The 144,179-nt window shown below is 38.6% G+C and overlaps 1 protein-coding gene and 1 pseudogene across 2 annotated transcripts; one reads left to right on the forward strand and one right to left on the reverse strand.

The window, feature by feature from the left end:
• Positions 1-16,519: 16,519 nt before the first annotated feature.
• LOC100987616 (FAS-associated factor 2-like) lies at positions 16,520-18,519 on the reverse strand (annotated as a pseudogene).
• Positions 18,520-49,217: 30,698 nt separating this feature from the next.
• TNKS2 (tankyrase 2) lies at positions 49,218-115,103 on the forward strand. 2 transcript variants are annotated; one of them, XM_003825358.5, is made up of 27 exons: positions 49,218-50,203; positions 62,497-62,721; positions 66,668-66,763; positions 68,801-68,837; positions 69,011-69,086; positions 69,468-69,562; positions 71,823-71,889; positions 76,538-76,724; positions 78,124-78,245; positions 80,764-80,855; positions 80,944-81,022; positions 83,696-83,867; positions 86,746-86,825; positions 90,387-90,532; positions 91,110-91,275; positions 91,996-92,215; positions 94,733-94,842; positions 95,566-95,754; positions 98,210-98,462; positions 99,339-99,421; positions 101,051-101,171; positions 104,880-104,977; positions 105,459-105,533; positions 107,264-107,369; positions 109,304-109,490; positions 111,827-111,983; positions 112,765-115,103. In XM_003825358.5, the coding sequence occupies exons 1-27, from the start codon at positions 50,005-50,007 to the stop codon at positions 112,825-112,827; spliced, it is 3,501 nt and encodes a 1,166-aa protein (XP_003825406.1). In that variant the 5' UTR covers positions 49,218-50,004; the 3' UTR covers positions 112,828-115,103. The 2 variants fall into 2 exon arrangements, with proteins under 2 accessions (XP_003825406.1, XP_008948932.1); XM_008950684.4 differs by having other exon boundaries at positions 49,737-50,266.
• Positions 115,104-144,179: the final 29,076 nt, after the last annotated feature.

Genomic DNA, 144,179 nt, shown 5'->3' on the forward strand with positions numbered 1-144,179 from the left:
GAGGCTGCAGTGAGCCATTTTTGTGCCACTGCACTCAGCCTGTGTGACAAAGTGAGGCCCTGTCTCAAAAACAACAGTGAAAAAAAGAAGCCAGGCACAGAAAAGTACATGTTATATATTTATTTGAAATTCAGGAATAGGCAAAAGAAATCTATGGTGGTTACCTTGGGTTGGGGACAACAGGGAGATTAACTGAGAAGAGGTATGAGAGAATTTTCTAGGATAATAGAAATGTTTTTATCTTAATTTGGGTGGTGTTCACACAGGGATATATAGAGGTAGACTCATCAAACTGTACACTTAAGATTGGTGCATTTTACTTTTATATAAACTAAGCCTCAATAAAGAACTGAAAAAAATTTAAACATACATTTGTGCCTGAACACATGCACACATACACACACACACATATCCATCCTGAGGATTTCCTTTTGAAGAAGCGGTACGATTTTTTTAAACTATTTTCTTTATATAAAAGTAAAAGTAGATACTTGGGCTTCCAATATAACTGATGTCTAATCTTTCTCAAAGAAAAGCAATTGAATTGCTTCAAGGGAATTATCACCAAGAATTCAACATCTCAGTGTCAAAGATTCCCATTCACAATGTATTCCTGTTGTCTTCAAAAGCCAATGCTCTTTATATTCTTCTATCCAAAATCAATGGGGTTAAATTTCCCAGAATCTATGAAAAAAATTTTCAAACTAGCATTCAAGTAGTCTAGAGGCAGTTCGGCAATTTCAGAGGGAAAAAATGCTAAAAGTATTTTGTTTACATACATTTGACAAATTTGAAGTTTGGTTTATTCTTTTCACAGAAATCCCACTACAGTTTTAAAGGCCAATCTGTTTTTTTTTTTAAGTTTTCATATATGCTACAAGGACTATACTAATCTTAGATAAAAATTAAGTAAATGAAGTTCATCAAAACTAACTTTTTGGAGGGCGGAGCCAAGATGGCCGAATAGGAACAGCTCCGATCTACAGCTCCCAGCGTGAGCGACGCAGAAGACAGGTGATTTCTGCATTTCCATCTGAGGTACCGGGTTCATCTCACTAGGGAGTGCCAGACAGTGGGCACAGGTCAGTGGGTGCACGTACCGTGCGCGAGCCAAAGCAGGGCGAGGCATTGCCTCACTCGGGAAGTGCAAGGGGCCAGGGAGTTCCCTTTCCTAGTCAAAGAAAGGGGTGACAGACGGCACCTGGAAAATCGGGTCACTCCCACCCGAATACTGCGCTTTTCCGACGGGCTTAAAAAATGGTGCGCTAGGAGATTATATCCTGCACCTGGCTCGGAGGGTCCTACGCCCATGGAGTCTCACTGATTGCTAGCACAGCAGTCTGAGATCAAACTGCAAGGCGGCAGCGAGGCTGGGGGAGGGGTGCCTGCCATTGCCCAGGCTTGCTAAGGTAAACAAAGCAGCCGGGAAGCTCGAACTGGGTGGAGCCCACCACAGCTCAAGGAGGCCTGCCTGCTTCTGTAGGCTCCACCTCTGGGGGCAGGGCACAGACAAACAAAAAGACAGCAGCAACCTCTGCAGACTTAAATGTCCCTGTCTGACAGCTTTGAAGAGAGCAGTGGTTCTCCCAGCACGCAGCTGGAGATCTGAGAACGGGCAGACTGCCTCCTCAAATGGGTCCCTGACCCCTGACCCCCGAGCAGCCTAACTGGGAGGCACCCCCCAGCAGGGGCAGACTGACACCTCACACGGCCGGGTACTCCAACAGACCTGCAGTTGAGGGTCCTGTCTGTTAGAAGGAAAACTAACAAACAGAAAGGACATCCACACCAAAAACCCATCTGTACATCACCATCATCAAAGACCAAAAGTAGATAAAACCACAAAGATGGGGAAAAAACAGAGCAGAAAAACTGGAAACTCTAAAAAGCAGAGCGCCTCTCCTCCTCCAAAGGAACGCAGTTCCTCACCAGCAACGGAACAAAGCTGGACAGGGAATGACTTTGACGAGCTGAGAGAAGAAGGCTTCAGAAGATCAAATTACTCCGAGCTACAGGAGGACATTCAAACCAAAGGCAAAGAAGTTGAAAACTTTGAAAAAAATTTAGAAGAATGTATAACTAGAATAACCAATACAGAGAAGTGCTTAAAGGAGCTGATGGAGCTGAAAACTAAGGCTCGAGAACTACGTGAAGAATGCAGAAGCCTCAGGAGCCAATGCAATCAACTGGAAGAAAGGGTATCAGCGATGAAAGATAAAATGAATGAAATGAAGCGAGAAGGGAAGTTTAGAGAAAAAAGAATAAAAAGAAACGAGCAAAGCCTCCAAGAAATATGGGACTATGTGAAAAGACCAAATCTACGTCTGATTGGTGTACCTGAAAGCGACGGGGAGAATGGAACCAAGTTGGAAAACACTCTGCAGGGTATTATCCAGGAGAACTTCCCCAATCTAGCAAGGCAGGCCAACATTCAGATTCAGGAAATACAGAGAACGCCACAAAGATACTCCTCAAGAAGAGCAACTCCAAGACACATAATTGTCAGATTGACCAAAGTTGAAATGAAGGAAAAAATGTTAAGGGCAGCCAGAGAGAAAGGTCGGGCTACCCACAAAGGGAAGCCCATCAGACTAACAGCAGATCTCTCGGCAGAAACTCTACAAGCCAGAAGAGAGTGGGGGCCAATATTCAACATTCTTAAAGAAAAGAATTTTCAACCCAGAATTTCATATCCAGCCAAACTAAGCTTCCTAAGTGAAGGAGAAATAAAATATTTTACAGACAAGCAAATGCTGAGAGATATTGTCACCACCAGGCCTGCCCTAAAAGAGCTCCTGCAGGAAGCACTAAACATGGAAAGGCACAACCAGTACCAGCCGCTGCAAAATCATGCCAAAATGTAAAGACCATCGAGACTAGGAAGAAACTGCATCAACTAACGAGCAAAATAACCAGCTAACATCATAATGACAGGATCAAATTCATACATAACACTATTAACTTTAAATGTAAATGGACTAAATGCTCCAATTAAAAGACACAGACTGGGATAAAGAGTCAAGACCCATCAGTGTGCTGTATTCAGGAAACCCATCTCACATGCAGAGACACACATAGGCTCAAAATAAAAAGATGGAGGAAGATCTACCAAGCAAATGGAAAACAAAAAAAGGCAGGGGTTGCAATCCTAGTCTCTGGTAAAACAGACTTTAAACCAACAAAGATCAAAAGAGACAAAGAAGGCCATTACATAATGGTAAAGGGATCAATTCAACAAGAAGAGCTAACTATCCTAAATATATATGCACCCAATACAGGAGCATCCAGATTCACAAAGCAAGTCCTGAGTGACCTACAAAGAGACTTAGATTCCCACACAATAACAATGGGAGACTTTAACACCCCACTGTCAACATTAGACAGATCAACAAGACAGAAAGTCAACAAAGATACCCAGGAATTGAACTCAGCTCTGCACCAAGCAGACCTAATAGACATCTACAGAACTCTCCACCCCAAATCAACAGAATATACATTTTTTTCAGCACCATGCCACACCTATTCCAAAATTGACCACATACTTGGAAGTAAAGCTCTCCTCAGCAAATGTAAAAGAACAGAAATTATAACAAACTTTCTCTCAGACCACAGTGCAATCAAACTAGAACTCAGGATTAAGAATCTCACTCAAAACCACTCAATTACATGGAAACTGAACAACCTGCTCCTGAATGACTACTAGGTAATAACGAAATGAAGGCAGAAATAAAGATGTTCTTTGAAACCAACGAGAACAAAGACACAACATACCAGAATCTCTGGGACGCATTCAAAGCAGTGTGTAGAGGGAAATGTATAGCACTAAATGCCCACAAGAGAAAGCAGGAAAGATCCAAAATTGACACCCTAACATCACAATTAAAAGAACTAGAAAAGCAAGAGCAAACACATTCAAAAGCTAGCAGAAGGCAAGAAATAACTAAAATCAGAGCAGAACTGAAGAAAATAGAGACACAAAAAACCCTTCAAAAAATTAATGAATCCAGGAGCTGGTTTTTTGAAAGGATCAACAAAATTGATAGACCGCTGGCAAGACTAATAAAGAAAAAAAGAGAGAAGAATCAAATAGACGTAATAAAAAATGATAAAGGGGATATCACCACCGATCCCACAGAAATACAAACTACCATCAGAGAATACTACAAACACCTCTACGCAAATAAACTAGAAAATCTAGAAGAAATGGATAAATTCCTCGACACATACACTCTCCCCAGACTAAACCAGGAAGAAGTTGAATCTCTGAATAGACTAATAACAGGATCTGAAATTGTGGCAATAATCAATAGCTTACCAAACAAAAAGAGTCCAGGACCAGATGGATTCACAGCTGAATTCTACCAGAGGTACAAGGAGGAACTGGTACCATTCCTTCTGAAACTATTCCAATCAATAGAAAAAGAGGGAATCCTCCCTAACTCATTTGATGAGGCCAGCTTCATCCTGATACCAAAGCCTGGCAGAGACACAACAAAAAAAGAGAATTTTAGACCAATATCCTTGATGAACATCGATGCAAAAATCCTCAATAAAATACTGGCAAACCGAATCCAGCAGCACATCAAAAAGCTTCTCCACCATGATCAAGTGGGCTTCATCCCTGGGATGCAAGGCTGGTTCAATATACGCAAATCAATAAATGTAATCCAGCAAATAAACAGAACCAAAGACAAAAACCACATGAGTATCTCAATAGATGCAGAAAAGGCCTTTGACAAAATTCAACAAGCCTTCATGCTAAAAACTCTCAATAAATTAGGTATTGATGGGATGTATTTCAAAATAATAAGAGCTATCTATGACAAACCCACAGCCAATATCATACTGAATGGGCAAAAACTGGAAGCATTCCCTTTCAAAACTGGCACAAGACAGGGAATCCCTCTCTCACCACTCCTATTCAACATAGTGTTGGAAGTTCTGGCCAGGGCAATTAGGCAGGAGAAGGAAATAAAGGGTATTCAGTTAGGAAAAGAGGAAGTCAAATTGTCCCTGTTTGCAGACGACATGATTGTATATCTAGAAAACCCCATCGTCTCAGCCCAAAATCTCCTTAAGCTGATAAGCAACTTCAGCAAAGTCTCAGGATACAAAATCAATGTACAAAAGTCACAAGCATTCTTATACACCAACAACAGACAGAGAGCCAAATCATGAGTAAACTCCCATTCACAATTGCTTCAAAGAGAATAAAATACCTAGGAATCCAACTTACAAGGGACGTGAAGGACCTCTTCAAGGAGAACTACAAACCACTGCTCAACAAAATAAAAGAGGATACAAACAAATGGAAGAACATTCCATGCTCATGGGTAGGAAGAATCAATATCGTGAAAATGGCCATACTGCCCAAGGTAATTTATAGATTCAATGCCATCCCCATCAAGCTACCAATGACTTTCTTCACAGAATTGGAAAAAACTACTTTAACATTCATATGGAACCAAAAAAGAGCCCGCATCACCAAGTCAATCCTAAGCCAAAAGATCGAAGCTGGAGGCATCACACTACCTGACTTCAAACTATACTACAAGGCTACAGTAACCAAAACAGCATGGTACTGGGACCAAAGCAGAGATATAGATGATATAGATCAATGGAACAGAACAGAGCCCTCAGAAATAACACCGCATATGTACAACTATCTGATCTTTGACAAACCTGAGAAAAACAAGCAATGGGGAAAGGATTCCCTATTTAATAAATGGTGCTGGGAAAACTGGCTAGCCATATGTAGAAAGCTGAAACTGGATCCCTTCCTTACACCTTATACAAAAATCAATTCAAGATGGATTAAAGACTTAAACATTAGACCTAAAACCATAAAAACCCTAGAAGAAAACCTAGGCATTACCATTCAGGACATAGGCATGGGCAAGGACTTCATGTCTAAAACACCAAAAGCAATGGCAACAAAAGACAAAATTGACAAATGGGATCTAATTAAACTAAAGAGCTTCTGCACAGCAAAAGAAACTACCATCAGAGTGAACAGGCAACCTACAAAATGGGAGAAAATTTTCGCAACCTACTCATGTGACAAAGGGCTAATATCCAGAATCTACAATGAACTCAAACAAATTTACAAGAAAAAAACAAACAACCCCATCAAAAAGTGGGTGAAGGACGTGAACAGACACTTCTCAAAAGAAGACATTTATGCAGCCAAAAAACACATGAAAAAATGCTCACCATCACTGGCCATCAGAGAAATGCAAATCAAAACCACAGTGAGATACCATCTCACACCAGTTAGAATGGCAATCATTAAAAAGTCGGGAAACAACAGGTGCTGGAGAGGATGTGGAGAAATAGGAACACTTTGACACTGTTGGTGGGACTGTAAACTAGTTCAACCATTGTGGAAGTCAGTGTGGCGATTCCTCAGGGATCTAGAACTAGAAATACCATTTGACCCAGCCATCCCATTACTGGGTATATACCCAATGGACTATAAATCATGCTGCTATAAAGACACATGCACACGTATATTTATTGCGGCATTATTCACAATAGCAAAGACTTGGAACCAACCCAAATGTCCAACAGTGATAGACTGGATTAAGAAAATGTGGCACATATACACCATGGAATACTATGCAGCCATAAAAAATGATGAGTTCACGTCCTTTGTAGGGACATGGATGAAATTGGAAATCATCATTCTCAGTAAACTATCACAAGAACAAAAAACCAAACACCGCATATTCTCACTCATAGGTGGGAATTGAACAATGAGAACAACACATGGACACAGGAAGGGGAACATCACACTCTGGGGACTGTTGTGGGGTGGGGGGAGGGGGGAGGGATAGCATTGGGAGATATACCTAATGCTAGATGACGAGTTAGTGGGTGCAGCGCACCAGCATGGCACATGTATACATATGTAACTAACCTGCACATTGTGCACATGTACCCTAAAACTTAAAGTATAATAATAATAAATTTTAAAAAAAACTAACTTTTTAAACATGATATGGCATTAATTTTTATGTTTGTAAAATGTGCAATTTTTTCTATTATATTGAGTAATATCCCTGATTTGAAAACATACATTGAAGCTCAACAGTGGTTCATTAAGGTATAAAAATAGTGATTAAAATTATAACAAAAATATTACCATTATGAATTGTATCACAAATCTATAGTATGAATACAGAACTAGAATTGGTTCAGGTACATCTGAGTGTAATTTTTCCATACAGAAGCTTTAAAAGACAAGTCCCACTAAGTATGATGATTGGCATCTGAAGATAGAATTTTTGAGAACTGATGAGCCATTTGCTCTTAGTCTCCAGAACATTATCTCTTATGAAAATTCATCAAATGGTTTATGACTTTGAAATATTAGGGTCATTTTCAGTTAAAGCACCATGATCTCTCCAGTAACCAAATATGCACAAGATAATGCTTTCCAGTCTTAAATTGAGGAATCTTGATTACAAAAGGCACAAAAGAGACCGAATTACAGAAACATCATTCAAAGTTTCATTCCTTACAGTAAAAACAGGTATAAGTTATAGTATTGGCAAGAAGTTTGTAGTAATAGCCATAATCAATGAAATTGCTGTTTTTCTTCTAGAAAGCATAATGAGCTATTAGCAAAATTTGTCAAATAACACTATTGAACTCTGAGTATCTGAAATATAGCTATGTGGAAGGTAATTACTATCACATATCTGTGCTAGAATGTACTTCATTCTACATAGTTGCTCAAAACCACTGAAATGATGAGTCACCTCTGTCTTAGTTCATTTTCTGTGCTTATAACAAAATACTTGAAACGGGGTAATTTATAGAGAAAAGGAATTTGTTTCTTAAGTTCTGGAGGCTGAGAAGTCCAAGGTCAAGGGGCCACATCTGGTGAGAGCTTTCTTGCTGGTGGGAATCCTGTACAGAGCCCAGTGGTGGTACAGGAGATCCCATGGTAAGGAGACTGAACATGTTAATGCGCTATACTCAGGTCTCTCTTCCTCTTTTTATAAAGCCACCAGTTCCATTCCCATGATAACCTATTAATCCATTAACCCTCTAATCCATTAATCCATAAATGGATTAATCCATTCATAAGAGCAGAGCCCTCAAGGTTCAATCGCCCCTTAAATATCCTACCTCTCAATACTGCCACATTGGGGATTAAATTTCAACATGAGTTTTGGAAGTGACAGATATTCAAGCCATGGCAACCTCTTAACATTATATATATTATATAGATTAATGGCCCCCAACCTTTTTGGCACCAGGGGTCAGTTTCACGGAAGACAATTTTTCCACGGATGGGGATGGGGGGATGGTTTTGGGATGAAACTCTTCCACCTCAGATCATCAGGCATTAGATTCTCATAAGGAGCATGCAACCTAGATCCCTTGCATGCACAGTTCGCAATAGGGTTCGCACTCCTATGAGAATCTGATGCTGCCAATGATCTGAAAGGAAGCAAATCTCAACTGGTAATGCTCACTTACCAGCTGCTCACCTCCTGTTGTGCAACCCAGTTCCTAACAGACCACTGACTTGTACCATTCCACAGCATAGAGATTGGGGACCCTGATATAGGAAGGACCTCATGACTTTATGTGTTTACCACTGAAAATGCATGCTACAGAGGAAGAGAACATGTTTAACATCTATTTTGTGTCCATCTGTGATGTGAAATGGAAACTGTATCAATAATTTGGTAGTGATAGAATACTAGCTATGGATAGAGCAAAAGCATATTTTAAAACTACAACCAAACACTGCAACAGAATATCAAGAAATATTTCTTAGATGCACACACAAGCAGAGTGTTATTAGACATTCAAATATTTGAAACATTTGAAATATCAGCATCTGAACAAGAAGAGAACCAAATGTGCTGCTCAGAGAAAAATCTCTCCACAATTTCTGGATTAATATGCAACTCAAAAGTCCAAAACTATCTGACAAAGCCTTCAAATATTTGCTCTTTTAATGACTTACAGTTATGAATTAGCATTTTCTAATTTAGAAGAACATAAAAGGTAAGAAAAAGTCTGCATTTAAAACCTGACCTACAGTTCAGGGCATCCATCATCAAACCTGTTAAAAGTTAGAGAAACACATTAATGATAAGCCATAATGAGAGAATTTTACTAGGTGTCTCTGGGTATCACTAAATCACAACTGACTCCAACAAACCAAAAAAAGAGAGTTGCTCTCTCCCTGGGCACAAGTCATTGGAGTGGATTTTGTTACTCTACAGTTTTTATAAATAAGAAAAGTGTAATTCGGGTAAGTAAAATAAGCAAAGTCATAAGATTATACACACCAGAAGCATACCTAACTCACGTCTTCACAGTTCTAATTCAGACTCTTTGCTTTATACCATTCCTTCTCATAATCAGAGCCTGTAGTGTGCTTTTGATATATTGCAAGGCTCTAGTTATTTAAACCATCAACTTAAAGGAATACTTATTCTAGAACTCTTACTGAGCTGATGGCTACCAACTAACTAAACTTCCTACACCACAACTAGGCATGGTTGTTCAGCTTACATTAAAAAAAAAAACAAAACCAATTTCCTGCTATCCTACCAAATTGTCTTCTTTCTGCCACCTAGAGAGAGCATTCAATACAGTCCAAAGCAAGGCATATTTGAGTCCAGCGCGCTCTTTATTCTAATGGCACTCTATTCCTCCCTAGACCAAAGTACCAATTTCTTTCCCTACCCCACAACCTACACTCCCTCCCCAGTTCCAGACCTGGACACAAGATAAGGAGCATCCAAATACTGGATCTTTTTTTAATACCTCTCCTTTTTTTTTTTTTTAGAATTAGTTGAAATTTTATTAACATGTTGTCCATAATTAGTTCACGAAAATGAATGAATTTTACCTTGTGAACATTATTAAAATACTTTCCAAATGCAAATTATGATGTGTGCCCCAAACTTTATAAATGTCCTGTTAAGATGGATTACCTCTTCTTAAGCCTTAAACCAACATTGAAGTTTAAGTTGAACTGAGGGTTCATATTCATTCTATTTGCCAGCCTTCAAAAGTCAATAGAACTATTTCCACTAGATGGCTGTCTTTACCAAGAACTGTAAGAGCTATGCCAACTTGCAGCAGTTTGCAAGTTTTAAAGCTTACCTTTTACAGAGGCAAGCATATATGCAGCCATTTAATAGGCTCACTCCTACAAAATGTTCATGTATTACTTTATTTGTTCACCCCCACATTGCAAAAAGTCAATATGATAAAAATGTAATGTGTTCTAGAAAATAATGAGAGAAATTTTATTTGTTTCAGGCTGAAAATTTTCTAAAAGATGTAAGGAATTTTTCCCTGGAGACTGAAAGACATATATAAAAATTATCTCAGTGTAATTGTTTATATTGTCAGATCAAAAGTTACTTGTTGGTTATAAAAATTGTGTTCTTTAATATTTAAGAAACGAGATTGGCTATCACTACTTATATTTGGAATTTGTTTCACACCTTTCTCTAGGTCATAAAGGTATTTTAAAGTTAAAATATGATACATTGAATAGAATTTGTTATAAGCTACAATTTCTACTGTATCAAGGAAATTGTTTCTTCCACTCACATGTTTTGTTATTTCCTTAGTATTTGATTCCTTGTTATTTGATTAGTACAAAAATTCAGCACCAAGTTCGGAGAGGATTGGTTGGGTGGTTGGTTGTTTTTCAGTAAACTTCTTATTGAGGTATAACAAAACTAAAGAAAAGTGCACAAATTGTAAGCATATAGCTTGACTGATGTTCGCAAAGTGAAATTAACATAAACGTTTTTGTGCAATTGTATATTTTAGCTTTTTAAATTTTATTTGCTATTTGTTTAGTTACATCCAAGTAGCCAGCACCTAGATCAAGAACTAGAACACTACCAGCCGCCCAGACGTTCCTAATCACCTCACCGAAGTGGTGACCATTATTCTGACATCTAATACCACAGAGATGGCTTTCGCCTGTTTTGAAGTTTATATGACTCATCCCACTTGTTTGGCTTTTCATTGTGTTGATGAGAATCATCTACTTTGTTTTCACTGCTATGTATCACAACTTACTTATTCATGATCATTTGTGTGGTGTCCAATTTGGAGCTATTATGAATAGTGCTGTTATGAAGTTTCTATATATACACTGAATCAATATGTGTATGCATTTCTTTGAGGGAGCATATACTTAGAAGTGGAATTGCTGGGTCATGACATTTGCATATGTTCAGCTTTAGTAAATACTGCCAATTTTCTGAAGTAGTTGTACCAATCCACACTCCCACAAGCAGGATACGAACTCCACTATTCCATTTCCTCCTCAGCACTTGGTATTGTCAGTCCTTTAAACAGTAGCCATTCTGGTGGGTATATAGTGATATCTCATTATAGTTTTAAATTGCTTTTCCCTGAAAACTAATGAAATTGTTTATATGCTTATTGGTTAAGAATGTTCCAATCTTTTCTTCATTTTGTATAATATTTTCAGGCTAGGTACAATGGCTCATGCCTGTAATCCCAACACTTTGGGAGACCAAGCTGAGAGGATTGCTTGAGCTCAGGAGTTTGAGGCTGAAGTGAGCTATAATTGCACCACTTCCCTCCAGCCTGGGCCATAGGGCAAGACCCTGTTTCCAAAAAAAAAACACATATTTTCTATCTTTTCTTTATTAATTTGTGTGAGTCAGTGGTAAGATATAAATATATTATAATTATCTTCTACTCTGGGGCTTGACCAGTTATGGTCTTAACATTATCTTTGATGAGTAAAGTTCAGTTTATTAATTTTATCTTTTATGGTTAGCACATTCTTTAGGTCCTCTTTTTAAAATCTTTGCCCAGATAGTCATCAGACTATCCAAAGTCAATGTGAAGGAACAAATTCTAAAAGCAGCAAGAGAGAGGCAACTAATCACCTATAAAGAAAATCCCGGCTGGGTGAGGTGGCTCACACCTGTAATCCCAACACTTTGGGAGGCAGACGCAGGCGGAGGCAGGTGGATCACCTGAGGTCAGGAGTTCGAGAGCAGCCTGGCCAACATGGTGAAACTCCGTCTCTACTAAAAATACAAAAATTAGCCAGGTATGGTGGTGCAGCCTGTAATCCTAGCTACTAGGGAGGCTGAGGCAGGAGAATTACTTGAACTCAGGAGGTGAAGGTTGCAGTGAGCCGAGATCACACCACTGCAGTCTGGGCTACAGAGCAAGACTCCATCTCAAAATAAAAAAGAAAATCTCATCAGACTAGCAACTTCTCAGCAGAAATCTTACAAGCTAGAAGAGATTAGGGTCCTATTTTCAGTTCTCTTAAAGAAAAGAACTGCTGGCAATTAGCCAGGCATGGTGGTGTGCACCCGTAATCCCAGCTACTTGAGAGGCTAAGGCAGGAGACTTGCCAGAGCCCAGGAGGCGGAGATTGCAGTGAGCCAAGATCACACCACTGCACTCCAGCCTGGGCGACAGAGTAAGACTCCATCTCCAAAAAAAGGAACTGCTGGCCAAGAATTTTTTATCCTACTAAACTAAGCTTTATAAATAAAGAATAACTAAAGTATTTCCCAGACAAGTCAATGCTAAGGAAATCCATCAACACTAGACCAGTTGTACAAAAAATGTTCAAAGGAGTTCTAAACATGGAAATGAAAAGGCAATACTCATCATCATAAAAGCACACAAACGTATAAAGCTCACAGGTCTTATAAAGCAATTTCACAATTGAGACTACAAAGCAACTAGGTAACAATTAACATCATAATGGGAAAAAAATTCATATATCAATATTAACCTTGAATGTAAATGGACTAAATGCTCCACTTAAAAGACATACACTGGAAGAGTGGATAAAAAATAAAATCCAACCAAATACTGCTTACAAGAAACCCACCTAATGGGTAAAGATATTTACAAACTCAAAGTAAAGGAGTGGAAAAAGACATTCCACACAAACAGAAAACAAAGAAAGCAGTAGTGGCTATACTCACATCAGATAAAACAGACTTTAAACCAACAACAGGAAAAAAAGACAAAGAAGGTCATTATAAAATGATAAAAGAATTCAACAAGAAAATGTAACAATTCTAAATATATATGCACCCAACACCAAAGTACCCAGATTCATAAAACAAATACTACTAGACATAAGAAAAGAGATAGACAGCAATACAATAATAGTGGGGAATTTCAACACCCCACTGACAGCACTGACAAGGAAGTTTGTAGCTTGCCTACATCAAAAAGACAGGAAGATCTCAAATTAACAACCAAATGTTGTACCTCAAGGAACTAGAAAAACAAGAACAAACCACACCGAAATCTAGCCTAAGAAAAGAAATAACAAAGATCAGAGAAATTGAGACCAAAAAAAGAAACAAAGGATCAACAAAAAGTTGGTTATTTGAAAAGGTAAACAGGCTGATATACTCCTTGCTCGGTTAATCAAGAAAAAAATAGAGAAGATTCAAATAAGCACAATCAGAAATTATAAAGGAGACATTACAATGGACACTACAGAAATACAGAAGATCATCAGAGACTACTATTAGCACCCCTATGTGCACAAACTAGAAAACCTAGAGAAAACGGACAAATTCCTGTAAACATACAACTTCTCAAGATTGAACCAGGAAGACATAGAAATCTTGAGCAGACAAATGGCAAGTAGTTAAATTGAATCAGTAATTTTTTAAAAATCTCCTGACAACAATAACAAAAATCCAGGACAAGAGGAATTCACAGCCAAATTTTGTCAGATGTACAAAGAACTAGTACCAATCCTACTGAAACTGTTCCAAATGCTGAGGAGGGAATCCTCCCTTACTCATTCTACAAAGCCAGTATCACCCTGATAACAAAGCCAGGCAAGGACACAACAAAAAAAGAAAACTATAGGCCAATATCCCTGATAAACATAGACGCAAAATCCTCAACAAAATACTAGCAAACCAACAGCACATTAAAAAGAACATCATGATGGGTTTTATTCCAAGGATGCAAGGATGGTTCAACATATACAAATCAATAAATGGGATACACCACACTAACAGAATTAAAAACAAAAATCACATGATCATCTCAACAGATGCAGAAAAAGCATTTGATAAAATTCATTATTTCTTCATGATAAAAGCCCTCAACAAACTAGGCATCAAAGGAACATATGTCAAAATAATAAAAGCCGTATATGACAAACCCACAGCCAACATCACACTGAATATAGAAAAGCTAAAAGCATTCTCCCTAAGAACTGGAACAAGACAAGGATGCCCACTTTTACCACTCCTATTCAACATGGTAGTGGAATCCTACCTACGGAAAGAAATAAAAGGCATCCAAATTAGAAAGAGGAAGTCAAAGTATCTCTGTTCACTGATGATATGATCTTATCTCTAGAAAAATCCTAACACTCCTCCAAAGAGTTTTAAATTTGATTAATGACTTCAGTCAAATTTCAGGATACAAAATCAAGATACAAAAATCAGCAGCATGTCTATCCACCAATAAAATCAAGCTGAGAACCAAATTAAGAACTCAATCCCTTTTACAGTAGCTAGAAAAATAAAATAAAATACCTAGAAATACATTTAACCAAGGGGGTAAAAGATCTTTATGAGAAGAACTACAAAACACTGATGAAAGAAATTGTAAGTGACACAAACAAATGTAAAAACATCCCATGCTTGTGAATTGGAAAAATCAATATTGTTAAAATGATCATACTATCCAAAACAATCTACATATTAAATGCAATTCCTATCAAATTACCAATGTCATTTGTCATGGAATTAGGGAAAAAAAAATCCTAAAATTCCAATGGAATGCAAAAAGAGCCTGAATAGCCAAAGAAATCCTAAGCAAAGAGAACAAAGCTAGAATAAAGCATCACCTTATCTGACTTGAAATTATACTGCGACGCTATATTAACCAAAACACCATGACACTGGTATAAAATAGACACATAGATCAATGGAACAGAACAGAGACCAGGAATAAACTACATCTACAACAGACAAAGTCAACAAAAACATGCACTGCGAAAAAGACACACTTTTCAATAAATGATTCTGGGAACATTGAATAACCATATGCAGAAGAAGGAAACTGGACTCATATCTCTCACCATATGTAAAAATTAACTCAAGATAGATTAAAGACTTAAATATAAGACCTGAAACTATAAAAATCCTAGAAGAACACCTCAGAAAAACTCTTCTAAAATGTTGGCCTAGGCAAAGAATTTCTGACTGTCATCAAAAACAAATACAACAAAAACAGATATAGACACATGGGACTTAATTGAACTAAAAGCTTCCATATAGCAAAAGAAATAATTAACAGAGTAAACAGGCAACCTACAGAATGGGAAAAAAAATGTTTGTAAACTATGCATCTGACGAAGGGCTAATATCTAGAATATACAAGGAAATCAAACTCAACAAGAAAAAATAGATAACCCCATTAAATATGGGCAAAAGACATGAACAGATATTTTTCAAAAGAAGATTTACAAGCAGCCCACAAACAGGTAAAGAGGCTCAACATCACTAGTCATCATTGAAATGCAAATTAAAACTACAATGAGATACCATCTTACATCAGTCAGAATAGTTATTATTAAAGAGTCAAAAAACAGATATCAGTGAGAATGTGACAAAAAGGGAATGCATATACATTGTTGGTGAGAATGTAAATTGGTACAATCTCTATGGAAAACAGTATGGAGATTTCTCAAATAACTGAAAATAGAACTACCATTCAAACCAGCAATACCACTAGATGTCTACCCAAATGAAAAGAAATCATTATATCAAAAAGACACCTGCACTCATATGTTTACTGCAGCACCATTCACAATAACAAAGTCATGAAATAAGTCTAAGTGTTCACCAATAGATGATTGGATAAAGAAAATGTGACATATATATACCATGGAATACTATGCAACCATAAAAATAATGAAATCATGTATTTTGCATCAACATGGATGGAGCTGGAGGCCATTATTCTAAATAAAATAACTCAGAAACAGAAAGTCAAATATAGCATGTTCTCACGTCTAAGTGGGAGTTAAACAGAAGGTATACATGGACATCAGAGGGCAATAATAGACATTAGAGACTCCAAAGGGTGAGAGGGGCCAGGTGCGGTGGCTCACGCCTATAATCCCAGCACTTTGAGAGGCCAAGGCGGTCAGATTGCTTGAGGCCAGTAGTTTGAGACCAGCCTGGCCAACATGGTGAAACCCCACCTCTACTAAAAATACAAAAATTAGCTGGGCATGGTGGCAGATGCCTATAATGCCAGCTTCTTGGGAGGCTGAGGCAGAGAATCACTTGACCCCAGGAGGCAGAGGTTGTAATGAGCCAAGATCATGCCATTGCACTCCAGCCTGGGCGACAGAGTAAGACTCTTGTCTCAAAATAAATAAATAAATAAATTTTTTTAAAGGTGAGAGAGTGGCAGAGGGGGTAAAGGTTGAAAAATTACCTACTGGGTACAATGTTCACTATTCAGGTCATGGGTACACTAAAAGCCTAAAGTTCACCACTACACAATATATCCATGTTACAAAACTGCACTTATACCCCCTAAATCTATGGAAATAATTTTAGAAAATCATTGCCTATTCCAATTTCATGAATATATTCATCTGTGCCTTCTTCTTGGAACTTTTTTTTCAGCCCCCTTGGTCATTGCAAAACAGAAACAAAATTATTCATAAATTGTGGCAGTTCAAGGAACATCTCTGCTGTGTACTTTCTCTTCCCTCTCCTCTCCAGAGGTGGGAGAAGCAAGTCCTCAGAAGATGCTGCAAGTAGCTGGTTGGTGGAAGTTTTTCACTTTATTTTCCATAAAACCAAGAATCAATGAGAACTAGTGGGAATGTCCCCTTCCCCAGCTGGGACAATGGATGAGTTGAAGGGGAAGAGTCTCTGTTTACTGGATGGTGCATGTGCAGAGGCCATTAAGAAAAGCTGAGCTTGCTGAGTGGGTACGTTCATTGCTAACCTTGTGTACGCACAAACAGGTTGTGATGTCTTGCAGGCAACATGGCTTCTGATCCTTCCTTTGGATGCAGCAGTCTTTTAAAAAATATATTGTATAATAATAATATGAATTTCTCTCTCTTGGTTTTTTTTTTCTGTTTTGTTTGTTTGTGTGTTTTTCTGTTTCGTTTAGGGATGGGAGTAGGAGGGGAGAGGAAGAAAAAATGTCATTTGTCTATTAGATCCTAAACAAACAGAACTCCTGTATGGCTGAGTCCAACCTCCTGCAGCATAGGGAAATTGGGCAGCACTTGCCTGGAAAAATTGGCTTCAATCGGAAGCTTTTCAGGGCTTTTTTTCAAGGAGAATAAGAAGTCATGGATTATTGTTAGAGACTGTGAAAAGTGGAATCATCTCTCTACTTGAGAATCACCGTGTAATTTGAAGATAATCTTGACATTTTCAGGGTCATCGGGGAAATTTCAGGGGCAGGCATTCCAACTTCCTTTCCTTTTCCTCATGTAAATTCTGCTACCATCTCTTCTCTGCCAGCTTTTGCTCTTGCACCTCCTCCTCCTTCTGCTGCTTAAGCTCCCACTCCTCCCATTTCTTCGTTTCTTTCTCCTGGTCAGCCCTGGGAGAAACCAGGTAGGCCTCATCCTGCTTTTGTCTCAACACCTGGGTCTGGTTTCTTTCTTCCCTTTCCAGGCATTCTGACACCAGGTAAGTCTGGTTTGTCTCCATGATAGATGTCAGTTGGTTAATGAGGTCATCCAGTTGAAGGAGACCTTCTAGCCATCCCACCACAGTCATCCGCTGATCCTTCAGCATCACCATGGCCAGGAATGGATAGGTGTTCTCTCATAACGCCCGCAAGATCCTGTATCCCTCAGATTTGTTTGTAGAGCATGCCCAGAAGAGCATCCTAGAGAAAGAATTTTAGTGAAATAACTTTGGGTTCACAGAGTGTGTTGCAACAAAACTTATCAGAGACCTGTTGATCATCTCCAAGAAGATAAACCAAAGAGCGAAGCTCCAGCTTGGCATCATTAAGTGCCTGGCTGTGTGTTCTGGGCTAGAAGACAAGGTGTGCCCTCCCATATTTCTATTCAAACGCTAGCATAAATGAAACAATGTACCCGACAGGGTCAGTGATCTGGCTGCGAAGGTCAAGCCATATAAAACAAAGGGCAAACCTAAATATATCAAGTATTGTGTAATAGGTAGACTGGAATGGAAGCATTATCAAGTAATAACCCCATCCAAGCAGACCCCTTGGTTGTGGTCTTGAGACAACATAGCTGTAGATCCTGTGGTCAGCTGTATTAACCTGCAGGGGTGGGGATGGAGGCGGGTTGAAAACACTCCATACACCATCTTGCTCATTTAAGCTGTCCTGTTCAGCAACCTGTATGTTCCAGTTATGCTGTTCCAAGGTATGGTGATACTGATCCATAGATTCTATGCCAGTTAGATCCTAAAACTGCAGCAGCTTCTCTGTCTGCTCCTGTGTTAGATCCTGCTTCTCAGACATCGCCTGTATGCTCCTGCAGAGTTTTATTACTTAACCTTTTATATCTGTATCTAATATGTCTGCAATTGCTTTTGAGTGAGAGCAGGGTAAAAATTCATTTTCATATGGATATCAAATTGTCCCAGCACCACTTATTGAAGACTTTCATTTCATTACTATACTACAGTTTCATATTTGTCATTAATCAGATAACTGCATATATTGTGGGTTTGTTTTTGGATTTTCTATTCTGTTGCATTGGTCTATTTGTCTATCCTCAGGCCCATGAGCTTTGTTATTTTAGCAATATAACAAGTCACGATATCTGGTAGTCTAAGTCCTCAGCCTTCTTCAGAATTGTCTTGACTGTTCTTGGTTCTTTGCATTTCTAGATGAATTTTAGGATAAATTTGTAAATTTCCACAGGAGGAACAAAAACAACTACTGGGACTGTTAACTAAAATTGAATTAACCAATAAATTCATTTGGAAAAAATTGTTTTGTGATGGATTGATTTAGCTAGGCAATACTGTATCTCCCAGAATTCTTTTCCCTGATGGTTTTTGGTTAGGGTGGACCATAGGAGGCCTTTCTTGCAAGAGATTTGGAGAGCAGAAGTAAAGTAGCAGCTATAATTTTTATGTTCACGTCAGAGCAGGCGTTGTTATAGCTCATGTACATTGTAGCTAATCTCTTGGCTCACCTTTGTTGGTGTGGAAACAACAGTCAGGTTGTAATTGCTCCAAATTACTCTGAATCCTCTTTCAACCCCTCCAACTCCTTAGCAAGTGGCACTAGTTTCTCCTGCTGGACACCCACATCACCAAGGTTAGAGGCAATGAGACTTAAGCTGATCCAGGTTCTGCCTCTGTTCTACCCCCCAATATCCTTCTTTCCTTCTCAACTGTCTGTCATACAGATTTCAAGGTCCAGCATTGGACACAGAGACAACAGCCTTATAGAGGCTGTTTTACCAGCTCCTATATTGTGCAAGGTTAAATTCCTATAACAAATCATACATACATATGCATGTGTTTATATTTATGTATATATATATATATATAGTGTGTGTGTGCACATTGCATTTATGTGTGTACAGTCATGAGTTGCTTAATGATGATGATACATTCTAAGAAATGTGTCATTAAGCAATTTCTTCATTGTATAAATATCATAGAGTGTACTTACGCAAACCTAGATGGTACAGCCTACTCCACAGCTAGGTTATATGGTATAGCCTATTGCTCCTAGGCGACAAAGCTGTACAGTATGTTACTGTACTGAATACTCCAGGGAATTGGTAACACAATGATATTTGTGTATCTAAACATATTTAAAGAGCATATGCTTGCTCTACGCTATTACCACTGCTACAGCATCACTAGGCAGCATAAAGTTTTCAGCTCCATTATAACATTGTATATGCAGTCTGTCATTGACCAAAACTTTGTTATGAGATGCGTAAGTGTATTTATTTGTTTATCTTATCTTAGTGGTTCTGCCTCTCTGATTGAAACCTGACTGATACAAACATCTTTATAATACTGGGTTTTCCAATTCTTGCTATATCCCTCTACTAATTTGGTTATCTTTAATTTATCTCAATAATAATTTGTAATTTTTTGACGTGATCTTGCCCATGTTTTATTATATTTATTCCTAATTATTTGATGGTTTTGATGCAATTGTACATTTTATCTTTTTAATTTTCACTTGCAAATGTTTGTTTCTGGTATATAAAATACAAATTACTTTTTTTATTTTGATCACGTATCTCGCAGCCTTGCTTAAAGTCAGTTATTAATTTTAATAGCTCATGAACTCTTTTGATTTTCTACATACACACTCATGTCATCTGAGCTGATGTGAGCTTCCTTCTTCCTTTTCTTGCCTTTTTGGACTGGATAGGACCTCCAATAAAATGTTGAGTAGAAATGATGATAGAAGAGAACTTTGTCTCATTGCCCATCTCAAAGGGATGTCTTTAAATACTTTACTCTTCACTATTATATTTTCTTTAGGTTTTTCTGTAAATACTCCTTCTCAGATAAAAGAAATTCTTTCCATTCTTAGTTTGCTAAGAGTTTTTATCACAACTATTCTTTGCCTCATCAAATGCTTTTTCTGTATCCAATAAGTAGGTCATATGATTTTCTCATTTTTTCTGTTAATGTGATGAGTTACACTGATTAATTTTCAAATGTCAAACCAACCTCAACAAAAGCCAATTTGGTCATGATTATTGTATTTTTATACATTGATAAATTCCATTTGCTAACATTTTGTTTAGAATTCTTCCATTTCTGGTTTTGAAAGAGATTGGCATATAATTTTCATTTCTTAAATGTCATTTTCAAACTTTGGTCCTAAGGTAATGCTAGCCTCTTAAAATTAGTTGGGAGTATTTTACCTTTTTATATTCTCTAAGGAAGTTGTGTAAGATTAGTGTTGCCTCTTCCTTAAATATTTGAAAGAATTCACCCATAAGGTTATCTGGGCCTGAATACTTCTTTATGGGAAGGTTTTAAATTACAGAAGCAACTTATTTAGTAGCTTTGAGTCTATACAACATTGGCAGGTTGTGTTTAATATCATCTTTTTATATTTCTCATGCCTACAAAATCTGTAGAAATGTCCATTTTTCATTTCTGATGTTGGAATTGTGTGCTTGCTTGCTCTCATTTGCTCATGCTATCTCCCTCTTTCTCTCTTTCCCTTTGATTTATTTGCTAGAGGCCTGTCAAATTTATTATTATTTTCCAAGATCCCACTTTTGGTTGTGTTGGTTCTCTCTATTGTGCACTTGTTTGCTATTGAATTAATTTCTTTTCTTACATTTATTATTTACTTCCTTCTACTTTTGTAGATTTATTTTGCTGGGTTTTTCCTAGGGTTTTTTTAGATAAATTTTTTTTTCTTTTTTTCTTTTTCTTTTTCCTTTTTTTTTTTCTTTTTTCTTTTCTTTCTCTCTTTTTTTTTTTTTTTTTTTTTTTTTGAGACAGGGTCTCGCTCTGTTGCGCAGGCTGGAGTGCAGTGGTGTGATGTCAGCTCACTGCAAGCTCTGCCTCCCAGGTTCACGCCATTCTCCTGCCTCAGCCTCCCGACTAGCTGGGACTACAGGCACCTGCCACCAAGCCCTGCTAATTTTTTTGTATTTTTTAGTGGAGATGGGGTTTCACCATGTTAGCCAGGATGGTCTCAATCTCCTGACCTCGTGATCTAACCACCTCGGCCTCCCAAAGAGCTGGGATTACAGGGGTGAGCCACCGCACCCGGCCAACCTTCCTTATTTTCTAATAGTATGCATTTTAAAACTGTAAAATTCTCTATAAGCACAGCTTTAGTAGAAGCTATGCGTTTTAATGTTATATTTTCGTTATTATTCAATTCAAAATACTATCTAGTTTCCAAGTTCTTATTTGAGCTCTAATGTATTTAGAATTATATTGCTTAATTTAATAACAGTTGAGGGTTTTCCAGTTAACTGTCATTGATGTCTAGCTGGATTTCACTGTTTCAGAGAACACAATCTGTATGGTTTTAAACCTTTGAAAACTTTATGTATACTTTATGGCTCAGCATATGGTCAATTTTAATAAATGTTCCACGTACACTTGAATTGAATGCATATTCTGTTGTTGTTGGCTGTAATGTTCTACATAGTGTGTTAGGTTAAATTTTGTTAATCATATTGTTCAGATCTTCTATATACTTGCTAATGTTTTGTCTGCTTGTTCTACCAGCTTTTGAGAGAGCTATGTGAAAGCATCCCACAATGACTGTGGATTTTCCTATTTCTCCTGGTTCTGTAAGATTTTTGCTTCATATACTTTAAAACCATTTACTGGGTGTATATAGGTATAAAATTGTTATATCTTTCTAAAGGATTCACCCTGTCTTACTCAGTTTGGGCAGCTATAACAAAATACCCTAGACTGAATGACTTAAACATTCAACATTTATTTCTCACAGCTTTGGATGTTAGGAGATCCAAGATCAAGGTACCAGCACATTCATTGTCTGTGAAGGCCTTCTTTCTTATTTGCATATGGCTGCTTTTTTTTTTATCCTCACATGGCAGAGACAGAGATCATCTCTCTCATGTCTCTTATTATAAGTGCACTAATCCCATCATGAGACTCCACTTTCCAACCTCATGAACTACCTCCCAAAGGCCCCACTTCCATATACCATCACAATGGGGATTAGGGCTTCGATAGAGGAATTTGAGGGGGGAACAGAAACATCCAATCTATAGCACACCTGTTCAAAATCATTAAATGTTTCTCTATTTCTAGTAATATTTCCTGCCTTAAAATGTTCTTGTTTATATTTATATAGCTACATTCATTTTCTTTTGACTGGAATTTGCATGATATACTTTTTAATCCATTTACTTTATACTGTCTATGTTCTTATATCAAGCTATGTTTCTTACAAGCAGCTATAGCAGAGTTTTGTTTTCTATCCAATTTCTGACAATCTTTTAATTGGATTGTTCAGTCCATTTACATTTAATACAATATAATAAGAAATATAAAATATCGTTACTAATATGTCTACCATTTTACTACTTGTTATATATCTCACCCAACTGAGTTTTTTTCTCTCATTTCTTACTTTCCTTTGGATTTAATTAAATAATGCAATATTATTCTATTTTTCATCTATTAATTCCTTTTACTTTTTTAGTTGTTCTTTTGGTGATTAGCCTAAATATTGCAATTTATTACAGTCTATATTATTTTTCTAGGGCTGTCATAACAAATTACCTCAAACTAAGTGGCTTATAACAACAAAAATGTTAAAGTTCTGGAGACTAGAAGTCCAAAATCAAGATGTGAGCAGGTTTAGTTCCTTCTGAGGGCTCTGAGAAACAGCCTGTTCCATGCTTCTCTCCTAGCTTCTGATGACAGCCAGCAATCTTTGGCATTCCTTGGTGTGATGGTTAATAATGAGTGTCAACTCGATTGGATTAAAGGATGCAAAATACTGCTCCTGGTGTGTCTGTGTGGGTGTTGCCAAAGGAGATTAACATTTGAGTCAGTGGACTGGGAAAGGCAGACCCACCCTTAATCTGGGCAGGCACAATCTAATCAGCTGCCAGTGTGGCCAGAATAAAAAGCAGGCAGAAGAATGTAGAGAGATTAGACTGGCTTAGCCTCCCAGCCTACATCTTTCTCCTGTGCTGGATGCTTCCTGCCCTCAAACATCAGGCTCCAGGTTCTTGAGCTTTGGAACTCAGACTGGCTTCCTTTCTCCTCAGCTTGCAGACAGCCTGTTGTGGGACCTTGTGATCATGTGAGTAAATACTCCTTAATATACTCCTTTTTATATATACATCTATCCTATTAGTTCTGTCCCGCTAGAGAACCCTGACTAATACACTTGACTTGTAGGTGCATCACTCCAATCTAATCTCTGCCTCCATCTTCCCATGGTATTCTCTCTGTATCTCTTGTCCTCACATGGCTGTTTTCTACTCTATGGTGTCATTCTACTCCAGTATGCCCTCATCTCTAGTTTAATTACATTGGAAATGACCCTGTTTCCAAATAAGGTCACATTCTGAAGTACTGGGGTTAGGACTTCAACATACCTTTTGGGGAGGACACAATTTAACCATAACACAGCCTAAAAAATTTTTTTTACCACTTCCCTGACAATGCTAGTACTTTAGAACACTTTAACTCCATTTACCATATCTTGTTTTTGTTTTGTTGTTATTGTATATTCAATTTTATATATTTTACATTTTTTAAATTTTTCCTTTTGTTTTCCTTTTTTTGAGACAGTGTCTTGCTCTGTTGCCCAGGCTGCTGGAGTGCAGTGGCACGATCATGAATCACTGCAGCCTCAAACTCCTGGGCTCAAGTGATCCTTCCATCTCAGCCTCCTGAGTAGCTAGAACTACAGGCATACACCACCATGCCCAATTAATTTTTGTAGAGATGGGTCTCACTATGTTGCCCAGGCGGGTTTTGAACTGGCCTTGAGAGATCATCTCACCTCATCCTCCCAAAGTGCTGGGATTACAAGCATAAGCCACCAGACCTGGTGAAATTCTGTATGTTTTAAATTTTAAACAGCATTACTATTGTTGCTTTATACAGTCAAAATACATTCATATATACCCATATATTTAACTCTTTCATTACTCTTCTTTTTTTTTTTTTTTTGCACTTTCTTTTTCCATCTTAGAACATTTTCTTTCCCAGTTTTTCCTAGTCTGCTGGGACCCCAGTTACATATATGTCAGACCTGTTCATTATGTCCCATTTGTCCCTGGTGAAATTCTTTTTTTTCTTAATCTATTTTCTCCATATTTTTCTCTATTTTCTTGAATACATTTATTATAGTCATATTAAAATATTTGTTGACAGCTATAATTCTGGATCACCTGTCTGATTTCTCTCCCCCTCTCTCTTGCTCTCTGCCTCTCTCTCTTTCTCTGTCATTTTGTCCTCTATTTCTTGGTATGCCTGATACTTTTTGATTGACAGTCAGATACTCTCTGAAAAATTACAGAAGTTTTGGATGATGAAGGAATCTCCAGAGAGGGCTCACCCTTTCCTCTGATAGGTAGGTAGAATTAGAACCAGCCACTTCAATTCAATCAGGAACTGAGCTAACTCAAAGTTAGGCTGCAGTTTTACTAAGGCTTTTTCCACCTCTTTATTTATTTATTTATTTATTTTAGAGACACTCTGTTGCCCAAGCTGGAGTGCGGTGGCACAATCCTAGCTCGCTGAAGGCTCAGACTCCTGGGCTCAAGCAATCCTCCCACTTCAGGTTCCCAAGTGGCTAGGACTACAGGTGCATGCCACCATGTGCAGCTAAATTTTTTTATGCATATTTTGTAGAGACAGGGTCTCACTTCATTGCCCAGACTGGTCTCAAACTCCTGGCCTCAAGCACCTCAGCCTCCCAAATTGCTGGAATTACAGGTGTGAGCCACTGCACACAGCCTCTTTCTACCTTTGTATTACTACCACTCTAGAGCATAGCTGCTTAAGTTCCAACTAAAAGCCTGGGACTTCTCCAGGTTCCAGCCCCCATGTCACGTTCTGAACTCTAATCCTTGACTCCTCAGCCATGTGCAACTGCCAGGAACTCCATTCTGCTTTGCCTGGCTTCTTAGGTTCCTGAATTTTACAGCTTCAGAATTCAGCAAAATGGAAAAAAAACAAAAACAAACAAAACAAAACCACCTTGCTGGGCATGGTGGCTCAATCCTGTAATCCCAGCATAAAGTGTGATGATTTCTTGAATTCAGGAGTTTGAGACCAGCCTGGGCAACATAAGGAGACCCCGTCTCTACAAAAAATAATAATGATAATAAAACAATTATTCAGGCATGGTGACATGTGCCTGTAGTCCCAGCTACTTAGGAGGCTGAATTGGGAGGATCACTTGAGTCCGGAGATTGAGGCTGCAGTGAGCTGTGATTGTGTCAATGCACTCCACCCTGGGCAACAGGGAAACCCTGTCTCAAAAAACAAACAAAAAAAATGGTCAATTGCTGGGCCCAGCTTTCTGTCCCTCCAGTCTACAATATGTATTTCTTCACACCCACAGGATTGACAAATGCTCTGATGGCTACTCTGCCTTCCAGCAAAAGCCCTTTCCCCAGGCCCTTTACTGGGTTTTCAGCGACATTCCTTGAGCCCAGAATTGTGAAACTCCCCATAGTAAAACATTGCTGCAGAATGTCCTTTCAGCTCTCCATGGTTCTCATCTCTCCAGAATCTTGACCTCTCAAGTTCTGCATTGCCTTAGCAGCTTCCCAATACCCATAAAGAGCTTTTGGGTTTTTTTAAATCCAATTTTTATACTTTTTCTTAAAGGGTGCATTTTTCTGCCGTAAGTTACTCTGCCTGGCTAAAAGTAGAAGTCCTAACCACAGAGTTTAGATCTTCCCTTTCGATGAAGCTATTGATTATGTTCAGGAAGTTAGACTGCTAAATAAGAGAGTTTCTCGTTTTTTTCATCAGGTATATCATGGACTTTAAATCCAAACTGTATAGTAATTAGTGTGCCCTATGGGAAAACATGAATTTAAATTAACAAAAGAATATGTCATTGGACTACTTTATCAAGAAATGAATGAGAAAAATAAATATGCAAAATAAAAAACAAAACGTACAATTAATAAAATACATTGAAAACAAATTTTATTCAAGATTGAAGCAAAAATGTTAAATTTATTTTATGTTGGTATAGACGACTTAATCAAACTATAAAATAAAAGTGGAATTCTTTCCAAAAGTGGTATAGTTCAGTGAATTACTAGCAGAGGCTTTTTTTACCTCAGATGTACAGAATTGAGTTGATAATATTAATTTCTTAGCAAGCTATCATCATTTATCCATGTTAAACCCCACTTTTTAAATTTTTTAATGTAATTATTAGCTTTTTCCTTAATCTCAAATCCCTAGTTCTCAATTCAATTTCCTTTCATAAGCTCTATCTTTTATGTATTTTAATTGATACATAATCATTATACATATTTATGGGGTACATAGTGATTGTTTGTTTATTTGTTTGTTTGTTTTCAGCACAAGGTCTGGCTCTATCCCCCAGGCTGGAGTGCAGTGGCATGATCTTGGCCCATTGCAACCTCTGCCTCCCAGGCTCAAGCCATCCTCCTACCTCAGCCTCTGGAGTAGTTGGGACTAAGTAGTTGGGACTACATGCACGTGCCACCACACCTGGCTAATTTTTACAGTTTTAATAGAGATGGAGTTTCACCATGTTTCCCAGGCTGGTCTCAAATTCCTGGGCTGAAGCAATCCGTCCACCTCAGCCTACAGTGATGTTTTGATACATACAAAGTATAGTGATCAGATCAGGGTAATTAGCATATCCATCATTTCAAACATTTATCATTTCTTTGTGCTGGGAACATTCAAGATCCTTCTTCTAGATATTTGAAACTATGTAATACATTATTGTTAACTATAGTCATCCTACAGTACCATAGAACACTAGAACTTTTTCCTCTTATCTAGCTAGTTTTATAGTTTTGGTCTCATATTTAAGTCTTTGTCATGCCAGACCCTTACTGACTTCAGTCAACAGAGACTGAAGAAGAGGCCCAGAGCCAGTGAACAAGACATAGGGCTTATTGAGAAGACTTATATACAGGGCAGTCCGGTGGCCATGGACTGGGCAGGAGAACCACAACTGCTTATAAAAAGCATGCAGTGTATATAGCATTTTCACGTAGCACCCTTCCCCTAGCAATCTCCACCTGGCAACCTTCATTTAACCCAAAACAAAGTACCTTGATCCCCTACGCTACCTGAGTTCCACAGGATATCCCAGAGGGTTCAGATGTTCCTCACAGATAAGCAATGAATCTGTGGGTTGGCTGTTCCCAGGTTCCTTAGCTCAGAAGTCTGAACATACATTCTTAAACCATAGGGTTATTCTTAAGGTATGCTTAAGTTATTGCTGCCAGGTGTACCTGCCATACAGTCTTTGATCCATTTGAGTTTATTTTTGTATAGAGTGAGTGGGGAGGGAGAGATAAACATTTAGGTCCAGGAAGCTTGTCCATAATGAAAGTATGGCAGGGGCCAGGAAGGAAGATTGTAAACAAATAATATTACCTTCCACATTATTATTGTTATTATTTACAAAATTTTCATATACCCATGGGTCTATTTGAGTTTTAAATTCTGTTCCAGGGTTGGGCTCAGTGGCTCACGCCTGTAATCCCACCACTTTGGGAGAACTAGGCAGGAGGATAGCTTGAGCTAAGCAGTTCGAGAACAGCCTGGGCAACATAGTGAGACCTTATCTCCACAAAAAAATTAGACAGGCATGGTGGCACGTGCCTATAGTCCCAGCTACTTGGGAGGCTGAAGTGGGAGACCACTTGAGCCTAGGAGGTTGAAGCTACAGTGAGCCAAGTTCGCATCACTGCACTCAAGCCTTAGCAACAGAGTGAGATCCTGTCTCAAAAAAATAAATAAGTAAATTCTGTTCCAACGGTCTAGTTTCCTGTTCCTCTGACAAAAACATAAGTTTTAATTATTATAACTCCATAATATACTTTCATGTCTTGTAGATTAGGCTCCTTTCTCTGCCCTTTTTTATAAAATTGACTTTCCTAATTTTTACTCCTTAATTATTCTATATAAATATTAGAAAAAGTTTGATTTCCTCAAAAATTCTAAAATTTTAATTAGAATTGCTTTTATTGATTAGTCAGGGGAGGACTGACATATCCACACAGTGATTTAAGACAATAAGAGACCATCTTACACTTACTATGTTATTAAATAATACTAAGTGCAGGTGGGGATACTAGAAAACTGTCTTATGGTTGGATGGAATGGTGCTGCCATTTTGGAGAACAGTATGGCAGTATTTAATAACATTAAATAGGCAGTATTTAATAGCATTAAATACGTGTAAATGTTATGATGTAGCACTTCCTCTAATGAGTTTTTACCCCAAAGAACAGTTGTAGAGATATACAAGGAGACATACACAAGATATTCATTGCAGTTGTTTGTGGTAACTAAGAGTTGGAGAAAACTTACATGTCCTTTTATAAAGTAATGGATAAGGAAACTATATAAGCATATGATCGAATATAATGCAACGATCAGAAGCTGCCATTAAGAAAAGCATGGTGGCAAGAAAGCAAAAATGAATCAGGTTTTAGAATTACATTTATCAAATAATTTAGGTGTGGTTACAGACATATGGAATTGACTAGAAGTAAATTGATCAGAACTCTATTAAGTTTTTGAAGGAATTATTTTGCCAAAAACAAAAACTAACAAATGGAGTCAACAACAGAATCTGGACTAAAAAAAATTTTTTTGACTAGTCTAGTCTTAAAATGACCTTCTTGTAATCCTAACACTTTGGGAGAAAGAGGTAGAAGAATTGCTTAAGGCCAAGAGTTCAAGACCAACCTGGACAACATAGTGAGACCCTGTCACAAAAAAGCAAACAACAACAACAACAAAAAACACAGGCCAGGCATGGTGGCTTACGTCTGTAATCCCAGCACTTTGGGAGGCCAGGGCGGGCGGATCACTTGAGGCCAGGAGTTTGAGACCAGCCTGGCCAACATGGCAAAACCCCGTCTATACTAAAAATACAAAAATTAGCTGGCCATGGTGGCACATGCCTGTAATCCCAGCCACTTGGGAGGCTGAGGCACAAAATCCGGTTGAGCCCCAGAGGCGGAGGTTGCAGTTAGCCAAGATCACACCACTGCACTCCAGCCTGGGTGACAGAGGGAAACTCTGTCTCAAAAAACAAAACAAAACAAAAAAGTCAGGTTCTGAAATTTGCATAGCTGAAAGCAGGCTCAGAAAGCTGTGCAGTCTCCAAGGACATATTCCTCAACAACCTCTTCAGGTATGGCCATGAAAAATAGACAAGGAAGAACATCCGGCAGGAAAAACCCAAGAACCATGAAAAACAGTGGATAAGGGAATGCCTCAAAGGGAGTAGAACCCAGCTCTAATTACAAATTAGCCCACACCCCAGTTAAGAGGAATTCACAATGCATGCCTCAGAGGATTTTATCATTGTAATGAACCAGCAGTTACTATGTGTCTCCCATTATTTTTCTTTCCAAGTTAAGAATTCTTAATTGTAGCCATCCAGCCCTGTCCCTAATGAATGTATTAGGTATGTGGAAGTAAGAATGAGAATAGGTGCAAATAATTTATCTCTTCAGTTCATGGGTGGCTTGACCACAAGAAGCCACTTCTATGACTGAAATAACTGTGTATCACTAGGAAATCCTAGAACTTGAATTGGACGCACTGACTGATACTTTGAGCAGTCACTCTTAAGATAAGGTGTATCTTATGTGTGGGAAGAAGAGTAAAACAGATGCTATTTACCAGAAGAGTGAACTATGGCAGAAATTGGCCAGACATTCAGCAAACCTATTTTTTTTCTCCTAGACGCTCAGCTAGACCATATTTCCCAGCCTCTGTTTTGGTGAGGTGCAATTTTATGACTTTCAGCCTATGGAATGTGGAAAGAGTGATGATTATACACCACTTTCAGGCTTGGCTTGTAAAAATCCACCAATCATTCCTTCACTTTCTCTCCTCATAGTTGGCTGGATAGTGACACCTAAAACCACAGCAAAAGATGGCAGAGCTTCCACCAGCCTAGGTTCCTGAATGACTGCATGGAGTGTGCCCCAGCCCCTGCTGACAGTTGGACTTTATGTGAGTGGGAAATTGTTATTATGTTAAGCCACTGATATTTCAGGAGTTATAGCAGTTAGCTTAATACATGAATACACTTTAAACCAGAAATACCAGTTTTTAAAAGCTTTTCACCTAGAGGGAACATGTACAAACATTGGTTATGGTAGTTGGGGTTAACTTTGGTATTCGTCACTTAAAAAGATAGGTAAATATAAAAACACCCCAGAGCCTAGGAAAAAAACAAAAACAAAACAAAACAAAAAGATAGGTAAATAAAAATGAAGCATCTGGAAGCAATGTACTAGATGAATGTACAATGAGACGGATAAACCTCAAGAACATAGTGTTGATCGAAAAAAGCAACGAGCAGAATTACAGATAGCAGTAGTACAATATCGTTGATGTAATTTTGAAAGAAAATGGGGAAAAAACTATAGCACAATACCACTGATGTAAATTTAAACACATAAATACACAAAACAGTATTATATATTTTTCAAAGATACACACATATCCAAGGGTATATACCAAACATGTCAGGGAAGAAGAATGGGTCTGGGAGTCAATTGAATGGGAAAAAAAAGAAAAGAAAGGGGATATTGCAGAAACAATAGTGATAAAGTGCCATCAATTGAGGGCTATGACTGACTCAATGTTCTGTATCTACATGTGATAGATGCTGCAATATGCCACCCAGATTTCTTCTTCAGGAATGGAAGATTTGTTCCCCCAGCTGCTAAAGTGCTGCAGGAAGACACTCCTCAGCTCTCAGTCCTCTTTGGGGATTGCTGTGGCAAAAGAAAACTGGAGGTCCAAGATGATACCTCCTTCCAAGAGTAGCTCATATACAATGATTGAGAGGTGCCTGTTCTTGCTTCAGCTAGGGACAATTTTGAAGGGCCATCCCAGATCCAGAGCTTGTCATCAGGTTGATTAATTGATTACATTTCAACTTCTCCCTCTACCCAATTCTGCTTTCTTTCCCTCCCTTCCACAAGTGCTGATCCCAAGACCACTGCCTAATAAATGGCCTGCACACTAGTCTCCATCTCTTCTTCAACTGTATCTCCACCTCTTCTTCCTGAAGCAACATGCTGTGACACAAACGTTAATGTATGTTCGTGTATCTTAACCTTTGTTGCTCTATATTTCCTTTCTGCTCACCTCTATTTTTCAAGTTTATAGCAACATTTTGTGAAAATAAATAAATATGAAAGTTTTTACAAAGTATCATCAGAATGTATTTCTATATCAGCTTTAGCAATAACAAAACATGCTAGAATTTCTTCCAAGAACATAAAATAGCTAAAAGTACCCTAGCCATTGAAAATAAAAGATATCATCCTTGTTTATCAAGAAAACTTAAAGGAATACAAATGATGAAAAAATAAATAGACATGTAATCAGTTCCCATTAGGTAGCAAGTTAAATGCCAAACCAAAGCTTCCTCATTAAATCAGTTGTACAGTTGTGTTATTTCCAAACTCCTACAACATCACACATGAGTAGAAGTCACTTAGAAACCTCTTTAATTCCCTTAATACTTGTTCATTTAATCCACTTGCCTAGACTGTTGTTTTCTTGTGAGCCTTTGATGAGCTTTCAATCCTACAGGTTCCTATGTTTGACAAGTGTTTCCTACAACTAACTGTGTTATTAGCTTCCCAAGGCTGCTGTAACAAAGTGCCATAAACCTGGTGGTTTATAACAACAGAAATTCATTCTCTCACATTTATGGCAATGAAAAGTTCCAATCAAGGTGTCAGCAGGGCCATGCTCTGTCTGAAACACTTTATGGCAGAATTCTTCCTTGCCTATTCTAGCTTCTACTGGTTGCCAGCAATCCTCACATGAGTTTCTCCCTGTGTGCCCTCTCCTCTTCCTTTAATGTAATCACTAAATGCAGTGATTACATTTAGGGCCCACCCTAATCTGATATGACTTCATCTTAATATACATCTTAATTACGTTTGCAAAGATATGATTTGCAAATAAGGTCCCATTCTGAGGTTCCAGGTGGATATGAATTTGGGAGGGACGCCATTCAACCCAGTAAAGTTTGCCCTCTGCTTCCCCAAAACTCACACCCATCCCAGGCACAAAATACATTCACCCCATCCCCATATCCTCAAAAGTCTTAACCCATTCCAGGATTAGCTCTAAATTCAAAATCTCCCCTAAACATCCACCAGTAAAGTTCCAAATATCATTATCTATATAATCTAAACCAAGTATGGGTGAAACTCTGGGTATGGTCCATCCCAGGGCAAAATTATTCTCCATCCACAGATTTGTGAAACTAGAAAACAAGTTCCCTGCTTCCAAAATACACTGATGGAACAGGCATAGGCCAGGCATTCCCATTCCTAAACTAAAAAATTGGAAGAAATGAAGGACTTACTTGTCTATAGCAAGTTCACAACGCAGCAGTGCAAATTCCCTCAGGTTTCTAAAGCCTAAGAGTAATCCTTTGTGGCTTGATGCTATGTCCTCTGGGCTCTCTGAGGTAGGAACTCCTTTCTCTCTGACCTCTGTTTCATGGCTCTGCCCTCAAAAGTCATTCCTCCTTCATTTTGTCTTGTCTCTGTCCCTTTCAGTCCAGGCTGGCAGTGTTTCTGCTGGTATAAAATTCTCAAAAACCTTGTAAGTCTTTCATGAATGTCAAGGAGTCTTACATTGTTAGACATGAAGGTGCTCCATGGGTCCTTCCTGGATAACCCCATCTTTATTGCAGGCTGTTACTGAGATGGTTGACTGGATCCCTAAATCACACACCTAATGTCTATCGCAAACAGCTGTCCAGCTACACCTTAGCCCTTTTTTCATAGCATGCTATTTGGATAGCATAAGAATCTTCCAAACGATCAACTCTTGGTTTCTTTTTCCTTAACAGTGCATTTCTCAATGTATCTCTTTCTTCTCTCATTTTACTGTAAGCAGCAAAGAGAAATCTGGCTGCACCTTTCATACTTTGCCTGGAAATCTCCTAATCCAAATATCCAAGTTCTTCTTTCACAAGTTCTACTTTTCACCGAACAGTAGAGCATAATTCAGCCAAGTTTTCTGCCACTTTATGACAAGGATTGCCTTTTCTCTAGTGGCCAAGAATATGTTCCCCATTTATATCTGGGACTTCACCAGAAGCACCTTTATTGCTCATATTTCTAGAAACATTCTTTTAGTGGTAATATATATATATGCCTTAACACAATAGAAGCTCTCTCCATAGCTCTCCTTCCTTCTTTCTGAGCCCTAACTAGAAGCCCCTTAAACTTCAGTATTTCTACCAACAGTCTCTTCAAGGCAACCCAGGCTTTTTCTGGCATGCACCTAAAAATTATCCCAGCCTCTACCCACTACCCAGTTCCAAAGCCACTTCCACATTTTTAGGTATTTGCTACAGCAGCATCTCACTTCCCAGTACTATCATGTTTATTAGTTTCCCAGGGCTGCCATAACAAAAGACCACAAACTAGGTGGCTTATAACAACAGAAATTTATTCTCTCACAATTCTAGAAGCTTGAAGCGTATAATCAAGGTGTTGGCAGGGCTGCGCTCTCTCTGAAGGCTCTAGGAAAGGACACTTTCTTGCCTCTTCCAGCTTCTGGTGATTACCAGCAATCCTTAGTGTTCCTAGGCTTGAAGATGCGTCACTCCAATCTCTGTCTCCATCCTCCATGGCCACATTCTGAGGTGCTGGGTGGATATGAATATCCAACACATTTCAATCTGGTAGTCTTTTTCTGCCGCCTTCTTATTTCTGTTTTAACTCACTGTCTCCAAGTCCAAGCTGTTCAATTCCCTTTATAATGAAGAGAAAAATAAATGTTGCCAAGGGAAAGTATTCTGTTTAAAGTTAAGAAAACTACTTGTCAGAGTCAGTCCTATAGTTGCTTTAATTATATATATAAGTACCCCTGGAGTTATTTGTTGTATGTTTGTTTGTTTGGGGTGTTTGCTGCAAGCACCCACTGGTTCCACACAATCTTTTCTGGATTCTGTTAGCTAGTATTCCATTCAGGAATTTTACACCTATGTTCATGAGTGAAATTGGCCTGTAATTTCTCTTTCTTGTTTCTTTCTTTGTCTGCTTTGGTTATACTAACTTCATAGACTTAGGGAGTATTTCCTCTTTTTCTAGTCTCTGGAAGTTTGAACAAGATTGGAATAATCTATTCAATGACAGTTTGGTAGAATTTTTCTGAATGATTCTTTGGGCGCATTGTTTACTTTGTGGAAAAAGTTTAAATTATTGATTGGTTTGACATTAGAAAATCCGTAAACATAATTGATTATGTGAACAGAACAAAAAAAAAACACATCTCAGTAAGTGTAGAAAAAAGCATTTAGGCTGGACACGATGGCTCACGCCTGTAATCCCTGCACTTTGGGAGGCCAAGGCGGGCAGACCGCGAGGTCAGGAGTTCAAGAGCAGCCTGACCAACATGGTTAAACCTCATCTCTACTAAAAATACAAAAATTAGCCAGGCATGGTGGCACACACCTGTAATCCCAGCTACTCAGAAGGCTGAGGCAGGGGAGAATTGCTTGAACCCAGGAGGCGGAGGTTGCAGTGGGCCAAGATGGTACCACTGCTCTCTCCAGCCTGGGTGACAGAGCAAGATCCATCGTAAAAAAACACAAACAAACAAACAAACAAAAACAAGAAAGAGAAGAAAAGCATTTAATAAAATTCAACATCTGATTATGCTTCAACATCTTTTCATAACTACTAAAACATTACCAAAGCTAATTTTTTTTAAAACATCATACCCGGGCATAGTGGCACATGCCTGTAGTCCCAGCTGCTAGGGAGGCTGAAATAGAAGGATCACTTAGGCCCAGGAGTTCAAAGCTGCAGTAAGCTATGATAGCACCACTACACTCCAGCTTGGGCAACAGAGTGAGGGTCTCAGTATAGCAAAAAGAAAACAGAAAAAAAAAAGAAAAACATCATTCTTAGTAGTGAAACTTAGCTGTCTTTTAAAAAACCAGAACATGACAAGCATGCCCAACATTAATACTTTTACTCAATATTATATTTGAGGTCTTAGCCAACCCAGCAAGGCCTAGGGTTGGAAAAGGATAAATTTTTTCCACATATTCACATTCACAGATGATAAGACTATCTAGAACACCCAAAACAATAGACAAATTATTGGAAACAATGAGAGAGTTTGGCAAAATGGTTCTTTCTCTCTCTCTCTATATATATATATGTATATATCAATAAAACAATCCCTTCCCTTCCATATATATAATCTCTACACCTCAGCAAAAATAATTCAAAAATATAATATTAAAGTCTTTATTATACAACTTTTCAAATATACACAAAAATTGGGAGAATAGCGTAATGAACTCTCACATACCCATTACCCAGCTTCACTTCAACAATTATCAACACTTGGCCATTCTTCTTTCATCTCCCTTAACTTTTTTAATGAACTACTTAAAACTAAAAATAGTGACATTATGTCATATGAACTATTTTAAACAAATGTCATGTCACCTTACCAGTAAATGCATATGAGTTTCTAATAAAGGCCTTTTATTTTTATCATAATGAGCATGATTTTAGCATATAACCTAATCCAATTAATGCTAACACCTTAATATCATCTAATATCCAGTACAAATTAAAATGTATCAAAGTGCTTCAAAAATATCTTTTTACACTGGTTTGATAAGCCATACTTTTTTTTTTTACTATTATAGCAATAAAACAAGGATGTGTGAGACCTATATGAAGGAAACTGTAAAACTTTACTGAAATTCTTTAAAGAAGAAAATAAATGAAGAGATATACCATGTTCAATGATGAGAGGACTCAATATCTTTAAAATCACAATAGTGAACTATAAATTCAGTGCAAGTCTCATCAGCATTCAAATGGGGTTTTCAAAGAACTTGAGCCTCTGATTCCAAAATTTATATGGGAGATCAAAATCTCAAGAAAAGCAAAGAATAATATAGTGGAAGATTTACCCTAACAGGTAAGAAAACTTATTATAAAGCAATATTAAGATAGTATGGTGTAGGAGGAAGAATCTATAGATCAATCAGTGGAATGAAATAGAGTCTATATGGAAGCTTGATGTGGCACTGCAGCTTCCTTCTTAAATGAGAAAACACTTACTAGATGCTATGAGGACTATCTGTTATTCTCCTGGGGAAAAAATAAAAGAAATTGAATATCACACTATAACCCAAAATCAAGTCCATAAAGATTAAAAACTTAAATGTTAAACGCAAAAATTTGAACTTTTAGAAGAAAATATAATATCTTTACAACCTTGAGGTAAGGGAGAATTCATAAATAAACTTGATTAAAGGATGTACAAATTTAGCTATATTATAATTCAGACATCTTTTCACTGGGGAAGTGAAAAAACAAACTATAAGCTTGGGGAAGATATTTTTCAACACATACAACTGATACAAGATTAATATCCAAAATAGATACAAAATGCCTACAAATCAGTAGCAAAAGATAAACAACATAACACAAAAATGGGCAAAAGAAAAATAAGCATTTTACTGCAAGGAAATACAAATAGACCATAAACATAAGAAAAGATATTGCTGCGTTTTGAATGATGTTATCTCATCCAAAATTCATGTTGAAACTTAATCCCTAATGCTGCAATATTAAGAGGTGTGGCATTTGGGAGGTGATTAAGTCATGATCTTAACCTCTTGAATGGTATTAGCACCTTATTAAAGAGCTCAACATTGAAGGGACTGTTCTGCCTTTCCACCTTCACACAGTGCTCCTCTCCTCCAGAGGATGCAGCAACAAGGCACCATATTGGAAGCATAAAGCAGCCCTCAACAGACATCAATCTTTTTATTTTCTTATTTTTAGTTTTTGTGGATACATAGTAGGTGTATATATTTATGAGATACATGAGATATTTTGATACAGGCATGCAATGCGTAATAATCACATCATAGAAAATGGGGTATCTAACCTCTCAAGCATTTATCCTTTGTGTTACAAACAATCCAATTATACTTTTAGTTATTTTTAAATGTACAATTAAATTATTATTAACTATAGTCACCCTGCTGTGCTACCAAATACTAGACCTTATTCATTCTTTTTTTCTGTACTCATTAACCAACCATCCCTTTCTCCTCCCCCGACTCCCCTCCCTCCACCAAATACCAATCTTGCCAACATCTTCTTGGACTTCCCAGCCAAGTCCAAGAACTGTGGGAAATAAATTTCTATTGTTTATAAATTGCCCAGTCTCTCAGGGATTTTGTTATAGCAGCACAAACAGGCTAATATACTTGACTTTATTTGCTTTCCTTTTTAAACCATATTCTTTTTTTTTTCTTTTTTTTGAGACAGAGATCTCACTCTGTCACCCAGGCTGGAGTGCAGTGGTGACATCATGGCTCACTGCAGCCTCAAACTCCTGGGCTCAGAAGATCCTCCCATCTCAGCCTCCTGAGTAGCTAGGACTATAGGCACACACCACCCCACTTGGGTGATGTTTATATTTTTTGTAAAGACTATCTCGCCCAGGCTCTGTATTAACCATTTTTAAGTACAGGCATGCCTCAGAGATATTGTAAGTTTGGTTCCAGATCACCACAATAGAGCAAATATTACAATAAAGGGAAATCACATGAATTTTTTGGTTTCCCAGTGCACATAAAAGTTATGTTTACATTATACTGCAGTCTATTAACTGTTCAATAGCATTATGTCTAAAAAAAACCAATGTGCATACTTTAATTTAAAAATATTTTGGAGGAGGCAAGACAAGATAACTGAATAGATGCTTCCACTGATCATTCTCCCCACAAAAACACCAAATTCAACAACTATTTACAGAAAAAAGCACCTCTGTTAAGAACCAAAAATCAGGTGAGTGATCACAGTGCCTGGTTTTTAACTCCACATCTCTGAAAGAGGCACTGAAGAGGGTAGGAAAGACAGTCTTAAATTGCTGACACCACCCCTTCCCCATCTCTTGCACAGAGAGAGAATCTGTGTGCTTGGGGGTCAGGAAGAGCACAGCAATTGTAGGATGTTGTATTGGAACTAGTGCTGCCAACACTGTGCAGAACTCAGCTGACACCCACAGAGGCAGCACTGAGATGAGCCCTAGCCAGAAGGAAATCACCCATCCCAGGGGTCGGAACCTGAGTTTCTGCAAGCCTCACCTCCATGGGCTAAAGTGCCCTGGGGTTCTAAGGAAACTTGAAAGGCAGTCTAGGCGACAAGGACTGCAACTCCTAGGCAAGTCATAGTGCTGTGCTGGGCTTGGAGCCAGTGGACATGGAGGGACATGCACCTAGTGAGGCACAGCCAAGGTAGCTAAGGGAATGCTTGCACCACCACTCCCCCTACCCCAGGCAGCATAGTTTGCAGTTTCAGAAGTGACCCCTTCCTTCTGTTTGAGGAGAGGAGAGGAAACAGTAAAGACAACTTTGTCTTGTGACTTGGATACCAGCTCAGTCTTAGTAAGATAGGGTACCAGGCAGAGTCCTAACGCATCTAGCTCCCAGACAGCATTTCTAGACACACCCTGGGAAGAAGGGAACCCACTGCCTTGAAGAGAAGGACTCAGGCCTGGCATGATTCACCACCTGCTGACTAAAGAGCCTTTGGGCCCTGAATAATGAGCAGCGGTAACCAGGTAGAACACACCATGGGCCTTGGGTGAGACTCTCAGATGTGCTGGCCTGCGGTGTGACCCAGCACATTCACAGCTGTGATGACAAAAAGGAGAGACTGCTTCTGCCTGCGAAAAGCAGAGGGAAGAGTAACAGGGACTTTGTCTTGCAGCTTAGATACCAGCTCAACCACAGTGGGGTAGAGCACCAGGTAGTAGGCCCATGGGATTCCTGATTCCAGGCCTTGGTTCTTGGCAGGTATTTTTAGACCTACCCTGGGACAGAAGGGAACCCACTTCCCTGAAGGGTGAGTCCCAGGCCTGGCAGCATTCACTATAGCTGACTGAAGAGCCTTTAGGCCTTAAGGGAACATCAATGGTAGTGTGGGAGTACTCCTCATGGGCCTGTGCTGGTGGTGACTGAGGGGACAGACTCCTGTGCCTGGGGAAAGGAGAGGGAAGAGTGGGAAAGACTATGTCTTGTGGTTTGGGTGCCAGCTCAGCTGCAGTAGAATAGAGCACCAGGTACATATCTCAGGTTTCCAACCCCAGACCCTGGCTCTTAGACAGCATTTCTGGACCCACCTAGGGTCCAAGGGAACTCGTTGCCCTGAAGGGAGGGACACAAGCCTAACTGGCTTTGCCACCTGCTGACTATAGAGCCCTAGGGCCTTGAGCAAACATAGGCAATAGCCAGGGAGTAGATACAGCAGGGCTTGGGTGAGATCCAGTGCTATGTTGGCTTCAGGTCTGACCTAGTGCAGTCCCAGCGGTGGTGATCACAGTGGTGCTTGTGTCACCCCTCCCCCAGCTCCAGGCAGCTCAGCACAGATACAGCAACTGTGTTTGTTTGGGAGGAAGTAAAAAAACAAGAGTGTCTGCGTGATAATCCAGAGAATTCTTCCAGATTTTGTCCGAGACCACCAACATTGTCCCTCTGTGAATATGCAAGAACCACAGTGTTACTGGGCTTGCGGTCCCCCCTAATGCAGATATGGCTGCAGTGACCACAAACTTAGATCACAATACTCGAGTCTCTTTGAATACCTGGAAACCCTTCCAGGGGTGGGTACAAACAAGCCTACACTGCAAAGACTACAATAAATACCTAACTCTTCAATGCTCAGAAACCGACAAACATTCACAAGAATCAAGGAAAACATGGCCTCACCAAACAAACTAAATAAGGCACCAGGGTCCAATCCTGGAAAGACAGAGATATGTAATCCTTCAGACAGAGAATTCAAAATAGTGTATTGAAGAAACAAAGAAATTCAAGATAAATTCAACAGAAGGAATTCAGAATCCTATCAGATAAAATTAACAAATAAATTTAAATAATTAAAAAGAATCAAGCAGAAATTCTAGAGTTGAAAAATGCAATTGACATATTGTAGAATGAATCAGAGTCTCTTAACAGCAGAACTGATCAAGCAGAAGGAAGAATTAGTGAGCTTGGAGACAGGTTATTTGAAAATGCACAGCCAAAAGAGACAAAAAAGAAAAGAATAAAAAAGGATGAAGCACACCTACAAGACCTAGGACATAGCCTTAACAAGGCAAATCAAAGAGTTACTGAATTTAAAGAGGAGGTAGAGACAGAAATAAGGCTAGAAAGTTTTTTCAAAGGAATAATAGCAGAGGACTTTCCAAACCTAGAAAAAGATATCAATATTCAAGTATAAGATGATTATAGAACAACAAGCAGATTTAACACAAAGAAGACTCCTAAAGGGATTTAATAATCAAACTCCCAAAGGACAAGGATAAAGAAAGTATCCTAAAAGCAGAAGAAAAAAGAGAAAGAAAGAAAACAAAAGAAAGAGTTCTAATATTCCTGGCAGCAGACTGTTCAGTGGAAACCCTATAGGCCAGCAGAAAGTGGTACGACATGTTTAAGGTGGTGAAGGAAAAAAACCATTTACTCTAGATTAGCATATCTGGCAAAAATATCCTTCAAAGATGAAGGAGAAATAAAGACTTTCTTAGACAAACTAAAGCTGAGGGATTTCATCAACAACAGACTTGTCCTACAAGAAATGCTAAAGAAAGTTCCTCAATTTGAAAAAAAAAAAAAAAAAGGATGTTAATGAGCAAAATGAGCAATAAGAAATTACCTGAGGCCGCACACGGTGGCTCACACCTGTAATCCCAGCACTTTGGGAGACCGAGGTGAGTGGATCACCTGAGGTCAGGAGTTCGAGACCAGCCTGGCCAACATGGTGAAACCCCATCTCTACTTAAAATACAAAAATTAGCCGGGCGTGGTGGCAGGCGCCTGTAATCCCAGCTACTCGGGAGGCTGAGGCAGGAGAATTCCTTGAACCCGGGAGGCAGAGGTTGCAGTGAGCCGAGATCGCGCCATTGCACTCCAGCCTGGGGGACAAGAGCGAGACTTCGTCTGGAAAAAAAAACAAAACAAAAAAAGAAATCGTCCGAAGTACAAAACTCACCGGTAATAGTAAGTACACAGAAAAACACAGAATATTATAACAGGGTCATTGTGATGTATAAATACTCATATCTTAAGTAGAAAGACTAAAAGATGAACTGATCAAAAATAATAACTACTACAACTTTACAAGACAGTACAATGAGGTATAAATAGGAACAACAAAAAAATTTTTTAAAAGGAGGAACAAAGTTAAAGTGTGGCGTTTTTCTTAGTTTTGTTTGTTTATGCAATCCATGTTAAGTTATCATCAGTTTAAAATAATGGGTTATAAGATATTATTTGCAAGCCTCATGGTAACCTTAAATCAAAAAACATACAATGAATACACAAAAAGTGAAAAGCAAGAAATTAAATCATACCACCAGAGAAAATCAGCTTCACTAAAAGCAAGATAGGAAGAAGGGAAAAAAAGGAGGAAAAGACCGGAAAACAAATAACAAAATGGCAGGAGTAAGTCCTTACTTGTCAATTACATTGGTAGCAAATGGACTAAACTCTCCAATCAAAAAACATAGAGTGGTTGAATGGATTTAAAAAACAAAATTCAACAATTTGCCTATAAGAAACACACTTCACATATAAAGACACATACAGACTGAAAGATAGTTTTCAAGACAAAAACTATAAAAAGAGATAAAGAAGGTCATTTTATAACAATAAAGGGGTCAATTCATCAAGAGGATATAACAGTTGTAAATATATGTGCATCCAACACTGGAACACCCAGATATACAAAGCAGATATTAGAGAGATAGATACCAATACAATAATAGCTGAAGACTTCAACACCCCCACTTTCAGCATTGCATAGATCATCCAAACAGAAAATCAACAAAGAAATATCAGACATAATGTGCACTATAGACCAAATGGAACTAATATGCATTGACAGAACATTTTATCCAATGGCTGCAGAATATACATCCTCAGCAAATGGGTCATTCTAAAGGATAGACCATATCTTAGGCCACAAAACAAGTCTTAAAACATTCAGAAATTGAAATAATAGCAACTGTCTTCTCTAACCACAATGGAATAAAACTAGAAATCAGTAACAAGAGGAATTTTGGAAACTATACAAACACATGGAAATTGAACACTATGCAACTGAATGAACAGTGGGCCAATGAGGAGATTAGGAAGGAAATTGAAAAATGTCTTGCAACAAATGATAATGGAAATACAACATACCAAAAATAATGGAATAAAACAAAAGCAGTATTAAGAAAAATATAAACCTGTAAGCACCTACATCAAAAAAGTAGAAAAACTTCCAATAAACAACTTAATGATGCATCTTAAAGAACTATAAAAGCAAGGGCAAACCAAACCTGAAGTTAGAAGAAGAAAAGAAACAATAAAGATCAGAGCAGCACTAAGTGAAATTGAAATGAAGAAAGCAACACAAAAGATCAATGAAACAAAATGTTGATTTTTTTGAAAAGATAAACAAAATTGACAAATCTTTAGCCGACTAAGAAAAAAAGAGAGAAGATTCAAATAAAATCAGCAGTGAAAAATGAGACATTACAATTAATACCACAGAAATTCAAAGGATCGCAGCCAGGTGCGGTGGCTCACACCTGTAATCCCAGCACTTTGGGAGGCCGAGGCGGGTGGATCACGTGGTCAGGAGATCGAGACCATCCTGGCCAACACGGTGAAACCCCGTCTGTACTAAAAATACAAAAATTAGCCAGACGTGGTGGTGGGCGCCTGTAGTCCCAGCTACTCGGGAGGCTGAGACAGGAGAATGGCGTGAACCCGGGGAGACGGAGCTTGCAGTGAGCTGAGTTCGCACCACTACACTCCAGCCTGGCAACAGAGTGAAACTCCATCTCAAAAAAATAAAAAATAAAAAATAAAGAAATTCAAAGGAACATTAAAGGCTACTATGAGCAACTATATGCCAATAAATTGGAAAACCTAGAAGAAATGGATAAATTTCTAAACACATAAAACCTATCAATATTGAATCATAAAGAAATCCAAAACCTGAACAGAACAATAACAAGTAATGAAATCAAAGCCATAATAAAAAATCCTCCAGCAAAGAAAAGCCTGGGATCTGGTGGCTTCACTGCTAAATTTTACCAAACATTTAAAGAAGAACTGATCCCAATCCTACTCAAACTATTCCAAAAAACAGAGAAGGGAATACTTTCGAACTCATTCTACAAGGCCAGTATTATCCTGATACTAAAAAGAAAAACACATCAAAAAAAGAAAACTACAGACCAATATCCCTGATGAACACTGATGCAAAAATCCTCAACAAAATTACTAGTAAACCGAATTCAACAAGACGTTAAAAGCTCATTCATCATGACCAAGTGGGATTTATCCCAGGGATGAAAGAATGGTTCAACATACACAAATCAATGTGATACATCATATCAACAGAATGAAGGACAAAAAGCATATGATCATTTCAACTGATGCTGAAAAAGCATTTGGTAACATTCAACATCCTTTTATGATAAAAACCATCAAAAAACTGGACATCGAAGTTACATACCTCAACATAATAAAAGCCATATACAACAGACCCACAGCTGACATCATAGTGAATAGGGAAAAACTGAGAGACTTTCCTCTAAGATCTGGAACACTGCAAAGATGTCCACTTTCACCACTGTTATTCAACATAGTACTGGAAGTCCTAGGTAGAACAATAAGACAAGAGAAAGAAATAAAGAGTATCCAAACTGGAACAGAAGAAGTCAAATAATCCTTGTTTACAGATTATATGATCTTATATTTTGAAAACTCTAAAGACTACCAAAAAGCTTTTAGAACATATAAACAAATTCAGTAATGTTGGCTGGCTGCAGTTGCTCATGTCTATAATCTGAACATTTTAGAGGCCAAAACGGAAGGATTGCTTGAGCCCAGGAGTTCGGGATCAGCATAGGGAGACTCCATCTCAAAAAAAAAAAAAAAAAATAGCTGGGCATGATGGTGCATGCCTGTGGTCCCAGCTACTCAGGAGGCTGAGGTGGAAGGATTGCTTCAGCCCAGGAGATTGAGGCTGCAGTGAGCCCTGATCACACCACTGCGCTACAGCCTGGATGACACAGTTAGACCCTGTTTCAAAAAAAAACAAACAAAACTCAGTAAAGTTACAGGATACAAAATCAACATACAAAAATCAGAAGCATTTATATATGCCAGCAGTGAACAATCTGAAAAAGAATTCAAGAAAGTAATCCCATTAACCCATTTATAATAGCTACAAATAAAATTAAATACATAGGAATTAACCAAAGAAGTGAAAGATCTCTACAATGAAAACTAAAAAACATTGATGAAAAAAACAATTTTCAAATTTATACAGATCCACAAAATACCCATAATAGCCAAAGCTATCCTGAGCAAAAAGAATAAGACTGGAGAAATCACATTACCTGACTTATCAAAACAGCATGGTAGTGGTATAAAAACCGACACATAGACCTATGGAACAGAATAAAGAACCCAGAAATAAATCCATACATCTATAGTGAACTCATTTTTGACTAAGGTGCCAAGAACACATATTGAGGAAAGGACACCATCTTCAATAAATGTGCTGGGAAAACTGAATATCCATATGCAGAAGAGTGAAACTAGACCCCTATCTCTCACCATATACAAAAGTCAAGTCAAAATGGATTAAAGATTTAAATCTAACACCTGAAACTATCAAACTACTAAAAGAAAACACTGGAGAAACTCTCCAGGTCATTGGACTGGGCAAAGATTTCTTGAGTAATACCCCAGAAGCACAAACAGCCCAAGCCAAAAATGGACAAATGGGATCACATCAAGTTAAAAAGCTTCTGCACAACAAAGGAAACAATCAACAATGTGGAAAGACAATCCACAGAATGGGAGAAAATATTTACAAACTATTCATCTGACAAAAGATTAATAACCAGAATATATAAAGAGCTCAAACAACTCAAAAGGAAAAAAAAAGTCTAATAATCTGATTTAAAAATGGGTGAAAGATCTGAATAGACATTTCTCAAAAGAAGACATACAAATGGCAAATAGAAGAGGGCGCGGTGGGTCATGCCTGTAATCCCAGCACTTTGGGAGGCTGAGGTGGGCACAACACTTGAGGTCACGAGTTCAAGACCAGACTGGCCAACATGGTGAAACCCCATCACTACTAAAAATACAAAAATTAGCCAGTCATGCTGGCAGGCGCCTGTAATCCCAGCTTCTCGGGAAGCTGAGACACGAGAATCGCTTGAACCCGGGAGGCAGAGGTTGCAGGGAGCCGGGATCGTGCCATTGCACTCCATCCTGGGCGACAGAGTGAGACTCTATCTCAAAAAAACAAAAAACAACAACAAAAAAAAAACCCAAATGGCAAATAGACATGTGAAAAGGTTCTTGACATCATTGATCATCAGAGAAATGTAAAAAACATTTTCTTTGCTCATCCAAAACTACAGTGAGATATCATCTCATCTCAGCTAAACTGGCTTTTATCCAAAAGACAGGCAATAACAAATGCCAACAAGGATATGGAGAAAAGGGAACCCTTGTACACTTTTAGTGGGAATGTAAATTAGTACAACCACTATGAAGAACAGTTTGAAGGTCCTCAAAGAACTAAAAATAGAGTTGTCATATGATCCAGCAATCCCACTGCTAGGTATATACCCTAATGAAAGCGAATCAGTATATTGAAGAGATATCTGCACTCCCATGCTTATTGCAGCACTGTCCACAATAGCCAAAATTTGGAAACAACCTAAGTGTACATCAGCAGATGAATGGATAAAGAAAACATGGTGCATATACACAATGGAGTACTATTCAGCCATAAAAATGTATGAGAGCTTATCATTTGCAATAACATAGATGGAAATGGAGATCATTATGTTAAGTGAAATAAACCAGGCAGAAAAAGACAAACTTTTCATATTCTCACTTATGTGGGAGCTAAAAATTAAAACAATTGAACACATGGAGATAGTAGAATGATGGTTACCAGAGGCTGAGAAGTGAAGTGGGTGGGGGATGTTTAATGGGTACAAAAAATAATTAGAAAGAATGAATAAAACCTATTATTTGATAACACAACAGAGTGACTACAGTCAATAATAATCTAATTGTACATTTAAAAATAACTAAAATAGTATAATTGTTTGTAATGCAAAAGATAAATGTTTGAAATGACTGATACCCCATTTACCCTGATATGATTATTAGGCATTGAGTGATAGTATCAAAATATCTCATATACCCAATAAATATATACACCTGTGATGTACCCAAAAAATTAAAAATTCAAACAATTTTAAAAATTAAAAATAGATATTTTGTTGCTAAAAAATGCTAACAGTCATCTGAACCTTCAGCAACTTGTCATCTTTTTGCAGTTGGAGGGTCTTGCCGCAATGATATCGAGGGCTGCTGATAATGGTTGCTGAAGGTTGGGGTGGCTGTAGCAATTTCTTAAGAGAAGCTAAAATGAAATTTGCCACATCGATTGACTGTTCCTTTCACAAAAGATTTCTCTGTAGCATACAATGCTGTTTGATAGCATTTTACCCACAGAGCTTTCAAAATCAGAGTCTATTTGGGTGTTGAAACTTAATGGCAAAACAAACAAAAAAATAGAGCCTATCTCTCAAGCTCTGCTCCTGCTTTATCACCTATGTTTAAGTAACATTCTAAATTCTTTGTTGTCATTTCAAAAATTTTTACAGCATCTTCACCAGGAGTAGGTTCCATCTGAAAAAAATTTTTTTTTGCTCCATAAGAAGTAACTCCTCATCCATTCAAGCTGGTTTTTCTGTTTGTTTTCAGAGGGTCTCTGTCACCCAAGCTGTAGAGGAGTGCAGTGACATGATCACAGCTCACCACAGCCTCAAATTCCTAGATCCCTCACATGTGCAGTTCACAATAGGGTTTGTGCTCCTGTGAAAATCTAATGCTGCTGCTGATCTGACAGGAGGTGGAGCTCAGGCGGTAATGCTCACTCCCCGCCCATCCCCACCCTGCCTCCATCCCCCGCCCCGCACCTTCTCTGCTCACCTCACGCTGTGCGTCCTTGTTCCTTACAGACTAGGGACCAGTACCGGTCCAAGGGCCGGGGGTTGGGGACCCCTGTTCTAGTTAACTTGCTGCAGCTCCTACATCAGTATTTGCTGCTTCACCTTACACTTCTATATTATGAAGACAGATTCTTTCCTTAAACTTCACGAACCAACCTCTGCTAGCTTTTAACTTGTCTTCTGCAACTTCCTCAGGTCTCTCAGCCTTCACAAAATTGAAGACAGGGCTTTGCTCTGGATTCAGCTTTGGCTTAAAGAAATCTTGTGGCTGGTTTGATCTTCTATCCAGACCACTCAAACGTTCTTCGTATCAGCAGTAAGTCTGTTTCACTTTCTTATCATTCATGTGTTCACTGGAGTAGCACTTTTAATTTCCTTCAAAAACTTCTCATTTGCATTCACAACTTGGCTGTTTGGTGCAAGGGGGCCTGTCTCAGCTTTCAACATGCCTTCTGCACTAAGATGAATCATTTCTAGCTTTTGATTTAAAGTGAGAGATACGCAACTTTTCCTTTCACTTGAACACCTAGAAAACCATTGTAGAGTTCTTAATTGGCCTAATTTCAATATTATTGTGTTTAAGGGAACAGATAGGCCCCAGGAAAGGGAGAGAGATGGCAGAGTAGCCTGTCAGTGGGGCAGTCAGAACATACACATTTATTGATTGATTGCTGTCTTCTATGGGTGTGGTTTGTGGTGCCTCAAAACAATTACAACAGTGATTTCAACTTATCACTGATCATAGATCACCATAGCAGATTTATGGGAAGAAAAATGATAAACGCAATCATATTGGTAGTGTTCTAGTCCTAGGTTCGTTCATGCATGTTCATGTTATTGATAAGCACCATAACTTCAATTTCATATGTATAAAAATGCTCAAAAAAGTGTACATCCTCTTTTAGCACTGTAGTGAGTCAACACTCCCCAACAAAAACTGGATTTCCTGAAAAACAGGTTAAGGTAGGAGGTTGGGGGGGGATGCTTTTCAGAATGGCAAAGGTCAACATGTATCATCTTCTGTAAGTAAAATGTATGTATAGGCATACCTTTCTTTCAGTTTAAGACAAGGGGGTGTAGTGGGGAATTATCGTGTAAAACTACACCAGTATCTTAAGCATGAAAATCAATTATATGCTTTTCTTTGGTTTGTTGGTCAAAGAAAAAGATTATAACTCAGAAAACTTTCTTGGAGATGCGTATGCTCAGTGTATCCAAACTTTAGGCATGTCGGGTACAATATTGATTTACAAAAAGTTCCTCTAATCAATCCTGAGCTAATAACTTACTGTGGAAAGAGTAATTGATGAGAGCCATCCCTCCAATTGGAGTCAACTTTCATGACTGTTCGGATTTCCTTTATTTTGGGGGCAGTTCATCCAAACTTCTATTAAACGGCAACTAGTTCACTTTTGAGAAGTGGTTTACAAGAAACAACAACAACAACAAAGCAGTTGCGGAGGAAAGAAAAGGGACAAAGTTAAAAAAACGGAAAAGAAATCTCCCAGGAGAAAGGGATGTGGAAGCTGAAAACACGGACAATTTCCACAGTAAGACTTCCAAAAGAATGTGCAAGATCCGAGCAAAACTTTCAAGGGCTCTTTTTCAGTGTAATGGTAGTGAGAAAGTTCAGCCTGGAAAGCCCAGGGCTTAAAACAACAACAACAAAAAACACAATATGCAGGATCGTTTGGCTTCAGCAGAACCCACCGCAAAGATGGCGGTAGGACGAAGCCCCTTCTCCCGCCGCCGAAGCCTCTCGCCTCACATTTCCCACAAACCCTTCGCGCCGCCTCGCTAGCCGAAACCTGCCCAGCCGGTGCCCGGCCACTGCGCACGCGCGGGACGACGTCACGTGCGCTCCCGGGGCTGGACGGAGCTGGCAGGAGGGGCCTTGCCAGCTTCCGCCGCCGCGTCGTTTCAGGACCCGGACGGCGGATTCGCGCTGCCTCCGTCGCCGCGGGGCAGCCGGGGGGCAGGGAGCCCAGCGAGGGGCGCGCGTGGGCGCGGCCATGGGACTGCGCCGGATCCGGTGACAGCAGGGAGCCAAGCGGCCCGGGCCCTGAGCGCGTCTTCTCCGGGGGGCCTCGCCCTCCTGCTCGCGGGGCCGGGGCTCCTGCTCCCGTTGCTGGCGCTGTTGCTGGCTGTGGCGGCGGCCAGGATCATGTCGGGTCGCCGCTGCGCCGGCGGGGGAGCGGCCTGCGCGAGCGCGGCGGCCGAGGCCATGGAGCCGGCCGCCCGAGAGCTGTTCGAGGCGTGCCGCAACGGGGACGTGGAACGAGTCAAGAGGCTGGTGACGCCTGAGAAGGTGAACAGCCGCGACACGGCGGGCAGGAAATCCACCCCGCTGCACTTCGCCGCAGGTAACCGGGGCCAGCGTCCCCTCGCCTCGCTCCAGACCCCACCTGCGCAGCCGGGGCCCACAGGTCTGAAACCAGTGCTCCTCCGCCCCCCGACCTTTCTCCAGGACTCTGGTCCTGGTGATCTCGCTCTCTTCCAGTGGAGACTAAGGAGATTAGGGGTAGGGTGAGCGTGCCACACTCACTGGAAGTTTTTTGTTTTGTCTTGGTTTGGTTTTTTTGCCAGGTGTGGGGGGTGGTTTGGGGTTTTGGCTTTGTTTTGTTTTACAGTATCAACAATACCTGTACCAACTTCCGGTCTTGTTACCCTAGAAGGCCTCTACACACAAGAAAGAGTAGGGGACGTAGTTGATAGACCTTATGATTTAAAAGGTCAGTTACCTCCAAAATTTTTCGTTCTTGCAAGTTCCATTTGGGTTAAGGTCTTGAAGGACTTTGTAAAATACAAGGATGTAATTTAGGAGGAGTAGCTTAATAGGACGTTGACACATTAGCGTTAATTGGTTTATCAGAATAGCCAATCATTACCAAGTTTCTGGAGTGACTAGAACGGGAAATAGGCAAGTTTGGGAGAACTGAAACCTGACTTAGACTGGGTGCGGGAAGCCTTAGACACACACACATACAAGTTGGGCTGGAAAGTGGTAGTATAAGAGAAAAGATAGTGCAAGTCCTTTAGCTTGAATCTAGAATTTAAGTTGGGACTAACCTTGCTTCATTCTGAAATTTAGATCCTTTGAATTACATTATTTTAATATTTATTAGGTTCACTTTATGATTTAAGCATATTAAATTTAGTCGAAAAATTTAAAAGAGCCATAGATGGGATATTCAGCGTATTCCCATAAAGCATGCATGCTTTTCACTTGTAGGAAAGATGATGACTGTTTCTAACTTCAGGTGAGTCATGCGTGATTGAAAATGGGAGTACCTCCTCTTACCTCTGACAATCCTGGTTTTTTGTTTTGTGTATTTCATGATTGTTTAAAACAATTTTTTGAAAAATCGAGGAATACCTTTTAAAGTACTCCTGTTCTTTTGGGGCTAGATTGATGAAGAGAAAAGGAGCAGTGAGAAATATTTCCTCTTTCACAGATATTACTTTTACGCTTTCTACCAATTGGAGATTTGTTCGCTTTAACCTGTTCCAGATTTTAAATGTAAATACTACCAGGAGGTATGCTTTTTTGATCAATTGCACCTTTGTTGGATTTCCATTGGGGAGTCTTTTAAAAAGAAGAAAGTTTAGGGAACCCAGGTGGGAGAACTAGAAACGGTTTGTGGGCAATGGAAAGAGAAGGAAGAATACTTAGGTCAAACACACCTAGTTAGCCTTTTTGCCCGAAATTTCGGTGGTAAGTGCTGCCGTTCTTCAGCTAATTTAGGTTGTCCTGTTTGACCATGTAGTCAACATTTAAACAACTCATTTGGCAAACTGTCACGATCAACTGATACATAAGCCAAAGGGTAGGGTTACTTAGATTCTGTTCACTTGATCTGTGGGATAAAAATAACCAAGAAAGATCTTAGTTGCTACCTTTCAAGAATTTGGTGTATTAGTGAGTTCATATCTGAAAATAGTAATATTTAGAGGTGTAAGATTATGTTATTAGATCCTCAGTGACCTTGTTCCTTCTCTGCCTTCCCACCTTCAGTTCTGTCCCAACGTTTCAAAGCATATTTTTTACATAGGTTTCATTTTGTTCAAGTTTGGAAGACTTAATATTTTGGAAACCAACCCACCCCTCACAACTTACCCAAATTATCAGGTATAGGTTATCAGATTAAGAGTTAAAGGTATAAAAAGGGAGTAATAAAAATTATGAAGTGGGGGTTCTTCATTCAACCAGAGCTTTTGAAGTCCTGCACTTCAATCATATGAGAAACTTTTTTAAAAATTGGGTTTGTAAATTTAACCTGAATTTTAGGTTCATCAGAGAGAAGCTTTTTAAGTGCATCCAGCTACCTTTTCACTTAATATATGGAGAATGCACTTTATAATCTGTTGTAGGTAGTGAGTTATCAGTCATGTTAATGTGCCTGCAAGCATACTGTTGGAAGTTCAACACAGGTGGTGGTATTATGTAACTGCCTGATCAAGCAGTTTCTTGTGTTTGTACTTCAGTCATAGAGTGAGCTATTGGAGGTGATGGGGGACATCATTATTTTAAAATTTTTTTAGCTGATTAAACTTTGGAGATTTTATTAGGGGAGGCATGTTTTTGTCTTTTTGTTTTGATTCCCAAGTAATATTAGGACTGAGAGATTCGTGCAGACCACAGAAAATGAAAATTAGTTTAGAAAACATTTGCTTTAATTTCATCCCCAAAAGTTAGTTCAATTAAAAGAATAATCCGTTGCTAGCACCAAGAGAGTTAAATACTGTTAATGAAGAAGATAGTCAGCATAAACAGGAATTTTCCTTCTACTAGGTGTTTTTTTATTACTGAACTAGATTGCATACTTTTCTTCTAGATAAATATTATTTAAGAAGCAATTCCTTAGGAGAAAAATGACTCTGTAAATTGTTTCCTTTTCAGTCCGCCTGCCACTGCCCCCCACCATACACAGATATACACAAGACAGGAATTTTTCTTTTTTTTTTTGAGATGGAGTCTAGTTCTGTCTCCCAGGCTGGAGTGCAGCGGCACGATCTCAGCTCACTGCAACCCCCACCTTCCGGGTTCAACCGATTCTCCTGTCTCAGCCTCCTAAGTAGCTGGGATTACAGGTGCGCACTGCCACGCCTGGCAAATTTTTGTATTTTTAGTAGAGACAGGGTTTCAACATGTTGGTCAGGCTGGTCTCAAACTCCTGATCTCGTGATCCGCCTGCCTCGGCCTCCCAAAGTGCTGGGATTACAGGCGTGAGCCACTGCGCCCGGCCAGGGATGATTTTTTTCCAACACAACAGAATTTGTAGAGGCAAGTTGGTGGTAGGGTGGCTGTTGCTCTAATTTTACTAAAAGCAAAAGTATCTGAAATTCTTGACAGTTAATGCCCTAGAAAACAGCAAATTTCAGTAAAGAAGACTCTGCTTCTGTGAACTTATTTCTAAAAAGTAAAGAAGAGGTGACACAAACTTGGGGAGAAAGTTATCTTGATGCCCATCATAGAAATGAAAGAAATATGTGGCATTCCTTACAATCTTAGAACTCTTGGAGTGGAGGTAGGAGCTTGCATTGTAGAGTCCTAGCTAAACAAGGTAACACTTATTTTATATTTATAGTATGTTATGTTACTGTTAGTATGAGTATGCTACTGAACCACATACATAGGACCAGTTAGACCGGACTTGGATTATTATATTCAATTGTGTGAATCAAATATAAGAGGGGATTTTTTTATTCAGAGGAGGAAAGTGGAATCAGAGCATCCAGAATTTATTGCACAAGCATAGATACGAAAATTAGTGCTGCTTATTCTAGAGATGAAAGAAGACTATACCATGTTATCGTCTTCACATATGTGGAAGAATCACAAAGAGTGAGTGGATATTACTTGTGTGGCTTTGGGAGTCGAAACTAAGGCCAGCAGGTGGAAGGTTACAAGGGGTCAGACAACCTTTAACAATATTTAGCGATCGAACTGTCTGGAAGTATCCAAGCAGTGGCTGGATTGGCATTTTTCAGAGCTGTTGTAGAGAGGATTTCAGCCTAGTTCGACCAACAGGTTATAATCTCACTAGTACAAGAAAGTGGGATGATTCCTCCAATTGAAGGCTTTAGCTGCTCAGCTACCAAAGATATACTAGCTTTTGTGATTGCCATTCATATCTTTTCCCAAAATGATAACCATTGGAGACCTCCAATAACCTCTCAGTAACATGTTCTTCTTTGGCTGTAGGCCAACATCATAGTTATAAGAGATGCACAAAATTTATCCAACACTCTTCACCTAGAACTACAGTTATAGATTGTTGTTTTCAGGATTGGTTTTTGCTATGGGAGATAAATCATACATCAGCAGGAAACCCTAGTGTCAAATAAAGATCAGTCTCTTTAGGAATTCATCATCTTTCTTGACTTATCAAATCTCCCAATGTATTATCAAGACTTTGAGCTATAACTTTGCCCTCAGCTCTTGCTGGATTTGGAGGTAGACAGTTGACTTCAATAACAAGAGTTTGGAGTACTCCTTTCAGTGTACCCCCATTCAGATGGTCAAAATTTCATCACCGTAGAAGCCATGGCGTTCTTTTCCAAGTTTCTACTAATCTGGCCAGACAGTATGTCTATCCCAAGTTGAGATGGGCAAAGTCCTCTCCCTTGTATTCTTCGTTCTTAAGAAGTATATGTGGGAAATAATTTTCTGGATCTTAGCAAACTAAAGTTAATAGTAAATGAGACCCGGGCACAGTGCCACAGGCTGTAATCCCAGCACTCTGGGAGGCAAAGGCAGGAGTATCACCTGAGCTCAAGAGTTCAAGACCAGCCTGGGCAACAATGGTGACACCTCATCTCTACAAAAAAATAGAAAAATGAGCCGGGCATGGTGGCACAGAACTGACACTCTGGGAGGCAAAGACAGGAGTATCACTTGAGCTTAAGAGTTCAAGAGCAGCCTGGGCAACATGGCGAAACCCCATCTCTACAAAAAAATAGAAAAAGTAGCCAGGCATGGTGGCGCAGGCCTGTAGTCCTAGCTACTTGGGAGGCTAAGGTTAGAGGATTACTTGAGCCAAGGCTGCAGTGAGCCGAGATTGCGCCATTGCACTCTAGGCTGGGCAACAGAGGGAAACCTTGTAACACAAAATAGTAAATGAGAAGTTTAAAATGACATTCCTCAGAAAAAATGTGTCACTGAGAGTCCTGGCTAAAGGTTGCTTGAAAGCTGAAGGCTGTTTGATTATACCTTCCAATCTCCCAGACTACAGGAGCTTTGTTTTGTGGCATTTGTTGACATTTTTCCAGAACTTTGCCTTTGGACAAAACCCTGTGTGATAGCCTACCTTTAGATATTGCAAGACATCACCATCTCATATGGGACCAATTGTGTTATCAGTGATTAATCCCACCTTTGGACTATGAAAGACAGGAGGGGGATAGCATTTAGTTAAACTTCCTAAGAGTCTTAAGTTGGTTTCTCTGTAGGAACTTGACTGCCTCACAGCTTTTGGGAGACCATTCAGATGAAAGCATGTTTCCAGTGTAGCAGCAAAATGTGATATTATTAACAATAGTCATAGTTAGCAAGCAGTACCTGGAGTTGCTGAAACTGATGGCATCTAGATAAGCAATAAATTTGACAAGAGGCTGCTTTTCTCTGTTTTCACAAATCATTAACACCATATTCTTTGTGAGGATCCTTTCCTATTCCAGCAGAGTATTAGACATGCATTAAACAAATGTTTGTCAAGTCCTGCTATATGCCAGACACTGACCTTGTCCCTGAGTAAACTGAAATGAACAGGACACAATACCTGCCATTAACTGACACATGGTTAATGTGGTCAACAAGTATACTTTACAGATAGGCCTGCTTTGCTTCACTGTAAGTACTATATAGTAGATTCATACTCTGTGTATGGTTTCATCAGAATTTTCACAAGTAGAACAGTGTTTGAAGTTGAGTGCTGTTCCATAATTACAAAATAAACTACAGTGTGTCCTGAGCAGCCATGACTACCAACTTTATTTAGGCTTCTGGTTCCTCATAAAGAGATCCTTAGAATATGGAGATTTACATTGACTCTGATGATATGCCTATTCATGTTCTACCTGGCCAGTGAGAACATGATCAGAATATACCCTGCAGAGCATTTTTTCTTCCAGAAACTGGTGCTTAACAGAAGTACTTTGAACTATTCTTGAGACCATAACAATAGAGATTTTATCAAGGATTACTCCTCAGTTTGGGAAGTATGGTTTTTTGGGGGTTGGGGGGGTGAGGCACAGAGTTTCACTCTTGTCGCCCAGGCTGGAGTGCAGTGGTGCGATCTTGGCTCACTTCAACCTCCACCTCCCAGGTTCAAGCAATTCTCCTGCCTCCTGCTTCAGCCTCCCGAGTAGCTGGGATTACAGGTATGTACCACCACGCCTGGCTAATTTTTATATTTTTAGTAGAAACGGGGTTTCACCATGTTGGCTATGGTGGTCTCGAACTCCTGACCTCAGGTGATCCACCCACCTCTGTCTCCCAAAGTGCTGGGATTACAGGTGTGAGCCACAGTGCCCAACCAGGAAGTATCTTCAATCTAAAGATTTCGCCAAACTCCAAGCAGCTTTTTTTTTTTTTTTTTAAACATAGCTACCTATTGACTGCCTCCAAATAATTTCCTTTAAGTGCCCAAGATGTGGCTTCAAACATTAAAATCTCAGACTATTCATCTACTGTCTCAGCATAGCAGATTACATTCACTCACATATTGTAGTCCTTACAGTGTGACTGTAAAATCATACCTCTACTATCAGTCACCAGACTGGTTTCAGACATCTTAATGACTAGGGAATCATGTTGATACAGACATTGACACAGAAGTCTGTGTCTTGGAATGTTGGTAACTATGTGGATGTAATCACTTTACCCATTCTACCCATATCGATCGCCTCAGCTAAAACTTCAGTTTCAGTTATGTCTTTCTCTTTAACTCTGATTTCATGCAACCCTCTTCTCTTTCCAGCCTTATTTTGACAGAAGGCTACTACTTGACCTTCCTTTAGATCACCAATCCTTTGGGACAGATATCTTCCCAGTTGACACTGTCTCTCATAACAGCTAGTTATTTTACTCCAGCTATTTCTGTGCACATCTAACTCTCCTTTCTGGGGGAGTTAGCCTGTGAGTCACCATTTTGATTACTTCAGATATGCTTATTACTGCTGAAGAATAGTAATCCTTATTCTAAAATGCTTGGGTACATCAAATAACTTTATAGAGGTAGCTTTACAGGTTTTTCTTTATTTTGATTCTTTTTCTCTTACTCTCCAATTTAAGAAGCCTTTTTCTAAAAGCACTTCCTGCAGGTGGGTGCTAAGTGGTTGGGATAGCAGAACCATAGATTAGGGCAACTGTAGATAACCTACTTGGGGAGGACAGTGTGATCAGCAATGCCCAGGAAGTGATCAGAAAGGAAGGCTGAAGTCAGGGCTAATGACAGCAAGAGCTGATCTTCCCCTCTGACATTTTCCTACTTGGCTTCTGCAATGCCATTCTTTCTTAGCTTTACTTCTCAGACTCCTTTTCATATACTGTGATACATTAATTCAGCAAATGTCAACAAATTGCTCTGTACCATGTACTCTAAAGGATGCTGGAGAAGTAGTGATGAATTAAGATGCACATGGCTCTTGTCCTTCATGGAACTAAGAGTCTAGAAAATGCCGGGCGCAGTGGCTCATGCCTGTAATCCCAGCACTTCGGGAGGCCGAGGCGAGCGGATCACGAGGTCAGGAGATCGAGACCATCCTGGCTAACATGGTGAAACCCCCCCCTTTACTAAAAATACAAAAAAAATTAGCCAGGCGTGGTGGCGGGCACCTGTAGCCCCAGCTACTCTGGAGGCTGAAGCAGGAGAATGGCATGAACCCAGGAGGCGGAGCTTGCAGTGAGCTGAGATTGGGCCACTGCACTTCAGCCTGGGGGACAGAGCGAGACTCTGTCTCAAAAAAAAAAAAAAAAAAAAAGAGTCTAGAAAATAAGTAAAGCAGTAATTACAAATTTTAATAAGTGACAAATACTGCTATGAACAGCAAAGACAAAAATCCCTGTTGTATGGAGCTTGCATTCTAGTGAAGGAGGTGGGAGATAGACCAACTAAATGGTGTGAAGATAGGAAAAAATGTGGATGGGCAGAAGGGACTATTTTAGATGGGATGATCAGGGATAGCCTTCTTAAGGTGGTGACATTTAAACAAACCAGGTAATGAGTAGAAGTGAGGATGCTTTGTGCAAGGGAAGAGCATTCCAAGCAGAAGGGTGGCATGTACCAAGTCGCTGACATACTTGACAAACTGAAAGAAAGTATATTATAGTTGGGAAAGGGAAGAATCGTGTGAAATGAAATTAGAGAAGAAGTTGAGGGCCAGTTCATGAAGGAGCTTTTAAGGCCATAGTAGAGTGTTTGAATTTTATTCTGAGAGCATCAGTGGGAAGCCAAGGAATTATTTTAAACAGGGCTGTGATATTATTATTTTTAAAAGGTCACTAGAGACAAGTGGAAATGAGAGACCTATTTAGGGGAGACATTGCAGGAGCTTATGCTGGAGGCGATAGTGGTTGGAGTAAGGTAATGTCAGTGGAAATAGAAGTTGGAAACGTGTTGAGTTTGAGATACCTTTAAAATATCCAGAAGGAAATATGTTAAGTAAACATTCTGGAATTTGGGTGAAAAGTGTAGACTGGAGATTTAAATCTGAGGGTTGTGTATCTAGGTGGTATTTAAAGCCATGGGATCAGATAAGATTATCTAAAAAGAGGTTAGAGAACTGAGTCTTGAGGAATCCCAATATTTAGAAATTAGGTAGAGGAAGCAATAAGCCCTCAGTGAGATATGACATGTCTAAAACTTGGACTCTTCATCTTCTGCCACAAACCTATTTTCATCTGCAGCCTTGCCCCCATTGCTGTTGATGGCAACTTCACTCTTCCATTACTGAGGCCAAAAACCTTGGCAGTAGTGTGTATAGTAGTAAGATTGGAAACAACCTAACTATGTATGAGAATGGAACTAGTTACATTTTGATACTCCCAATCAAGAAAATATATAAAATACTGATAGGAATTGATTTCTGGGATATTATTAATAATAGATGTTTTTTAAGAAAGGAAGATGTAAACACTATCTTTAAAGATATATATTAGCAGATGTTTGCTTGCATGTATATAAAATAACTTCAACGTATGTGAAAAAAAGTGGTAACCAGAAGGAAGGGAACTGGGAAGCTGGGAATAGGGGTGGGAGGAAGGCTTCACCAGCCATGTGAGTATTACCTATGGTGTTCACATGAACCATGTGGGTATACTATCCTAACCAAATCAGTCTTAATCTTAGCCCTTATCATCTGTCACCTAGACTATGGCACATAGCATTCTAAAACCTTAAGGACCTATCTACTGCCTGTCTCTGCATTTGATTCATTTATTCACGCAATTGCCAAGGTGATCTTTCTTTAAAGAAAAAAAAAGGCAAATAGTCACTGCCCTAAACACATCATTCTGTAACTAATGATGTGTTGTAGCAGTATTTTTCAAACTGTTTCTAAGAGGTGCTCAGGGATACAGGAATATTTTCTTTTGGGTCTTTGTGAGGGGAAGAAGGAGGATTCAACCAGAATAGTTTTTATTTTATTCAATTAATTTGCAGTTCTATGAATGCCAACTACGTACTAGGCATTGGGTATTTAGCAGTAAACATGACCTGCACTTATTATAATCTTAAATAAGATCTAATTGAAATCTGACTGGGCCCAGTGCGGTGGCTCGTGCCTGTAATCCCCGCACTTTGGGAGGCTGAGGATTACTTGAGGTCAGAAGTTCGAGACCAGCCTGGCCAACATGGCAATACCCCATGTCTACTAAAAATACAAAAAAATTAGCCAGGCATGGTGGCGCACACCTGTAGTCCCAGCTACTCAGGAAGCTAAGGCAGGAGAATCGCTTAAGCCTGGGAGGCAGAGGTTGCAGTGAGCCGAGATCACGCCATTGCACTCCAGCCTGGGTGACAGAGTGAGACTCTGTCTCAAAAAACAAAACAAAACCAAAAAAAACCCTGCTATCTGAAAACCGTTTGAAAAACACTAATTTATGGGACAAAGGCCAGGTGCTGCCTTAGCCTAACATACTCCTTTCATTGTTGTTGTTTTGTTTTGTTTTGTTTTGTTTTTTTGAGACGGAGTCTCACTCTGTCTCCCAGGCTGGAGTGCAGTGGCCCGGTCTCGGCTCAATGCAAGCTCTGCCTCCCGGGTTCATGCCATTATCCTGCCTCAACCACCCAAGTAGCTGGGACTACAGGCACCTGCCACAACGCCCAGCTGATTTTTTTTTTTTTTTTTGTATTTTTAGTAGAGACAGGGTTTCACCATGTCAGCCAGGATGGTCTCAATCTCCTGACCTCGTGATCCACCCGCCTCGGCCTCCCAAAGTGCTGGGATTACAGGCATGAGCCACCGCGCCCAGCCAGCCTGACATACTCCTGATCTAGCATCTGCCCACTTTGGCATTCTGTGTCCTGGCTGTTATGGAGCATTTGTTTATTCTTTTCTTTTTTCTTTTCTTTCCTTTCTTTCTCTCTTTTCTTTTCTTTTCTTTTTTTTTTTTTTGAGATGGAGTCTCACTCTGTCACCCCCAGGCTGGAGTGCAGTGACGTGATCTCGGCTCACTGCAACCTACACCTGCCGGGTTCAAGCAATTCTGTCTCAGCTTCCCATGTAGCTGGGATTACAGGTACGCACCACCACGCCCAGCTAATTTTTTGTATTTTTAGTAGAGACTGGGTTTCACCATGCTGGCCAGGCTGGTCTCGAACTCCTGACCTCATGATCTGCCCACCTGGGCCTCCCAAAGTGCTGGGATTGCTGGCGTGAGCCACTGCGCCCAGCCCAAGCATTTATTCTTTCATACCTCCATGTCTGTGTACGTTTTGTTTCTTCTGCTTGGACTGCAGGACCCTTCCTTGCTCATCTCCTTTCCCTCACCTCTCCCTCCTCATTTTCCTAATCATCCCTTATTTTTCTGTATGCTTTCAGCTCAGGTGTCATCACTGGAATTGCCTTAGGTAAGTCTTTTCCGTTCTCTGCTTTCCCCTAGTTTAGGAGTTCCCTTCTTTGAGCTCTAGTAGCACTTTATATATACATAGCAATTATATTGTATTGAAATTTAAAATCTTCATATCTTAAATTATGAGCTCTTTGAGAGGAGGAAGAATCAAAGATACAAAGATACTCATCTTTGTGACCACAGAGCCCAGCAATGTTAAAACAAAACAAAAATAGTTAATCTTTTCAACTATCTTTAGCTCTTCCATCAGCTGCAACCAGGCCAACCCCAGGCATCGACCTTAGAAAGACTGTACCATTACTTTCTTATCTGTTCTCATTGCTGGTCATCTTGGAAGAACTACAGTCAGACTTGGTGGCTTTAAGAATAGAATGGAGGGCTGGGCGCAGTGGCTCACGCCTGTAATCCCAGCACTTTGGGAGACCAAGGCGGGCGGATCATGAGGTCAGGAGATCGAGACCATCCTGGCTAACATGGTGAAATCCCGTCTGTACTAAAAAATACAAAAAATTAGCCAGGCATGGTGGCGGGTGCCTGTAGTCCCAGCTACTCTGGAGGCTGAGGCAGGAGAATGGCATGAACCCGGGAGGCGGAGCTTGCAGTGAGCCGAGATTGTGCCACGCACTCCAGCCTGGGCGACAGAGCGACACTCCGTCTCAAAAAAAAAAAAAAAAGAATAGAATGGAGAAAATTTCAGAAGAGTGAGCAGTTCCTTTCTCTCTACCCAAACACATTGTAGACCACTCCATCTGCTTTAACATATGCCTGAAAGCCTTGTCATTTCAAAGCTAGGTTTAAAAAGGTTTTAAGTACTAATATATGGGAATGATAAGAGATTGAAACTCATTGGTGCTAGATCTGTAAACCAGTATAAATAAATTACCAGACTTTTTTTGTTTTATTTGATTTGGGGGCAGTTGAGCAGAACTGTGGAATGTTGGTACCTAAAGGAGGCCTCCTACATGGAAAGAAGTTATATATGCGTTTTGCAAGTGGCAAAGTAGGGACTCCTTTGAAGACACTGGATTTCATACTTTTGCCTGAGGTTATCTCTCTGTGTCTCACTACATAGACAAATATTAGCTGTGAGCGGATCTTTTTTTGTTGCTTCTCGTAGTCCCCCAGTTTAGCAGAAACATTCTGTGAGATAGATGTGGGAAAGGAATTCTAGCAAGAGTTTTGTCACTGTATCATAAGGTTGTGATTTACATATTTAAGTTTTATACTTTGAACATCTGAAAATGTATACATACTAAATATGCAGAACTCTATTGTAGAGTGAGAAACATTTGAACTTTGAGCTTTCAGTCACTTATTTTGTATTCTTTCTTTGAGGTTAGTAGTAGTAGTACCACCCAAGGCGCTGCTTAGGTACCACTGCTGCTTAGTGGAGAGTCCCTCTGGCTTTATCATTAAGGTTAGTTATTGATATATTTCTGATCACCTTTCCATTAATTAGTTCTTGAATTGTTGAGTCTGTTATTAATTTTCCACCTGAAACATTTTAGTATGGATGGTACTTATCTAATTTGATATCTTTTCCTTGTTGAACTTACGTGTGGACAATTTGTTTTCATCTAGGTTTTGGGCGGAAAGACGTAGTTGAATATTTGCTTCAGAATGGTGCAAATGTCCAAGCACGTGATGATGGGGGCCTTATTCCTCTTCATAATGCATGCTCTTTTGGTCATGCTGAAGTAGTCAATCTCCTTTTGCGACATGGTGCGGACCCCAATGCTCGAGATAATTGGAATTATACTCCTCTCCATGAAGCTGCAATTAAAGGAAAGATTGATGTTTGCATTGGTAAGACTGTTTACTTTTCCGACTTTTACTAATGTTGTAACTATTCTGAATCTGAACTGAATTAATCTGTTCATATCATCAAATTATGTCAAGCTGAATTTAAATATTTAAGAACATCCCATGATTTAATCAACTACTATTTACTGAGTGTCTTTTTGTGTGTAGTACTGAGCCTAAATTTCTTTGGAGAATGGACTACAAAGTGCCTATTATACTTGCATTCTCTTGGGAGAGAAAATACACAAACAGCCAGATAAAGGCATGGTGGAAGGGAACAGAGAGTGTTAAGAGGATAATGAGCACAGTGACTTGGCAGGATCAAGTCAAGGCCCTACTTCCTGGAGTCTTTCCGTGAGAAAGGGAAAGTCTTTCCAGTGGGGAAAGGGTTAAAAAGGTAGGTGGGGATTTCTCTATAAAAAGCTTTAAATACCAGGTTAAGGAGCTTAATATTAGTATGTGCAGGCAGTGTAGAATATTTAATATTTTTTGAGGAAGGGAACACTGTGATAAGAGTACATAGTATGCAGTCATGCTCCACGTAACTCCATTTCAAAATGGATGACATACATAAGGGTGGTCCATAAGATGATAATGGAGCTGAAAAATTCCTGTCACCTACTGACTTCGTAGCAGTCCTAACTTCATAGCACGAGGCATTACTCAGGTGTTTATGGTGATGCTGGGTTAACAAACCTAGTGCACTGCCAGTCATATAAACGTATAGCATATAAAATTATGTACACTACATAATACTTGATAATAACCAACTTTGTTACTGGTTTATATATTTACTATACTTTTTATTGTGATTTTAGAGTATACTCAGCAATTAAAAAAAAAAAGTTAACTGTAAAACAGCCTCAGGCAGGTTCTTTAGGACGTGTTCCAGAAGAAGACATTATTATAGGAGATGACAGCTCCCTGTATGTTATTGCCCCTAAAGACCTTCCAGTGGGACAAGATGTGGAGGTGGAAGACAGTGATATTGATGATCTTGAGCCTATGTAGGCCTAGCTAATATGTGTGTCTGTATCTTAGTTTTTAACAGAAAAGTTGTAAAAAAAAAATTTTTTTGAATAGAGAAAAGCTTATAGAATAAAGACATAAAATATTTTCGTATAGCTGTACATAGTGTTTGTGTTTTAAGCTGTTATTACAAAAGTCAAAAAGCCTTTAAAAATTTAAAAATTTCTAATGTGAAAAGGTTACAGTAAGCTAAAGTTAATTATTGAAGAAAGAAAAATATTTTAAAAATAAACTTACATAGCTAAGTGTGCAGTGTTTATGTAGAGTCTACAGTAATGTATTATAATATACTAGGCCTTCACATTCACTCATCACTCACTCACTGACTCACTCAGGGAAACTTCCAATCCTGCAAGCTCCATTCATGGTAAATGTCCTATACAGATATACCATTTCTTATCTTTTATACTATATTTAGACATACTTAGTTACAGATGTACTTACCATTGTATTACAGTTGCCTGCAGTATTCGGTACAGTAACATGCTGTTCAGGTTTGTAGCCTAGGAGGAGTAGGCTATACCATGTAGCCTAGGTGTTTGGTAGACTGTACCAGCTAGGTTTGTGTAAGCATACTCTGGTGTCGGCACAATGACGGACTCACCTACCAATGCATTTCTCAGAATATATCCCTGTCATTAAGTGACACATGACTGTATTTTATGAAGAGTAATCTGGTAGGGGACTGGGTAGGATGGATGGCATCAAGGATACCAGTTAGGAAACTGTGAAGTAACCTAGGTGAGAAATGATGCTACTGAATTATAGGGTTATAGGAGAGAAATGGCAGGATAAGTAAGAAAAATATACAGTATGTGAGAAGGCTTTTTGAGAATTTGTATTAACCTGGTATTTACTTTTGTGAGACAAACAGATTCAAGGATTTTGGACTCATTGCCACCTTAACTCCATTATTTCCTGATGTAAAACAGGGACAGTTGAAATCCTTAACAGATAGAAAGCCAGTTCAGTGCACTAGAGAAAGTCCAGGTGTTCTATGCTAGACTTAAGTTGGACCTCATGGTCCCCAGCATCCCAAATCACTATTTATGTCAACTTCACCAGCTTAGTTTAAATGAGGTCATTTATAAAGATGTGAAATGGATTTCCTAGTTACCTCTGCCCAATTCTCCTTTTCTGTATGTTGTCTTAAATTGTTCCTGCCCTACATTCAAATACATCATTTTTACCACATAACCCAACTCTGGTACCTCAGAATCTTAGACATATAATTAATTAGTTTGAATAATGTAGAGTTTTCCAAATATAGTTATAATCTGCACTATCCAATATGGTAGCTAAGGGCTTGCAATGTCTGAATTGAGAGGTACTCTAAGGGGAAAAAGCATGCCACATTTCAGAGACTTAGTACAAAAAAAAAGTAAAATATCTAATTTTATATTGATTATAATATAAATGTAAATATTGAATTTTTGGATGTATTAGGTGAAATCTGTTCAAATTAATTTGAACTGTTTCTTTTTTTCATGTAGTTACTAGAAAATGTTAAATTATTTATGTGGCTCACATTTTATTTCTGTTGAACAGCACTGGTATATATAGGAGTAGAGCAGAATGGAAATTCACCCTATCAAAGAACAGGAGCTGAGCTTCCTTTCTGCACATATTTGCCTGTCTTCCTCCAGCTCCTTATTTAGAGAGTATACTGGAATAGCTTCATAATAATACAAATAATAATACAGTACAGAGCAAAACACAAGACTTTCTCTTTTTTTTTTTTTTTTTTTTTTGAGACGGAGTCTTGCACTGTCGCCTAGGCTGGAGTGCAGTGGCGTGATCTCCGCTCACTGCAAGCTCCGCCTCCCGGGTTCACGCCATTCTCCTGCCTCAGCCTCTCGAGTAGCTAGGACTACAGGCGCCCGCCACCATGCCCAGCTAGTTTTTTTGTATTTTTAGTAGAGACGGGGTTTCACCATGTTAGCCAGGATGGTCTCGATCTCCTGACCTCATGATCTGCCCGCCTCGGCCTCCCAAAGTGCTGAGATTACAGGCGTGAGCCACCACACCCAGCCAAGACTTCCCTTTTTATGTGCCTTGAATTATAACGTAGTAGTTTTGATTTGGGGTAGGTTGGCCCTACTAAGGGTATTTGGATTTTAACTTAAAATTCTGTGTAATTAACCTGAAAAAACTAACTACTCAGCTAGCAACCCTTATTTATATATCCCTCAGTTAAGATTTTTCCAAAGAAAAATTGTCCTTGTAAGGAGTAATTTGCACCTCGGTTTCAATGTACCTACTCCACTCCTTAGACTCTTTACCTTGCACCTTACAAGTGCATTGTATTATGGTATCAATAGTGGACAAATACAAGCAGGCTCCTGTTAATTATTCAGCTTTCCTGAAGAATAGAAAGATAATGACTGATGACCTTACAGAATTTATTGAAAGCATCAGGAAGCTATTCAGTTTTTTGTGTTTTTTAAAAAAGAATTTACCTGTGTTTCTTTTTTTTTTTTTTTTTCTTAAAAATCCTACATATCTCTGTTCCCAGGCTATCTATAGCTTTAGACATTTTATTTCTGTCATGATGAACAGTCTTTCTAGCATAAGCAGTGTTCTTTTGGAATGAGAAAACAAGCTTTTAAGCACACTTGCCTTTTCCCTTACACACTCTTATCTATCCTTAGTCACTTGTCACCAGCTATATAAATAGCAAAGGAAAATCTACATTGAACTGAGGGGGAACTTATTTAATGTGTCTTTAATGCATTAAGTAATAGAATACTTTATGTATTATTCTTATATTTAAAATGTAACATTCCCATTCTGACAAGATATGAAAGGTCTTTAAACAACTTTGAGACTTTGCTGGACCAGACTTCTTGAGAAAATGATTTACTAAAATCAAGTTGTTAAGATTACCATTGAACTTCAAAATAGTGTTGCTATTTTGCAGTGCTGTTACAGCATGGAGCTGAGCCAACCATCCGAAATACAGATGGAAGGACAGCATTGGATTTAGCAGATCCATCTGCCAAAGCAGTGCTTACTGGTAAGTCTGTATACTCTGGTTATTCCAGGAAGCCTGTAAAGAACAACCTTGCCAGGTAGGAAATTTGCCTCCTATGATTAATGACCTCAGCTAGATTTTTAAAATAGTGTCAGTTCAGTAGCTATCCTTTTCTACGTCTAGATAGCTGACATTTGATTCTCCTCTAAGAAAAATAAAGCTTTCTTTTTATTTTCTAATTGCTGTTTAAGTATGTCATTGTTGCCTTATTGGGGGTGAGGGTGAATTGTATGTTGCTTTAGTATATTCAGGACATTTTAAAAATACCCCTGAGTTTTTCAGATAACTTATGCCTGCCCTTTACATGCAGGTTGAGTATTTCTAACCCAAACTTCAAAACACTTCTGGTCTTAAGCATTTCAGATAAGGGATATTCAAGCTGTACTATTTTTTTTAATGTATTTTAATTTTGATGGAATCCTTTCAAAAAACACTGGCCATTCCGTTAACTTTTCAGAAGAGGATTCTAGGCACACTCATTTCAGTACCATGAAGCAAATGCTAGTTGTACTCTGCTGTAACATATTTATGTCCTTGGAACCTATTGCTATGCATAAGGCTATAGTTTAGATTGACAAGCTTTCCTGAGTTGTATCCACTTCACATATTATCTCCCTTGTCAGTGTGCTTTCCTCTTAGCAACTCAGCCATGTTGTTTACCAGATTCTTACCTACCTTGTGATGACTAGAATCATACCTAATCTAAAGTCAAGAGCCAAAGGGGCTTTGCTGTGAGCTTTGTGCCTGGATTTTGTGATATTTCTTCTACCATTGCTGAGAAAATTTAGACTTCTTCATGAGAAGACTTCTTCATGAAAAGACTTCTAGAAGTGTGCACTGTTATTGTGACTATCAATCAGTGTTCATTTTCTCCTTCACTAGTCCATGTTATTCCATGCTTTTATTTTTGTTTTTTAAATCTTGGGCCTCAAAAGAAGCATTGCCTTGGCAGTCAGTATGCAATTCACATTGTGGGTTTGGATGTCATTCAGCAAATCATATTAATTCAAATTTTGTTGGTTTTATAGTTTTGTTTGTATTCATTTGTAAAAGTAAAGCCTTTAATAAAGAAAAATAAAGAGTTCATAGTTAATCCTTTTTTATATTTGTATATATTTAAAGTAGCATTAAATAAACATGATATTAGTGTCAAAAAATCTAGGTTCATAAAGATGTTAATGATTATGTTTAATCAGTGATGCTATAGATTCTTTTGTCATTTCTATAATGTTGGTATATTGAGTTTTGTTTGTTTTGTTTAGGGTTTTGCTTTTGGGGTGTGTATGTGTGTGCATGTGTGTGTATCAAGGTCTCACTCTGTCGCCCAGGCTGGAGTGCAGTGGCACAGTGACAGCTTACTGCAGCCTCAACCTATCCAGGCTCAGGTGATCCTCCAACCTCAGTCTCCTAAGTAGCTGGGATTGCAGGCGTGCCTCACCACACCCAGCCAATTTTTGTATTTTTTGTAGAGAGAGGGTTTCACCATGTTCCCCAGGCTAGTCTCTAACTCTTGGGCTCAAGCGATCCGCCCACCTCAGCCTCCCAAAGTGCTGGGATTACAGACATGAGCCAATACACCCGGACATTTTTAGGTTTGGAACAAAGTTGTAGATACATTTTGTTTCTCTGTTATAAAAATAACATACTCATTTTAGGAAATTTGAAGGGAAAAAGGGAAAGGTCACCAATAACTTATGACCCAAGATAAACTTTGTTAATATTTTGGTATATTTTCTTTTGGGCTTTCCTTTTCCTGAGCATATTGATTTTATATAGTTGAGGTTGCCTTTCATTATATAAAATAGAATCTTTTTTTTTAATCCCATAGCAAAGGTATTTCATGTTTGCTCTTCATGCAAATATTTTTAAACTACACAATATTCTGTTAATGAACTATTTTCCATTTATTGGAAATTTGTTTCCAAATTTATCTACTTTATAATTCATTGGGCATCTTTTTGCATAAAACTCATTAATTTTTCTTTTTAATTTCTATACTTTTTTTTTTCTAATTCACAGGTGAATATAAGAAAGATGAACTCTTAGAAAGTGCCAGGTACGTACTAATGTTATAAATATGTGACAGGAATACTTCACCATTAACTTTTTCTTTTTTTTTTTTTACAGTAAGCAAACTTTAAAAAGAATTTTTTTTTAATGGTTACAGTACTTATCTTGAGGAACATCTGATGAGGAATGCAAATTACTAATACTTTTTTTGTATTCTAGGAGTGGCAATGAAGAAAAAATGATGGCTCTACTCACACCATTAAATGTCAACTGCCACGCAAGTGATGGCAGAAAGGTACTTCCTTTTGCAACTGAGTTTGTGCTTATCTCCTGGTAACATGAAGATAAAGATGTGTTTATCTTATGATAAATTGAAACATATTTGAAGAGAGTGCTGATGTTTTAAGTGTTTCAGTATTTTCAGTATTTCAAATTCTTAAGCCTAGTAAAACTTTATTGATGATAAACAGTTATTTGCTTCCTATATGCAATAGTGAATTTATAAACTTGTATACTATGCCTTCAATATATATGTTGGATTTTGTAAAACCAAATTGATAACTACTTAGCGAAGTTATAATTGGATTTTCTGGTTTTATATTTGGGTTTTTTCCCTCTCACACATTTTATTCAACCATTATTTGAATTTCATTAATATATTCGATTAATATTTCAGTCAACTCCATTGCATTTGGCGGCAGGATATAACAGAGTAAAGATTGTACAGCTGTTACTGCAACATGGAGCTGATGTCCATGCTAAAGATAAAGGGTAAGCATTTGAAAAAAAACAAGGACTTTTTAAATGTTACCCTCTTCTTAAAACAATCTTTGTAACCTTAGAAAAATAATATTTTTTACTAAATAACATTAATATATATTGAGCTTTTACAATGTACAGGTTGCTCTGAGGGCGCAGGAAATTATAAAACCTTAAGCCCACAGCTCATAGAAGGTTTACATTACACTTCAGAGGGCATGAAAAGATACCTAAGAATACAATGAGGTCTCTACCAAGTGTTGAGTCATAGAGAGGGATAGCACTGCAGGAGTTCCCAGGAGGGAACTCTCAGTGATGGTTGACTGGAGTGGTTGGGAAATCCCTCAGAATGAGGTGTGACTTGACCTGGACTGTAAAGTCAAGTCTCAATTCAAGAAAGCAGAGTTTGCGGGACATTAGTCTGTAAGACAATTGGGATAAGTGGGGGCTGCTACAGCAAACGTTAAAGCACATTTAAAAAACAGTGACTAGACTAGCTTTGCTGGAGCAGATGATTCACACAGGAGACAAATGAAGTTTAGGATTAGAGAAATAGGTAAGAACCAGGTTTTGGAGGACTGGGTATTTAGCCTAAGTAATTCAGAGTTCACCCTGTGATCTGAAACAAAGGGGATGATTATTCTAAAAGAAGTTTTAGGAGGTGCGTTTGAAAGCAATGTGTTGGCTACATTGGAGAGAGAGGAGACTAGAAGCAAAAGCAGCAATTAGGAAAGTGAGCATTCTAGAGGTTTAAGCATAATCAGGATCCATAATAATGGTGGCAGAAGAAATGAAAATGAAGGCATAGATGCAAGAGATATTGCAGTGTAAGAATGGATAAGATTTGTTGAATGGATACAATGAGCGAGGAATAAAAGGAAAACTACATTTGAAGTTCTGAATGAGTTAGATCCAGTGATACACATACGAAATACAGGAGGCAAAATTGTTTGGAGGGAAAATGTTGAATTGACTTCTAGAACTCTTAGTTTTTTTATTTGTTTGTTGTGTTTTTTATTTTATTTTATTTTTTTTAGACGGAGTCTTGCTCTGTCGCCCAGGCTGGAGTGCAGTGGCGCGATCGTGGTTCACTGCAACCTCCACCTCCCGGGTTCAAGTGATTCTCCTGCCTCAGGCTTCTGAGTAGCTGGGATTACAGGTGCACACCACCACGCCTGGCTAATTTTCATATTTTTAGTAGAGACAAGGTTTTGCCGTGTTGGCCAGGCTCAAACTCCTGACCTCAGGTGATCCACCTGGCTCGGCCTCCCAAAGTGCTCAGATTACAGGCATGAGCCACCACGCCTGGCCTAGAACTCTCAGTTTAATGGGGTGATACAGGAACATAGTGGTAGCATCTAGTAGGTAGTTAGGAACAAAATTGGTGCTCAGGCAAGTGAAGAATCATATATTCAGAAATAGTAAGGAAAGCCATGAACCTTTAAAGAGAGGACTCATAGAACTAAAGACTAAATCACAGGTGACCATCCCTTACCAGAGTTTGGCATGATGGTGGCTATGGCAGCATATTAGTGAGTTATCCCAAACGAGAAGGAAAAGCTTCAAGATAGAAGTCAAGATTTTAAAGTTTCACCGTATCTTCCCATAGAGAAAGTTCTTCCTCCATTCCCATCATGGAAGAATTGGGTTTCAGCTTATTAAGGATCTCAAAAAAGTTTTAAAAATGAGCCAGTATTTGAGCTAAGTCTGGAAAAGACGTGTAGAAATGAGCCAGAACAAAGGAGGGAGGGAAATCTATACCCAGGGAACAGTATGTGTAGAGGCATACAGGGAATTATAAGTTTAATATACCATTATTGAAGGGTAAGCCTAGAGAGGGAGCCAGATAATTGCGTGTGCCACGTTAATAAGTTGGAACCATCTCTTGAAAGCACAGAGTTATGGTGAAACTTACCTTTTAGAAAAATCTGCCTTTTAGACTTACCTTTTAGAAAAATCTGCCTCAGCTTGGAGCATAAAGTGGGGTGGGAGCTATTTCAATAATGCAGGGGAGAAATAACATAGGCCCAAACTAAGGCAGTGGCAGTAGCAGTGAAGTATAAAGGAACATGGATTTGAAAGAGACTTGGGAGTTCAAATTCTTAGGACTTAGGGTTCAAATGGATGTTACTAAATTTTGAACATTTTTATTAGAACATCACATCCATTTGCTATTTAAGTATAAGTAATTAAATAAATTTTAATTTATAAATTTCCCTAGGCCTAAGAAATCTATACTGAAACAGGATTTTTCCCCCCCTTCTCATTGTAGTGATCTGGTACCATTACACAATGCCTGTTCTTATGGTCATTATGAAGTAACTGAACTTTTGGTCAAGGTTAGTGCTCTTGTACTCTCCTAATTACTTTCTAGAGTTATATAAAATAACTTGAAATACATTAGTATGTCTGGGTTTCTTTTTATTTTCTGTGTTCTTAGTGCTTAAAACAGTAGAAGTATTTATAAGCATTATAAAATATAGGTGACTGATAGCTCAGCATTTGACTGCTTTGAGATTTTTGAGATACCATATGTTTTGTTTTGTTTTGTTTTGTTTTGTTTTGTTTTTTTGAGACAAGGTCTCACTCTTGCCCAGGCCGGAGTGCAGTGGTGCGATCTTGGCTCACTGCAACCTCCACCTCCAGGGTTCAAAGGATTCTCCTGCCACAGCCTCCTGAGTAGATGGGATTTCAGACAGGCGCCATCACGCCCAGCTAAGTTTTGTTAGAGATGGAGTTTCACCATGTTGGCCAGGCTGGTCTTGAACTCCTGACCTCAAGTGATCCACCTGCCTCGGCCTCCCAAAGTCTGGGATTACAGCCATGAGCCACCATGCCCAGCCTGGATACCATATGTTTTTAAATGTAAAGTAGCACTGTCATCTTGCTACACATCATCTTGTGACGCATCATCTGAAATCCCATCTACTCAGGAGGCTGTGGCAGGAGAATCGTCTGAACCCTGGAGATGGAGGTTACAGTGAGCCAAGATTGCACCACTGCACTCCAGCGCGGGCAAGAGTGAGACCTTGTCTCAAAAAAAAAAAAAAATCATGTAGAATAGCAGATAAAGTGATTCCATAATTTATAGCTAAAGGTGAAGTTTCAAAACTTTAAGAAGCAGTTTTTGGTGAATCATATTTTGTTAAAACCACCAGATATAATAGCAAGATTTGCCAGTTGTACTTCGAGTTGGAGCTGGCCGATTTGGTAAGGTTCACTTCTTCCAGTATGCTCAACAGCTGTTTAACAAACAGGTTCCCAAGACTAGGAAGAAACTTTTTTTTTTTTGTTTTTTTGGTTTTTTGGTTTTTTTTTTTTTTTTTTGAGACGGAGTCTTGCTTTGTCTCCCAGCCTGGAGTGCAGTGGCACAATCTCAGCTCACTGCAACCTCTGCCTCCTGGGTTCAAGCGATTCTCCTGCCTCAGCCTCCCAAGTACCTGGGATTACAGGTATGTGCCACCATGCCCAGCTAATTTTCTATTTTTAGTAGATACAGAGTTTCACCATGTTGGCCAGGCTGGTCTTGAACTCCAGACCTCAAGTGATCTGCCTGCCTCAGCCTCCCAAAGTGCTGAGATTACAGACGTGAGCCACCACACCCAGTCCAAAACTTCCTATTTTGATCCCTTTTAGATGAGAGTAGAAGATATATATTGTCTTTGGAAGTGGATCCCAGGATGTTACCTATACCTTTTAACTTCTGTTACCCTGCACCCATTCTACTCCTTCAGCACTTTTCCCCACTTTCAGCAGCTGTTACGGGAAGAGAAAGAGGACACTTGTTTCCAGTGCCTCTTTGGTTCCTTTCGGGCCTGAGTCTTATGAAATACGTTTTCCCATAGAAACAACTTTATAATAATAATTAGATACTCTGAGTAGCATATTAAACTTATAATGTGGCTGTAATGTTATACATTTGTAACAGTAATGCTTTTGCTTCTTGTAAAACTGAATCTTGACTCCAGCAGAACATTTGAAAGTTGCTATGGATAAGAATGAAACATCAAACAGATTGCACTTGGACTTAAAGACAACTGAGTGGTATTTTCCTAAGACCTAGTATTTTACTAAATAAGAATGAAAGGCTGACTAGAGGTCATACCTACAGAGGGAGTTAGCTAACGTGAGGGTGTAAGTAGTTACCAGGATAGTAAAGTTAAGCAAAGTCAGGAGAAAGCAAGTAGATAGGGATTGAGAATGCAGATTCTGAGCAGTGCTGAGTCAATTGGCAACACTTGCCTAAATAGTTTGGCTACCAGAAGCTGGCATTTAACAGCAAACACCCAGTGACTGCTTTCCATGACCAGGGCATTTGCTAGCCATGGAAGGCACTAAGACACGATCCCTGGACAAAGCATTCAAATAATGAAGGTCTGGCTCTAACAGGCACAAGAATAACAGGGAATTCTCTTAACATTCTTCCTCATAATCTCTGAATACTAGGAAGCAAGTAGACAGATCTGGCTAGAATGGAGGGAAAAATTATGTCAGATACATTCATAATTAATTGAACCACTGTGCAGAGTGTTGACTGATATTTCTTTGCTTGGAAGGGACTGTTGGAACCTCCAGTAGGGCCTGAAGTTTCTATCTTTATCTTTATTGTGGTGCACACTTTTATGGTTGACTTGATAAAAAATTAGAAGGAATGCTTATCCAGTTTGCAGACTAACATGAAGCTGGGAAGGATAACTAATATTCAAGTTGATAGAATCAAGGCTCAAAACCATCTCACCAGGCTCTAAGCTTTGGGTGAAGCCAGTAAGATTAATGGGGCTCAGCAAGGACACTTAAGTTCACGAAATAAGTCGCACAAGAACAAGATGGGAGAGGAGAAAATACTTTGGTGTTTACTTCTTGTTTAAACAATAATACAGAGTTTTTAAATGACCCATTAACTCAATTTAAGTATAAATTATAATGTGACAACTTAAGCTGTCATAATTTTGGGCCAATAGTAGAATAGTATTGCAAGCAATATAATCATGGATGCACTGTACTCTGCACACCCAAACCACACTGGAATCTGTGATTTTAGGCTCTCGGTTTGGTTTGGTTTGGTTGTTTTTGTTTTTTTTTGGTCGGGGGGAGAGGGTCTCACTCTGCCACCCAGGTTGGAGTGCAGTGGCACAATCATGGCTCATTGCAGCCACAACCTTCCCGGGCTCAGGTGATCCTCCCACCTCAGCCTCCCAAGTAGCTAAAATTACAGCTGTGGTGCCACCACACATGTTAATCTTTTTATTTTTTGTAGAGATAGGGTTTCACCATGTTGCCCAGTTTGGTCTTGAACTCCTAAGCTCAAGCGATCCACCCACCTCAGCCTCCCAAAGTGCTGGAATTATAGGCATAAGCCACTGCCTCTGGCCTCAATTATTTTTTAATGAATTTTTTTAACTAAAGTATATTTAGTTGAGGGCCACCACGATAATAAGTGGAAACCATCTGATATGAAAGATGAGTGCCCTTTATGATGTCTTTTGCTCCAAAGGCAAATAGATGAAAGTTAAAAGTGCATATTTTAACTTAATATAGAAGAAAGCTTTGTAACAACAGAAGTTCTCTAGTAATTATAAAAAGCCATGTTAGCTGCAAATTAGCTCCCCATTGTCAAAAATACTGAAAGAGTAAGAAGCTGGTTCACCTTAGTTGAATGCTGTAGAAGGAAATTTGTGTTTGATTGGTTAAACTAGTTTGACTTCAGTGGTCCATACTTAGCCAACTCCAGTACTTGGAAATGGCTAAAATTAAAAAGCCTAACAATACAAAGTGTTAGCAAGGATATGTAGCAACTGGAACTCAAACGTTGCCACGTAGCAGTGGAACTCAAATGTTGCTGGTGGCTGGCTGCATAAAGTGCGATAGCCACATTAGAAGACTCTTTGACAGTTTCTAATAAAGTTAAACATATATCTACCATGACAGCATATGTTCATAAAGAAATGTTTATGATAGCTGATTTGTAACACAGGTTGAGTATCCATTATCTGAAATGCTTGGGACCAGAAGTGTTTTAGATTTCAGATATTTTTTGGATTTGAGAATATTTGCATATATACTACATAATGAGAAATCTTGAGGATGGAACCCAAGTCTGCACATGAAATTCACTTATGTTTCATATACACCTTATACACATAGCCTGAAGATAATTTTATATAACATTTTTAATAATTTTGTGCACGAATTAAGTTTGTGTGCATAAGGTTAGGTGTGGAATTTTCCACTTGTGTCGTCATGTCGGTATTCAAAAGTTTTGGATTTTGGAGTATTTTGCATTTCAGGTTTTCAGATGAGAGATACTCAACCAGCCAACTAGAAACAGTCCAAATCTGCATTAACAGGATGATAAATAAGCAAATTATGATATATGTATACTGTGAAATACTCCTCAACAATGAAAATGAACTACTTGTGCAACAACATGAATGAATCTCAGCAACATTATATGTATGAAAGAATCTAGACGAAGTACATACGTTAGAAATTTATATTCTTCTATTTTTATGAAATTGAAGAACAGATATATCTAATATGTGGCCAGAATGGGGGCAGGAATTGTCTATAAAAGGAGCATGAGGAAACATTCTGGGGTAATGAAAGTGTCTTGTATCTTGATTTGGGTGATGGTATCACAGATATATACATTTGTCAGAATTCATCAAAGTTGTATGTTTCACTGTATGTCAGCTATACCGCAAGAGGAGCATTCATTCTTGGAAGAGATGCAGGTTAAATCTAAAGCTTCGTTCGTAACTGTTCTTAAAAGTAGAAAAGTTAAGTAGACCCTTGTTGGTAGGGCTAGCAATCAGCTACTGTTTTTTCCATTGGGAAAAATGTATACTCATTCTGAAATAATTGGCTCAAAAAGTGAACTTTGGGAACATAACCTGGTTTAGCCTGTATGATGTTAAATTACACAGTACGAATAATTCTGAATTCTTTTAAAAATTGAACATTAAATATATGCTTTTTGCTCTCCAGCATGGTGCCTGTGTAAATGCAATGGACTTGTGGCAATTCACTCCTCTTCATGAGGCAGCTTCTAAGAACAGGGTTGAAGTATGTTCTCTTCTCTTAAGTTATGGTGCAGACCCAACACTGCTCAATTGTCACAATAAAAGTGCTATAGACTTGGCTCCCACACCACAGTTAAAAGAAAGATTAGCATGTGAGTATAAAATTATGAATGTTCAGGTAGGATATTATATCAATAAACTGGACATTTTTTCTTTCCTGTTTGTTTTTAGAAATGTTTAAATAATAGAATGTTTTTCTTAACCATGGGCATCCACTGTTGTTTAGCATATTTAATAATTTGGAAGTTTCTACTTAAGATGCTATGAAAAGAAAATATGTTTGTATTAATTTTTTCAAGTCAAGTTATATGCTTTTTATATGTGCTGTATTAGACTTATTACATGGTATGCCTTTGAAATGAAAGCATTTGTTTTGTTTTCATCTTTGATATGATTTTTCTGTTTAATCTGTGAAGCTTATGAATTTGTGAAGTTAAAGCTTCATAAGATTGCCATCTTGTAAACAGTCTCCAGATCTTTTTTTTTTTTTTTTTTTTTTTTTGAGACGGAGTCTCGCTCTGTCGCCCAGGCTGGAGTGCAGTGGCGCGATCTCGGCTCACTGCAAGCTCCGCCTCCCGGGTTCACGCCATTCTCCTGCCTCAGCCTCCCGAGTAGCTGGGACTACAGGCGCCCGCTACCACGCCCGGCTAATTTTTTGTATTTTTAGTAGAGACGGGGTTTCACCGTGTTAGCCAGGATGGTCTTGATCTCCTGACCTCGTGATCCGCCCGCCTCGGCCTCCCAAAGTGCTGGGATTACAGGCGTGAGCCACCGCGCCCGGCCCAGTCTCCAGATCTTAACGTCTGATATTGTTGGCACCTGGGCCAAGTTCGGTTTTCTGTCTATAGCTGAAGTAGATGTAGTGAGAAATAACCACCTAGTTTGGATATGGTATTAGTGCATACAAGTAAGCAACTTATATTGGATTTATATTATCCTGGAATAATAAAGAATGATTGGTAGTTCCACAAGTCTGATGAGTAAAAGAGAATCTTAAGGAAAACCTCTTTTATTTTTTCATCATCATAGGTGGCTTTTGCAAATATCCAACTTGTCTAGTTCCCAGTTCCCTGATGGTTTGAGCAAAGCTGTCTGCTATAGCCACGATGTCAGTGTAGAGATCACTATTTCTTTACAGAGAAAAATTTTGTGCTTGAAATATTCTAAAACCTCTCCAGTCTAGGAAGATATTGTAGTACTCCAGATATCCCAAAATGAATTACGAATTAAAACAGACCATGAATCTGCCGTGGGCTAAACCTATGTATACTCTTGAGGCCATATGTCTATACAGTTGCACCGTAACTTAGGGGAACTGGAGTACCACTGTCTGTTTTCAGGGGTTAAATTTGGAGAATATCTTTAGAGCCTCAATCTGGCTATTTTGGAAGATTATTTTGAAAATAATTTCAAGGAAAATACTAGATGTCTTTTAGATAAGCCTTTTCAATTTGATCTCGTTATACATGTAAATGCTTTTTCTTCATCTAGATGAATTTAAAGGCCACTCGTTGCTGCAAGCTGCACGAGAAGCTGATGTTACTCGAATCAAAAAACATCTCTCTCTGGAAATGGTGAATTTCAAGCATCCTCAAACACATGAAACAGCATTGGTAATGTTTCAGATTTAAGTTTTTAAAATACAATAACCAAGAACATGCTAAACTAATCATAATATCCTACTTTTAGAACTAGCATTTTTTTGAGTCTATAGTTTTAAAAAATTACTGCCTATACAAATATTTTTTAAAAATTTAAACAGTACCAAAAAATAGACAACCTCACCCTGCAGAAGCCAATGCTATGATCAGTTCCAGAATCCTCAGAAAAAAAAAATTATTCATATTCTGACATGTATTATATGTAATGCTTTTATTATCATAAGTGATACATATAGTTTGCCTTTTTAGGGGTTATAAAAATGAATGCTTAGGTTAGAAAATTTGGAACCCAATGAAAATAATGAAAAATAAAATAAATACCACCATCCAGATGAAAACACTTGGTGTAGTCCCTTCCTTCTTCAAAATTAGATCTAGAATGTGAATAAAGTATTTTAGAGGTTACTTCCCTGATAGAGGTAATAATAACTGTGGAACTATGACAAAGTAGATGTAAGTAGAGAAGTCTAAGGAAAAACAGGAAAGATCTTGGAAGTTAATAGGGATACATGATAAAAGATAAGAGAGGGAATGGTAAAATCAGGGGCTACCTTAAAATTGAAAGGTAGAAAAAAAGAAACTTAAAGGTAGAAATTTAAAAGGAAGAAAGTAAATCCTGTTGTGTGAGTTGCAGAATGTGCTTCAGGTGAGAGAAGATAAGTAAGTTAATGTGTGTAGAAGCAGATTTAACTGATGGTAGCCTTACTTACCTAATATCTTTTATGAGAAGTTTTTTTCCTTATGCCATAATGTAAACTATGAAATTTATGTAGAAACCTACCTATAAAGCATTTTGGACCTTTTTACTGCTTGTAAGAAACTTCTAAATTTAAAAAAAAAAATAGCAAAGCTGTAGACTAATAAGAAATGCTAGTACAAAATTAAAACCACAACAGCATTAAAACTGTACAAAGAAACATGGAAAGACTGACATGGAAAATTCTGGTCATAACTACTGTTAAGCAACTCGTTTTTGTAATTAACCTTAAAACACACTAGGAGTTGTGTTGGTGCGTAGTTATGGTGCAGTAGCAGTTTCTTACAGGTTCCCAGAGATTTACAGGCCCTGCTCCAAGATGGTGCAGAGGAGTAGGGTGTAATTTGAGGTGGATGTGATTTTTAAAAAAAGTCTTTAAAAAACCATGTCTGGTCTCTGCACTCTCATGATAGGTGTCCTGGGATGATTACCCTTAACCTACCAAAGGAACTATGTTCTCCAATTAGAATTGGTTTTATTTAGGGTAAAGGAATGATTTTGGTGACAGCAACATCAAAGAATGGATCTGCAGCAAAGTCATGAGGATCTGATAAGCTTTATGATTGATTAACAACAGGTTAAAATCAAAGAACAGATTTCATGTGTACTGTGTTTTTAGATGTATAGAGCAACTTAGCTGAAAAATTACCCAGAACTTTTATTCTATAGGTTTTCAGGTTTCAGTTTTAATTTAACATATATACATTGATTTAGTCATGTATCATTCAGACATTATTGAACACCTGTTGTGCAGATATTAGGCTTAGGCTTATAACTGGCAAATCTCTACTTCCTGTCTCCTTTCCTCCTGGATACATCATAGATAGAGATGCTGCAGCCTCAAACTCCAGATTATATCATTTTCCACCACTGATTTTGCAGAGGTAATGCATGCTCCTTATTCTGCCGAAGCAACTAGTTGAGAGAGATATAAATACTGCTCAGCTGATCAGCTGTATCAGTGCTATTACCAAACAGAATCCAGAGCTGATGAGTGTTCTGTTATTTCCCTTTTTTTGTTTTTTGAGATGGAGTCTTGCTCTGTCGCCCACGCTAGAGTGCAGTGGCATGATCTCAGCTCACTGCAACCTCCACCTCCCAGGTTCAAGTGATTCTCCTGTCTCAGCCTCCCGAGTAGCTGGGATTACAGGCACGTTCCACCACGACTGGCTAATTTTTGTATTTTTAGTAGAGAGGGGGTTTCACCATGTTGGCCAGGCTGGTCTTGAACTCCTGACCTCAGGTGACCCGCCTGCCTCGGCCTCCCAAAGTGCTGGGATTACAGGCATGAGCCACTGTGCCCGGCTATATTCTGTTATTTCTTCATGTAAAGAAACCTCAACCTTTGCCAAGGGTGTTTTCTTAACCTTTAAAATATTGCATGAACACAATGCTACTTGGAAACAGTTTTGAAAAGGATATTGGTCACATTAAGGTTTTCATCACACCAGTGCTAGCTTTTTCAAAGATACAGGACAACTGTAAAGTTTGATTGGAATATTTAATAATAGATATTATCTGATAGGTAGGATTTTCAGGTTCTGTCAGAATTTGGTAATTGTTGTAATTCAATCAAAAGTCAAGAGCAAAGTTGCGTCAAAAGTAAAACAAAAAGATTAAATAACTACTTGATTGTTCTTGATTGGAAACACGAATGTTCTTAAAATCAATTATGTATAGTCCTTGATTAATGCTGCAATTTAAATTATTTAGCATTGTGCTGCTGCATCTCCATATCCCAAAAGAAAGCAAATATGTGAACTGTTGCTAAGAAAAGGAGCAAACATCAATGAAAAGACTAAAGAGTAAGTATACATTTAATGATTAAATATTATTGAGATTTTACTCTTTTGGAAAATATATTCACTGTCTGGCTGATTTTTTCTCTCTAAGATTCTTGACTCCTCTGCACGTGGCATCTGAGAAAGCTCATAATGATGTTGTTGAAGTAGTGGTGAAACATGAAGCAAAGGTATACTTCCTTTTTGGTAATCTTTGGTAATCCAATGAGTTATTTTTTATTTAGCAGGTGAAATGCCTGACTTCCTAAACTATTTACTTTCTCATAAGTATTACTTTTTTTTCCTTATAATCTATGCTTAAGAATTGTCCTGCAGGTAACCTTTTCTATATCTAATTTTTGCTAGAACATCTATGGGTTTATTCAGATACACATTATTCCTGTATGTCCTCCCTCCTCCATTCCTTTTAACCACAGCCCACAGGTTAAAGTTATTCTTAAGGACTTTTCTGACCTATCATCTTTTCTAATCGTCTTTTCTCACCCATATCTTCTAATTCTTGGTTGTCATGATAACTTCTGTTATTTACCCCAACCACCGTTTTTGTTTTTGTTTTACCCTCTTATTTCTGTAACTAAGCCAAAGGACTTGAACGGAAGGAAATATATTATTTAAATAATTTGACTAAAAACATAATAGCTCCCCATGTTGGTAAGTTACTGTTCTTTAGTTGGCATTTGTGCACAAAGCATTTTATTCACCAAATATGCTTTCATCAAGGCTAGAAATCATCTCTTACCCAGAAACTTTTAAAAGTACTACTCAGTAAAAGATATACATAGCATCTCAGATTGGAAGAGATGACAGTAGTCACCTAATTCAGCAGTTTTTACAGTTTTTAGCCACAGATCCTTGCCTCCTTCAAACAAAATCTTTAGTTGAAATTCAGTATACTCTATAACAGAGAAAGAATAGATGTGCTGTAGATGAAGGGAGAGGAATAGACGCTCTTCTCCTTGGATGGCCCCTGAAGCGCTTCCATAAATGAAATTTGCAGAATAGTTTATTCTTACCTGTCCTTTCTTGAGTTTCCATTCATTCAAGGAACGATTTAGAGTTCTCCAATTTCTTTTTGTGTTGCCTCTCTGTGTCTTAATTTCTCTTTGATTTGGGGGAATTCTTGATAATGTATAATCTTGATCTTTCCTATTGTAACGTATTGAATAAAATAAAGTTTATTTCTGCTTGACTGCTTGGCATATCTTGTCTCTCTGTTCTATATCTGTTTGTTGATTGCTGTTTTCATACTTGTGGTACATTACTTGAAGAATATCTGGATACATATTGAATTAGAGTTGTGACACTCAATGAAACAATCTTGACTAGGGTGACCAACCATTCAGTTTTGTCCAGGACTTCAGGTTTTTTGGGAACACAGGACTTTCAGTGCTAAAACCAGGAAAGTCCTAGGCAAAGCAGAACAAGTGGTCACCCTAATCCTAACACAAAGTGGTACCCAAATAGTTTTTTTTTTTTTTAAGTGGGTATTTTTCACATTTCAGCGAGTTAGGGTATGTGAATAAATAGTTTGATTGTCCTAAGCATTTTAAATCCATTTTTCAGGCCCTGTAAGCATGGAGACAGCTATTCATACTCTAGTTTTAGGTTCATTGAGGTCTTGATTATATTCACATTCACATATTATCTGATTCCATGAATATGAATTGGTCAGTGTCTCAAAACACACTAGTGTCCACAGGATTGATTACTGAGGAACTTAATTTCTTAGCTATGTTGAAGAATTATTTCCATAGCAGGGAGGTAGGGATAACGTTGGTGGAGTCTTACAGGTGATTTTTTTTAATTGTGAAAAATTTCAAAGATATAACCAAGTAGAAAGAATTTTGCAGAAAATACCTGCCTACCACTTAGATTCTATTACTAACATTTTACTCTAGTGTTTTATTACATATCTTTCCATTTTTTCCTCCATCCACCAATATATCTTATTTTTTCACACATTTCAAAGTAATCTGCAGACTATTCCTCCTAAATACTTCCACATGCACATCAACTAGAGTTTAATCTTTGTTTACAGTTTTTCTTTAGATGTAAAATGTGCAGTGAAATGCAGAGATCTTAAATGGATATTTGCTGAATTTTGACTAGTATATACACCTATGTAACCAAAACTCCTGTAGAGATATAGAACATTATCTCATGGCAGAAGTAATGCACAGTCCCAGGCCGTCTCCACTTTGACAGATAACCATTTTATTTTTTCTGACATAAAAGTGCGTTCTAGGCCTTGACATACATGGAATCATACAAAATGTACGCTTTTGTGTAAGGCTTTTCCCACATTGTATAATGTTTTAGAGATTCATCCATGTATCAGTAGTTTGTTCCTTTTTATTGCTGAGTATTCCACTATGTGACTATTCCATAGTATGTGTATCTATATATTTTAGGTAATAAATAAGGGAGAAGATTAAGCCTATAGAAATAAGCATTTTAATGCTAATTTATCTCTGGCTTTGTTACTATTGTCTATCTCGGGGTTAAGCTTTACATTTCTACACTTTAGAGATCCATAAAAATAGATGAGTTCAACTTTCTTAGGCAGTGTCTGGCTCTAAATATCTGTGAATGCTTTAATGATAAACACAACTACTATTCAGCATCTTGCATTTAACCCAAAATTGAGTCTTCCTTCTGATAGTAGCCTTCATGACTTGGTAAATTTATTCTCTAGATTTGAGCAAAAATACTTGCTTTGGCATTGGATAATAGGCCTCATAAAAGAATTGAGACTTAAAAGTAGTAAAAAGTGTTAAATACATGATTGTATGGTTTTAAATTTTGCATTGCGGGCTAATTTCAATTTTTTCTGCTTTGTTAAGGTTAATGCTCTGGATAATCTTGGTCAGACTTCTCTACACAGAGCTGCATATTGTGGTCATCTACAAACCTGCCGCCTACTCCTGAGCTACGGGTGTGATCCTAACATTATATCCCTTCAGGGCTTTACTGCTTTACAGATGGGAAATGAAAATGTACAGCAACTCCTCCAAGGTATTACATGCTTCCATGAAATTGATTTTTTTAAATTAACCTTTAAAAATTTTTCACATATCAGGTGTTATAGGTAGGAGTTGGTAATAAGAAAAATTGAGAATTTTTGTTTATTTCTTCTTAGGTTATTATACTTTTAATCAGCTGAATATCCTCAGTCCCCAAATGTCATTAAGTGATAATTATGATTTTTGTTCCAGTAGCATTTTCTGCCCAGTTTCTTAAGTTAAATAGATGGCTTTCAAGTTTTTATCAAGAAAGTTTTAAGAGTAAGATAAAATGGTTGCTATTTATTTTTAAAGAAAGGAATTTTTAGATCCTACATATTCAAGGCAGGTAGAATTTGTATAAGGTAGCCAACTATTTGGCTTATTGAAACATTTAGCAACTGAATACACTCATATTCATTACGTCTTAAAAGATTTAGATCAAATATCTACACACTTGGCATAGATGAAACATCTCAGCCCAGATATCTGGTCCCATAAATTTTAAAGTATTTTTGTCTACATCTCTACTTTTATTAGAATTTGATGCAGTAGCTTTGACATCTGAAAGCTCAGATGAGAAAAATGTAATAGATTAAGCTTTTCTGTCTTTAACAGTAAATCCTTGATGATCTTTATGCCTTTGTTCTGGGAACCACGTTTTGAGAAACACTGCTTGAACAGATGAAAGCAGATTGATACAACCTCCTGGAATCTACCAAAACTGTGAACTTACAAGACTGTTTTCAAGATCCCCATTACTTCCCCCATACATCACACATTGATTTCATTGTCAATTTTTGGGATAATAACACTGGTCCTATTCAGTTGGCTAGTGATAGAATGTAAAGTCTTGTCAATTTTATGCTAAGTACCATTACATATAGCTTTTTACTTGCCTTTCCAACTAGTTTCTTACAATAAATTATTGAAGTGGAATTTCCAGGTCAAAGGGTAGCATATAATTGTCAAATTATCTTCTGTTAATAGAAAGCTGGTATTTAGCATTTTACAGTCAGAATATATGAAAGCACCTATTTTCTGTCAGCACTAGATGTTACAATTCTTAATATTTTCCTTGAGTGAATATGCATGTGTGAATTACAGAAGTAATAGATTTTAATGCTAACTATAAAAGTCTCATCAGTGTAGCTCTCCATTTCCTCTCTGCCTACTAGCAGATGGAAAAAAAATGATATTTAATCTGCATTTCTGATTATGAGTAAGTTTGAACATAATTTTAATGTGTTTATTGCCCATTTCTCTTTTTTTTCTTTTTTTTTTTCTTTTTTTTTCCAAGCAGGGTCTCGCACTGTCGCCCGGGCTGGAGTGCAATGGTGCGATCTCAGCTCACTGCAACCTCTGCCTCCTGGGTTCACATGGTTCTCCTGCCTCAGCCTCCCAAGTAGCTGGGATTACAGGTGCACACCACCGCACCCGGCTAACTTTCTGTATTTTTAGTAGAGACAGAGTTTCACTATGTTGGCCAGACTGGTCTCAAACTCCTGACCTTGTGATCCCCCTGCCTTGGCCTCCCAAAATGCTGGGATTACAGGCATGAGCCACCATGCCCGGCCTTTCTTTTTTTTTTTTTTTTAAATTTTTCTTTTATTTTATTTATTTATTTTTGAGATGGAGTTTCACTCTTGTCACCCAGGCTGGAGTACAGTGCTGCCATCTTGGCTCACTGCAACCTCTGCCTCCCAGGTTCAAGTGATTCTCGTGCCTCACCCTCCTGAGTAGCTGAGAGTGCGCCTAATTTTTGTATTTTTAGTAGTTACGGGGTTTTACCAGGTTGCCGAGTCTGGTCTCCAACTCCTGACCTCAAGTAATCTGTCTGCCTCGGCCTCCCAAAGTGCTGGGATTACAGGCATGAGCCACCACGCCCAGCCAACCATGTCTCTTTTTTGTATGTGTGAATTTCTTGTTCATGTCTTTAGCTCATTTGTTGAAGTGTTTCAAAGTACTCCTTTCATAAGAACACCGTGTGTGTGTGTGTGTATATAATTTTTTTTTTTTTTTTTTTTTTTTGGAGATGAAGTTTCACTCTTGTTGCCCAGGCTAGGGTGCAATGGCGTTATCTTGGCTCACTGTAGCCTCAAATATATTCTCTTAAAAGATGCATGTTACAGTTTGGTTTTTTCCCATTTTGTTCTTGTTTAATGCTGTTATTACCTGACATATTTTTCCAAATACCAATTTTCTTTTTTTGATGCTGCTTTTGATGTACTGTTCAAAGAAGCTTTTTTATTCCATGTTATGAAAATATTCCCCCGTTTTCTTCTAGTATTTTTAGGGTTTAATTTTTCATACTTACATCTTTAATCCATCTGGAGTTTACTTTGTTCTAAGGTGCAAGGTAGATGTTTTCCTTTTCTGACACTTTAAATGAGCTGTAAACTTGGAATTTCAGACCTGGAAATGATGTTACATTTCTACTAGTCTACCTTATGTCTTTAGAACTGAAAAAATCTGAGAACCAGGAAGTTCCAGTGACTTGTTCCAGTTCAGATAGCTAATTAATGACAGAACCACAGTTAGATTTCTGTTTGCTGTCTTAATTTAATACTTTTGCACCATTCCAATGGCTTGCTTATAGAGCAGGCCATCTTTAGTCATCTCCTTTATGTTCCTTTATATTGCTTACATCACATTTTATAATCATTATACACATTTACATATTTTGCTTATATGTGTTGTATTTCAAAGAGTTTTAAGAGAATCTTATTTTTCACTCCCCAACCCTCACCCCCCTTACTACCATGGAGATCTCGTACATAATCTACCAAATTGTAAAAGAACTTTGCTTTCTGATGAGATGCCTTCCATAAAGCTTGGTTCCATCTTCCAAATAGAGGTTAGTCACTCTTCTCTCTCTCTCTCTTTTTTAGAGGGTATCTCATTAGGTAATTCAGAGGCAGACAGACAATTGCTGGAAGCTGCAAAGGCTGGAGATGTCGAAACTGTAAAAGTAAGATACAGTGTTACGTTTCTGTTAACTTTGGGTTTTTATTTTGACATTGTTATTTAATCTGTACTGTTATAATGAAGAGCCTGGTTTATTTGTATGGGCCTTGCCTTAAAAGGTCAATAATACAATCTTAATTGTTCTCTACAAATGAGTAGCTTTAAGTACTGAAAGAAAAAGACTTCACTTTCACCTGCATCCCAGTGAATATTACATTCACAAATATAAATAAATTCGGGTAATACCAAATGGGTTTTGCTTGAAGAACCTATTCATTTGTCCCTTTAACAGAATAAAGTTTATCAAATTATTTTATATTACTGTTTACGTATGACACATAAAACAAGAAAGGGGAAAAACAGTGTATCACTTCTGTCTATAGATTTCTTCTGATTTCTTCATTTCTTTACCCCATCTACCTCTAGGGATCCAGGGCTTAGTATAATAATAAATACAATGTTGCCACTTCTCTTTCCCAGGGCTTGCAACTTCAGCTCTTACCTGTTTCTCCGACAAGAGTCTTCCCCAGAGTAACCCTTCTTACTGTTTTGACTCTTGCTGTAGAAATATGTATGTAAAACTGGGCCCAGTGGCTCACGCCTGTCGGTAATCCCAGCACTTTGTGAGGCTGAGGCGGGTGGATCACCTGAGGTTAGGAGTTTCAGACCAGCCTGGCCAACATGGCGAAACCCCGTCTCTACTAAAGACACAAAAATTAGCTGGGCGTAGTGGCATGCACCTGTAATCCCAGGTACTTGGGAGGCTGAGACAGTATAGACATCTCAGATAACTTCAGATTTGTTTTCTAAATTCATTTCTCACAGAAAAATGCAACTATCATGCAGTTTTATTATTTGACATGTTTTTATTTTGATCCTCATTATTCTCATTCCCTTAAGTAGGAGGCTAATAGGATATCGAAAGGAGGATTTTGTTTCTATTACTACTGACTTGTGGAAATACAAATTACTTCAGTTAAAAGGTTGTGAACTAATTTTTTTTTCAGGAAACATGAAAATTAAGTTGAAAGCAATTAGCTGATTTTTTTTTTTTTTTTTTTTTTTTTTGCTGTTTGTGGGAAGGGAGAGATACAGAATTGTAAATGCTCATTCTCTTACATATATTAAAGAACATAAAACTATATTTAGTAAACATGTTAAAGACTAAACTTTGTTTTTATAAAGATAGAGGGAGTCCAGAGGAGGGGATAGATAAAAAGGAGATGAAGTTGGGGGGCAGGAAATGGACTTAGGGAACTCAGTAATGCCATTGGATTCAGGAAAACCTGTGCTAGGCATCAGGCTTTCTTCCCTCCCCTCTGCTTTTAAAATCACTTGATGGACATTTATCTCCATCAGCCATTCTTCTTATCTACCTCCAGACAGATGGCTCTGTACGAATCACTGGGACAAGAACATCTGCGTATTACCTAATGAACACTTAACTGTTGTGCTCAGTTGTGTTTGTTCACTGATAATCCACCAGGCTGGATACTTTATTCGACACATGCTATTAGAAAACCTATCTCAGAGTGGACAAAATTAAACTGACAGGTAAAGAGTAGAATGGCCTGTGATAACTACCAAACCAAGCAGCACCTGGTACACGTGTTAAAAATAGTCATTTCTAGGAACCTGACTTGAGACCCACTGAAATACCATCTCTTGAATGGGGCCCTGAATCTGTATATCTAGCCAGATCTTATTTGGGAAGCACAGAAGAGCTTTTTACCAGGACAATGATTAAACCCCTTGAGGTAAACCCACTGATAGTAGGCTCCTTTATTTTATTGAGCTTAGGTTATCCCTGTTTTGGGAGTAGGTTAGTAAAAAGGGGGAAAGAGTTTTTACTAATATGGATATATTCTTTTTGTTTGTTTGTTTGTTTGAGATGGAGTTTCACTCTTGTTGCCCAGGCTGGAGTGCAATTGCACGATCTCGGCTCACAGCAACCTCCACCTCCCGGGTTCAAGCGATTCTCTTTCCTCAGCCTCCCGAGTAGCTGGCATTACAGGCGCCCGCCACCACGCCCAGATAATTTTTTGTATTTTTAGTAGAGACGGTTTCACCATGTTGGCCAGGCTGGTCTCGAACTCCTGACCTCAGGTGATCCACCCGCCTGGCCTCCCAAAGTGCTGGGATTATAGGCGTGAGCCACCGTGCCTGGCCTAAGATAGATATATTCTTTTGACTCTTTAAGCACTCTGATTTATTATCTATGTTGCTTTTCTTGCCCAAACTTTGATACTTTTCATAACTACACTTCCTCCTCTGAACCAAAGAGCACAGAAAATTGACTGTTTTCTTAATTCTCCCCAGGACTGTATAAACCATCAGCATTTTTTTTTTCCTTTTTTCTTTTTTGGAGATGGAGTCTGGGTTGGTCACCCACGCTGGAGTGTGATGGCACGATCTCAACTCACTGCAACCTCTGCCTCCCAGGTTCAAGCGATTCTCCTGCTTCACCCTCCCAAGTAGTAGAGACAGGGTTTTGCCATGTTGGCCAGGCTGGTCTCAAACTCCTGACCTCGAGTGATCTGCCCGCCTCAGCCTCCCAAAGTGCTGTGATTACAGGCATGAGCCACCGCGTTCAGCCTAACCATCAGCATTCTATTAGTTATTTCATTCCACATGGAGTGGTATGGTTACTGAACCACCAGCATCAGCATCACCCAAGAACTTGTTAGAAGTGGAGATTTTTAGGCTCCACACCAGTTACACTGAAAATTTGAGGGTTGGACCCAATGCACATTAAAGTTTGAGAACCACTGCTCTAAAGGAGTACTTTTCAAACTTTAATGTATTTCCATATTACCTAGGGATCTTGTTAAAGGGCAAATTCTGACTCAGTAGATAGAGATCTGAGATTCTGAATTCTTAATAAGCTCCTTGGTAATGCTGGTACTACCGTAATCTCATGTACCTCTATGTATATTTGCCACAAAATGCAAGTTACACTTGCTGATGATTGGCACTTAGTTTACCTGTATATATATATAGTAGCGGTAATGATAAAATTTACCCTTGAGCGTTAGAAAAAGTAGAATATAAAGGCATACGTGAGACCAGGCACGGTGGCTCACACTTGTAATCCTAGCATTTGGAAGGCCAAGGTGGGAGGATCCCTTGAGGCCAGGAGTTCGAGACCATCCTGGCCAACATGGTGAAACCCCGCCTCTACTAAAAATATAAAAATTAGCCAGGTGTCCTGGCATGTGCCTGTAGTCCCTGCTGCTCGGGAGGCTGAGGCAGGAGAATTGCTTGAACCCAGGAAACAGAGGTTGCAGTGAACTGAGATTGCGCCACTGCACCCCAGCCTGGGTAAGAGAGCGAGACTCTGTCTCAAAAAAATAATAAGACAAAAAAAAAAGGCATGGATGAGAGGACCAGAGGGATTCCCAGTAAATGACAAGGTGAAATAAGAATACTAAATAGTTTCTGAGAATACTGATTTAATGAGACAAGAAAATAAGTCAGACACTTTGAAAATTCCTACTAAATGACTTGAAACAAGAAATAACAATATGTAGATGTAGTATCATGTATGTTGTGTTTTGTCCTTCAGAAACTGTGTACTGTTCAGAGTGTCAACTGCAGAGACATTGAAGGGCGTCAGTCTACACCACTTCATTTTGCAGCTGGGTATAACAGAGTGTCCGTGGTGGAATATCTGCTACAGCATGGAGCTGATGTGCATGCTAAAGATAAAGGGTAAATGCCAATGATTGTTATGGACTCTCTTCCTTACTTTTACTTGACCTTTTTAGGAAAACCTGGAAATATAATATGTTTTATTTTTCAAGAAAGCCTGTTTCCTAACATTGGCCTAAATATTAAATAGAGCTTCTTAATTTCAATTAAGATTTTATATGGTTAGCATTCATATAAAGACTTTATTGGCATAATGCCTGGGAATTTTATAATGGCCAAGGAGATTATAACATTAGTGTGATATTGACTTTTAATGTAGTAAATTTTTCAGTTTCCATGGAGGGTTTTTTAATTCTTCCAGTTTATCTTGAAGTTATTTTTTATTAAAAATATACAATTCTAGACGTTGCATATATGGATGAATGTTATAGTCTCTGCATTTAAAACATTTTTTAAATGTTCTCCCCTGACTCACCAAAAAAGAACTTATTTCTGCCTTAAATAGATTTAGGTTCTACAAAGTATAATCAGTATAATTCCTTATGTAGTTCAAGAATTATCTTTCATCAGTTATATGTAATTATTTAAATTAAAACATATTCTTCTGTGGCATTATTGTTCATTTATTACTTTTCAGAGGCCTTGTACCTTTGCACAATGCATGTTCTTATGGACATTATGAAGTTGCAGAACTTCTTGTTAAACATGGAGCAGTAGTTAATGTAGCTGATTTATGGAAATTTACACCTTTACATGAAGCAGCAGCAAAAGGAAAATATGAAATTTGCAAACTTCTGCTCCAGGTATATTTAAATACTTAACTGTAAACAGTATGAATTACATAGCATATGTTTATGGTTTTCTAAATAATTCTAGTATAAACTTAAACTAGTAAGCGATGGGAAGCAATGTTACCTAATTCTGTACCTAGATTTTAGAATAAATATAATAAACATTTTATATTTTAATCCACAAGTATGTTTACTAGCACCTAGAGTTATTTTTGTCTAGAGCCAACTATCATGTGATAGTTCTCTTATTATTTTTAGTTTTTCTCTTTGGTACTTTTATATTCATCAAATATAAAAATATTTGATGAATTATTTACTTACAAGCCAGATTTATTTAGCATTGATAAAATGGATGATACTGGTTCAGTACAGATACCAGTGGATATTTTACAATAACAAGAATACAGAGATTTATACTTTGTTTAAATGTTCATGAAAAGTAAAAATAGTATAACATGAAAGTTAATTTTTAATGAAATATGACTTTATTTTGAATGTAGTGTAAAATTTTGACATTAATGCATTAAAAAAATCTAATAATATTTAACTGCCTCTGTATTCTTTTTATAATAATTCTTTGTATAAACATTAGTAACAGTGATGTTAACCTTCAAGGTAGAGTCTCAATATAAATTTAGTTTTTCTTTGGTATAGTTACACTGACTATTTTCTCATTGACCAAAGGCACATTTAAGCCATTTCCCCCTTTTTTTCTGTTTTTCACATGCCTAGCATGGTGCAGACCCTACAAAAAAAAACAGGGATGGAAATACTCCTTTGGATCTTGTTAAAGATGGAGATACAGATATTCAAGATCTGCTTAGGGGAGATGCAGCTTTGCTAGATGCTGCCAAGAAGGGTTGTTTAGCCAGAGTGAAGAAGTTGTCTTCTCCTGATAATGTAAATTGCCGCGATACCCAAGGCAGACATTCAACACCTTTACATTTAGCAGGTAAGTGAATGAAGTTTCACAGATTTAGGCTGGTAATATCTGAGATTCATTTTACCCAGGTAAAATATTTTCTGTAACGAAACTTTAAAAATTCAAATCAGGCCAAGCACGGTGGCTCACACTTGTAATCCCAACACTTTATGAGGCCAAGGCAGGAGGATTGCTTGAGCCCAGGAGTTTGAGAGCAGCCTGGGCAACATGGCAAAACCACGCCTCTATAAAAAATTACAAAAATTAGCCAGGAGTGGTGGTGTGCACCTGTAGTCCCAGCTATTCAGGAGGCTGAGGTGGGAAGATTGAGCCCAGGAGGTCACGGATGCAATGAGCCTTGATTGTGCCACTGTACTCCAGAAACAAAGTGAGACCCTGTCTCAAAAAATAAATAAAAATTCAAATCAAGTATCTTCTAATGCCACCATTATACTCTTTAGTATATTTGTACAGGACAACTGTACTTGAAGCTATTAGCTGAGTTCGAGTTCACTTTATTACTAGTATGTTACATTCAGTAAGAACAATTGAAGTAGGCTCTGCCAGTCCCCATGTGCTTTGGGAATCATTATTCCAGGTAATCATTTTATTGGTATCACCTTTGGTAAACAAGTTTTGAAAAATATGCCTACTTGAGCCAGCTTTCCTTATAGGAAGCTAAAGCTTTCTATTTTTCCTGATGGTAGCTGCTAAGCACAAGCAGGAAAAAAAAAAATCTCAAAACTCTCAGAAGTTACATAAGCCTCTCACCAAAGTTATCTGTTGTTTTGGTTTGTGAGAGTTCTCATAACAAAATACCAAAGACCAGGTGGCTTAAACAACAGAAATTTGTTTTCTCACAGTTCTGGAGGCTAGGAGTCCAAGTTCAAGGTGTTGGCAGAGTTGGTTTCTTCTGAAACCCCCTCTTGGCTTGCAGCTGTCTACCTTCTCAGTGTGTCCTCCATTGGAACATGGTGTCTCTTTCTATATGTCCTAGTCTCTACTTTTAAGGAAACCAGTCAAATTAGATTAGAGCCCACCCTAATGGGCTCATTTTAACTTTTTTAGCTCTTTAAAGGCTCTGTCTCCAAATAGAGTCATATTCTAAGGTACTGGGGTTAGGGCTTCAACATAAGAATTTTGCAGGGTACAATTCATTTCGTGACATTTGTTTTAAGGTTTCACTCATAAAACTGGCACAGTGTACCTTTGTTTTCAGTGCAAATATACAATATATTATGGTTTCAGTACAGCTTTTTCAGCTGCATTACAGATGTTAGGAAATCATTAAAATCACTGAGCTATAGCTAATACCTCAGTGGAGTTCCATCATAGACACAGTGGACTCATACAAGTTTGTCTAAATATACATGATTTAAACATGGTATAAAAAGCAAGAAAAAATAATGCAAAATTTCTGCCATTTCGTGTAATGTGGGAGATGGAAATGTATGATGTTCATTTCAGTCTTGTATTATAACTTGGTGTTATACATGATTTTTACCTTTAAATTCTCACTCCATGTAAGTTGAGACCTCACTGTCCAAAGAAACCAATTACTCTATGTGTCTTTCAAGTATTTTGGAAGTGATAAGCCACAAATGCTAACATGGTGAGAAAAAGCTTTACTTCCACTGGCTATCAGGAGTTTCTAGTCCATGCAAGACAAAATATGACTTGACCTCTGATTGGAAGTTGTGCTGTGCATATTTATGTTAGCTTTTATATCTTTCTTGTAGCCTATCTAGAACACTTAACATTACTGTGTCCAAGTTGTCTTTGTAAGTCACAAATAATTTGTATGCATAAAATATTTCTGTCCACTTCTGCAGTGTTAAATACCATACCTTGAGACCTAGAAAGACTTTTAGATTAATGTAATATTTTATGGTAGTTTTATAATTGTATTCTTCTTTACTTGATCTTTTAAAATTCTTTTGCTTTAAATCCTTTAGCAAAAGGATAAAAACTATAATAGAAATAAGTTTTATTTCATGGCTTTAACAGCACCTAAGTTCCTCTACTAGACTTGCAGAGATGTGTACCTCTGAGTTCTCTCTAGCAAAAAAGCATGCTCTTGTGGCCTTCTGGGGAAGAGGACTCTGAGACCCACTCTGGTTTGACTTGTATGTGATTGCAGACCTTTGACTTGCAGCCTCTGAGACCCATGTACCTGAGTTCAAGAAGTGGTATGTAACACCCATGAAGGCAGAGACTTTGGTAGGAAGGTTTTCATAGGAAAGATACAAGCAAATCAGTCAATATAATTTTGGGAATCTACAAAGCTAATTGATAACACAAAAAGCTTCCAACTTGAGGCAAGGGGGAAATGTTTTCCAGAAGGTAAATTGTTAATAGAGTCCAATGAGCTATTTCAGATTTATACAAAATCTCTTTTTTTATGTTTTCAGTAATGTCTGTGCCTTATAAATACATATATATATGTATACATGTAATGACTTTTTTATGTTAACAAGTGGAAGTATTATGACATAGGACTAAAAAAGAAAAAACAAGTAAAGTAATTTTACTTCTTTTCTAAATTAGCTGGTTATAATAATTTAGAAGTTGCAGAGTATTTGTTACAACACGGAGCTGATGTGAATGCCCAAGACAAAGGAGGACTTATTCCTTTACATAATGCAGCATCTTACGGGGTAAGTTCTTCCGTGTTACCTTTAAAAATTTGTGGAATTTTAAAGTGAAAGTCAGTATTGCAGCTCAAATGGAATGTAGTTTGATGTTCTCATTTTACAGAGAAGTAAGTGGCAGAACTAAAGAAGTTAAATAACTTCCAAATTTCGGTTCTGAATCTGTTCTAAGCTTGCTGTGTGATATGTGGCGTATTGTTGTTTGTTTTATTATCTGCCTTAACACCTGTCTCTTATTTTCAGTGAGATGTTGGTGATTGTGTTTATTTGTTGGTACCCAGAAAATCCACTGGGGCACCAACGGGGTAGATGGAATCTGTACAGATTCAGATGCATTGTTCCTGACTTATCATAGTCCAATGTGACATTCAAAATTGACCATCTTCAATGGTATAGTTTGAATAATTGAGGAAGATTGCTGCTTTATAAATTGACATTTAGTAGTTATAACATTTGAATAAATTAGAAATTATTGAAGTCATATTAGTCTAGTTTCCTGCTAAATAGAATTCTTAACTCTTTTCTAGATAGTTTCTCAAGTTATTGAAATGTCCACTGTAATTTTTAATCAGCTACCCATAAGTTGTGATGTTGGGGAGAAAGAGTTTTTCTTTTCATTTCCAGAGTAAGTTTGAAAATGTGGAAGTAGGTACATAACTAGTTTCTTTTTAAGAAAGTAAAGTGTGACAAAATAATATTTCAGACTGTAACGGGTATTTTCTTTTACAGCATGTAGATGTAGCAGCTCTACTAATAAAGTATAATGCATGTGTCAATGCCACGGACAAATGGGCTTTCACACCTTTGCACGAAGCAGCCCAAAAGGGACGAACACAGCTTTGTGCTTTGTTGCTAGCCCATGGAGCTGACCCGACTCTTAAAAATCAGGAAGGACAAACACCTTTAGATTTAGTTTCAGTAAGTGATGGGCTTTTTGAAAAATCTCAGTGCTTTTCTGACTTGTTAAAATTCACTTGATGTTACTATAAAATGTCTTTATAGTCAATGTGAATGGCAAAATCTGCGTTTTAGCCTGATTTTAATGTAAGAGTTCTTTAGTATTAAAATATAATAGAATTATAAAGTAATATAATTATCCTTCTGTAGAATAGAATTATCAATCAGTTATTATATACTGAGTATTTTGGAAATAGGAAAAAGAAGTACATGATATAACTGCTTACGTTAGTTAGGAAACTAAACAGACCCAGGCCCTCAGAGAATGCTGTTACTTATAGTGCATACAGCGCAGATGGTACAGACCATGGGTCTTACACACGGCCCCAACTGGGAACATTGCCCCCAAGGTGCAGCCACAAAGCCTGCTGCCAGTAGAGATTCCTTTTCCTCCCACACTGCCTCATCCCAGAGTTCTTGTTGCTCACCCTACCTTAACTGTTCATGAAACAAGTCTATTATCCACTTTCCTGTGGAGGTCCTGTTTTCCTTCCCCTCTCTCCGGAGCATGGAGCAGGTGTAGGAGCTTCCACTGAACCTTCCACCTCTGCTTTGGGCACTGAAGCAGATGCCTCTCTTGCCTCTACCACTGAGGACATTGACTAGAGCAGTGGAAAGAAAGGAGGAAGGAATTCTTTTTGAGATGAGAAGGAAGGGGAATCTTTTCTGCAGACTGCTTTCTACTGAGAAAGATTACATTGTTCCACATTACAATAAGAAACTGAGATAGTTCAGCTGCATTGGTGCTTAAGTAGGTTTTTCTCAGTCAGCTAACAACCCAGCCATATTTACAACATTATCTCTTCAGGGAAATATCCTTCTAGTTCCAAGTTACCTTAAAAGTGAACATTTGGAATTCATTCCACCCATATGTTAGTTGACCAGATACAATTAAGTTACAATGAAGCAAAATGCTGTAGAGAACATACAGGGGCTTTAGAGTCAGACAGACTGGGCCTAGAATTCCAGCTGCACGATTTAAGTTGTACAATCTTATGAACTGCCTAACCTCTAAACCTTAGTTACCTCATCTATAGATAGAGGTAAAATATATCTGGTTAGTATGAGAATTAAATGGGGTAATTTACTTAAAGTCTTTGGCATGGTATCAGCTACATAAAAAGCACTCAATAAATGGTACTATTATTACAAACAAATGTCATTTACAAACTGTGAGTGCAATGGGAATGCATAGACTGGGGGAAGAGAAAGGTGATGACTGGAATAGCCAGAACAAATGACTATGAAACAAGTACTGATTTATTCCTTGCTGAATATTAGTTGAACGTTGTGAAAGAAGAGTACATATTACAAATTAAACAAATTAATGTACCAATAAATGTGAGGACTTTTTTCCATTCTAGCAGATTTTTTTTAATTTTTATTTATTATTATTTTTTTGAGACGGAAGTCTCACTCTGTCACCCAGACTGTAGTGCAGTGGCACAATCTGGGCTCACTGCAACCTCCGCCTCCCAGGTTCAAATGATTCTGCTGCCTCAGCCTCCCGAGTACCTGGAATTACAGGCATGCGCCACCACACCCAGCTAATAATTTTTGTATTTTCAGTAGAAATGGGGTTTCACCATGTTGGCCAGGCTGGCCTCAAACTCCTGACCTCAAGTGATCCACCCACCTCGGCCTCCCAAAGTGCTGGGATTACAGGCATAAGCCACTGCACCCGGCCCCATTCTAGCAGATTTGATTAAAATGATTATCTTTTCTACCCACCTCCTCTCCAAAAAACTTTCAGTTTTAAGGAACAAATACATTGCTGAATATTTTCCAGGAAATACAAACAATTCAGTTTGCTAAAGTTCTGTGTAGGTTGAATTACTTCTTTCAGTGTAACTACAATAGGACTAAAATCTCTTACCTTTTAAAATTGATATTTCTGTAATTCGTTGTGCTTCTCAGTCACAATATCAGAATTAGGGTTTTGTTCATGCTTTGCCATATTTAAATTATATTTTGACAATATGTGTTTTGGAAGAGATGTTCTCAGTTATGTCTTATATTTTAATAACAGTTTAGCTGGATACAGGTTGAATATCCCTTATCGGAAATGCTTAGAACCAGATGTGTTTTCGGCTTTTGGATTTTTTTTTCAGATTTTGAAATATTATACTCAAGCATTATACTTACTGTTGAGCATCCCCGATCCCAAAATCTGAAATCCAAAATGCTCCAATAAACATTTCCTTTGAGCTTCACGTCAGCATTTTAAAATTTTCAGATTTGGGATGTTTGACCTGTATTAACCTGTTTGCTTCACTTTTTAAAATGAATAATCCTCCATTGTGATAGTCCTGGCACAAATTGCTGGGTTTTCTCATATTTTTAAATATATTTTATTAGGTATAATAGCATTTTAAAACTTGCTTATGGCAGATGTTGTCTCTGACACGTACCCTAGGCGGATGATGTCAGCGCTCTTCTGACAGCAGCCATGCCCCCATCTGCTCTGCCCTCTTGTTACAAGCCTCAAGTGCTCAATGGTGTGAGAAGCCCAGGAGCCACTGCAGATGCTCTCTCTTCAGGTCCATCTAGCCCATCAAGCCTTTCTGCAGCCAGCAGTCTTGACAACTTATCTGGGAGTTTTTCAGAACTGTCTTCAGTAGTTAGTTCAAGTGGAACAGAGGGTGCTTCCAGTTTGGAGAAAAAGGAGGGTGAGACGTTCTACAAAAATAACTTTCTAACTGGTATTGTAGCCCCGTATTTGTCATTTGGGATGCTAAAAAGTCATTTTTAACCTTAAATACAAGGTATTAGTATCAAATTAGTTAACATAGCCTTAAAAAGGTTTAACCTTGTATTGCTTTCTTCCTTCCAAGTTGACAGTTGAAGAGTCTTGTGCTACTAACCTACTATTTATTTATTTATTTTTGAGATGGAGTTTTGCTTTTGTCGCCCAGACTGGAGTGCAGTGGCGCGATCTCGGCTCACTGCAACCTCTGCCTCAAGGGTTTAAGCAATGCTCCTGCCTCAGCCTCCCGAGTAGCTGAAATTGCAGGCACCCACCACCATGCCCGGCTAATTTTTGTAGTTTTAGTAGAGATGGGATTTCACCATTTTGGCCAGACAGGTCTTGAACTCCTGACCTCAGGTGATCCACCCGCCTCGGCCTCCCAAAGTGCTGGGATTATAGGCGTGAGCCACCGCCCCCCACCCTTAATCTGCTCTTTAGATGTAAACCTTTTCTGTTAAAATTCATCCCACCTTATGCAACAGTGTGGAGCTTGTTTTCATAAACTTTTTTGTGAAGTAGCTTACATCCTGAAAGATAGGAAAACTGGTTTTAAAAATATAGATGCAATTAAAAACAAAGTTTAAAATAAAAATGAGAGTACTGAGACTGCCCCATTGATTAGCTTTTTTCTAATGTTGAAATTTTGTAGCTTTCTCTTGTTCAGTATTATATCCTAAGTGGCTATTAATATTATTTTCTTCATATATAGTAACATTACAAGACTTTATTGTTATAGTGATGAAATACATTATTCTGATGTGAAATTCCATTTGTTTTGGATTTTTTTATTTCCCAGTTCCAGGAGTAGATTTTAGCATAACTCAATTCGTAAGGAATCTTGGACTTGAGCACCTAATGGATATATTTGAGAGAGAACAGGTGAGTAGATAAATCATATTGTTTGGATTAGTGTTTTATGGAAACTCAAGGAAAATTTGGAACATACTTGAAATGAGCTGAACCATGTAAGCTATTGGGGGAGAATGTTTTTTAAGAAATGACATCAGTCAGCCTTCTAATTTGGCTTGACCTTGAAACTTCCATTTAGTTTATTCACACACAGTTGACTCGAGTAGTAATGGTAAAGTAGCTTTCTTGAATGGAAAGTTTAGCTTATTCAGTTCTTGAAGTAAGTTATCCTTGAGCACTGTCTATTCAGTTCTCTCTCAAGCCTGACACTTTTCTAGCTGCTATGGGAAGGTATATGAATATGCCAGCCATATCTGGGCTTTTCTAAGCAGTCTCAGTTTAAAGTACTCTGTCAGAATACATTTACTGATTTTTGTTGTTGTTCAGAAAATAATGTTACTGTAGATTTGCACTCTAAGGGACTTTCAGTGTAGTTATGGAATTAGAATAAGAACATATGGCCGGGTGCAGTGGCTCACGCCTGTAATCCCAGCACTTTGGGAGGCTGAGGTGGGTGGATCACTTGAGGTCAGGAATTCAAGACCAGCCTGGCCAAGATGGTGAAACCCCCGTCTCTACTAAAAATACAAAAAAATTAGCCAGGCATGGTGGCAGGCACCTATAATCCCACCTACTCGGGAGGCTGAGGCAAAGAATTGCTTGAACCCGGGAAGCAGAGGTTGCATTGAGCCAAGATCACACCACTGCACTCCAGCCTCGGCAACAGAGCAAGACTCTGTCTCAAAAAAACAAAAACAAAAACAAAAAAAAATATGAAAATTCAAGTTTTAGCATAGATTTTAGAAATTTGTAGAAGGGAGCCAGGCACGGTGGCTCATGCCTGTAATCCCAGCACTTTGGGAGGCTGAGGCGGGTGGATCACCTGAGGTCAGGAGTTCAAGACCAGCCTGGCCAATATAGTGAAACCCTTCCCTACTAAAAATACAAAAAATTAGCTGGGCGTGGTGGCGGGCACCTGTAATCCCAGCTACTCAGGAGGCTGAGGCAGGAGAATCGCTTGAACCCGGGAGGCAGAGGTTGCAGTGAGCTGAGATTGCACTTTTGCACTCCAGCCTTGGCAACGAGAGTGAAACTCCGTCTCAAAAATAAAAAAAACAGAAATTTGAAGAAGGAAAAGATTACCGTGAGCTAGGCTCATCAGGGAATGCTTCATGGAACGTGTGTAAGTAAAACAGGATTTTAAAGAATGGCTTCAATTTCATGAAGCCATAGTGTATTACTGTATTAAAGGTAAAAGGGTTACTTTGAACAGTGATGCAGAAGTACCACTTGGCATAGTCCAGACTCAGCAGGAACCATTGAAAGACATTATATAAATAGGGTTGGATGTAGAGTGATGGTAGAAAAGTATTATGGAAAAGATAAAATAGAATACCTGAATGTGGTTAATTTGAAAGCGCCTTTTTGTTTTGCATTTTAGTTCTGCTCAGGTTCTTATGCTAAATGGAAATAATATTTTTAGAAATTTTTTAAATAATCTGGAGTAAATGTGTGAATCTTACATATTATGAAAACACCAATATATGAATGTCCACCAAATAAGTAAGCATTCTAAGTAGTTTCCTCCTCTTTTGTAAGATCACTTTGGATGTATTAGTTGAGATGGGGCACAAGGAGCTGAAGGAGATTGGAATCAATGCTTATGGACATAGGCACAAACTAATTAAAGGAGTCGAGAGACTTATCTCCGGACAACAAGGTATTTTATTTTAATAATTGCTGTTGTCAGTTTAACAGTTTGCATAAAGGCAACCCTCAGTGTACTAAGTTATAATTTAAAAATATGTATGAGAGAATCTGTTTAATAGGAAGAATACTAATTTAGGATTCAGGAAACTGGGATTAAGTCTTAGCTGTGCTACTGACTTAAACTTACTGAGCTGCTGCTGTTAATGATGTGAACCTAAGTAAAATTTCTGGACCATTCAGAAATTTGGGAACTGTTTTAGCTCCTGAAAATAAGGAAGTTAGTTTGAGATTATTTTCTGAAGTTATTCTGGCTCTTAAATTGTATTATTTTAAAGGTCTGAAACTTAGGTATCACATTTCTTATGGTAATATAATAGATAATAACTAAGTGTTCAGGCTAACCCTTAAAGTACTATAGTAGATCTCTTATGTAGATAAAATTTTAAGCGCTTGGGATGAAAATACTGGAAAGCAATAATGTTGCAACTGAGGAAATTGAACAAAACAAAGTTGAATAATATTTTTATTTCTCCTTAATGTTGGTGCTTAAGGAAAATGCAAATTGCATTTATTCAGCAGATGTTAACACTTTATACCAGGTCTGGGTATAAAAAGGTGAATTGTGGCCAAACGCGGTGGCTCACGCCTGTAATTCCAGCACTTTGGGAGGCCGATGCAGGTGGATCACGAGGTCAGGAGATCCAGACCATCCTGGCTAACATGGTGAAACCCCATCTCTACTAAAAATACAAAAAATTAGCCGGGCGTGGTGGTGGGCACCTGTAGTCCCAGCTATTCAGGAGGCCGAGGCAGGAGAATGGCGTGAACCCGGGAGGTGGAGCTTGCAGTGAGTGGAGATCACACCACTGCACTCCAGCCTGGGCGACAGAGCGAGACTCCATCTCAAAAAAAATAAATAAATAATATAAAAAAATAAAAAGGTTAATTGTTTTGGCTAGGCTCAGTGGCTCATGTCTGTAATCCCAGCACTTTGGGAGGCCGAGGCGGGCAGATCACGAGGTCAGGAGATTGAGAACATCCTGGCTAACATGGTGAAACCCCATCTGTACTAAAAATACAAAAAAAAATTAGCCAGGCGTGGTGGCGGGCACCTGTAGTCCCACTTACTCGGGAGGCTGAGGCAGGAGAATGGCGTGAACCCAGGAGGTGGAACTTGCAGTGAGTTGAGATCACGCCACTGCACTGCAGCCTGGTCGACAGAGCGAGACTCCGTCTCAAAAAATAAAAATAAAAAGGTGAATTGTTTTAAGTGTCAAAACCACATTTAACTTTATTGTTCAACTGAGGGAGTGATTTATCTTGGGGTCAAAAATATCCAATAATTGAACGTCCTGGCTGTACACCTGGGGTTAAAGAGAAACCTCCATCAGTAAAAATGAAGGTATTTTCAGGGAAGAATGTATGCTAGCCAGGATGGGGTCCACCTCTGAAGAAATAAGAGCACCTCTAAAAATGTAGATGATTCAAGCTAAGGAATACTTTAAACTGGTATTTTAGAATAAGCTCAATTAAAGGTAGATGTATTTTACTGCCTGATAAGGACTAGGATAAGATATTTAAAGTGCAATATGCTCTTGGCTGTTTCTAGTATAGAGGACAAATTTTTGTAAGATAAAGAGGAGGGAAAGTCCATGATTTCCTGAAATATTAGTATACAATATAATTAGCACTAAAAATGAGAAACTAGAACCCTCAGTTGTAGACCATCATTGTAACTCTACTGGAATAATACTGATCTGGTATGATAACAATTATGTTGGAGTACCAGGATAACAAGAGTCTTTTAGGAAAGAGGCAGAGTAGAAAAGGAAAGCAGGCAGTATTTGTGTATTAAACATATCATAGCTATTAGGACTGCACTGAAAAGCTGAAAGGCTCAATGACAGAAATGGATACATTGCCTCCAAATGGCAGAAGTACTTCCATGCCACCTCTGGTCCTGTAGTCACTCTGATACATCCAGCTCCACTTGGATAGGAACATTCATTCCTATATGAAGAAGAAACGTCATGAGACAAAATGCTGTGTCTGATCTAGTATATCAGGGTTACTTTACTACATAAAGTTACCATCTTCTTTATGTTCATTCAAAGCCAATACTCTTTTTTTCCCCCAACCTGATGTTAGTCAACCAACGGGGATTCTGTACTTACACCTGATTTGCAAAGTGGAACTGGTAGCTGCCTGTGATGATCTTCTAACAATCTATCATGCTGACTTAACAGCCTTACCTATCATTCAATGCATCAAGTCAATAGATGACTAGTACCATACTGATCTTTCAGTATTGATAATTATCATCTTGTATATGTTGCAGATGCCTCAGTCAAGCATTTGTCACAGTCTTTATTCTGTAAAATACTCTCCATATGCTCTTCATAATCCTTAAAGATTATTGCAGTTCAGCCACTTCTGTAAGTGTTTATTAGCATTGGCATGTTGGTAGTAGTCCTGTTCTTCAGACCATAGCTTTGAACCAGAATAGTGCTCTTCATCTCCAGAGACAAACTTCCATGCACTAACCCAGCAGTAAAGGATTTGGCCCCTACATGGGAAGACAGCAGTGTTGGAGATATTGTTGTAGAGATTAAAGGAGAGAGTTGTGCTACAAATACACCAAAGGAATTAGAAAATTCTGTTTAAAATTCCATTTTAAAAGCTTTTATAAGAATAAAGATAGAAAAATAGATACGATTATCTTGATCATTGACATTTGGAAGACACACAAATTCATTGCTGAGGTAAACAATCTATTATGGGACAGAATATACATTCAATAGGTGGTAAACTGTGGATTTCTCATTCTAGGGTGATTTAAAATTACCTGAGGCTATGCAAGTTTCTGTCATAATTCTTCCTCATATTTACAAAGAAGAAAGAGATTAAATGTTGAAAGGGCTGCGTAGTTAGTAAAGAAAGTAATTTGAAGAAGAAAATGTGTTACAAACTCATTAAGAATAGGAGATAAGAGAAAGATTTTCTGAAATATTTCCATAAAACCCCTTATAACTTGTCAGGTCAAAAAGTAATAGTCTAAATGCAATGTGGTATGTGTACTGGTTTTGATCCTAGAACAAAAAAAAAGACATAAGTGGGGAAACTAGTGAAAAAATGACATCTATAATTTAGTTAATAAGTTTTGACAAATGTGCTATGGTTATATAAAATGGTAACATTAGGGGAAAGTGGGTGAAGGGTACATAGGAACTCTGTACTTTCATCGTTTCTAAATATCTAAATTATCACACTATGAAATGTTTTTAAAATTGATAGTAAGCGGCCGGGTACAGTGGCTCACACCTGTAATCCCAGCACTTTGGGAGGCTAAGGCAGGTGGATCACCTGAGGTCGGGAGTTCGAGACCAGCCTGACCAACATGGAGAAACTCCGTCTCTACTAAAAATACAAAATTAGCCAGTCGTGGTAGCGAATGCCTGTAATCTCAGCTACCCGGGATGCTAAGGCAGGAGAATCGCTTGAACCAAGGAGGCGGAGGTTGTGGTGAGCCAAGATCACACCAGCCTAGCCTGGGCAACAAGAGTGAAACTCTGTCTCAAAAAAAAAAAAAAAAGTTTAAAAAAAAAGTTTAAAAAAAAAATTGGTAGTAAGAATCAGAAAAATTAGGTGGTTATTTTTGGTTTTGATGTTCATTGTTTATTGGCAATTTATTTTTCTACCTTCAAATTTTGTTTCATAGGTCTTAACCCATATTTAACTTTGAACACCTCTGGTAGTGGAACAATTCTTATAGATCTGTCTCCTGATGATAAAGAGTTTCAGTCTGTGGAGGAAGAGGTATGTTGATATAACTTCAATAGTAGGTTCGCCGTATATATTTAGTTCACTTTGTATCCTCTTGTTTCTTTTTCTTCCTTTAGTTTGCATTATATAATTTTCACCTATAAAATCTGTTTTCAAGCTGATTATCTAATATTACTAGAGTAATATTACTCTAGAAAATATTACTCATGAATTTATAAGACTCATATTCTTTGTTTTTTGTGTTTGTTTTTGTTTTTGTTTTTGTTTTAGTAGAGATGGGGTTTCGCCATGTTGCCCAGGCTGGTCTCGAACTCCTGAGCTCAGGCAGTCCACCTGCCTCGGCCTCCCAAAGTGGGGCACCATGCCCAGCCCTCATATTCTTTGAATAACAAAAATATTAAAACCTGTTTTGTATTCTCAAAAATAGAATCAGACGAGTCAAGAACCATGTTCCCCAAATCAGAAAATAACACAAATGCTAATGCACATATATTTCAAACCATTTTTCTGACAGATGCAAAGTACAGTTCGAGAGCACAGAGATGGAGGTCATGCAGGTGGAATCTTCAACAGATACAATATTCTCAAGGTAATAAATTAGTGAAAGTAAAGTTTTCTGAGACCATCGTTTTCAAAGCCTGAAGCCATAAGTAACTTTCATAAGAATCTAATCTGTCTAGCCTGGTAAGTCCTTGACTTGGCATCAGAGACTATTTTGGGAAAGAGGATACCCTTGGAAGGTTAATATTCTCCAAATCCCTGTGCTATTTTTAATAAAGGATAATAATTCAATTCTTGTTGAACATATTCAAGTTTATGGGTTATGCTTTATCTTGGGGTAATGCTAAATACTATAGGTTCAATACTTTATATAAAGTACTGTTAAAGTACTCTATTGTAACAAAGCTGAATTTTTTTTGTGGCGGATACCATCTTTATAGTCATACAATGCTTATTTTTTTATCCTGATTGACTACAGGTTTCTGAAAGTCCCCAAATATATTATCTTTTTATAAACTTTAATAGTACTCTCATCTTTTCCAAAAAAATATATTTTAAAAATGTTTTGAGTCATTTAGTGACTGCTGTCTTACTGATTTCAGTTACTCTTCTTAGGAACTTTTTCAACATTATGTTTTTCTTGAACTATAGTAATCAAAACTGCACACCATACTTGATGCATAATGAATTCGTATTAACTACATTGATGCAGTATATTCCTAATAATTGTAAAAATAAGACAGAATTAAAATGTGACAAATGCCTTTCTAATACACAAATGCTAAACTCTGAACAGTATCAAATCTTTCAGCTGTATTGTATTACTGTTTCATAACATACTATGAGTATAATATGTAATCAGACAAATACATGCCTACTACAGGTACATTTCAGTCAAGTCCACTTTGTCTACAAGCATTAACAAAATGTATGGAGTTTTGTTAGGAGTGAGAGCAGGAGAGAGATTGTGTGTTTGATTTCTAAAGTAGTTGGATTTGAGAAAGATACAGTTTTCTTCCTCTAATAAAGGTATTTTCATGCGTTGTGTAATAAAAATTTTTTCAGTGATGAAACGGGTTTTTTGTTGTTGTTGTTGTTCCTTTTTAATGCATAAATGAGATTTGTGACAGTTACGGTCCTTGATTACATCTGTGGCAATATTTTGCATTATTTGAGCCAAGACTAAAACCATCAGCTTCCAGGTGTGCTCTAGGAACCAGCAGGGGGCTGTAGCACCTTTAAACACAGCTAAGAAACAACACTAGTATTGTGAATTTTGTTCCTAGAAATACTCCTAATGAGACTGATATCCACCTTAAAATCTTTTGCGGACAAAAATTTTCTGAATCAGAAGGTCAAGGGAGTAATTGTGTATGTGTTGAGGGGTGGGGGACGCTATTTCAAATATTCTTAATTTAAAACAGATTAATATGGAATTCAGACAAATACATTGGGGAAAAAGGATACTCTTCTCTTTCTAGTACTTTATACAGAAAAAACTCGGCATGTCTGATTTGGAGGTGTTTTTGTAATAGTTTTAAGTTAATGAGAATGGAAGTGTTTTAATAAATTAACAGTATTCCTGACCTTCACATATGGCCTTTTTTTCTTTGAATTTGTTTAATCTCCAAAATGTAGCTATACTTCCAATTTTATGGTTGGGACAAAGTATTTTTAGTTGATTAAAATAACACATTTTATATTTCAGAGTACAGTTTTGCCTACCTTCTAGCTAAATGTATGTCCCATGTTTGGTTTAGATGAAGAAGTCAGTAAGTAATTCCTAAAGATTTGATTTTTCTGGTTTATTTTTTATAGATTCAGAAGGTTTGTAACAAGAAACTATGGGAAAGATACACTCACCGGAGAAAAGAAGTTTCTGAAGAAAACCACAACCATGCCAATGAACGAATGCTATTTCATGGTAAGATTCCTCCCCAACAACTCTACCACTGTCTTCCACATTAGGATAGTTTTTTTGTTCAGATATGAAATAATAATAAGACTGTATATTCTTTATGTCAGTATTTTAAGATAAACCTACTATTTCTGTAACTTTCACATTTATATTTTCAACTTCTTTTGAATTTGTGTATTTTATAATGGATTGTTTTTAAATAAGATTACCACAATAAAAAATAGAAATGAGAGTGTTGACTATCTTTTCCTTTTTTCTTTAAATAGTAAATTTTGCTTATGGTCTCTCTAGGAAATTTTGTGTTTTCCTTTTAACTAGTTGATTGAATTAAAAATAAGACCTGGGAATCACCTCAGAAGAAGGTGTACATCCTATTCTGATTTTGATTCTAAGTATCAAACCCACACAATTTGAAAAGAGCCATTGTTCTTGAACCTGTAGAGGTTTCTGATGACTGTAGAATTGAAACCATAGAATTGAGAATTGAAAGCACAATTACTTATTCTTCTTGGAATTTTCTACTTTTTTTGTATTATAAGCTGGCAGGTGTTGATTAGTCTTTCAAATTTTAGCAAAGTTAAACATATTAATGTAGTATTTATGAGGCCTTCAAGTACATTACCCATAGTAGTTCCAGTCTGTTTCTTCATTTGTCCTTGATTGCAAAAAAATTTTAGAGACCTGTAAAGTTCTCTAAAACACAGTAAATTTCATAATACCCTGGGAGAATGGCTGTAACAGAATGGATTCATGTGCAGAATCTAAACATGTTGCACTCCTTATTCCAAAACCCTAAATAATTATCATGATAATCTCTTGACACAGAGCATATTTATTTATCTGTTAATTGATGGTTATAATATGGTTTTTCTAATTTGTAATATAAATAATTTTGGTTTTCCCAAGTTAATTCAAAAAATGATTCTATTCATCTGTATTTCTGTAAAGTAGAATTCAGTATATTTTCCTGTCTGTCTGTGGAAAGGAAATGTGATCTTGATAAATGAATTAGCTGTGGTTTTTTGACTTTTTCCATCCCCCACTCTACTCCACTCCCAAGGAAAGAGGAGAGAGAAGTCAATGTGCAGGGGGTGAGGGAAAGCACCACATTTGCAGATAGAATCTTGTATCGTAATTAATGAAAGGCAGAAGTGGAAGGATAGAAGAGAAGAGGTATAAGAAAGAGAATAAGAATGTGAAAGTTGGGCCGGGTGCGGTGGCTCACGCCTGTAATCCCAACACTTTGGGAGGCCAAGGTGAGTGGATCACCTGAGGTCAGGAGTTTGAGACCAGCCTGACCAATATGTTGAAACCCTGTCTCTACTAAAAATACAAAAGTTAGCCAGGCATGGTGGTGTGCACCTATAGTCCCAGCTACTCAGGAGGCTGAGACAGGAGAATTGCTTGAACCCGGGAGGCAGAGGTTGCAGTGAGCCAAGATCATGCCACTGCACTCCAGCCTGGGCCACAGAGCGAGACTACATCTCAAAAAAATTAAAAAAAAAAAAGAATGTGAAGGTCTACTTGGGCCACTTGATATCTTCAAAAAAGCACGTAGGCATAGGCATCATTCTAAGACCTAATTGCATTTAGCTTTGCTATCTAAAGTGAATTATGAGCCTCTTGGTTTTAGATTTTTATGGATTTGCAGTCTGGCATTTGGTAACTCTTACATTGATATTTCAAGTACTCTGTTTTTCTAGTTCAATCTGTGTCCTTATTTTAGCACATAAACCAGCACTCTGTTAGAAACATTAGTTGATGTTAGCAGTTCTTTATTCTAAAATAGCTGGCTGACAGTTAACTTGTTACCCTTTTTCGTTTTGGCTTTATTATGGTTGGGCTATATATTTAAGAATTCAGTTTCTAAGAAACTAGTTTTTTACTTTTTATTCTAAGATAAATTTTAAATTATTGTTACCCATCTATATGTGTTTCAGGGTCTCCTTTTGTGAATGCAATTATCCACAAAGGCTTTGATGAAAGGCATGCGTACATAGGTGGTATGTTTGGAGCTGGCATTTATTTTGCTGAAAACTCTTCCAAAAGCAATCAATATGTATATGGAATTGGAGGAGGTACTGGGTGTCCAGTTCACAAAGACAGATCTTGTTACATTTGCCACAGGTAAGAGATCACTTGTTCTCATTTATTTTGGTGGTAATCAGATAAGAACTAGTTGCATTTTTGAGGGCAAAGCATTATGTTGGACAGTCTTAGGAATGCAAGCTAGGCATGTTTTAGATTGCTTTTGGCCCTCTCACCAATTATAATAATAGCTAATATTTATTAAATGATCCGTATGGGCCAATTATAATTTAAGCACTTGACCTGTTTGACTAATTTAATCATTAGAATATCTGGTGCCTTAAAGCATACTGAGTAGAAAGTAACATTAGGCATGAAAGAGGCTTTATTGTAGCCCTTGAGTATTGTAGGACTCTGTGGACTCTAAAAATCTAGTATTCAAATGCTAAAATGGCATTATTTGTCAAATCTAATTATTTGATGGCAGTGCCTGAGCCTCTCTTCCACTGTGATACGACCTAATCCTCAATTTGCAATATTACTATAAGAACTTGAAATTAAAACATTGATCCTTTTTGAAAGGAAATAATAATCAAATAACTACTTTGCACTTTTTTTTTCCACTTTTAATTACCTGTTCTAACTCACTTGTTAAAAATCATTTAAGTAACTTGTCCCTAACTTATAAAATCCTTATAGGCAAAAAGTAATGCCACTTGAAAAATCCAGTAAGATTAATTCCTGAGATTTATTCAACAGTTAGGGCACTGCTTATTGAATATACAGAGCAGTAGTTTATCAAGCATTAGCATGCATTAGAGTCACCTAGATGGCTTGTTTAAATCACAGGTTCTTAGGCTCCACCTTCTCAGTTGCTGATTTAGTAGATCTGGGATGGGACTCTAGAATTTGAGTTTCTACCAAGTTCCCAGATGTGACACTGTATTTCTGACCACTGATCTAGAAAAAAACCCCTAGAGCAGTACTTTGCACTTTGGCAGCACATTGGAATCACCCAGGGAATATTAAAAAACTATTAATGCCTGTGTCCCACCCTCACAGAATCTCTTTTAATTGGTCTGGGGCATGATCTGGATATTAGAATTTTTAAAAGCTTCCCAGTTGATTTCAAAGGGCTTCCGAGCTGAAGAATTGCAGTCATGGAGGGAAACAGGTTCTTTCTTTGTGTTTGTTTTGTTCTTACTGTTACCCCTCTAAATTTAGGCCTGCATAGGTAGTACACAGTAGGCCCTCCTATGTATGACGTCCCACTCACTTCTATTTTAGATCATAAATTAGGAGGCATGTAATTTCCTGTAAATTGAACACTGCTGTTTTTATTTGTCATATATGGTCTGAAGGCTAAATAGTTCTGATTATTAGTAATAAGCAACATTCTAATACCTCCCTCTTCTTTGGAAGATAGAACCATCAACTGGTCTACTGAAATCTCCTGTTATCTTCTAAAAAGAAACAATGACGTTAATACTAAAAGGTTGTTTGAAACTAAGAAAGGCTAGTCACATGCCTGAGAGGAGTGAGAGGGTAATCTACTGAAACTGGTGGTGAGGGGAGACCACCAGTTTACTTCCTATCTAAGGAAGTAACATTTCAGCTGAAGTCTGAAAATTGGGTATCAGCCAGGGGAAGAGTGGTAAAATAGATACCATTCCAATGGTGGAGAAAATTCTATGGATGGGGACCATTAATAAAGCAAGTTTGGCCTTTGTGAAGAAAAGAAAACTAATGTGCATGGGGCATAATGAACATAAAATGAGATTCAAGAAATTGGAGCCATTGTACAGAATTTGGATTTTCTCCCAAGTACAGTGACAGCCTCTAAAAGGTTTTAAGCAGAAAAGTGACTTGATCTAATTTTTGTTTGTTTTAATTACTTGGATGGGAAAGGTTTGGACAGGAATTACAGAAGAAACAGGAAGACTGGTTTAGAAAGCCATTGTGTCATAGTCCAGGTGAATATTTCAGTGATTTGACTTAATAGTGACAGTAGAATTAAGAAAAGTAAATGGATTTCAAATATATTTTGAAGGTAAAATCAACTGGAGTTAATTAGATATGTGTCCAGCTTTGCAAGCCACTTAATGGAAGTCCACTAAACCTTCTCATTCCCACTTGGCCAGTGACTTTTGTTTTTTGCTGAGATACAAACAAGGTGGTAGAGTCTGTATCTCTATAAGGTTATTACATTTTTCAGATTTTATAGTTAAAATAAGGACTAACTAAATTGACAAATTATTTCATTAATAAGAGTAATAGAAGACATTCTTAAAAAGTTCTTTTAGGGGTGAAATGATAAAAACAATTGTAAGTATTTATGTATAAATAATTTTTTAAAACTTATGCCATGTCCACACATTGTCATATTTATGTATCAAATTTGACTTCAGGGTGATCTTTTCCTTTTCGTTTTATAGGCAGCTGCTCTTTTGCCGGGTAACCTTGGGAAAGTCTTTCCTGCAGTTCAGTGCAATGAAAATGGCACATTCTCCTCCAGGTCATCACTCAGTCACTGGTAGGCCCAGTGTAAATGGCCTAGCATTAGCTGAATATGTTATTTACAGAGGAGAACAGGTAATGTAGTTTTATTTGTTCATCTTCAAAAATGCTAGGGAGGCATACTTTAACTTTTTATTAATCTGTTGAATTGACAAGACATATTGCCTTAACTGGATTTTTTAAAAATTTTATTTGGAGATAATTTCAGATTTGGAAAGTTACAAAAATAGTAAAGAGAATTGTCTTATAACCTTTACCTAGATTTCCTAAATGTTAATATTTTGTTCTCTTTTTTACTCTTACCATTCTCTCCTACTTTCCTTGTGTGCGTACCTATTTTTTTGTGAACTGTTTGAGAGTAAGTTGCAGGGCATGTCCCTTTACCATTAACTATTTCAATTGTAAATTTCCTAAAAACAAGAAGACTTTATTCAAATTTCGCCAATCATTCCGGATTTTTCTTAGCTCTTATAAATAATTGAAATCTTGTATTTAACAGCCTGTCCATAGCAAAGAAGTATATAATTGTGTTTTGCTCTCAGTGAGAGCCAAAAGTAGTTCTAGAGCAGTGTTGTGAACTGGGAGTAGGTATCGGAATCACCTCAGTTACTAAAATCAGACATGATTTTAGTCTTATCTGATACTTATGAACTTAGTATTCATCTTAGACTTGCTGATTGAAAATCTGAAGAACTGTACTCAGGGTAAAGATGTTTTGAGAAAATGTCCCTAGATGATTCTGATCTACAACAGTAATTTAGAACCTCCTCCCTAAGATTAGGAATACTTCCGGAAAGTCTGTTTATCTTTCAAGAAAATTTTTGTACCATTATTTGAATTTATCTTTCTCTTCCAGGCTTATCCTGAGTATTTAATTACTTACCAGATTATGAGGCCTGAAGGTATGGTTGATGGATAAATAGTTATTTTAAGAAACTAATTCCACTGAACCTAAAATCATCAAAGCAGCAGTGGCCTCTACGTTTTACTCCTTTGCTGAAAAAAAAATCATCTTGCCCACAGGCCTGTGGCAAAAGGATAAAAATGTGAACGAAGTTTAACATTCTGACTTGATAAAGCTTTAATAATGTACAGTGTTTTCTAAATATTTCCTGTTTTTCCAGCACTTTAACAGATGCCATTCCAGGTTAAACTGGGTTGTCTGTACTAAATTATAAACAGAGTTAACTTGAACCTTTTATATGTTATGCATTGATTCTAACAAACTGTAATGCCCTCAACAGAACTCATTTTACTAATACAATACTGTGTTCTTTAAAACACAGCATTTACACTGAATACAATTTCATTTGTAAAACTGTAAATAAGAGCTTTTGTACTAGCCCAATATTTATTTACATTGCTTTGTAATATAAATCTGTTTTAGAACTGCAGCGGTTTACAAAATTTTTTCATATGTATTGTTCATCTATACTTCATCTTACATCGTCATGATTGAGTGATCTTTACATTTGATTCCAGAGGCTATGTTCAGTTGTTAGTTGGGAAAGATTGAGTTATCAGATTTAATTTGCCGATGGGAGCCTTTATCTGTCATTAGAAATCTTTCTCATTTAAGAACTTATGAATATGCTGAAGATTTAATTTGTGATACCTTTGTATGTATGAGACACATTCCAAAGAGCTCTAACTATGATAGGTCCTGATTACTAAAGAAGCTTCTTTACTGGCCTCAATTTCTAGCTTTCATGTTGGAAAATTTTCTGAAGTCCTTCTGTGAAAATTAGAACAAAGTGCTCCTGTTTTTTAGAGAAACTAAATCTTGCTGTTGAACAATTATTGTGTTCTTTTCATGGAACATAAGTAGGATGTTACATTTCCAGGGTGGGAAGGGTAATCCTAAATCATTTCCCAATCTATTCTAATTACCTTAAATCTAAAGGGGAAAAAAAAAATCACAAACAGGACTGGGTAGTTTTTTATCCTAAGTATATTTTTTCCTGTTCTTTTTACTTGGTTTTATTGCTATATTTATAGCCAATCTATACATCATGGGTAAACTTAACCCAGTACTATAAAATGTAGTTGTCTCAGTCCCCTCCAGGCCTCCTGAATGGGCAAGTGCAGTGAAACAGGTGCTTCTTGCTCCTGGGTTTTCTCTCCATGATGTTATGCCCAATTGGAAATATGCTGTCAGTTTGTGCACCATATGGTGACCAGGCCTGTGCTCAGTTTGGCAGCTATAGAAGGAAATGCTGTCCCATAAAATGCCATTCCTATTTTCTAATATAAAACTCTTTTCCAGGAAGCATGCTTAAGCATCTTGTTACAGAGACATACATCCATTATGGCTTGGCAATCTCTTTTATTTGTTGACTCTAGCTCCCTTCAAAGTCGAGGAAAGATCTTTACTCACTTAATGAGGACATTCCCCCATCACTGTCTGTACCAGTTCACCTTTATTTTATGTTTTATTCAGTCTGTAAATTAACTGGCCCTTTGCAGTAACTTGTACATAAAGTGCTAGAAAATCATGTTCCTTGTCCTGAGTAAGAGTTAATCAGAGTAAATGCATTTCTGGAGTTGTTTCTGTGATGTAAATTATGATCATTATTTAAGAAGTCAAATCCTGATCTTGAAGTGCTTTTTATACAGCTCTCTAATAATTACAAATATCCGAAAGTCATTTCTTGGAACACAAGTGGAGTATGCCAAATTTTATATGAATTTTTCAGATTATCTAAGCTTCCAGGTTTTATAATTAGAAGATAATGAGAGAATTAATGGGGTTTATATTTACATTATCTCTCAACTATGTAGCCCATATTACTCACCCTATGAGTGAATCTGGAATTGCTTTTCATGTGAAATCATTGTGGTCTATGAGTTTACAATACTGCAAACTGTTATTTTATCTAATCCATTGCTTAATGAGTGTGTTTTTCCATGAATGAATATACCGTGGTTCATATGTTAGCATGGCAGCATTTTCAGATAGCTTTTTGTTTGTTGGGAAGTTGGGGTTTTGGGGGGAGGGGGAGTATTAGTACGTTGCATGAAATAGCTTACTTTATAATGATGGAATTGCTTTTTCTTTTGTCTTGTGATTTTTTTTTTGAAGTGAAATTTAACTTTTTGTGCAAGTAGTACTATTATACCCATCTTCAGTGTCTTACTTGTACTGTATCACATTCCATACCCTCATTTAATTCTTAATAAAACTGTTCACTTGTTTTTCTGGGTAGCATGGTAATTACTGGAATAGTATAAATGTGTTGAATGGTCTTTGAGAAAATGAATTAAGATTACAATAAACCACAATTGCAGGAAAACAATGTAGTTCTGATTCTAATAGTGATAAAGAATGCAGTTTGAAGTTTGAAATATTGAATATTGTAGCTGTACTTGCTCATTAAAATGAAAGTAGCTGTGAGATGCTTTCAACATTTAGTCTATTCAGCACAACTGATAAACCTTAAAGCTCATTCCTGGGAAATTAATCTTCTTAACTTATAAAAAGGAATATATTTTTATTTCTGTGTCATATGAAAACATTCTTAATAAGTTTCCAAATCTCAAAGTTAGTGGTATTTATTGCTATTAAACGAAAGAGTAATCGCATATGTATATTAGACTTCAGTATGTTAAGTTTCCTTGTGTGTGAGCAATTCCCTGATTTCCATAATAAGAGAATGATGGCGCAAATAATTCTTAAGTCTTTTGGCTTTGAAATACATTTCAGCAGCTCTGTGTTCCTGCTTCATTTAGGGTAATATGGAAGTATTTGCTGCTATTTCAAGTATGCATGCCAGTCTCAGGTGTTTATTGTGATCCAGTTGTTTGCAGGTTGATGAGGCAAGAAAGCATGCAGATTTCCCAGAGCTCTTATAGTCAGTACTCCTGACTGTGCCTTTACCTGCTGTCCTATTACAGGACTAGAGTGACAAAGGAAGCAAGTAGTGGTGGTACTCATTTTTCACCAGGAGAACTGTCAGACTTCTATAAAATTAAATTGTAATATGCCTTTCCCTGTCTCCTGTGTCTCCACACCTCCTGCCCTTTTGTGCTGACTAGTTTAGACAGGCTATGACCTAAAATACTTACTGCTCTTCACATAAAGCCATTATTATTAGAAGTGATGTCTCCACCTTGTCACCCACCCACAGCTGTCATTTCCGTAACACAAATATATACAGAGCCCCTCAAAGCAGTATGCCCACATACTACAAAGCAGCACTATACAAAGGTGTGATCTGCCGATGGGATTGGTCTGCAAACTGATATTGTTACCAGCCCATGGAGATATGAATACAAAAAGTAAGGGTAAACTTTTAAAAACTTTTATAGCAAGACATTGCTGTAATTTATTTTTCTTATTTTTAATTGAAATATTGGCCTGCAATGGATTGGAAACTTAGAAAGAAACTGATCCTTCACAGATAATTTGAAAGGTTTCACATCTGCTTTGTATACCAGTAGACTTAGCACCTAGCATATCTGGCACATAGGGTTCCTCAGTAAATTTTTTGTTGGGTGAATAAATAGTGATTAAGTGATTGGGCTGTAAGGTCAGATGTATATGGATTTTAATTTTTATTCTACCCCTCACCATCTTTGTGATCTTGAACAAATTATGTAGCTTTTAAGATTTTTATAACACTTTATAAGGTTGTTGAAAGTAATAAATGATTTTCTATCTGTGCTACTAAGCATTGTACTTGCCAGTAACTGGTTATTATAATTAATATTTCCCTGAATATTCCAGAATTAATGGCTTGAGTTTTCCCACTTGTCACGGAAACATAGAGCATAGAATTTTAAAACTGCAAGATGTATTAGCCACTAATTCCTTTATTCTAATGAAATCTTAAGAAGCTCAAAATATAAAGTATATAAATCCCTAACCCACAGGAATCTGTTTAAAAATTACTGATATGAGCACACAGACAGACATACCCATAATCCAGTCTGCATCATATTTGTCTAGAAAAAAGCCTCACTCAGATGAACTCATCAAAAATCCAAAACAGTGTATTGTAAGCACAAATCAGTAGAGACAATCTTGGAGGATTAGCACCTCCCACAAAGTAGTAAAGTAAATATTGTTTAAAATGATTGGGTTGAGGGTGGGAATAAAAGAAATCATTAAAACCATTAAGATGACGCTGTGAAGAAGGCAGAGTCTTCGAAAAAGTAAGTCTTTAGAACTATATATAATTAGAAATTAAAAACTCAAACAGATTAAACTACAGACTGGGCATATCTGAAGATAGAATTGGGGAACTAGAAGATACAGTGGAAAACACAGATTGTAGCACAGAGAGAAGAGATGGGAAATACAGAGGGCTAGGAGACAGAATAGAATGAGGAGATACAACATAAAGAATAGGGGAGGGAAGAGACTTGAAAAATACCCAAGAATTCATAGAGAATATGAATCTTTAAAGAAGCAGCAGCTTAAGAAACACCTAGGAGGATGAATAAAAGCAAGTCTGCTACTAGACATAGTGAAACTGCAGAGCATCAAAAGACAAGAAAAAAAATATTTACTAGAAAAGACAAAGGATTAATACACTGACAGCAGATCAGTGGCAGCAACAGAAGCCAGAAGATAAAATAACTTAGAAGTGCTGAGGAAACTACTGTTAGCCTAGAATTCTATACACAGATAAACTAGTACTTAAAAAAGAGGATGAAAAATGCATCTGCTCTTTTGCTGAGAGATCTAGTAGATTGTTCTTTAGCAAAGAAAGCAGTTGAATCCAAAAGAGCAGGATGCAAGAAGCATAGTGCACAAAGAAATCGGCAAACATGTCAGTAAAAAGGCTGAAATAATATAACTGATAAGGAATAATATTCAAGACCAATCTGTATGATTTGCTACTATTTGTATACGTAGGAAAAAGTACAACATGCATTTGCTTGTTTATGAATAAAATTCCTTCAGGATACACGTGAACTGTTGGAAGGAAACCTCAGTGCCACTGGGATCAGATGTGAAAGAGACTAAACTGTATATCCTTTTATTCCTTTTGAATTTTATAACAGGACTATTTAAAGCACTATAATAAGCATTGTCTGCAATACACAAGTAATAGATTTGAGATTTTTAAAACAAGGTGGAATGAAAGTACTAGTTGACAATAGTATGGGAAATAGAAGCTTTAAGACGCTGATGAAATTTAGACTTTAAGTCAAGTATGCATATTAAATTTTCAAAGATAATCACTAAAAGAGTAGAAATCGAAGTGTAAAGATTGAAGAAAGGTAATACAAATGAACCAGTCGAATAAAAATAAGAATAGCAGGTGACTCGTGCACTTTTTTCCCCCAAAAATATGTCAAAGAATCAGGTGAACAGGAAATATCTGTAAAAGGTTAAGAGTATCCTGGACGCACCTGAAGAAGAAAAATAAAGCAGGAGAACCAGAGATGAAGAATAGAATTAGTGCTGTCGTAACTGAGATAGTGTGATATTGATATAGGTGTAGAGTCTTTGACCAGTTGAACAGAGTTTATAAGGGCTTTTTATATACCAGAGTAGCATTATAGATCCTGAGGAAAGGAGGAACTATTCAATAAATTGTAATGGGACAGCTGGTAATCCACATGGAAAAATACATATCTGGATATATACACAAAAATAAATTTCACATAGATTTTATATAGGACATATATGAATAGCAAAATATTTTAAAAGTTTAAAAGAAAATATAAGAAACTGTTTATGACTTTGAGATAAGGAAGAACTTTTTTTTCTTTTTTTGAGACGGAGTCTCGCTCTGTCGCCCAGGCTGGAGTGTAGTGATGCGATCTCGGCTCACTGCAAGCTCCACCTCCTAGGTTCATGCCATTCAAGGAGGAACTTTTTAAGTGACCTTCAAACAACACTGACCCTAAAAGGTTGGTAAATTTGACTGTATTAAGTTTAAAAGCATCTGTTAATCCAAAGGCCACTAAGAAGAAAGTAAAGAGACAAGTCATAAAGTGTGAGAAAATATTTGCAGCACATAAAGGGCAAATAATTTATATTCAGGATATACTAAAAACTACAAGAAAAAAATGAAAAACGCGGGGCGGGGGGCGCGTGTGAACAAGCGTTTCTCAAAGTGGGAAACTCAATAAACATCAAAAAATGCTTAGCCTCATTAGTAATCAAGGAAATTCAAACTAGGTACCATAAGGTACCATTTTATACCTGCTAGAACTGACAAAAGTAAAAAACTTAGCAATGCAAGTGTTCGGATCTGGATCCCATACATTGCTGTTGGTGTGAGTGCTTTTGAAATCCATTTGGCATTACTGGTAAAATGAGAAATTCCTCCGACATCTAGGTGTGGAGAGAAACCCTTGCTCAGCGGCTCCACGAGTTATACGAAGGAACACGACACTGATCACAATGTTTATATAATGACTATCTTCTCTTTCCACTCTTCACAGTTCTCCAGCCTCCTTTTTGCCCCAGAAATCTAATCTTGATGGGCTACATGGACAGATTCCCTGTTCTCTGGCTTTCCCCTTTTAACCCAAGGGGAGTATCAGCCGGATGTTGGAGGGTGATTAGGAAGAGAGTGAAATTCAAACGTGTATTTCCCAGCTCCCATCCTGATCAGTCTCAGGACAACCTTGGCACTATTGACGTTTTGGGAAGATAATTACTTGTTGGGGCTATTCTGTGCATTGTCGGATGTTTAGTGGCATCTCTGATCTCTAATCACTAAATGCAAATAGTACAGCTGCCCCTTGTGACAACCAAAAGTATCCCAGACATTGCCAAATGTCCCCTGGAGGACAAAATCGCCCTGGGTGAGAATCCCTGGGTTAGCTGTCCCCTTCACTAAAAGGTCACCCCTCCTTACAGAGTGGCCTTCCTTCTTACACAACTTTGGAGATAGAAGCAGTAAATGTAAAAACTAGCGATTTAAGGGAATAAAATAGGTAAGATAATCAAGAAAACTCAGAAATCTACAATATAAAAAAGTTTTGATAGAGAAGTAGCCACAAATACAAACAAAAATGTTTAAAAATTTTAAAGACCGCTTTGCTCAACTCCATACAAATAAATTTGGGAACTGAGATAATACCTAGGGTAATATTCTAGTAAAACACAAATGACTAAAACTAACCCAAGAAAAGAGAGCAAGTCTAAACAAACCAGATGCCAAAAAAGAAAGAAAGAATTCTGTCAAAGAGCTATCCCCAAACAATTCCCAGACCCAGGGAGTTTCATGGTAGAGTCTTACAAAACATTAAGGAATAGATAACTCCAATGTTATTTAAACTGTTCTGAGAGTGTAGACAGTTTCCAGTTTTTTAATAAATACATATAGAATTAATATCAAACTTCAACAAGGTGAGAGAAAAAGGAGTGGACATTAATGCACAAAATGTTAAATAATTGCAAGCAAAATCTAGCACAACATTAACAGAATAATACCAGTAGGAATATAGATAAACTGCAAATGGATATGAGTGAACTTTCGGGTGATGGAAATGTTAAAGCTGTTTTTTAAAACTAATACATAATGACCAGTTGGACTTTATACCAAAAATGCAAGGCTGGTTCACCCCTAGAAAATAATATAGGCCAGGTACAGCGACTCACGCCTGTAATCCCAGCACTTTGGGAGGCTGAGGTGGGTGGACCACAAGGTCAGGAGTTCAAGACCAGCCTGGCCAACATGGTGAAACCCCATTTCTACTAAAAATTAAAAAAAAAATTAGCCAGACATGGTGGCGCATGCCTGTAATCCCAGCTACTTGGGAGGCTGAGGCAGAAGAATCACTTGAACTCAGGTGGCGGAGGTTGCAGTGAGCCGAGATTGCGCCATTGCACTTCAACCTGGGTGACAGAGTGAGACTCTGTCTCAAAAAAAAAAAAAGAAAATAATATAATTCACCTTATCAGTAGCTGACAGGGCAAAAATTAGACAACAATCCCCCTGAATTCTGAAAGGCATTTGATAAAGGCATCTAAATTTGATATATATATATATGTGTGTGCTTATATATATGTGTGTGTGTGTATATATATAGTGTGTGTGTACTCTATATATAGTGTGTGTGTGTGAGTCTGTGTGTGTATACAAGAATATATATATATACACACACACAAAATAGATACTTCAGACGTAATATTTATACAGTTGCTCCTTGATTTACCATGGGGCTAGGTCCAAATAATCCATTGTGAATCGAAAATATTGTATGTCAAACATGCATTTAATGCTAGTGATATGATGGTTCATCTTAGAATTTTTTGACTTAAGAATGGCACAAAAGCATTATTCAATAGAAATTATAATGAGTTAGGATTAATGATTTAGTAGAAATCGTAATCCCATTGTAAGTGGTAAGGAGCTCTTTGACTTATAATAGGGTTACATCCCAGTAAACCCATCAGTAAAGAAGAAAAATCATTAAGTCTAAACATTGTTAAGTCAGGAACAAACTTTACCATGCAACACACCTAGACAAGGAGCATTTTGTTTTGATTCACCATTCTTGTGAGCTCTTTGATCTGGTGTTTTCTTGGCCTTGTACCAATTGGACCTTTGTGCTGCTGGAAAAGACAGATGTCTACCTGTTGCCTCCTTCCCCTAACACTCTCCCAGTGGTTCTGCCAGAGTGCCCAGAATGTCCACTTTTTAAGCAGTTCTTTGGGTTCAGGTGGTGATAACATGCACAGATGTCATCTAGAGGGGCTCGTTAAACCCTCCGTTAACTGTCCTAAGAAGGTGGAGCACCTGTCAGGCAAATTTGAATGGAGAAAAACCCTGGCGTGAGAAGACAAAGATGTGGGAATTGCTTGGTAGACTCAGGTTCTGGTCTTACTTCTAGCAGTTGGGTGAATTGAACAAGTTGCTCAACTTTTCTGGCCATCACTACCCTCTTCTGAAATCCAAGGGAGTATAGCTGACCCAAGTCCTTATTCCTAACAAAATCTTATGCTGAAAACCAATGTGTAAAATAGGTGAAGGCTGAAAAGGATAGGAGAGCTGTGAGGAGCCCAGTGACAGATTCCAGGAATCCACCAGGACTTAGCAAGTCAGATTGTGCAGAGCACATGAGGCTTCATTTCAATTTCTACCTTCTTGATTTATCTTTCTTCTCCCCATATCATAGTTCAAGAGAGGAAATGCAAATAAAAATTGCAAACCCCAAAATTATACACATCATAGAAACAGATGTGACCTCTACAAGTTCTTCCAACTCTCAGTCTGTGAGTTTACGAGAATCCCAGACTGACGTTAAATTGTTTTCTAGCTGGATGATAACAAATTTAAAAGAATGATTACAATACAAAAAATTAGCCGGGTGTGGTGGCGGGCACCTGTAGTCCCAGCTACCGGGAGGCTGAGGCAAGAGAATGGCATGAACCCGGGAGGCGGAGCTTGCAGTGAGCCGAGATCGCGCCACTGCACTCCAGCCTGGGCGACAGAGCGAGACTCCGTCTCAAAAAAAAAAAAGAATGATTACAACTGTACCACACTAGAGTATGATTAGAAAATTCCCCTTTAGATTGAAGTAACACTATACTGACCTGCAAGTATCTTTAAGATATATTGTCAAGAGAAAAATAAAGCAAAATGTCTTGTATACTACCATTTGTAAGAAAAAGAAGAGGAGGAGGAGGAGGAGGAGGGGAGGGGGAGGGAAGGGGGAGGGGGGAGAAGGGAGAAGGAGAGGAGGAGGAGGAAGAGGAGGAAAGAAGAAAAAAGAAGGAACAGAACAAGAAGAGAAAGGGCCAGGGCAGTGGCTCATTCCTATAATCCCAATACTTTGGAAAACCAAGGCAGGAGAATCACATGAGCCCAGGAGTTCAAGATCGGCCTGGGCAACATAAATGAGACTCCATCTCTACAAAAAATTTAAAACAAAAATTAGCCAGGCATGGTGGTGTTCACCTGTAGCCTCAGCTACTAGAGGTGGGCCTGAGGTGAGAGGGTCACTTGAGCCCTGAAGGCTGCAGTGAGCTGTGACCACACCACTGCATTCCAGCCTGGGCAACAGAGCAACACCCTGTCTCAAAGAAAAAGAAGAAGAAAAAAAAAACTCATGTATATTTGATTATGCATAGAATCTCTGAGAAAAGGCCAGGCACGGTGGCTCACACCTGTAATTCCAGCACTTTTGGAAGGCCAAGGCAGGTGGATCATGAGGTCAGGAGTTCGAGACCAGCTTGGCCAATATGGTGAACCTCCATCTCTACTAAAAATACAAAAATTAGCTGGGCGTGATGGTGCGCACCTGTAGTCCCAGCTACTCGGGAGGCTGAGAGGCAGAAGAATTGCTTGAACCCAGGAGGTGGAGGTTGCAGTGAGCCGAGATTGCACCACTGCATTCTAGCCTGGGTGACACAGTGAGACTCCACCTCAAAAAAAAAAAAAAAAAGAATCTCTGAGAAAATACACAGGAAACTGATAATCTGGTTGCTTCTATGAAGGAAACGGCATGGCAGGGGATGGGATGGAAGGGAGGCTTGCTTTTCACTCTATTGCCTTTTGAATTCTGTACTGTGTGCATTTCACTTTTTAAAATTACACTTTGGTTTCCCCCTTCATTCCCTTTGACCAGCAATTTCACTTCTGGGAATTGATCCTACATATTTGCTCACACAGAAATATTACATGATCATATAGTTGTTCGCGGAAACATTTTTTTATTTTTCTTTCTTTTTTTTTTTTGGTAATGTTTGCAACATTGTCAATGTTCATCAACAGGATACTGGTAAAATAGAAGGTGGCACATTCACAAGATGGAATTCCTTGCATTTGTAAAGTTGTAAAGAAGGCTGAGGATGTGTTCTATGTGCTAGTGTGAAAAGATCCGCAAGATACATTGAGTGAAAGGGAGATGGCCCAGCATGGTGGCTCATGCCTGTAATCCCAGCACTTTGGGAGGCCAATGTGGGAGGATTGCTTGAAGTCAGGAGTCAAGACCAGCCTAGCCAACATAGGGAGACCCTGTCTCAAAAAAAAAATTGTTTTAATTAGCTGGATATGGTGGCAGGCACCTATAGTCCCATCTGCTCAGGAGGCTGAGGTGGGAGGATCACTTGTACTCAGGAGTTTGAGGCTGCAGCAAGCTATGATCACACCACTGCACTTCAGCCTGGGCAAGAGAGTGAGACTCTGTCTCAAAAAAAAAAGAAAGAAAAGAAAATAGAAGATGCAGATGGTGGATATAATATGAATTTTAAAGGTGAGGTTAAAATATATACATATAATTATATGTGCTCATATATGTATTAAAATTTCTGGCAGGATATACTAGAAACAAACAACAGTATTTACTAAATGTTGGAAAATTGGGTGTAAATGGGGAATAGGGATAGAAGAGAGACTTTACTGAATACCTGTTTATACTTTAATATTTTTGAACTATGAAAGCAATATGTATTCAAAAATTAAATAATTTTTATTTTAAAACCAACAAATACATTAAAATTACACTTTGGCTTCCCCTCCCACCAAGCACTGCCATTAGGATTTTGCTTCAGGACCAGAAAAACAAAACAAAACAAAACAAACACTCTTCTAAAGAAACCAGCCCTTGGGCCTCCCTTTGTCCTTTCAAATAGTGACTTGCAGAAATTCCAATTCAGCAACATTTCTCCCCTCTGGCTTCAGAACTGTTGCATGCTAACTTTTTATTCCCCTCTCCCCTACCTACTCCTTTTTCCCAGTTCTCGTTAATCTTCCCTGGGCCTCCTCCTTAAACACTACCGTAGCCACCGGAACTCTCTGATTTATAGCACAATGTTGTGCTTAGAATTATAGAAAAACAAAAGCACAGCTCTGAACATGGGTGTCCCAATGGCACCTCAGCCTTAACCAACTTCTGCCTCTATTGCAAGCTCTTAATTGGCCTCACCTCTCACTTTCCTCATACAATTGACATTCCAGCATCCGTCAGGGGATAAAGAATTGCCTTTCACATGGACTCTGTCTTCTCACACTCAAGGCCAGCTGAGTCTGCCCCCAACCCTTGCTAAAATCCCCTGGTTGCTCATCACGTGTTTATCTTGTCTCCTCCAGTTACTCTCAAGCTTGGCTCAAACCAGTTCTCAGGGCCTCTAGTCCCCCCTGAAACCTAGTGGTGGATCTAAACAGGCTGCCATTCACTGCTTTAATCCATGAACTCCAAGGGCATTATTGGATTCATTTAATACAAATGTCCCTGGCATTAGGCTGAATGCTGGGAAGACAGTCATGAACAAGACTGACAACATGGTTCCTGTCTGCATGGGCCAGCAGCCTTAGAGAGAAGGCAACAAGGAGTCAAATACTGCGGCTCTCAACTCTGGCCGCATATTAGAAATTCTTGGGAATACTCTAAGTCCATGCTGGACTGATTGAATCAAAATCTCTGGGAGTGAGGCCCAAGCAACAGTATTTTTTAAATTCTAATGGCTGGCTGTCATTAGAATCTTTAAGAGAATGGATTTACAGGCAACCTCCTATTTAATGATACAATCTAAATGATTCCTGGGCAATAGTCCTTAATTGAATCATAAAAATTGAATTTATTTCCTATGAGTATAAGGCTAGGAACTAGGGTACTGAAAACCCATTTCATACCACAAACAACAAAGACAAAAATTTAACCTTGAAAGTAAAAGATGACAAACCCAAATACATACTTTAAGAAATATCCAGTGGCAGGAATACATTCCTGCCAATATTAGAACATGGCATAGTCCATGAGACAGGATGAACTACCTTGATGGTAAGATTCCTAGAGAATAAGAAGGTATTTTCCAACCTATTTCACACACTGGGTTTTGGATTTCTTGGCTTCACTCCATCCCTTAGAGGTTCTATGAAATTTCAACTACATATAGAACCTTCTACCACCCCAGTCATCCCTTGCCCCTATGCTGGGGTGTTACTTCATTTAACAGGACCCAAGAGTATGTGGTGTGATGATGTGACTCAGTCAATGGGCCTCCCAGTACAGAGTGTCACTCCTTCCACACTCTCTCTGGTTGTCACTGAAGATTTGAAAAGGCAGCTGTAAGAGATTTTTCTCTAAGCCTTATTTGTGAGTGGGGCAGTGTTAATGCTATTAACATTATCTCCATTTGGGCCAAATCAAACCGAATGAGAAAAACAGAGAGGAAACAGCGTCAGGACAATGAAATTCATAAAACTTGCAAATATTTAGCCCCCCATTTCCTCATCTGTAAAATGGGCATCATTATAGATTTATGTATATAAAACATAGGTTTGCTATGAAAATTAATGGTGATCTTTGGATAAATTGATCTACAATACTACACGATAGACAATATTTAATATTATTTATTTATTTTAATATCTAAAAAGGAGGGCTGGGAAATGCTGCTTTATGATTTTATGATTTGTAGATTTACAAGTTGCCCCTACAGAGGAATTCAATTTACACTCCCACCAGTAGTATATAAGAGTACAATTTTTTAGCACCTCCAACAGAGTATCATTCTTTAAAAAAAAAAATTGTTGGCCAGGAGTGGCGGCTCATGCCTGTAATCCCAGCACTTTGGGAGGCCGAGGCCAGTGGATCACCTGAGGTCGGGAGTTCGAGACCAGCCTGGACAACGTGGTAAAACCCCGTCTCTACTAAAAATACAAATATTAGCCGGGCGTGGTGGCGGGCACCTGTAATCCCAGCTACTCGGAAGGCTGAGGCAGGAGAATCGCTTGAACTTGGGAGGCAGAGGTTGCAGTGAGCCAACATCATGCCATTGCACTCCAGCCTTGGCGACAAGAGAGAAACTCCGCCTCAAAAAAAAAAATTGTTAATTTGACAGATAAAATTGATACTAAGTTGTTTTAACCTTCATTAATTTCATTAATTCTAAGGTCGAATATCTTTATTGTCATAATTTTGGTCTATTTTGTATTTATGGTTTTTTTGTTTGTTTGTGTTTTTTAGATGGAGTCTCTCTCTGTTGCCCAGGCTGGAGTGCAGTGGCGTGATCTTGGCTCACTGCAACCTCCACCTCCCGGGTTCAAGCGATTCTTCTGCCTCAGCCTCCCGAGTAGCTGGGACTACAGGTGCACGCCACCCCGCCTGGCTAATTTTTTATATTTTTAGTAGAGACAGGGTTTCACTATATTGGCCAGGCTGGTCTCGAACTCCTGACCTTGTGATCCACTGACTCAGCCTCCCAAAGTACTGGGACTACAAGCGTGAGCCACTGCACTTGGCCGTATTTATGTATTTTTTACATATCAAATTAAAATTTTTTTATTTAATCATATCTCTTAATTTTCATGTTCTTCTATATGTCCTCATCTTGAGATCATATAAATATTCATCTTCATCATACCCTAGCTCTATTTTTCTTTAAATATTTGACTCCTAGATCTATTTGGAATTTATTTTAGAATATGAGTGAAGTAAAGATTTGACTTAATTTTAATTTTTCCCTAAATCTTTTGTATTAGAACCACTTATTATATTATTTATTCTTCTCCCATTGATTTGAAATACCATTTTTTATTGTTCCAATAATTGTCACTGTTTCTTCTTGTAATAATAACACATATTTTAATTATTATTATAACTTAATAATATATAAAGGATCCTCCTGCTTCAGCCTCCTGAGTAGCTGGGACTGCAGACAGAGCATCACCTGTAATGCAAATTCAGGGAAGGAGTCTTAACACTGCATCTTGTTTACATGGTACACACTTTTTATGCCTGTTGTCCCCTAAAGTAAAACCCATTACTTTGGCTAATGCAACCTAAATTGAGATATTTTATTCTATATGATGGAACACTATGCACCCATTAAAAATAACCTTCCCTAGGCCAGGCATGGTAGCTCACACCTGTAATCCCAGGACTTTGGGAGGCCAAGGCAGAAGGAAAGCTTGAGGCCAGGAGTTCTAGACAAGCCTGGGCAACATAACCGGACCCTGTCTCTAGCAACAAACAAAAAATTAGTCAGGCATGCTGATGATGCTCTGTCTATAGTCCCAGCTACACAGGAGGCTGAAGCAGGAGGACACTTTAAGGCCAGGAGTTTGAGGCTATAGTGAGCTATGATCGCACTACCATACTCCAGCCTGCGAGACAGAGCCAGACCCTGACCCTTAAAAAAAAAAAAAAAAAACGCTAGGCATGGTGGCTCACATCTGTAATCCCAGAACTTTGGGAGGCTGAGGTGGGAGGGTGGCTTGAGCCCAGGAGGAGTTCAAGACCAGCCTGGGTAACATGGCAAGACCTTATCTCTATTATAAAAAGAAATATAGGCCAGGCGCAGTGGCTCACATCTGTAATTCCAGGTGTGATTTAAGTCAAATCCTTACTTCACTCATATTCTAAAATAAATTCCAAATAGATTTTGGGAGGCCAAGGAGGGTGGATCACTTGAGTCCAAGAGTTAGAGACCAGCCTGGGCAACATGGCAAGACCCCATCTCTACCAAAAAATATAAAAATTAGCCAGGCATGGTGGTGTGTGCCTCAAGTCCCAGCACTCAGAAGGCTGAGGTGAGAGAATTTCTTGAGCCTGGGGGGCAGAGGTTGCAGTAAACCATGATAATGCCACTGCACTCCAGCCTGAGTGACAGAGGGAGACATTGTCTCAAGAAGAAAAAAAGAAATATATATATATATATAATATACATTATATAATATATAGTAAATATATAATATACAGTAATATATTAATTGTATAACCTTTTCCAAATAAGTTTTTTGTTTTTTTTGAGTCTCGCTCTGTCACCCAGGCTGGAGTGCAGTGGCTGGATCTCAGCTCACTGCAACTTCTGCCTCCCAGGTTCAAGTGATTCTCTTGCCTCAGCCTCCCAAGTAGCTGGTATTACAGACATGCGTCACCATGCCCAGCTAATTTTTGTATTTTTAGTAGAGACAAGGTTTCACCATGTTGGCCAGGCTGGTCTCAAACTCCCGACTTCAGATGATCCACCTGCCTTGGCCTCCCAAAGTGCTGGGATTACCGCGCCCAGCAGAAGAAATTTATTAAAATGTATTGGATATAATATTAAAAGATTTAGGATAAACAATATGATCCCACTTTGTTAAAGCAAAAATAACAAATCACCTGTCTACATGCATAGAAAACAGATTATCAATAAATTAATACACCAAAATGTTAATGGCAAGCTATCTCTAAGTAATGGGATGATGGGTATTTTTACTTTGCTGTATTTTTCATCATTTTCCAAATTTTCTACAATAAATATGTGTTACCATTATAATCAGAACAATCAGTAATCATTATGACTTAAATGGATATTTTAAGGTCCACTCCAGTCCTGGTTAGGGTAGTTGGATTGTCAATCTCACCCCAAAGACGAGACGGCTCTTTCTCTCCATGAGAGCAAGGATGGGCATCCAGCCCTGAAAAGGGATGCATTCACCACTTCAGTTCAGTTCTTTTGATTGGGAGCCACTGCCATTAGATGTTAAATGCCAAATAACATCATCTGGAATCACATGGTGACCCTTTGTGTTGCCAGCTGGAAGAGGGGTGTGTGGCATCACCTCCCACTTACCCTCTCCAAACCCCACCCAGAAGGGCTGGGAAGACACAGAGATAGTGTGGTACTTCAGGGTGGTATGCTAATGCAGGCCTCTAATCCTATCAGGAACGCTTAGGGTGTTAATCTGACCATCTTTCACAGCTCATAAATCTACTGAAGCAAAGCCAAGCTGCCAGACACCATCAAGCAAAACTCCTTCTGAGGCTGGCAGTTGGAGTAAAGCAGCCGGGATCATGCCACAATAAAGTCCAATAAAGAGCTTTGTATGTGGGGGACTGGAGAGCAGCTTCTCACATTTGGATACAATAGAACAAAACAGTGGGAAATGTGAATGTCTGATTAGTCAGACTGGTGGTCTCCCCCATGCCCCCCCGCCCACTGAGCCATAGATCCTCATTCATTCACAATTCTTTACACGCAGATGGATCTATCTTGCTCCCAAACAATCGCCGGCACAGACTCCCATCGGATTAGTTTGCTTAATCCCTGTGTGTAAATACAGATCAACTGTATTCACTTCCATTGGAATCTGCTAGCCTTTTTATATTAAAACCTATTTAACTTCAGTCAAATCACTCCTGCCTAGATCCATTCTCTCTTTATTCGGTGGTCAGAATGGAAACATTCTTCTCTTTCAGGAACAGAGCATTCCCCTAGAAGAGTTCCCACTGTTGACAAATAGGTGGGGTTTAAAACTGTCAACAGAAATCAGTGGCAACCTCCGGATTACAGCTTCATCCAGAGTCCATCTGTTCCTCAAATCAATCTGTTTAAAAATCGGCTAATTAGGGATTCTAAGTAAAAACATCCTTTGGAGCATCCATTTCAAGAGACATTGAGGCAGGCAGTTAGATTTTCATCAGCTTCCTCTTTGGTCCACACCTCTTGGAGGGCAAGTTGCAGCAGTTTTCTGCCTCTAGGGACAGAAATCTCCTCTGACCGAATCTGCAGGCTGGCAGGGGGGTGGGGAGGGAGTGGTGATTCCACATGGTCCAAGACTGGAAGTACCAGAAAAACTGAAGAAAGACCCACCCATTCTGCAGTTCTGTACAGGCAACCAATGACATTCCCACAGAGTGTGAGCAAAGACTCCTATTTCCTCAGGGCGGACTTACTGCATGCCAGGAGCCCAGCACATTTAGGAGTTTCCAAACACAGTGGAAAAAGGAATCAGAAAAGATCCTCCACTTACTGGCCTTGGGCCTTGGGCAAGTTTCTTTAACCCTTGAGCTCTAGTGTCCTCATCTGGAAAATGGATTTAATAATATCTTCTATGTGGGATTATCTGGCTCATAGTACAGGGATGTGATACATGCCAATTGCGATTTTTGATAGATAGTGTAGTTTGAAAAATAACTGTTATTGATACTATTATTAGTGGTGGTAAATTTCAAAAATAACTATGATTATTGATATTATTGTTGTTGCTGATAGTGCATTTGATAAATAACTATGTTGTGGTTATCATTATTGCTGGTAGTGCACTGTTAGCTATTGCTGCCTCCATATAATGATGAACAGACTTTAAAAGAACTGAGTAAAGACCATATAAGCCCATTCACTCACCTGGCGGGTGTTTTATTGAACACCTTCTATTTGCCAGGCATTATTCTAGACACTGGGGCTACATCAGTGGAATCCATCCTTGTGAAGTTTACCTTTTAGTTGGGGGAAGACTGACAATAAAAACAAGTAAGTAAATTATATTGAATTTAGAATGTGATTAGTGATATAGGGGAAAATAGAGCAGGGTGGGGAGGATTGGGAGTGAGCTGTGAGAGAAGGGGCTGGTGCAGCGGAATTTAACATGAGGTGGTTTGGAAGGCCTCACTGAGAAGGTGGCATCTGAACAACTGTAAAGGAAGTGGAGGAGTAGGCCGTGGGGAGTGTTGGGGGAAAAGCATTCTGCACACAGAACAGCAACTGCAGAAGCCCTCAGGGGATCCTGCCTGTGTGCTTGGAGAAGGCTGGAGTGGGATAGAGTGGGAAATCGTGTCACAGATGCAAAGATGGGTCACCCAGGATCAAGCTAGGCATTTTTAGCACTTTAGCTTTTTACTCTAAGTGAAATGGGGAGCCACTGCAGGGTTGTGAGCAAAAGCAGTGGCATAGTTTGACTTAAGCTTCAACAGGATCACTCTGGATCCTCTTTCCCGCTTGCAGACAGCTGCCTTCTCACTATGCCCTTACATGCTGTGAGGGGGGTCCACCCCTCATGATTGAAAGAAAGAAAAATTAATTCCTCGTCTATGTCAAGGGGCACAGTGAGAAGCAGTTGTCTGCAAGCCAGGAAAAAGTCCTCACCAGACCTCGGTCATGCTGGCACCCTGATCTTAAACTTGTTGTCTTGTTTTCAAGGTCACTAATCCCATCATGAGGGCCCCACCCTTATGACTTTATCTAAATCTAATTACCTCCTAAAGGCCCCATCTCCAAATACCATCACATTGACGGGTAGAGCGCCTGTAGTCCCAGCTACTCCGGAGGCTGAGGCAGAAGAATCACTTGAACCTGGGAGGCAGAGGTTGCAGTGAGCTGAGATTGTGCCACTGCACTCCAGCCTGGGCAACAAAGTGAGACTCTGTCTCAAAAAAAAAAAAAAAAAAAAAAGAATCCTTACACATGTATTTTTCCATAGTGGCTTTAGAATCAGTTTGTAAAATTTCACACTTCATCCCTCAAATAGGTTGACATGTTATTAGGTCATGAAAATTTTGTATATTAATTTAGGAAGAAATTAAGTTATATTATTAAATCTTTCTGTACAAGAATAGTATATAAGCAGCCTGGGGAACACAGTGAGACCTGGTCTCTACAAAAAATTTTTAAACAAAAATTAACCAAGTGTAGTGGCACGCACCTATAGTCCCAGCTACTGAGGAGGCTGAGGTGAGAGGATTGCTTGAGCCCAGGAGGTGGAGGTTGCAATGAGCCGAGATCTCACCACTGTACTCCAGCCTGGGCAACAGAGTGAGATCCTGTCTCAAAATAATAATAATAATAATAATAGTGTCTCTAAGTAACAATTCTTCTCATTGTTACATTTATTCTTAGGTATATATTTTTTGTTATTACTATAAATGGAATATTTTCTTCCATTACATCTTATAACTGCTTTTTATGTATAAATAGGAAAGCTATTAATTTTTATTTATTAATTTTATATGCACCCATCTTACTGAATTTTTTTATTGTTTGAGATGGTTTTTCAGTTGATTTTCTTGGGTTGTTCAGATAATATCTGAATTGGAAGTAAAAATAATTTTACTTTATCCTTTAAATTTTTTAAACTTTTTTTTTCTCTTGACTAATAACATCAGCTACTATTTGCAGAACAATGTTAAATAGTGATGGTGGGCAGTCTTATCTGGTTCTTGACTTTAAAGAAATGTTTCTAATGTTCTTCCCTTAAGCATGAGGCTGGCTTTTGGCTTATATATAAAGTTGACTTATATATTTCAGTTACCAAAAGTGATTCTTACCAGAATCGGCTGGGGAATCTTCAGGTTAAAAATAGTCTTCTGCAGCCAGGGCAACTAGTGAAACTCCATCTGTACCACAAAAAATATATATTTTTTTTAATAAGCCGGGGGCAGTGGCCTGCTCCTTTAGTCCCAGCTACTCGGGAGGCTAAGGCCGGAGTGTTGCTTGAGGCCAGGAGGAGTTCAAGACTGCAGTGAGCTATGATCCTGCCACTGCATTCCTGCCCAAGTGGCAGAGTGAGACCCTATCTCTAAAAAAAAAAGGTTCCTGAGTGTTGCCCAGAGGGTCAGTTTCAGAAGGTCAGAGTGGGGCCCAGAAATCTATATTTTTCCTGAACTTCCTTGGTGGTTCAGATACAAGTAACATTCAGCCCAGACTTAAAGAATTCCAGTGGATAGAAAGCACTGGGCTCAAGAGGGCAGCTCTTTCCCCCCATGTCATTTACTCCCTCTGAGCCTCAGTTTCCCATGCTGCTAAAAGAGGGAGAATAATCACATATGCCCTGGCGACTGGAAGAGGGGCTAAGAGGCTCAGATGAGGTAATGTCTGTGAAAACATTTGGCAGATTAGAAACTGCATATAAATGCATATAAATGTGAGGAGGCGTGACCTCACTGTGCCCAAGAGGAAAGATATTTGGAAAAGCCTGACTGATTTTCAGGGCTCGGCGACAGCTCCCAGCGAGACTTGGACAGCCTGCTTCAAAACCCACACTTACATTCCACGAAACACGCTCTGCTTCCTTGTCAACAGGCTTTGCGTCATGTTAGGTCAGCTTCCACTGCTCAGGGCTTTGTGCTGATCATGCATTACGGGTTGGCTTCAGAGGCATAGAAAAGTCCTCTCCGGCCACACCCCGTTCCCTGCCTGGTCCCCGTGGAGTCTCCGGCATTTCAGAGAGCTTTTGTGGCTTGAATCTAAGTCACAAAACTCCCCCTGCTAATCCCATGGGGTCACAGTTGGACCTAGTGCTTCAGGGGAGGACCAATAAGACAGAATCCATTTTGCATTTCCCTTCCTGCTTTCCTACGGAGAGATGTAAAGGTCCCTAGAGGTGAATATAATAAGATAGAGCCAACGTGGGGATGTTGCTCCCTGGGGCGCTGCTTGAGTGGTGTGACATCATGTTCTTAGTCTGAGCTTCAATGGATCTCTTAGAATGTCAGAGACCCGTCTTCTCCTAGAAAAGGAGTTCCTACCCTGTGGTCTGTGAGCTAATGAAAATGCAGGCTGCCTCAGCCTGGATTAAAAGAGGTTTTCTTTCCCGTTTCCCATTTAAAGACCCTGTAGGCTTGAAATTACCATTTAAAGCAGGAGATAAATTGCCAGAGGCCATTTCATGCCAAGGTACATTACAGAGCAGAATGTCAAAGTGTGCTTAGCCAGGAGACAGTGATGGGCAAATCCTGCTCTCTGAGAGCAGCAGGCATAAAATGTGGCCCCCGGGTAGAGGGAGGGCCCTTGCTTCCAGCCCCCATACCTTGTCTCCCTTCACCAGCAGGAATATTCTTTCTTTTGCGGCCTCTTGTTTAGGCTGTTCTTGACCTTTCATAATTAAAATACTCTGAATTTTGGCAGGCCTTGCGCTTTTTTTTAATAAAGAGGGGGAAGCCATTTGAAGATAGAAACAAAATTGCTTGGATGGTTGCCTGTGAAGTTACAATTATAGCAATGACTGAAGATGGAGAACAGGAATTGAGAGAAGAGGGATTTTTTTCCCCTAGCTGTCAAAATGCTGGATTTTATGTCCTTCTGTGAGAGCCTGCCATTATAAATTTTAGACCCTAACTCATCAACAGTGAGTGCTAAAAGACATTCTTGAGGAAGGCCTGGTTTTTGGATACATCTAAATTTTTATTAGCTTTTGTTCCAGTATCAGTAAACATTCCTGAGTGCTTACTAGAGGCAGGGCAGTGAGAAGCAGAAGGACGAATCAAAGAACAATTATATCCTAGCACCTGTACCATGCCTGCTGGCCAAGTGTTTTCCTTGAGAAAACCTAAAAACCTTAGCTTCCCTCCCTTTGCCTTAGTAATTCCCCAAATTTTGCTGTTCATTGGCATCACCTGGAATGTTTTTTGGAAAATTCTGATCCCAGACTCTCACGCTAGACATTATGATTTGATTGTGGGGAGTTTTTTAAAGCTCCCCAGGTGATTCCAACGTCCAGCAGTGTTGGAGACCCACTGGCCTAACTTCCGCTCTTTCTTCAGGTTTCAGTTTAGCATTTCTTCCTTCAGGAAACCTGCCGGAATTCTCCTTCTTCCCCCGTCTTCACACAGCTGTGACCCCGAACCCGTGGAGTATCGCTCCTTGAGGGGCTCCTGCAGCACCTGGTACTTGGCCTTGGTGATATGGGCCACTTGACTCAACACTCTTCCTCTGGTTGAATGGGACATCCCTGAAGGCAGGACCAATGGCCCGCTCATTCTCCAGAGCCTGGCTCATCATGAGCCCTTGAAGTACTAATTGAAGGAGTAAATTCACATTCTCCTTGGACATTTCCTTTCACTCTTTCTGTGCATGCTAATTTACTTTCTCTAGTAATAATAAATGTCATTTTGTTTTGCATGCTGCTATGGTTTGAATGTTTGTCCCCTCTGAAATTCATGTTAAAACTTAATCCCCAATATAACCATATTAAGAGGTGGATTAGGGTCAGAAGCGCTCTGCCCTCATGAATGGATTAATCCATTGATGGATGAATAGATTAGTGGGTTATCACAGGAGTGGGTTAGTTATCATGAGAGTAAGTCTGTTATGAAAGCCAGTTTGGGTCTCAGTGCACCCCCACCCCCCTTGCCCTATGATGCCTTATGCCCTGTGATGATGCCGCATGGGACCCACACTGGAAGCCAACCAGACGCAGTTGCCAGATCTTGGTCTTTTCAGCCTCCAGAACTGTAGGAAATAAATCTCTGTTCTTTATAAATTACCCAGTCTTGGGTTTTCTGTTATAGCAACATAAAATGGACTGACGCCCACTTAATCACACTGTCTCTAATTTTTATGGTCATTGAGTCATGTAATAAAAGTGAAGCATTTACACTCTTTTAATTTAATGTATTTATTCTTTTGAAACAGAGTCTTGCTCTGTTGCCCAGGCTGGAGTGCAGTGGGGCAATCTCAGCTTACTGCAACCTCCACCTCCTAGGCACAAACGATTCTCATTCCTCATCCTCCTCAGTAGCTAGAATTACAGGTGAGCGCCACCACAGCGAGCTAATTTTTGTATTTTTAGTAGAGACAGGGTTTTCCCACATTGGCCGGGCTGGTCTAGACCTCCTGACCTCAAACCATCTATCCACCTGGCCTCCCAAAGTGCTGGGATTACAGGCGTCAGCCACTGCCCCTGGCCTCTTTTATGCTTTATTTTATTTATTTTATTTATTTATTTATTTATTTATTTATTTATTTTGAGACGGAGTTTCACTCTAGTTACCAGGCTGGAGTGCAATGGCACCATCTCTACTCAGTGCAATCTCTGCCTCCCAGGTTCAAGCGATTCTCCTGCGTCAGCCTCCTGAGTAGCCGGGGTTACAGGGGCATGCCACCACACCCAGCTAATTTTTGTATTTTTAGTAGAGATGGGGTTTCATCACACTGGTCAGGCTGGTCTCGCCCACCTAATCCGCCCGCCTCGGTGATCCGCCCACCTCGGCCTCCCAAAGTGCTGGGATGACAGGTGAGCCACCGCACCTGGCCTCTTTTTTATTTTTTATATATTTTATAAGATTTTTAAAAAATAGTGCCAGCTGAAGCTGTCAAATAAAAAATCCCACAATGTGGTTAATCTCAAGAGAAGGTTAAATGATTAGACTTCGTTCTGGAGCATTATTTGTGAAAACATGTATTTTCCTTTAGGTCTCCATAGACCTAAAACCTGATTTTCTCCCTATTATTAAAAAGGTTTATATTTTGTAAAATATGCTTCATAAATTAGACAAAGGCAAATCAATGAAAGTGTCTCCTTTTTGTTTGGTTAATGCGGATTTAATGAAAGGGCACACACACATTTCTGAAGTTGTAGCTCACTTTATTGCCAAAATTCAGACAAAGAAACAAATCTGCAAACAGAGGGGCCCCTGTAACATCATCGAAGGGGTCAGATTACAAGGCTGGGAGACAGGGGCCTTCAGAGCCACGGTAATTGTCCCCACGTTCCGGGCCCCTGCGATGCTCACAGACTTCTTAATGTCTCTCTTTGTAACACCCCAGGGCCGCGTGAATAGCGGGGAAGGTAACGTGACTGCGGAGCTCAGGGCCGGCCCGGGAGGGGCGCGGGCCTGGCCAGTGGGAAGGTCGGACGCCGAGGGGCGAAATCACCCCACCGGCATCAGACCACCGCCTCCATTCAGCGGAGGAATGTGGGCGGGCAGAGGACGCGCAGTCCCCTCGCCCGGCGTTAACCCTGTGCGCGCCCGGAGCTTCGCCGGGAGCATCGCAGCATCGCGCAGCGCCCGGAGCCCGGAGCCCTCACAGCTCCACCGGTGCCCGGAGCATCTATCTCCCCGCGGGCGGTGCTGCCACTCGCCACGTTCACATTCCTCCACGTGCACGCGTGACTCTTTTGGTGTTATTTTTTAAAATCTCACTATTTAATCGCCATGTTTACCTTCCCCAGAACCACATAGTCTCATCGCAATTCAAATAATTTAGAAAACGTTTTAAGATAATCGTGGGGCCCACGAAGCCAGTGCAACGTAGGTGGCTTCCCTTGCTGGAAGTCACCGCACCGAGGCCAGAAGAAGGTAGCCAGCGCCCAGGCAAGCGCTTAAAACTGCAGCCTCCTCCACACCTTTGCACGTGGGGAAACCGAAGCAGAACCCTGTCTCTTTCACTTTTCTTCCCTTCGATAAGACTTTTTTATATTTGTAAGTGGAGGCGCGATCCAGTTAGCTTTTCTCCAAACTTTTAACGTAGAAAATATGCAAATCTACAAAAAAGTTGAACGTGTAGTGCAGTAATACAATTAACACCTGTAGATTCTTCACCTAAATTCACTTCTTAGCATTTTGCCCTACTCGCTCTATCCTTTGTCTGTATAGAGAGATTCCTCTCTCCTGCATTATTTGAAAGGAAATTGCAGACCTCATGACAATTTGCCCCAAAATAATTCACATGCAGCAACTAGGAATAAGTACATTTTCTTATGTACCAACAACACCATTTATCACACCTAAGAAAATCAACGCTAATTTAATATCTCCTAAAATATAGTCCTCATTTAAATTTTCTTATTTTTCCCAAAATGCCTTTTAACTAAAATTTTTTTTTAAATCCAGAATATGTTAAAGATTCATGGATTGCATTTCGTTATGTTATTTGCTTTTTATGATAATTTTGTTTTAAATTTTAATTATTTTCAGCCTGTATAGCATATTTCTGGAATTTAAATTTGGGGGCTGTAGTTATTCTAGAACTGTGTCTAGTTAGCACATTTAAAAACCAGGCTTTTGAGGGAAATTATTTGTTGCTGAGCTTCTGGTACACACAAAAAAATGTAGGTTTCCTAAGCAGACCAAATTTGCTTCCCTGGTCGGGGGTCTGATGCAACAAAACCCCCTTTCCCAGGATTTCTCTTCCAGAGTCAAATGTCCCATAAATAAAGACATTTAGTCTTTTCATTTTTTCTTACCTCCCGTTTAGATCTTGATGATTTTCTGCTGCTTTACAACAGCCCTGCCCAAACCCAAATTAAAACATTCTCTTTTCTTCTTCTTCTTCTTTTTTTTTTTTTGAGATGGAGTCTTGCTCTGTCGCCCAGGCTGGAGTGCAGTGGCGCGATCTCAGCTCACTGCAACCTCCGCCTCCCAGGTTCAAGCCATTCTCCTGCCTCAGCCTCCTGAGTAGCTGGGCCTACAGGTGCACCCGCCACCAAGCCCGGCTAATTTTTGTATTTTTAGTAGAGATGGGGTTTCACCGTGTTAGCCAGGATGGTCTCGATCTCCTGACCTCATGATCCGCCAGCCTCGGCCTCCCAAAGTGCTGGGATTACAGGCGTGAGCCACCGCGCCCAGCCTAACCATTCTCTTTTCTCTTGTTAGATGACAATTAAAAACATTTTTAGGTTGGGCGTGGTAGCTCACGCTGTAATCTCAGCACTTTGGGAGGCCGAGGCGGGTGGATCACTTGAGGTCAGGAGTTTGAAACCAGCCTGGCAACATGGTGAAACTCCATCTCTACTAAAAATACAAAAATTAGCCGGGCGTGGTGGTGGGTGCCTGTAATCCCATCTACTTGGGAGGCTGAGGCAGGGGACACTTGAACCCAGGAGGCGAATGTTGTGGTGAGCTGAGATTGCACCACAGCACTCCAGCCTGGGCAACAGAGCGAGACTCCCTCTCAAAAATAAAAATAAAAAAATTTAAATCTTCACAAGCCCTGTTGCTCTTCTTATCCCATATGTGGACCTCGGAATTCTTTCCCTCTAACCCCATTGCCTTTTTCTCCACGCCTATCTATAACAAATGTCTATCAAGTGCTAGCTATACAGCAAACACTATATTAAGTGCTTTATACATATGTCATCCTCAGAACAGTCTTATAAAGTTAGCATCATTAGTATTACTTCCATTTTAAAGATGAGAAAATTGAGACTTAGGATAAGTAATTTGTCTCCTAAGTGTGACATGGCAAGACATCACTGGGACTTGAACGTTGGTTATCTGACTCCATAGACTACATTCTCAGTGGTCCCCAACCTTATTGGCACCAGGGACCGGTTTTGTGGAAGACAATGAAACTAACTGTCCCATCTCAGATCATCAAGCACTAGTTAATTTCTCATAAGGAGCACTCAGCCTAGATCCCTCGCATGCACATTTCACAATAGTTCTCATTCCTATGAGAATCTAAGCCTCCGCTGCTCTGACAGGAGGTGGAGCTCAGGCGGTAATGCCCACTCGCTGGCCACTCACCTCCTGCTGTGCGGCCCAGTTCCTAACAGGCCAAGCTCAACCCGGAGGTTGGGGATCCCTGCTCAGTACGACATACTACCTTTGAGACTTTTAGCTTCTCCAGAGCCCTCCCTTTATTTAATACGTGAAGAGCCTGTAAAATTGGGAGGTATTTCCATACATCAGATTACTTTGCTGTGCCACTATTTTCATAAGTCGTTTGGTAGAAAGTGGTGACACTCATGTGCCTATATTAAGCACGAGGCCAATATTTTCACTAAATGTCATTTAGGAAACCCATATCAGCTACTACCTCACTGAGGCATAGAACACCACTGGTGACACTCTAGGGAGTCAGAAAATATTAAATCATCCCCCAAGCCAGTAGTTCTCAGATGTCTAGAATTCCAAGACTAATAAAACCTTCTAAGACATTTTGGGGAAAGACATAAGGTTGCCACTTTGATACTTTGCCAAGTGAAGACATTAAACTTTTCAAACTACCATCTATAATACTAGCATCATCATTTTATTAAAAAAAAAAAGGATATTTTAAACCTACCTGCCTCCACCCCTGCAAAAAAAAAAAAGGACATAATCACAGAATAAAGAATAATCCTTAATCTGATCAATTCAGTGCTACCAAAATTCACTATATTGTCCTTGTTTTTCTCATTTTGTGGTAGACAGGTCTAAGCATCATCATGAACTGACTTTGGGTCTGCCCATAGAGGCTGGCACCATCATCTTACAAAGAAGGTGATGATTCATCAGGCACATCTTTATGTTAGCCAGAGTTACCGTGATGGAGTCTGCAGGCAAAGATGGAAGGGATTAGGCCCCTCTGTCTAACAAAAGCATGGAGAGTGGCTCCTCCTCATTAAGGCAGAAGCTCTGATGCATGTGGAAGGCTATGAATTTGGGACTGGTAGAAAGGCATTCTGACTGAGCAGAAACAATGGATTAACAGAGACTAAAGGACTGAAGTATTTGGTGGAGGATGTTCAAGGTCTATGGCCTGATGATGAGACAGCTATGCTGTATTGGAAAGACCTTGGTTCAAGTTTCAGCTCTGTTTTGTGTCCTTGGAGAAGTCACTGAATGTCTCTGAACCTCTTTTCTCATTCACAAAATGCCATCACATGAGGTAGATAAGAAGAGGATGTACAAAAAATGCTTTGTAAATTTAAAAAAATGATAGGAATTATTATTGTTGAGTTTTTTTGTTTTTTTGTTTTTTCAAGACAGCATCTGGCTCTGTCACCTAGGCTGATGTTCAGTGGCATGATCATAGTTCACTTCAGCCTTTAACTCTTAGGCTCAAGTGATCCTGCCAAGTAGCTATGACTACAGGCACATGTCACTACACTTGGCTAATTTTTAAAATTTTTTTATTTCTTTAGAGACAGGATCTCCCTATGTTGCCCAAGCTGGTCTTGAACTCCTGGCCTCAAGTGATCCTCCACTCCTTGGCCTCCCAAAGTGCAGGGATTACAGGTGTGAGTCACCATGCCTGGCTGTTTCTTCCTTGTTTGTTTTGTTCTGTTTTGTTTGTTTTGTTCTGTTTTGTTTGGTTTTGCTTTTATGATAAAGATTAAAACAAGTATATGTGTTACAATTCTGGAGGCACAAGGATTTCATTTTGGAGCACTATTTAGATTTCATACAAGTTGGAAAACAAAGCAGTGGCCTTTGGAGATTTCATTCTTAGGCATGTGGGTAGAATACAGCTCCTCTCTGTTTTAAGTCAGTGCCAGTTCCAGGCTTCCTGGCCCTATCTAAGGGGTTGGTGCCTGGGAAAAGGCTGCAGTAAAGGTCAGAGGTGACCTTGCACAAGGGTAATGAGTCAGTGTGTGTGCATCCTTCATGCTCATGACAGTAGCACAAGCTCTTAAGAGGAGCAGTACTACCCTTATGGCCAGATGAGAAGGGCCACTGCCTGAGCATGCTCTGGAGAGGGTCCTGCATATCACAAACACATTTACAAAAAAAATATTAAAGAGCACAAAAGTTCGTCCGTCATTTGGGAGGGCTTGGGTCTGCCAGTACAACACGACCTGGCCATACTGTTTAGTCCCCAGGGAAATGCTTCTCCATATTTCTTGTCCAATGTTCTCAAAACAAAAGGGACTGCAGGTGACTGCTCCCGATGTTGGCAACTGAATTACACCAGAGCATGATGAACTTGGTCGGCAGAAATCCTTGGGAATGAGAAAGGGTAAACTTGTCATGTCCTTCCTCTCTGATACTAGGAATGCAGTAGATTCTTGCATTACAACTTTTATTATTTTTTTATTTTTTGAGATGGAGTCTCATTCTGTGGCCCAGGCTGGAGTGCAGTGGTGCCATCTTGGCTGACTGCAACCTCTGCCTCCAGGATTCAAGTGATTCTCCTGCCTCAGCCTCCCAAGTAGCTGGGATTACAGGTGCGTGCCCCCATGCCTGGCTAATTTATATATATATATGTGTATATATATATACACACACACACATATATATATACACACACACATATATGTATATATACACATATATACATGTATACGTATATATGTATATAATATATATACATATATGTACATATAATATATACATATATACGTACATATAATATATACATATATACATGTATATATAATATATACATATATCTACGTATATATAATATATATATACACATATTTTATATATATATATATATTTTTTTTTTTTTGAGACAGAGTCTCCCTCTCTCGCCCAGGCTGGAGTGCAGTGGCATGATCTCGGCTCACTGCAAGCTCCGCCTCCCGGGTTCACGCCGTTCTCCTGCCTCAGCCTCCCGAGTAGCTGGGATTACAGGCGCCCACCACCACGCCCGGCTAATTTTGTTTTTGTATTTTTAGTAGAGACGGGATTTCACCATGTTAGCCAGGATGGTCTCGATCTCCTGACCTCGTGCTCCGCCGGCCTCAGCCTCCCAAAATGCTGGGATTACAGGTGTGAGCCACTGCACCCGGCCAATTTTTATATTTTTAGTAGAGACGAGGTTTCACCGTGTTGGCCAAGCTGGTCTTGAGCTCCAGACCTCAAGTGATCCACCTGCCTCGGCCTCCCAAAATGCTGGGATTACAGGTGTGAACCACCGCACCCAGCTTGGCAGAAAGTTTAATATTTCATTTTCCATCAAAATTCCTTCAGATGGAGAAACTAGACATTTTTATATGCTAAGCACAAAGCCGAAGTTCTGCAGCTACTCTCATGTTTCACAACTATCTTCATGATTAGCTTTGGCCAGTGAAGAGACTTGTGAAAGGACACATTTAGGTTCTCTATTAAAGGAAAATGACTATCACTTGTGCATAAAAGGAGCACATGAATCACTGGAACTGCAAAAAAAAAAAAAAAAAAAAGCTGAATAAACAGCAATTGACAGTATTCCACAATAACAACTAAAAGCCAATATAAAAAACATTGATATAATATTCCTAAAATAATAATAAATGTTCAATACTTAGCCAAACACAATGGCACTTTTCATGGTATTAACAGCACAATATTTACAGAAATAATGGGAAATTTCTAGATTTAGTAAAAATGGTTTAAAAAGCTAAAACTAGAACAGCCAAACATGGAAGATAGTTAAGAAATAATAAAAGATTACCATGTGGATGAAGAAGTCAAAATGAAACTATTAATTTAATGGACAACAAAGTAGGAGAAAAAAACATATAATTTTATTTATTTTTGTTTAACTTTTATTTTAGGTTTGCCGGTACATGTGCAGGTTCGTTATATAGGTAAACTTGTGTCATAAGGGCTTGTTGTGTGGATTATTTAGTCACCCAGGTGCTAAGCCTAGTACCCAATAGTTCTGCTCCCCTTCCTCCCCCCACTCTCCACCCTCAAAAAGGCCTCAGTTTCTGTTGTTCCCCTATTTGTGTTCATGTGTTCTCATCGCTCAGCTCCCATTTATAAGTGAGAACATGTGGTTTTGCTTTTCTGTTCCTTGTGGGCGAAAGATTACCTAGGTGCCGAGGCAAAAGACTGAAGGCACAAACTGTTTCAGTATAATAAAGAAAATAGTTAGAATATAAATAGTCATAATACAAATTAGATATAGAGATGATCATGGATAATTATCAATCATTATCATAAGCATTATTAATCATTAGTTTTTAATATTACTCTTTGTTGTATTACTAATATAACCTAGGAATAACCGGCGGGTATAGGGTCAGATGCTGAAGGGACATCGTGAGAAGTGACCTAGAAGGCAAGAGGTGAGCCCTCTGTCACGCCCGCATAAGGGCCGCTTGAAGGCTCCTTGGTCAAGCAGTAATGCCAGTGTCTGGGAAGACACCCATTACTTAGCCGACCGCGAAAGGGAGTCTCGTTTCCTTGGAGGAGTCAGGGAACATTCTGCTCCACCCGCTTCTTGTGGAAGGCTGG

This window comes from Pan paniscus, chromosome 8 (genome assembly GCF_029289425.2).
Source record: "Pan paniscus chromosome 8, NHGRI_mPanPan1-v2.0_pri, whole genome shotgun sequence".
NCBI lineage: Eukaryota > Metazoa > Chordata > Mammalia > Primates > Hominidae > Pan > Pan paniscus.

Bases quoted from the DNA above. Each gene is read 5' to 3' on its own strand.
- TNKS2 (XM_008950684.4), top strand. From the start codon at position 50,005: ATGTCGGGTCGCCGCTGCGCCGGCGGGGGAGCGGCCTGCGCGAGCGCG. The intron at 68,838-69,010 runs GTACGTACTAAT...TTTGTATTCTAG, and splicing joins GAACTCTTAGAAAGTGCCAG to GAGTGGCAATGAAGAAAAAA. The intron at 98,463-99,338 runs GTGAGACGTTCT...TTTATTTCCCAG, and splicing joins CAGTTTGGAGAAAAAGGAGG to TTCCAGGAGTAGATTTTAGC.